General features: G+C 34.8%; 1 protein-coding gene across 1 annotated transcript; it reads right to left on the reverse strand.

The window, feature by feature from the left end:
- Positions 1-31,334: 31,334 nt before the first annotated feature.
- On the reverse strand, positions 31,335-92,148 carry LOC127831225 (cryptochrome-1-like). The gene is made up of 12 exons (XM_052356211.1): positions 92,042-92,148; positions 88,721-88,829; positions 85,664-85,668; positions 76,310-76,494; positions 74,966-75,054; positions 70,000-70,140; positions 54,246-54,416; positions 52,149-52,289; positions 51,348-51,499; positions 46,629-46,831; positions 37,974-38,042; positions 31,335-33,004 (listed from the first exon to the last, which is right to left on the reverse strand). The coding sequence occupies exons 1-12, from the start codon at positions 92,146-92,148 to the stop codon at positions 32,928-32,930; spliced, it is 1,449 nt and encodes a 482-aa protein (XP_052212171.1). The 3' UTR covers positions 31,335-32,927.
- Positions 92,149-131,053: the final 38,905 nt, after the last annotated feature.

The following is a 131,053-nucleotide window of genomic DNA, read 5'->3' on the forward strand; positions in this document are numbered from 1 at the left end:
CTAGGTACGAATGAATACACTTCATTTATTCCATTGGCTGATTTGAGTATAACACGTCTTTGTAACACTGTTTTACTGCATGAAACACTTTTATCTCTAATGAAAAGGCTCAATAGATAGAACAGTTTTACAATCAATTTTCGACATAAATACAGTTTGTGCGTTCACCTTTTATTTTCAGAGAATTATCAGCGCAAAAGCGTTTATACTAAAGGCTTTGTTGTCATATTTAGTACTTACTTGCATTGCATTTCAACCCGCGAGGTTTCGGGTCAATTCGCGGCCATTTGTGAAAGTCAGAGTTTATATACAGTTCATCACCGGAGTTCGCAGAAGGGGTTGCGATCATTGTGTTACACCGGTCTTACTGACAATAACGTAGTGACTGTAATGCATCGCATTCCAATCCGCAAGGTATCAAGGTCAGTTTGCGGTCAGTTGCAGAAAGCTTTATATAAACGCCGTCTCGTAAACTGTGTGCACTTGTAGTCTGTTTTGATCAGAAAGATACTAAATAAAGATATTCGGCGATATAATTGTGGTATGTCAATCATCGATTTTTAATATGGTTTCAACATTTGCATGATAAGGACCAATTTTGATAAAATTAATTAGAAATATGTATCCATTTAGACCAGTTTATTAAGCATGAGCACAATAATTTACTATACTATAATTATGCAATTAAATAAGATTCGAGTATTGCCGGCTGACCTATATGCACTCGTTTATTTTCACGTTTCTTGTGTTTTTCTATTCTGTAAATATAGATATCTGAGTAATAATATCACATAAAGCAAAATAAGCCACGAAATCTGGCGCAACACCCCGTAATTGATTTCCTTATGATGTAGCTAAGAACTGCGCAGAAAAAAGGCATCCGCTACTTTTTATCTCATAGAGATAACTTTTGATCGTTCATAAACATCGACCACAATCAACGCCGTATATCTTTTTAAACAGAACAGAACAGATCTTTAAAAGATATTTCTTGTTTAAATTCCGCTCGCTTTCCAGATATATTAGCAAGAAAGTTACTGGCGTTTATTTCATAGTAATATTCGCTCTATATCTCGACTTTACTTGCTGTGAAATTTCTTCGCGCGATGACCTAATTAGGGCTCCACAAAGAAACGAGAGCGCCGATGGCGCTGAAAGCATAGTTGCAAGATACAGGGAAGATGCTGCTGAAGTAAATGTTTAGGTCAAAATATACTAAATAGTTTCCTTATATGTTTCGATGTAAAAGCGACAACTTTGAGCGAAAATAAATACAACATTTTGCACATAGAGACCCCCATAACCATACCTTTTCTTGGCGGGCATTCTTAGCTGAATCGATTTAAGCAATAAAAAAGATTTGTCATGTTCAAACCAAAAACAAATTCGACTCAAATCAAAATCGACTGTTTTTGCGCCTTTTTCGGCCGTTTTCTAGTGGATTGTAACCTTTTGCAGTGCCATTTTTTACTTTAATCTCCAACTTTATCCTATTTCAGGGATTAAGTAGTGAACACCTATGCTTCCCCTATCAATATCTCCAAACGATAAAACCAGAACAAAGTGTACAACATGCCTTCGAGGAAAATATGATGATTTGTTTAGAAAGTACAGCCCTTCATGACTCGATTATTTAGTATATTGTAGCCTTAACGATTGCTGACATCACGAGTCGCCCCCCCTTGTTAACAAAATGCTCTATTTTTAGAAACGGGAATTCCAAATAGTGACGAATGTGAATGGTTACAAAATGACATAACTATGAAAATAAATACGTAGAATTACATTATTTCACGCATACCATTATGCAACCATCCGTTTTCTTTTCCGACTTGATACATTTACAGCTTTCCATTTAATATTTTACAGACACAGCACTCGTCCAGAATTCACGCGAATCCATTAAATCCGATGCCACATTTAAACCGTTAACTCTACTCGTAACGTAAATTTCTGGCTCAAAGTAAATCATTTTAACTTCAAATAACACATCTCTTACTTTTAAACTCTACTTCATCAAATCCATAGAAAGGCACGTCAGAATCCATGTCATAAATCAGAAAACATTCATCGTACTCCGCCATTTTTTACACATTTTCAAAGAATAAAAGTGCTTTATGCCCCACTTCCTGCTGAGAATATGTTTTAATTTTTATTTATAATTAACCGATGAAATGTTACATATACTTTAACCAGGGCCTTATTAATTCAGTTATGTAAACATTAGACCTCTCACAGAACAGTAAACGAAGGAAATAGAAATTGGGATCCCATATAAATTAGGTGTGAGGTCACTATCAACAAGAACAGAATTGTTTTACGAACGAAATTTGTTTTAGGTTATAAGAAGATTTTTTGACATAAAACGGTCTTAGAAAAATTCACTAAAAACGGTGTCAGCAATATTCTTGGAAGAAAACGTTAGAAAAACGTTTCCCCCCAAAAAATTGTAAGAATTACCATATGCTAAATTAAATAGATATTTCGTCTGATTTTTGATCAGGTAAGGCTTCATAAAGGGTAACCGACCGATGTGGATTTTCAAAATGTGGTATATACCTTAAGCATAGGTGCTTGCATGCTAAAAATTGCGGGGAGTAAAGTCGAGATACAAAAGCGAATTTAAAAACGAAATAATCGACAATCATTTTTTACTGATATGGCTGGAAAGTGTAGTAGTAGTAGTAGTAGTAGTAGAAGTAGTAGTAGTATAAGTAGTAGTATTATTATTAGTAGTAGTAGTGGTGGTGGTGGTGGTGGTGGTGGTGGTGGTGGTGGTGGTGGTGGTGGTGGTGGTGGTGGTGGTGGTGGTGGTGGCGGTATTGGTGGTGGCGGTATTGGTGGTAGAAGTTGTAGTAGTAGTAGTAGTGGTAGTGGTAGTAGTAGTAGTAGTAGTAGTAGTAGTAGTAGTAGTAGTAGTAGTAGTAGTAGTAGTAGTAGTAGTAGTAGTAGCAGCAGCAGTAGTAGTAGTAGTAGTAGTAGAAGTAGTAGTAGTAGTAGTAGTAGTAGTAGTAGTAGTAGTAGTAGTAGTAGTAGTAGTAGTAGTAGTAGTAGTAGTAGTAGTAGTAGTAGTAGAAGAAGTAGTAGTAGTAGTAGAAGTAGAAGTAGTAGTAGTAGTAATAGTAGTAGTAGTAGAAGTAGTAGTAGTAGTAGTAGTAATAGTAGCAGTAGTAGTAGTAGTAGTAGTAGTAGTAGTAGTAGTAGTAGTAGTAGTAGTAGTAGTAGTAGAAGAAGTAGTAGTAGTAGTAATAGCAGTAGTAGAAGTAGTAGTAGCAGCAGCAGTAGTAGTAGTAGTAGTAGAAGTAGTAGTAGTAGTAGTAGTAGTAGTAGAAGTAGTAGTAGTAGAAGTAGTAGTAGTAGAAGTAGTAGTAGTAGTAGTAGTAGAAGTAGCAGTAGTAGTAGTAGTAGTAGTAGTAGTAGTAGTAGTAGTAGTAGTAGTAGTAGTAGTAGTAGTAGTAGTAGTAGTAGTAGAAGTAATAGTAGCAGTAGTAGTAGTAGTAGTAGTAGTAGTAGTAGTAGTAGTAGTAGTAGTAGTAGTAGTAGTAGTAGTAGAAGTAGTAGTAGTAATAGCAGTAGTAGAAGTAGTAGTAGTAGTGGTAGTAGTAGTAGCAGCAGCAGCAGCAGTAGTAGTAGTAGACGTAGTAGTAGTAGTAGTAGTAGTAGTAGTAGTAGTAGTAGTAGTAGTAGTAGTAGTAGTAGTAGTAGTAGTAGTAGTAGTAGTAGTAGTGTAGTAATAGTAGAACTTGTACTAGTAATATAAATTGAAGTAGTAGCAGTTTTTAGCATAGGTGCGTTTACGCACCTATGCTTATGGTATATACCACATTTCAAAAATCCACATCTATCGGTTACCCATTATGAAGCCTTACCTGATCAAAAATCAGACGAAATATCTATTTAATTTAGCATATGGTAATTCTTACAATTTTTTGGGGGGAAACGTTTTTCTAACGTTTTCTTCCAAGAATATTGCTGACACCGTTTTCAGTGAATTTTTCTAAGACCGTTTTATGTCAAAAAATCTTCTTATAACCTAAAACAAATTTCGTTCGTAAAACAATTCTGTTCTTGTTGATAGTGACCTCACACCTAATTTATATGGGATCCCAATTTCTATTTCCTTCGTTTACTGTTCTGTGAGAGGTCAAATGTTTACATAACTGTTTTAATAAGGCCCTAGTTTAAGTATATGTAACATTTCATCGGTTAATTATAAATAGAAATTAAAACATATTCTCAGCAGGAAGTGGGGCATAAAGCACTTTTATTCTTTGAAAATGTGTAAAAAATGGCGGAGTACGATGAATGTTTTCTGATTTATGACATGGATTCTGACGTGCCTTTCTATGGATTTGATGAAGTAGAGTTTAAAAGTAATAGAGATGTGTTAATTGAAGTTAAAATGATTTACTTTGAGCCAGAAATTTACGTTACGAGTAGAGTTAACGGTTTAAATGTGGCATCGGATTTAATGGATTCGCGGGACGAGTGCTGTGTCTGTAAAATATTAAATGGAAAGCTGTAAATGTATCAAGTCGGAAAAGAAAACGGATGGTTGCATAATGGTATGCGTGAAATAATGTAATTCTACGTATTTATTTTCATAGTTATGTCATTTTGTAACCATTCACATTCTTCACTATTTGGAATTCCCGTTTCTAAAAATAGAGCATTTTGTTAACAAGGTGGGCGACTCGTGATGTCAGCAATCGTTAAGGCTACAATATACTAAATAATCGAGTCATGAAGGGCTGTACTTTCTAAACAAATCATCATATTTTCCTCGAAGGCATGTTATACACTTTGTTCTGGTTTTATCGTTTGGAGATATTGATAGGGTAAGCATAGGTGTTCACTACTTAATCCCTGAAATAGGATAAAGTTGGAGATTAAAGTAAAAAATGGCACAGCAAAAGGTTACAATCCACTAGAAAACGGCCGAAAAAGGCGCAAAAACAGTCGATTTTGATTTGAGTCGAATTTGTTTTTGGTTTGAACATGACAAATCTGTTTTATTGCTTAAATCGATTCAGCTAAGAATGCCCGTCAAGAAAAGGTATGGTTATGGGGGTCTCTATGTGCAAAATGTTGTATTTATTTTCGCTCAAAGTTGTCGCTTTTACATCGAAACATATAAGGAAACTATTTAGTATATTTTGACCTAAACATTTACTTTAGCAGCAACTTCCCTGTATCTTGCAACTATGCTTTCAGCGCCATCGGCGCTCTCGTTATTACCAGCAGGCGCTCTTCGTGACGCACTGGAACGTGCCGGGCATGTTGAGGACGTAACAAGCCTCGTTCGCGCTGTTTACCAACGCCAGAGTGAGATCGAAGCACGAGATGTATCGAGTTCTGAAATTGTGCCAATCAAGCTCCCATATATCTTTATTTATACGAATGGAAAATGTTTATAAAATATCTGCATGAAATTCTACCTTTTTATGTCAACGACTTTGTTATATATTAACTTGATGTCTATTTAATAATTCGTGAACAACACCGTACTCTATCTAGATACGATTGCGTCGTATTTCACACGACAATTTTCAAAACTAACGTGGGGCAACAGAAGTCATGGTCCGTGGCAAACCCCATTGAGCAAACATCTCTTTCCGCTTTTTTTTTCCTTTTTGTGGCATCACTGATGTTCTGAACGTACGGAAGCTTGGTCAATCGTCTGTATTCGTCGACAGTGTAAACGTGATCTTCTAACTGGCAGCGAATGGTCTCATATCTGGAAATGCTATATTTGATAATATTAAATACAATACGGACAATTCAAGAAGTGACTTTTAAGTTTTAAGTTGCAAAGTCATGATAAAACATATGTAATGTCAAGCTACAGACAGGCAGGTCAAGGGTTCGGTCCCCTAGGGAAACGTTTATAACGTCTTTCTAAAGTTATTTTTCTTCTTAGAAAATTAAATGATTGATCTCCGTAAAATCTCAATGACTTTGACGCAATCGACCTAAATTACGAAAAATCAAACTAATTTTTCATTTTTCCTCCGTATTCACTGTTTACTTACGTTGACATAGTATACACTGGGGGCTGACGAGGTCAAAGCGTAGTCCGTTTCGCTACGACGTCGGGTATATGTTTTACTACGAAAACATGGTGTAAATACACTACTTAATCAGGCGAGTTTCATATTTTCTGGTGTTTATGGATTAGAGAACGGAACATCCAGTAATGGTAGGTACTTATTTTCAATAACAAACTAATAACAAATGCGCGTAGTTGCAACCTTTAAGTTTATTTTGAGCTAAAATCGAAATATTTTGATTTGAAGCAATGCATAAGGTGGTTATTCTGTTAAAATAGCCAATTACGGTAACTTAAATTAAATAAAACTACATTTTACTTTGATTCAGTGTACATTACACATTTTAAAGTACAAAACAGGTTACGAACATATATTTTAATTATGCAAATTCTTTGTTTCGAAGGAAATTACAAGTCGCTTTATGTAAAGGTTTCGCACAGAGTATGTATTGGTTGCGCAACGAAGTACAAATATTATGTATAGGTTGCTCAACGAAGTTTCTGTATCCATTTCTGGAAATATCACATGCAGTTTTCAGTTACTGCAGACTGCCATTTCCCAGTGCCAAAGATGCCGTGCTTCACTGTGCGCATGAACATCCAAACGAAAAGGTTGAACCCGGTGAAAGCCTGCAGAGTCCCGGCAGAGCCCCGGTATACCGTCACTACGCCGGCACTCAACGCGGTTATACCGGCATCAGACCCCGGCAGAGCTGCGGCAACGCCCCGGTTTAACCGGGGAAAACCGGGGCTCCACCGGGAAAGTATTCAAATGTTTAATACCTCAGGGATGTACCAGGAGTTACCGGGAAGGACCGGCAATAACCGGCTTGGCACTGGAAACAACCGGGACTGCACCGGGAACAACCGGGACGGTACCGTCAGAGCACCGGTTTACTTATGTAACGTAGCTATAAAGGGACTCTGTCGGCATTCACCGGGGCTCCACCGGGGCGTTGCCGTAGCTCTGCCGGGGTGGTTTTGGGCCCCGGTGGAGCTAAGGTGCCGTCCCGGTTGTTCCCGGTACAGTCCCGGTTGTTCCAGGTGCCACGCAGGTCGTTGCCGGTCCTACCCGGTGACTCCCGGTTCATCCCGGAGGTATTAAACATTTAAATACTTTCCCGGTGGAGGTTGTCCCCGGTCGTTCACGGTTCATCCCGGTGGAGCACGGTTCATCCCGGTAGGATCCCGGATTATCCCGGTAAATGCCTGATCACGCACTGGGGCTCCGCCGGCATCATATTGAGACTGGGCCTTAACAGCATTGTAATAGAGGTAAATTTACCGGCCGTCATGTACGCAGTTAACAATAACCTGTGACAGAAACCCACTGCCACAACTTTACAACAATATATTGATTATGCAATTGCGGATTTGTGCCATTGGGGTCTTACTTTCCACACCTTACGGCTGTTACAGGTGTGGATTTTACAGGTACAATCATGTATACGAACATGAAATTCACCTCAAAATTAGTTGACGATAACCGATTTTCAAGAAAATCGCTTTGATATATACAATGTAAAAATCAAAATCCGTATGACATAAATAATGATCGAAGTTGGAACATGGGATTTACTTTGACATAAGCAGAGTTTCGAGATAAGCGAGTTGGGAATAACGAGAATCGAATGTCATTTGATAAAGAGTACCGTATGCTGAAAACCTATCGTCGGTCTCTATCAAAATGAGCGTATAAGTGATTGTCACAAGGTGAAAATGCGTCATTTTTATTGAGACCGACGACATTAGGTTCTCGACTCTCAATTGTCATCTTATATATGGATTTTCGATTTTAATCGTTTCCTTTGGCCTAGTCGTGAATGTAATTATATCATAATAATGTGCATTACCATGTCGACTGTGCGCTTCGGATCATGCTGTGCCGTTGTTACTACCTCTGTCTCAAAGGTAACATCCAGCCACTCCATGACTCTGTATTAATTTTTTTTTCTTTATTTTGCCTTTGAGAGATAACCAATACGTCTTCTGTGAGAAACGCATGCACGCTAAAGCGTTGTCGTAGCGAGGCATATACGTATGCTGTCAGAGACATGATCATGCCTTATAATAATATGTAGCCTTTATTTCTGATAACTGGGTCACCCTACACATTTCTAAACACACCAGTGGCTTAACAATACATAGATCAATATGGAAATTGTAAAATTGTGTCAATTAAACACAGTTGTAAACCTTAATTGCATTTTTTTAAAGTGAAACTTGACTTCGGTTTGATAAATCAGCGGTCTATTTCATGTTTAACCGCATAAACCAGACATATCTTGGATTATAATTTAATGTAACAGACCTATGAAATGACATTGTGCTTAAATTCAGAGTTTTGTTATTACAAAATCATAATCTTACATGTTTTAAACACAATTTTCGACTAATCCGTTCTCGATGTCATGTGTATTTAAACAATGTTTTCGTAGTAAAACATATACTCGACGTCGTAGCGAAACGGACTACGCTTTGACCTCGTCAGCCCCCAGTGGTATATGGGCATTTGGTATTAACGCGATACAAAGATCGCGTTGCTAATGTTAAGAAATGTCATTTAGCTAGTTATAAAGGCACACCAGTTAGGTCGCAATTGACCTTTAAATAATAGAACATGAATACTGTGAGGAAGTGAACTCATGTATTGGGCAAACGAAACAGTTGAAGTGAACACCTGTTTTAACAAGCGTGAACACGTCATAAGTAGTCCGTTATCATAATCATTATGCAGTATTTGTATTTTTTGAAATTATCACGGAAACTTGAAACATATTCAAGGGTATACTATCGTAGATAGATATTGCTTGTAGGAATGCTTTCTACTTTTCAAGTAAGATAATATTATGTTATCAAATAAATATTTATGTTGTATTAATTCACATTCACAATAAAAAACTTCACGAAATAACTTTCTCCCCCGCCTGTTGCAGCCGTTGCAAATAAATACATACGGCAGCTTTCTACAGATGTCTTTAAGACACAAGATGGCGCTGTCCTTAAAGTCAATCACTTCCACGTCTTTACGACGCAGTTCTTTCGGAGGCGTCACACGTGACAATGCATCAAATTTAAGTTTCTCGCATGTCATGGCGATCAACGTTATCAAAGCTAGCTTCTGCAACATAAAGAAGTGAAACTCCAGATGCTCCAGCAGTATTGCATTCCTATTAAACACTCCAAAAATAATCATAAATAGCAATACCGCTACCAGCCTCCAAAGGCTGAAAATATAACAAGTGTACTCTCTGCAAAGTGTACGTTTCAGCACAAGTCAATAGAGGGTGGCTGATTTCAGCTATATTGTTCTGGTGTGTTGGCTGGTTTGTAGGTACATGTAGCCAACACAAAAACACACCAGAACGACACAACGAGTGAAACAATGATCGTTTTGCGCCCCTTTCATCGTTATTGTTGTTATATTTTTTCATTTTGCATGAGGGCGGGTTTTAAGTTCGTAAAACACGACAACACACCTGATCGACAAATATACCCGCTTAACAACAAACATGGCGACAAATATCTTTAGTGGGGCACTGGTTATCGTGTGTCGCTCTGTCGGGAAGAATACATGTGCAGTAGAAATCAAACTCCTTAATTCTAAATTCTAAACTATATCAAGATAATGTTTAAGCTGTTCTCGAATATCATTATCCAAAGATTGTTCTGTCAACGCGGACTCTTCGTGTGTGGCCTATACAAGTATAGCTCGCAAAAATTCACTTAGCACTTACCTTTGCGAATTAAGCGGTAACAGTTTATCATTAGAATTATTCAACTTGTGTAACGAGTGCACGAACAAACCCGATTACAAATGTCGAAAACCATTCAAGCGTGAACATTTATCTAAACAAAGTTCAAGAGTTTAAGGTTTTTATTGGGAAGTTGTATATATGAATATTTCAAACAGTTAAAAAGAAATGTTTATAAACGTGATTAAATACAAGATCATGCAAAGACATCAATAACGACTCATGTGTTTCAATAGCTGTGTAATACAATTGTGTTAAGATCCGAGTGCAGGAATTGTCAGCAGTACTGAATTAACGTGAATTAATTAAAACAAATATGTATTCATCAACAGTTATTTTGGGGAAACGTTTATTCAATAAATAGTGTTAGCTTGACGAGCAATAAGATTACTGAATCGGGTGTATTATTTGGATATGAGTCGCGTTCTGAGAAAACTGGACATACTGCATGTGCGTAAAGTGTCGTCCCTAATTACCGAGGCCTGTGCAGTCCGCACAGGCTAATCACGGAACAACACTCTCCGACTAAATTGGATTTTTGCTAAGAAGAGACTTAATTTAAACGAAAAATGTAATACAAGCGTAAAGTGACGTCCCTGATTAGCCTGTGCGCATTGCACAGGTTAATCTGGGACTTCACTTTACGCACATGCATTATGCCCAGTTTTCTCAGAACGCGACTCATATAATCTTTAAGCAAAACGACGGGGCTAAAATCATTTGGTATACAAAGAGCACATGGCAAATATTGCGTTTTAGTTAAAACATTTTTTTTTGCACTGACCTCTAAAATTTAGGGATGGTACGTCGGTCAAAAATATGTTTTCCATTTGAAAAAAAGTTCAAGGACATTCAATCGTCCAAATCTATATGAAATATTTATTCTTTATTAAAAAAAAGTTGAACGTAAATGGCGGATTAAAAAAAGATCGAACACTGAATCAGGTCGGCACGAAACACGGATGTGTTGCAATGAACATCTCTTTTAAATCAATATCAAATAATTTATGTTTCCTATAAATATTTAAGTGCACAGCATGTCAATTTGTCAAAGAAAACTATAAACGGAATATTACGCTTAGTATTCGAATAGGCTACCCATTACAACTTCACCAGAAAAAAAGGCAATTTCAGACAAAAAATCACTTCTCATTAATGATAATTTAATTTTCGATTTAAATTTAATTTGCAAAATGCCACTTTTCACAAACACCCTATTTGCCATGATTTTATGGCTATAATTATTTAACGAACATAGCTGTATTACAAATATTACAATTGCATTTTATGCATATAACATGTTTGTGGGAAAACAAATATTTTTACGAGAGTGAAATGGCAATATTTTCTTAGTTTTGCGGAAAACTTCTAGTATGATCTTTTTATTCTCTGCTGTTTACACATTTCATAATTATGTTATCTTTGTTACCGTGGGCTAGTATTACAAACAATTCCAGTGCTATCAGTGATATTATTTTCTTTTCCCCTATTCTTCGCACTTATAATAAAATAACATACCATACTTACCACCATATTGTCCTTATCACACATTCGATTTTACGGGATGTCAAAAAGTGCTGTGAAATGTTTCAACCATTCGTTTATAAATATATGTATGCGGTGGCCAAGTTATCAAAATATTATATTCTAAATTCAATCATAATGTGGGATGTAGTTTGCGGTCAATGCAAAATTATTTTGCCGATAGCAATTCCAGATATTTTCAATTATATCAATTCACTTGACCAAACGCGGCCTCTATCAATCATCTCTGTTTGTTGACGTAAATCTAGATCTTATATTTGATACGTCATTTAAAAACATGATTATAAGGTAAAGTACATTTGAACTTGAGACAGGACTTATTAATACGTAAATTGGCTTAGAAATGTAGTAAAATGAACCTGTTTTGTTATACTATTTGCACTATTACTTCTGCTTCCTTATCAACTACTGATGGTACTGCTAAATATACTGGTATCACAACTACTAGGGCTACCGTACTTATACTTGTAGCAGTAGTAGTTGTAGAATTAAAAGTAACGGGAGCGGTAGAAGTGGTAGTGGTGGAAATATAAATAGTAGTAGTAGTGGTGGTTGTAGAAGTAGAAGAATAGGTAGCGATAGAAGTAGTAGTAGTGGTAATATAAGAAGTACTAGAAGTCGAAGTTGTAGTATTATTATTACAGTTAGTAGCATAATTAGTAGTACTTATTGCAATGCAAATGGCAGCCGTGTCAGTTGCATTTGCATACGCCAATTTCATGGTTTGACTTGACTTAACTTAAACAAGTTTCATGTTTAATTTTCTTCTTCATTCAATTGTTTATATAATTGGACCGTTCTCTGTGAAAATGGGTTTAATGCATGTGTGTAAAATGCCGTCCCAGATTTGAGTGTGCAGTCCGCACAGGCTAATCAAGGATTTAACTAGATTTTTGCTAAGAAGAGACTAGCTATAAACGAAAAATACCATAAAACATGCATAAAAACCCTTTTCGCAGAGCACGACTTAATTATATTCGCATTCTTGTTTGATTTGATGTGTGAATATAATGATCGCGACACCATCAGATTTATTTAGATGAACGACTCATACGTTTTGCTGCAGTTTGTGCAATCGCCCGTTAAACGAATGTGTGATTAGGACACAACGGTGGCAAGTAATATAATATAAGTTGTTACGTATAGAGACAAACATACAATTAAGAAACACTCTAACATAACTTGATACACTGAAGTTATTTTTTTTATTTCAAGCGAATCGGATGGTAATTACAATTAATCACAGTTTTTCTTGACTTTCATTATGACAATATTTTTAAAAAATAATACATCAATACTCAAAAGCAGAAACAAAACTTATTGTTTGTAGAAATAGTGTACTTGTTAACTAAGACTCTTACATATGAGCCGCGTTTTGATAAAACTGGGCTTATTGCAGTCCGCACAGGCTAATCAGGGATGACACTTTCCGCTTAAACTAGATTTTCGGTAAAAAGGGACTTCCTTTAAACGAAAAATACCATTAAAGCGGAAAGTGTCGTCCCTTATTAGCCTGTGCGGACTGCACAGGCTAATCTGGAACGACACTGTACGCACATGCAATTTTCTCAGAACAAGGCTCATACATTAATTTCTCGGACACGCTCGCGATTTTTTTCCCAAAGAATTTCAGTCCGACAGAAGAGTGGCCATTTTTGTTTTTACTAAACCCGACATTGGGGTATATAGTAGATGTAAAAGTATAATTTTTTTTTGTTAGGGGACATGTTACTGATGAAGAATCCAAATGATGCCGGGCTGATAACGTTGGGGGTTTCCAGATATTCAAGATTTGGTTCAAGATTGCGGCCATTTTCGGTCTTATTTGTTTATGGCTGCTAAAAAATATCCCCTACAACCAAGGTCACATCGAAATGTTCACAATAATATGGAAAAATAAATATGCAGAGTAAAGTATAACACGAACATGTTGACGTTATCCTGACGATTGGATAAACGTTTTTATTGCCATTGTGTGCAGTAACTGCAACTTCGTAATAGGTATGATTGGTGTTATAAAATACACCGGTGGATACATGTCATAAAGCGCATGATATATCAATTGAAACACCATAAAAAGTGTTATTTAAACATTTTCACGATAAGGATACATTTTTCAAACATCATGGTATAAAATGGTATGTATACTAGTTTAGCTCATGTTGTGAGTTGTTGTCTTTCATAGAGTGATGCTATAATGTTCAATTCAGTTTCCATGTTTGTCTTTCATACCAACAATTACATAATGCAAGATATTATTATTATCCATCTTTTCGTTTTCATCGACAAAGTAAGTTATCTAACGGGAATGTTTTGTCTGATTATTGATACTTTGTACTATGTCAACCTGAACCTTTTGACAAGCGCAAAAGATAATACATGATAGTCGCGCTTGATTGTATGAGCACCTAAGTGTTGAACATCGGTTATATTTTACATATACACCCATATTTTATCATTATAAGCACATTGAGTGGAGCTTAAGGAACTCTGATGCTACTGAAATGCGTATATGTGTGTTTATCACATGGAGTTAGATCTGGGGGTCTGCATCTTATGTGTGTGTCTATATACACGATTGTATGTAAATACATTTCATTTGCATTGAATTGCTTTGAATTGCATACCATGGCTGCCTAAAGGGTTTGTCTTGTAAAACACATGTTTCTGAATCAAGCTTTCCATAGCATGCTGAGAAAAATCTGGTCGCTTTCGTTCATAACTCCTTTATACAAGCTGTCATATCACCTTATGGTCTGATGGAGTTGCCTTCATTCAGCATCTGAATAAATGTTCCCTTACACATACCAAAATATCCAACTACCGTGTCGCAAACAGAGATAGGGTTAGGACGTCGGTCGCGATATTAATGATATTTTGGGTAGTTTAGGGAATGTATATTACTGCTATTTCTCTCACCGGTGAGTCAATGATGTACAATAAGGAAAGTTTCAGGACAATATATTAATGTAACAACAAAACACACACGTCTGTATAAGCAGCTACCACAAAAATGCCAGTGTGTTCTGCTTCTACAGCATCAACAATTTGTCTTATTATTATAACGTCAGCTTCTTCGTGGATTGTTTTAAAATCAGCTCGATTGACTATGACACACTTATATATTTCAGTGGGCGTATCATGATCTCCTGTAACGACCAACTTTTGTGATTGAGTGCGGAAAAGGTCAAATTCTTTATCCGTACATAAAGCTTTACACATCAGAGCGATCAGCTGTTGTTTGTTCTCAGTGACACCTAGTATAACATTCTGTTGGGATAATAACATGTCACTCGTAAGTTTGTACACCCTTGAGACAGTGTATTGTCTACATGGCCTTTCCATACTCTAAGGGCTAAACTCCATTTATCGTCAAACATGAAGAAGACATCATATTTATTCAGATTATGTATCATATAAGTCTTAACGTTATCAATATAGTCATGTATCGTTCTATTTTAGGGTCAGCTTTATCCGCAGCATCTAAATTTATCTTTCCTCGCTTTTCTTCTTTTCTTTGTTCATCAGTGTCCACTTAATTGATACTGCTCATTTCTCTCACATTTTTTTCTATCCTGCTGAAAATATGCAGGATCAGCATCAAACCTTGAGAGTTTCAGGTTTAAGTCTTGAACCTATAACTCCCTTTTTGCCAAGGCTATATCTGCTTAAAGTTGTTTCTATGTGCATGCCAATCCATATGGCATTCCACACCCCCGGATTATGTCTTAAGACATGCTTACGTTTAAGAACTTTTCTTGTGCGCTTTCTCCATTGATCTTAAATAAACGGGGCTGTACCACGAGTGGTTTGGGTGTGCAGCGGCAATGAGTATGGTAAACTGAGCTAAACTGATGAGAAGTGGAGCGGCCAATTACCTTCTATTTCTGTTTAAACATACATCATTATAACAAATACTGCTTGAATAAAAAAATCGACCAACAATTTAGAAGTACGACTTGCATATACTATGTTGTTAAGATACATTTCTAGGTCATCAAATGGCTGAAAATAACTGAAAAGTGAATACCTAGCGCAACAATTCCTCTGTTAATATTTGTAATTTCTGTACATTTTCTAGATATTTCTGTACATTTTCTAGATATTTCTGTACATTTTCTAGATATTTCTGTACATTTTCTAGATATTTCTGTACATTTTCTTGATATTTCTTGCCATTAAGGAGTTTGGAGATTCCAGCAAATATTGACTCATGCAGCTCTTTCAACCCACCACTTGCCATTAACGTTTGCACTGAACCAACAAGTTATATTTTAACACGTGTCACTTATCAAGTGGAAGTACAGTCAACCAGTTTATAATTACTCGGCAAAAAACATTAATTCTCTTGACCACAGTAGTTTCTTTCGGGATTTAGTGTGAGAAGATGTAGGACTTTGTAATATGATGAAAGAATTTCTTGGATAAACGGTGGATTTGATTTATAAAAACACGAACAAATTCCATCGAAAATCCGTTTGAATTCGATGATCATATATATCTCAAAAAAAAAAAAAAAAATACTTAACTCAATAACGTGTTGTTATTCGACTTAAAAGATCAATATGTCTCTTAATGATAAAACATGTTTAATTTGTAGTTCACTTATGTGTTATTTGAAATTCAAGTGTTTTGAAATTCTGATGCCACGTTTTCGTCGACTCTTCTTCATCCGATCATCTCAATGACAATTACACGTCTGTTCCCGATCACATGACACATTTTAACAGATATTGCACAATCTTTTTTGGTGAACCAACACTTTCGCTATGGAATATTTCATTTACTTTATTATAGATGTTTTACTCCTGATGAAGGTCTTTGACCGAAACGTTGAGTAAATTGGTTTTGAACAAGAATGACGTTGTTTCTCTGTTTTCTATAATTATTTACTGTTGTCACAGTACGCAGGCAATTGATAACAATGTATGTATGACGATTCAATGAAAATTTGCTTCATTTTTTCGTCCCTTTTGAACCTGACTGTGACTTTGTTATTTATTGGCCTATTCAATTAAGACATGTATTTTTTTTTTTGGGGGGGGGGATTAACATTTGAACATTTTAGCGTGAATGTTCAATTAATGTATCTTATATTGATTGTTACGTCGTAGCTTATATACAATCCTCTCGATGTCTGCTTCCCTGGCACTACACCGGTCTTCTCACCATAGTGTGGGTTATTTCCCGCATTTTCAACCCGCTGCTATCTTGGCTAGAACTCCATATCTTATGTATCCGATTCCGACGCTTAATAATGGATTAATGTCGCCCCATGGATCCGTTTTCAATTATTGACATAAAAAAGAAAAGTGTCCAGTTCTGATTTGAACATGGATTTTTGTATAAATTGGATCTCAACTTCAACAATACATAGAAAAGTAACATGCATTAAACCCCTTTTTCACAGATCGAGGCTCAAATGCATAAGCTTATTGTAAAAATAGTTCAATCTTTCTGTTGAGAGTGAGACATTTATTTCACAGTTCTGATGAATAATTTGAGATTTCAAGCCACCAAAATTGCTTTTGTAGACATTAACGATTGTCACTTGAAATAAATTTCTTAAGAAATAAGCATTTGAATCTAATATCAGAATTAAAATTTCCCGTTTTTATTTCCAGATGATAATAGAAATTTCATTTTTGAAAACGAACAATACCATTGGTTATATTTCACATGTGTTTGTAATATAGATATACATAGCCCTTGTGTCGGGATTATGTAGGCAAATTTATTCGAACTTCAAAAAGTTTGGTACGAATATTCATAATATATAAACGCATGTCAAATAGAATATGAAACTCGTACACCACGCGCAGAGAGCCCAATTCGTTGAAAGTCTCCGTTATCCGACTTGTCCTTTATCGGAAATCAAAGTATTTACAGCGTCATGCATACCACTTATTGAAAAACACACTATTATTGTTCACATTTCATAGAATACTATGATAATGTAAGTATTCGAAGCAAAGTAATTTTTCTACGTGCCTGAATAGCTTACACTTTCTTGCAATATGTTTTCGTATTTGTATGCCCCCCTTCGAAGAAGAGGGGGCATATTGTTTTGCTGGATGTCGGTCAGTCGGGAGACTAGTTCGTTTCCTATCAGAAACTCATCAACGAATTGACCGATTTGGTTGATACTTCACATGTGCATTGGCTTTGGACAGTAGATGACATCTACTTAAATTGGGGTCACTAGGTCAAATGGCAAGGTCACTGTCACAATAAGTGTGAAAATCGTTTGCTATAAATTACTCTTCAACGAATTGACCGATTGGTTTGATACTTCTCATTTACATTGCCCTTAGACAGTAGATGACTTCTTATGAAATTGGGGCCACTAGGTCAACGGTCAAGGTCACTGTCACAATAAGTGTTAACATCGTTTCCGATCAATAACTCGTCAACGAATTAGCCTATCCGCTTGATACTTCCCATGTGCACTTGCCTTGATCAGTAGTTGACCCCTGTTGCAATGGGGGTCACTAGGTCGTCATTGTAACAATAAGTGGGAAAATCGTTCCCGAGCAATAACTCGCCAACAAATTGACCGATTGGCTTGATAATTCCCATGTACATTTGCCTTGGAATGTAGATGACCCTTATTGAAATTGTGATCATTAGGTCAAAGGTCAAGGCTACTGTCACAATAAGTGTTAAAACCGTTTCTGATCAACTCGCCAACGAATTGATCGATTGGCCTGATACTTCACTTGTATATTGGCCTTGGGCAGTAGATGACCCCTATTGAAATAGGGGATGGGAGGGGGACATATGTCCCGACAGTGTTATTTTGTTGAAATGGGCACTGATCATGCAGTTAATGCTCTTTTCCGATGTATTTTTTCTCATTTTTTTCTCGAGAAAATGTACTATTGTCCCGCGAAAGTATTTCTTTTAAATCCCAAAGGATATGCCATTTATCAACTCCAACATGTCCCTTGTCTCAAATCTAATGTTTATGATATGAATCAGAAAAAAAAACTTTCGTCTCGGGCTTGGTTTTATATTTCTCTTTTATCGATGAGCGATCCGTATATCAAGGTATCCGGATGACCGTGTAACAAAACGCACACAAAACGCATAACATAACGCACACAAAACGCACATTTGGGGCATTGTTGGATTTATATAATGATCGAAATTTGTACCACATTTCATACAATCTTAAATAGGCAGCCATCTGGATCAACAAATCAATAGTCTCGGGTTATAATTACCGGGCACGAATATTTGCTTACCGTATGTGTCAATATTCGGTAATTCCCGTATGTATTCGTTAAGTGTCCGTTGCATACGTCATATTTATGTTGCAGACACGTGACTTAACAAACGGCCAATCAGAATTGTACATGTAGACACGTGACGTTACACAGCCAATCAGAATTGTACACATAACAATTATCAAAGCTTTCGTTGTATATATCTATATTTATGGACAGTCTTACTTAAACGGCCGAACATACAAGTCTCATTATTGCTGGCTTTCGCGGGATGGGCCCATTGCGGGCTTCGCATGTATCTAGTATTTGACAAACATTTTGGAAACGTTGTGTTGTGTTAATAAGCAGAAATAAAACGCAAAGAAATCAGAAATGAACTTTGTTGGTTATTACTGTGTGATATCAACGAACAATGTGTAATTACGCTACAACCGGCGTGTAATCAACATGAACAGTACTAATGCAAACAAGACCGTACTTTTGAATTGTTAAAGAGAATGGCACGTAAATTCAAAATTCGGTTTTATCAAATTTCACTGAACAATTCGGTCAACTGCCGACCTAAATGGCAGCTGAATAAAAACGATACAAGTCATTCAGGCGCTCAGATTTGAATTTATTTAAAGCTGTATACAAGTACAATATTGTCAATATATGATGCATACAAAATATGTGTTTGATGTAAAATAAGTAGCATGCACGCGGAAAAGATCTATAATAATAAAACGATTGTTCATATTTGACCAATGCAGGACACTTCGTTATTTACCGCGAAATGGCGCACGTTGACGTCGTCATGATATCGTAAAAACCCCACAATGTATATTGTTGACTTACTATCCAAACGCTTTCAAAGCTCTCAAAGAAAAATGCAAAATTTGCAGGAATTTGACGAAGGAAATTGCCAGAATTTTGCAGACTCCATGTATGTATACGGGGTCTATATTTATGCATAACAATTTCATAAATTTAATGGAATATTTAATAATAAAGGTTATTTTTATGCAACGTTGTTGAGTGAGGTAAGAAAATAAGACATACAAATATCTTAATATTCAAAATATTTAATAATTTTATTTTATAAACTACATTTCTTTCAGTTTTGCAGGTGAGTTAATTCAACTGTAATCTTTTAGTTCAATCTTAATATTTTTTTTGCAAATTCAATACCTTCATCGTAAATAATGAAAGCCTACCAAAAGACATTTTGCTGTAGCATGATGTGAAATGCAACTGAAATTTTCAAATAAGAATAGATATTTAAGTATGTTTAAGAAAGACTGTTACTTTCTATCATGTCAATATTTACTTATACATTCAGTAAAGTTAGTTCTATCTTTTCTCAAAATATCATATAACGCATTGGTGATTGTAATTGACGACGTGTCTTACTTACACATGTATTAACAATTCATATCAGCTGAAATATCCTTAATCCGCAATGGCGATCTACCTCCATATCACCGCTAAGTTGAATAATCTTCCGGGTGTCCGTAAACATTACGCAATCCTTCTCCAGCAATTGAACCGGATCCTGTGAGTGTCACATACGAAATTATCTAGAAACTGAACTGTAAATACATAAAACGCGTCTTAATTCTACTCCTCCTCCATATCTTATCCACGTTATGTACACTTTTGCAAATCAATAAACTTACAACTCATATAAATGCAACAACGAGAAACAAGTGCATGTTCCGCTCTAACCTAAACCACTCGCTGTCTCTCTCTCTCTCTCTGCTTTATAATAAAAGGCACAATAATAACACAAACCCGTATTTTTTAAATCGAGAATATCTTCATTTGTTTGCGAAACCCAAATGGGACATTTTAATTACAAGCTATATTTCACGTAGTCGTCATTATATAAGAGAGTGTTCTCTTAGTTTTTTAATGAGGAAGATTATGGGTCATGGGATGGATTATTGAATTTCGGGGGGAAAGAGTGAGTAGTTCTCTTAGTGAAAAAAATACAAACATGACTTCTTGATGGAGAGTTTTATGTGCGCAATAAATGAATCAGACAATAAAATAGTGCATAGATCAGTAAACCCTTTTGTTCAATCCAAGGAAAAGGTCCGTGATAATGAAAATTAACACCGATTTTATATCATGTATGCATAATTAAATTGCACATTTTTGTAGAGATAGTTATACACTATAGCAAACAACGTTTGAAGTTTTAGAAACCCGATATTTTTTCTAATCAATTAGTCAGCAAAAAGGTTATAGAGTATTGGTTGAATAAGTTGTGAGAAAACTGTGGATTGTATGAACATGTGTAATCGTGTATTTATAAATGGTAAAACGCACGATTAAGTGATGTAGCCAGTCGGTCAGTGCGGAATCATTCAGAATGAAAAATATTGATTCGTGCTTCTTTTTTTCAGAGACGCACAATGCATCCCAGAGATTGATGCTGATGTTCAGGAGGTCATGACCTTTCCAACTGATCTTGACCTACTTTTTCTCTCACACGACCCTGAGCGTGACCTTGATGAGGTCAGCCAATCTGAAGATTGTGCTGGAAATCTCTCTGTTTCAAGTTCTCGCTCAGGTTTCTATTCTGTCATTTACGGCTTCTTGCTTTGTCTTTCATCATACTGCTTCTGTTAAGGGTCATATGAGGCAATAGTAGTAGAATTAAAAGTAGCAGCAGCAACTGCGGAATTATACAAATAATAGAAGTCGTAGAAATTGTGGTAGTAATTCCAGTTTTAGTATTCTTATAAGTATTATTAGTTACTGGTAGTAATAGTTGAAGTTATATCAACAGAAGCAGTAGAAGAAGCACCAGCAGCAGTAGCAGCAGCAGCAGTAAGAGTAAAAGTATTGTTGTTGCATTTGGTATCATGTAGTTGGTATTATGAAGTTATCGTAGAGGTAGAAGTAGCAGTAGCAGTAGCAGCAGCAGCAGCAGCAGCAGTAGTAGTAGTAGTAGTAGTAGTAGTAATAGTAGTAGTAGTAGAAGTAGTAGTAGTAGTAGTAGTAGTAGTAGTAGTAGTAGTAGTAGTAGTAGTAGTAGTAGTAGTAGTAGTAATAGTAGTAGTAGTAGTAGTAGTAGTAGTAGTAGTAGTAGTAGTAGTAGTAGTAGTAGTAGTAGTAGTAGTTGTAGTAGTAGTAGTAGTAGTAGTAGTAGTAGTAGTAGTAGTAGTAGTAGTAGTAGTAGTAGTAGTAGTAGTAGTAGTAGTAGTAGTAGTAGTAGTAGAAGTAGTGTTAATAGTAGTAGTAGAAGTGCCACTATCGCTGCTTACACTACGACTGTGTTTGCTGCTATAAAATATAATGCTTTTATTGCTACTTTGAAATAGCCTCTTCTACTACGACTCTTACTCGTCTACAACTAACACAAAAACTGCTATAAAAAAATGTCGATTTATTCTTCTACACTATACTTGATTTTGTATAATGATCATCATAACATTGCTTACAAATTATTTTTTTCCTCAATCCTGACAGGTGTCCTGTGCGCAGAGAAAGCTGTGTCGGTCGCGGTTGATCTGCTCGAGGAAGACCTCGCGCTCTCCGACTCGGACAGTGATTGCGATGATGACGTCACTGATGATGTCACTAGCTGGTCGCAGGAGTCGGTTGCTGCCTCGTTCCTGGCAGCTACTTCCGGTTACAGCTCTGATTCCGAGAGTGACTCAGAGGACACGGTTGTGACAAGACGCAAGTCGGCTACATTGCAACGCCGACAAGATAGTCAGCGTGAGCAATCAATAATTAAAAACACACACCAAAAAGCAAAAATAGCCTTTTAAATACGCAAACATACCTCTTCGCTTTTTAAGAAAAAGCAAGAATAACATGTGTCCATATTCCTAACCACCTAGATTATGCTTAAGTCTACCAGACCTAGACTTTATTTCCAAATGTTGCTAGTGTCAACAAATGTGAATTGATTTTTATTGTAGAAATCGTGTCCGATGATAAACTCTCTGATTACGAAGGTTGTGATTTTACGAACAAACGCCGCCGGCGAAGGCGACGATACAACCGCCTAAAAAGGAACGTACGGACTTCACACAGTCCAGCAATAAGCGATCGTTAAGTCTTGAGTCCCGGTCTTCTGATGAGAATGCCATCTCGAGTGAAAGCGAGTCAAGCGACTCGTCAAGCTCTGATTCGGACAGTGACGATTCAACATCCGGTCCCTCTAGCGACTCGGATTCAGAAAGCTGCAGTTGAAGTACAACGTCTAGCAGCTCTTCAGACGATAGTGATTCTGACGCCGACGGCGATAATGCGCGGGAAATCGACATCAGGTTCGATAGGAATCCATGCCTCCGACTTGCGTGTGTCGGTCCGGAAGTAATATGTTTCCGATTCCGCCCGCACGCAGACGCCGAACGGAACAGTCGCTGTACTACGAGGTTCTAAATCGACTGCTGAAGTCCTATAATGCAGCTCGAGAAATCGACCTCCGGTTTGAAGAAAACCCTTGTCCGGAGACCTGCGTATGTCGGTCAAGCAGAAACATGTTACAGGTTAGACGAGCCACCCGACGGGAAACGAAGCCTCCGCTGTACCGGGTGGTTCTGTCTCGAAGTTTGCTGAGGACCTCCAACCGGATAATCCACGACTGCTGCCAGTACGGGTGTAACAGGAGGTGGCAGCGCCATGGCAGACCTGATCTAGATTAGTTTAGTAATAGTAGATATTATAGGGTTATCTTTGATTTGTAGAGGCGTCGTATGGGTCGGATCTCGGATCTAAATCGACTCAATACTAGTACTTGAAGTGATTTGTGACGTTAATAGGCCATGTAGATTTCTGAGCGCCCGTACAGGCCGGTTCGAGATCATATTTATTCTAATATATATGTGTCTATCGTCGTTTTATTATATTTAGGTAGCTCTGATATAAAATGACGTCGTACGATAGGATCTAGATTAGTTAAATTATTGCCTAACTTTGTTATAAGGATATCTAGGTAAAGCACTGTTTTGCAAATTCGCCCGTAAAGACTTTAAACTACATAATGACAATAGTTTAGTGGTGAAGGTGTATCTTATTGGTTTCAATAGGTGTATGTATCGCGCAGTTATATAAGTAATGCTCGATTTGTCATTGTCGGCTCTGGTCTTATTTAAATGTACCCCGGGTATCTGAAGTATACTTAAATGTACACCGATTACGAAAAATGTCCTGAAACGTACTCGCGAATTTTTACGCTAAATCGGTCGCGTTGTCGGCTATTTTATGCCCCCGAAGGAGGGCATATAGTGATCGGACCGTCCGTCCGTCTTACCGTCACATTTTTCGTTTAGGTTTCGCAAAATGCTTATAACTTCTATATCACTTAAGACTCAACCTCCATATTTGGTATGAATGTGTATATGGAAAAGGCCTTTCCATACGCAAACAAAGTGTTTGACCCCTTTGACATTGACCTTGACTTGAGGTCTGCGTTTAGGTTTCAAATCGCCGTTTAGGTTTCAAATCGCCGTTTAGGTTTCGAAAAATGCCCCTAACTTCTATGTCGCTTCAGATGTAACCATTATATTTGGTATGCCTGTGTAAATGGACAATGCCTTTCCATACGCACACAAGGTTGGACCCCTTTGACCTTAACCTTGAACTTAGTGTCCTCGTTTAGATTTCAAATTTGCGTTTAGGTTTCGATAAATGCTCATAACTTCTATGTCGCTTCAGATGTAACCTTTATATTTGGTATGGATGTGTATATAGACACGGCCTTTCCACACGCACATACATTTGGACCCCTTTTACCTTAACCTTGAACTTTAGGTCCGCGTTTAGGTTTCAAAATCTGCGTTTAGGTTTCGAAAAATGCTCATAACTTCTATCGACGCGTTTTTCGGGGCCATATGTCATCCTATGGAGACAGATCTTGTTTCTTTTAAATTTCTTCATATTAATGTCAATATTCTTTAAAAATGGCCACTATTTTATCGAAACTCCTACTTAAAAAGCATTCTTATAAAGGTTTTGTTCAAGAGAATATTGTTTAGTATTCCGTTGCGCGCTTTACGATATCGGATAGCGGGAATAATACTCGGGTAAGACTAAATTTGCCGGATACCTGTAAGCATCTTTTTCGTACCCGAGGTACATTTAAATATACTAAAGAGTACCCGGGGTACATTTAAGTAGTTCCCGAGCCGACAATGACCAATCGAGCGTAAGTAATGCTCTGCGCTATGGGGATATCCGTAATGACCTGATCTTGTATACGTTGAGTGACAGTTTATTTTATATCTGATATCTAGTCATCTTCGACTAAATATAGGTCACTTGTTAGAAGATGCGCACATGGTCAGCATGAGCCTTATTTACGTTAACAAAGCCACTGCTGCATCTTGACAATGGTATCGCTAACACTTTAACTATTTATTTTATATTTTCAGGTACGAAACCTGCGCAATCATCCATTCTTGACAAGACTGTTTTCAGTTGTTATTTCCACTCATCTCCATTTGTTCTTTCTGCTTTCAGATTTTTTGTCGGATTTCTCTACAGGACCCTCCATTACTTCGAAAGAAGTATCTTGAAATTGTCAAACTGCGCCGCGGGTCTGCGTGAATATTGTAGAGGTTAATAGGCGAGTCCAATGTGGGCATGCCAGATGTGTATGAGTACAAATAGTTCAAAGTATTGTACACAACGTTGTTAAATAATATTTGTGTAAGATGTCTTTATATAGTAGTTGTGTTATTTATTACGGATTTAAACCTGCTTATTATTTAGTTTTAAGAATGTTTTCGGTGTGTATGTTCATTGCAATAACATACACATGATGTATCGTTTTTGACCAGGCATGGGAAAACGGCTTGAGTACCACACATTTTAGAACAAGACTTGAGAATCACGACGTGAGAATCGCGACTTGAGAATCACGACTTGAAAATCACGACGTTTAAGTCTACAACTTGAAGCCCTCAACTGGACTTTATTCGCAAAAACATACAACATCGCGTAAAGCAGAACGCGAATTATGAACTACCGCAAAAAACGACAGCAAGTAAATCCACTAGGCAAACTGTATAAATTGCAACACACTATTGTCAGGTCCATTATATGTATTTGTATGTAATACGTTTTGTTAAGGTAAGTCACAATTGTTTCAGCATATTTTAAAAGTTAATTGTATCATAACATAAAGAAATATTGAAGTCGTAATTTTGCGTAAATTTATTTCTTGTATGTAACGTTTTCGAATGTTGGGTTTTCCCGCAGTAACTAAGGAGTAGTACACATACAAATTTGTCAGAATCCTTACATTTGTATGACTTTGGTATTAAGGTGTTTTCATGGAAGGGAAAGACCGCCAATATGATTTGTTTAACAGAGAATCTTTTAAAATGTAACATTTTAATATCAGTTTTGTACAATTGTTAAGTGTAAAATGTTGTTAGTTCCGATTCTACAGGATGTTTAAATGTTTAAAAACAAACATGTAACTTCTTAAAGTACCGATATGAAAAAAAATCAATCAATCCATTTTAAAACACAAATCTATGATAATCACACAACAATGTGCCTCGAAAATTATATCATCTCTTATCTATGGTGCAACACATCAAAGAAAAAGCACAACAAGGTATCACGTTGCTGATCTAAACATAGAACAACAATGTTCACTCAGAGATGTGTATTGATTTGTGCTCAGGCAGCTGATAAGGGTAAGTTGGAGTAATAAAGTATGCATTCATGATTGGAATTCAAACAATTTAAGCTTTGAAAAGTGTTTTTCTCCCTAAAGTAATTTCCTGCGAAATACATATTACTACATTAAACTTCGAGAATATTTAACAAGAGTGTTAGAAAGGTTTTACTAAAGCCATATAAGGAAAAATGCCCCGCCCCACTGGTGGCCATGTTTTTCAACCAACCCAAATCATTTTCAAACTCCAAGATATAAGAAGGATGAATCTTCTGACAAAATTTTATGAAGATCGAACTATAAATGAGGCCTCTAGAGTGTTAATAAGGTTTTACAAAAGCCATATATAACCATACAAGAAAATACGCCCCACCGCCTGGTGGTGTTTTTCAATCAACGGGAATCATTTTCAAACATGTCCAAGATATTAATGGGACAAATATTCGGACCAAGTTTTATGATTATCGGACAATACATGTGGCCTATAGAGTGTTAACAAGGTTTTAATAATGCTATATAAGGAAAAATTCCCCGCTCCCTTGGCGGCCATGTTTTTCAACCAACCGGAACCATTTTCAAACTCGTCCAATATATTATTGGAATGAATCTTCTTACCAAGTTTCATGAAGATTGGACAATAAATGTGGCCTCTAGAGCGTTAACCAGGTTTTACTAAGGCCATATATAGCCATATAAAGAAAAATGCCCCGCCCCTTGGTGGCCATGTTTTTCAAGCAAACGTTACCATTTTCGAATACATCCAAGATATCATTGAGACCAATTTTCTGACCAAATTTCATGATGATTGAAAATAAATGTGGCCTCTAGAGTGTAAACAAGGTTTTACTATAGCCATATACGGAAAAGTGCCTCGCCCCCTGGCTGCCATTTCTTTCAACCAACTGACATCATTTTAAGTTTCATGAAGATCGGGCAATAAATGTAGCCTCTAGAGTGTTAACAAGGTTTTACTATAGCCATATATGGAAAAGTGTCTCGCCCCCTGGCAGACATGTTTTTCAACCAACTGACATCATTTTAAGTTTCATGAAGATTGGACAATAATTGTGACCTCTAGTGTTAACAAGGTTTTACAATAGCCATATAAGGGAAAATTCCCCGCCCCTTGGCAGCCATGTTTTTAAGCAAACATAATCATTTTCGAACTCATTCATGATATCATTGAGACCAATCTTCTTACCAACTTTCACGAAGATTGGACAATAAATGTGACCTCTAGAGTGTTAACAAGGTTTTACTAAATCCATATAAGAAAAAATGACTCGCCTCCTTGCGGACATGTTTTTTTTTACCAACTGGCATCATTTTCGAACTCATCCATGATATCACTGGGAAAAATCTTATGACCAAATTTCATTGACTTTGGACAATAAATGTGGCCTCTAGAGCATTAACAAGGTTTTAACTAAAGTCATATAAGGAAAAATGACCCGCCTTCTGGCGGCAATATTTTTTTTAACCAACTGGCATCATTTTTGTGCTCATCTAAGATATTGTTGGACAGAATCTTCTGACAAAGTGCCATGATGATCGGACAATAAATGTGGCCTCCAGAGTCTAAACAAGGTTATATTATGGCCATATGAGAAACAAGGGACAAAATTGTCACAAAACCAGGTTTTCATTGTGAAAAAAAAATCTGATAAAGGGAGAAAACTCAAACTGAACTTTTGAAATGACCAAAAAAAATTAACCCCCTTTGTAAGTTTTTTTTTTTAAATCTATTTTTAGTCGTTGCGACCTTGACATTGGAGATATTGACGTGATTCTTTCGTGGGACACACCGTCCCATGATGGTGAACAAATGTGCCAAATGATTTTAAAGTCTCACAATGAATGACATAGTTATGGCCAGGACAAACTCATTTATGGCCATTTTTGACCTTTGAACTCAAAGTGTGACCTTGACCTTGGAGATATCGACGTAATTATTTCGCGCGACAAACCGTCCAATAATGGTGAACAAATGTGCCAAATGATTTTAAAATCTGACGATGAACGACATAGTTATGGCTCGGACAAGCTCATTTATGGCCATTTTTGACCTTTGAACTCAAAGTGTGACCTTGACCTTGGAGATATCGACGTAATTATTTCGCGCGACACACCGTCCAATGATGGTGAACAAATGTGCCAAATGATTTTAAAATCTGACAATGAACGACATAGTTATGGCCCGGACAAGCTTATTCCGCCAGCCCGCCAGCCAGCCAGCCCGCCAGCCAGCCCGCCAGCCAGCCAGCCAGCCCGCCCGCATTCGCCAATCTAATAACCAGTTTTTTCCTTCGGAAAACCTGGTTAAAAATGCCCCGCCCCTTGGCAGCAATGTTTTTTCAAGAAACCGTAACAATTTTCGAACTCGTCCAAGATATCATTTAGACCAATCTTACCAAATTTCATTTGACAATAAATCTGGCCTCTAGAGTGTTAACAAAGCAAATGTTGACGCCGCACGACGCCCAACGGAAAAAAGGCGCTCACAATGAGCACATTGTGCTCAGCTGAGCTAAAAATATACGAACGTAGTTTGAGCTTAAACCAATTTGATCTGGACGGTACCAACATTTGTTTCTGTGTAACACACAATCTCCTATAGGTGCACATGCGTGCCAAGTGATTTTAAATCGTACGTACAGTGCGTGGGAAGTAACAGTACAGAGAAGTCCTATTTTGACAATGAAGCGCTGTATTTTGACCTTTGACTTCAATGTTTGACCTTGATTTTAAAAGTGGCGACGATGTTGTGTGCTTGACACACCGTCGCCATATGGGTAAACATTTGTACAAAGTTTATTTGAAATCCTCCATTGCACGGGTAAGTTACAGTTTGCTTAAGTTCGTGGCAGACATACAGGCCGATAGGCACGGAACAGACAGACTCCTATGAAGCCGCCTCTAGTAAGTGATTGTGTGGGTTTTGTTATAACAACCGCACTGACCAACAAATGAATTTACAGATAAAATGCAGCATGAAAAATTTATCATCTGAAAATTGGTTAGGGCAGATGTGTATCCCAAACGTTGTTTGCTTCCCCGACTTCCACAACGTAAATAAAAACGTAAAACAAAATAAAAGCAATAAAAATCTATCCAATAATCGGGTTGTTATGTCTTAAATCCAGATGTTATTTTACCACACGTGAAAATCCGCTAAATACAGGGTAAAAACTTTTTGCATAAACAAATATGATAAGCTATTTTCAAGACTAGAAACGTGTCCACCAAGCACAGATGCCCCCCACCCCACGCAATGTCAATGGATTCAGAAACTAGCGATGTGTGTGGCATAACTTTTTGGAAAACAACATTGAACCTGGCATTAACTATTTGAAAACAACATTAAACCTATCAAAAAAAAATGCAGCAAATTGCAAATATTTACAGGACGTTTTAACAAGGTATTGACCTTTTTAACTGATAAAATATCACACATATCACCTTATTATGTCCTTAACAGTATACCTTGCAACATATCCGTAGTTGGGCATGCAATATTTCGTTTTTTATGATGATAATTTTGCAAATGTTTTAATTTCAAAAGGCCTCGTTTTGACAAATTTCAAACTTGTTACCAAGCAGGTTCCATGAGGTTATTTTCATGTGCAAGATACATTAGTAAGTTTCAATGAACTCACACACGCCATTCATGAGAGACAAGCTTACAGAGAAAAACTTGTACCTGTTTATATAGTGTACATGTACATGTGTAATAGAAAACGGCCCCTAATTTTGATTTTTTTTAACTATAGTTACCATTATTGGCACATGGGGTAATTTTAATATAGTCAATACACTTTTCAAGTTTGAATGAAAACCCTTAATCATGCCTGAGAAACTAGCTAACCAAAAAAATAAATAAACCTAGCTCAAATGCCCAAGTCTGTGCAACCCAAATGCCCAAGTCTGGGCAAGTAGATTAGGTTGTTTCATCTAAAAAAGCTAATAACGTATAAAACACACTATGGTGACGAGACGGCTTGAATTAAAACATGACAAGCGGACAAAATGTATTTATTATGCACAAACAAACAAACTTTACATGTACAAAAAATGCATTGATAGAAATAACATTTGATATGAAATGCACAAAACAGGTTTGTGTGAAACAGATTACGCCGAAATAAGAGAATAAACGAGGATAACAGGATTAAAAAAAATGAAAAAAATCAAATGTTTGTATTTATTCATAATATCATTTCATTTAAATGTATACTCTAAATAATATTGTGCGCAGAGTACTATTGTTATATTAATATGTTTTCTAGCCAGGTTATGTCGAATTCTCATAAGCATAAATCTGCTACTATGTGTTCATGATCTTAAAAAAAATACAAGCCTAACTAAATTATTCAAGAATCCATAACTTAAATTTTATACTTAACAAACAAAAGTTTATGTTTCAACTTCAGCATAGTCTTGCTGAAAATTAAGTACGACAAACAAACAACAACATTAATTGTGTGCCTGTCACTTGATTTTTACTCACAAAACCTTAATCAAAGTAGTCTTGCATATTTTTTAAAAGCTAATTTTAATCTGCTTTTAAACAAAATGGGATGGTATTTTGAAACTTTATTTGTGTCCAGATGGAATTGGCCACATAAACATTTTTATTTTAACAGATACCGAGATAGCCATTTGATTTTAAGCAAACTGAGGCGTCCAATAAACTCGATTATTATAGGTACTAGAAATTATAAACATTCATGTTACACTAAAATACTATGATAGTTCCACATTGACTGTGACCTCATCCATTATTCAAATCTAAGAGCATTCTTAATACAATTCTAAATAATTGCAAAATAAAAGGTATTTAACAGAAAATAAACCACAATTATTTTAATTACCATTAGTTAAATGAAAATTCTTGCATTCGAGGCATATTGACAGTGAATAACAAAATAAAATGACAATATTTCAATAACCAACTACATTGGGCATCAAATAAAACAAATATTTATACTTTAGTATAATATGTAACCTCCAAAAACTATCAATGGTATTATTTATAAAAACTTAAATCAATATGTACAGTATTGTTTTAATTTGTGTGAAAGTAAATGCAAATTCTTAAAAAAACTTTTTCAAATACTGTGTTGCATCAATATACTTATTTCAATTAATTTTGATTTTGTTCAAGTTGTTTTTTCTTTATTAAGCCAAAGAATGTAGGTGATGTTTCACAATCTTGAAAACATTCACCAAAAATGTAAATAAATAAAATGCACCAAACACAAATAGCTCTGTATTTATAATAATTTCAGATTGAAGTATGAGCTATGAATTTCTACAGCACAATATTTCACACCAAAGTGTAATAATGTTCACACCAAAGTGTAATAACATTCACACCAAAGTGTAATATGTTCACATCAAGGTGAAATAACGTTCACATAAAAGGGTTATCAACATACATTGACATGCAGATGACAGATTTTTGAGTAACCAAATTTTTTTTACATGTTTATATTTAACCAAATTTCAATTTCACAGCCATTTTCGTAACTGGTGGTTATAACTTTTGCTAAAAGTGCATTGATGATAAAAAAACAACAGTATTTGCTCAAACAAGTACAAAACCAAATCTTAACATCAGTTGCATTCGTAAAAGAAACATACAAACATGGAATGCAACATAAAGGGTCATATAGAGGAAACGTGTGTGGCTCGGCTACATTGTCATTTGCACTAAATGTGCATATATTTGAATTCACTTTTGTTTTTGCACATTTTGCAAGTTTAGCAAGGCCATAAACATTATACTTTAAAATCACTTTAATTTCAACTGCTTCTAGAAGAGATACCAAAACATTCATGACTATCGTATTTTAATATCTTCACGCATAGAAGTCAGTGCCAGGTAAATATTGGTGAGCTATAATACCAATTTAACATAAATAAGAATATTTACTTAGATGTACGTCTTTGCATACGTATATAACAATAAATATATGTACACAAGTTAAACCCTCCCTATTTTCTTAACGATACTGTTACAGTCCATTCCATTTCTCTGCAGTCAGGAAAATTGTTTGTCCTTACATATTTTTTCCCACACTTCACATCATGGTGATTGAATAGGAATGTTCACAGTTCAAGCAATGCTCTCCGAATCCTGTTTTCCTAACTGCACGGCATGCAGGTGCATTTTGATATTACAATATTACAAGCCAGTAAAAGTACTCAGAAGTGTAATCCTTTTCAGTCAATGTTCTTTTCTTAATTGTCAAACAAGTGCAGTTTCGTGTACTGACGCGGAATTCCTAAGCACACTTCAAACTGTCTGTTGAAACCAACAGTAACATGTAACATATATACAAATATTATTGTTAACATTTCACACTAGATTTTCAAAGTAAGAATTACTAAATCACAGACGTATTCATTTTTACATTCACACTTTTTTCTGAAGCAAAAAACAAACAAAAAAATCACAACTGTATATTTTCTTTAAATTAAATATAAAACAAATAATGTTACTTCTTTTCAATTTTATTTTTGCAGGTTCTGTATAATTTATTCAGAAACATTCTCTTGCTATGGATTCTCAATGAATGAATGCTGATCATTCTATTAACACAAAAAGGCTACACTTTTTCAACAAAATAATGCTAAAAAAGATTAAACACAGTATTACTTTTTGTTGACTTTTCTCAGAAAAGTTCTCTAAAAAAATGTTACGCTTTCACAGATATCTATCCGTCGCTTTCACTTCCAGAGCTGAACACGTCTTCCACATTTGGGATTATGTCTGCTTTCGATTGATGATTATCTGAAAACACATTAATGTGGAGCAATACACTACTAGTGCATACATGTACCTGCTGTCAGTACAAAAAAGCAACACTAGGTAAGTATTAAATAAACTACCACTGACTTAATGTCTTGACCACTAATTCATTTGATTCTGTGTTCTTTTAATAGACAAAGGTTTTTCAATAAGGTATTTTAACTTAATTTTCAAATCCTAAGATTCAGTTTTCTATTCTCACAGTGAAAAAAAAACATAGTGAAGAAATTGTAAATTATCTGTTTTGCCATTAAAGATATTGATGTTTATGGTTTTATTTAAAAGAAAAATTGGGGAGTCGGATGTGTCTTATGTAGGGACATAACTAAACATGTATGAAATAGCAATAATTCTGCAAATCGAGAGATAATTCAATTAACTCTCATGAGTTAGTTAGGTTTCATTACAAGTTGCATTGGTTTTAAAAAAAGCATAATGGTTTAATTGCCATACAATGACTAATGAGTCACAACTCAATTATGACAGCTCACTGAAACTGTCTCCTGGACTTTTAAGCTGTCTAAGACCTTAATTATTACTGTACACGATTCATAAGAAGTCAATATATGATTTCAATGAATTGCTGCCTCGGACACAATAACCCTAATTAATTTTAAAATTTTTCACAATGTTTATTAAAGAATCAATGTATTTATATAATTCTTTTCTTCAGTCTTTAAAATAAACAAGTTTTCAAGGATAAAATAAATCTGAGTTGAAGTTTATTCCCTCTAAAAATTATTTAGGTAACTTCTGCAGAAATTATAACAACCAACTTTTGTTGTTATAAAACATTATATCTAAATGTAATATACAACAATTTTCAAGTTAATTATTACTGTTTTTATCCTTTGTATTTTTTTTCAAAATATAGCTTTTCCACAGTCAAGGTCATTAAATCATTTGCAAGTTCGAGTTCCTTGACTGTGCAAAGATTCATAATCACCAGCAACACCTTGATTAGTGAAAGGGAGACAACAATCAATATATGCAAACAGCACTATTGACTTTACAGGAGGTCCAAGCAGCTAATATTTCTAGATCCTGAACTAAAATACAAGTTATTCTTTAAGACAATATTTAAATTCAGAGATTGATAATTGAATGTTTGATACAATTGCATCATAATTATGCTATTATGACAACAATTCTTATAATCATTATTAGTATAATCAAGTCCAAATTTCATAAACAGGTTTCTGGGATCAAATTTAGAATCAACACAACACAACTTACTTAAAAATTGCTTAATGTCTACTGTATCTTTACAGAAATAGAGAGCTGATATGTTTTTGCTTGTTCATTAAAACATGTTTTGTGTTATCTGATATAATTAAAAACAAACAAGATTTCTTCTGAACAAAGTGCATCCGAAAAGATCGGATGTTTCCTGTAAGCTGATATAACCTTCCTTTGAACTCTCAAATGAGATTAAGACCGACCCAGCAACATGACTAATGGGTGGATTGATCATGAAATCCTTTCTAAACCATTCTACCCCTATCTCTGATTGAAGTAGGGCGGCCACATGAAATCCTTTCTAAAGCCATTCTACCCCTATCTCTTATTAAAGAAGGGCGGCTACATGAAATCCTTTCTTAAGCCATTCTACCACTATCTCTAATTCAAGTAAGGCAGCCAAATGAAATCCTTTCTAAAGCCATTCTACCCCTATCTCTAATTCAAGTAAGGCAGTCACATGAAATCCTTTCTTAAGCCATTCTACCCCTATCTCTAATTCAAGTAAGGCAGCCACATGAAATCCTTTCTAAAGCCATCTCATCCTATATCTGATTCAAGTATGGCGGCCACATGAAATCCTTTCTAAAGCCATTCTACCCCTATCTCTGATTCAAGTAAGGCAATCACATGAAATCCTTTCTTAAGCCATTCTACCCCTATTTCTGATTGAAGTAGGGCAGCCACATTAAATCTTTTCTAAAGCCATTCAACCCCTATCTCTGATTCAAGTAGGGCAGCCACATGAAATCCTTTCTAAAGCCATCTCATCCTATCTCTAATTCAAGTGGGGCGGCCACATGAAATCCTTTCTAAAGCCATCTCATCCTATATCTGATTCAAGTAGGGCGGCCACATGAAATCCTTTCCAAAGCCATTCTACCCCTATCTCTGATTCAAGTAGGGCGGCCACATGAAATCCTTTCTAAAGCCATCTCATCCTATCTCTGATTCAAGTAGGGCGGCCACATGAAATCCTTTCTAAAGCCATCTCATCCTCTCTCTAATTCAAGTAGGGCGGCCACATGAAATCCTTTCTAAAGCCATCTCATCCTATCTCTGATTCAAGTAGGGCGGCCACATGAAATCCTTTCTAAAGCCATCTCATCGTATCTCTGATTCAAGTAGGGCGGCCACATGAAATCCTTTCCAAAGCCATTCTACCACTATCTCTGATTCAAGTAGGGCGGCCACATGAAATCCTTGCTAAAGCCATCTCATCCTATCTCTAATTCAAGTAGGGCGGCCACATGAAATCCTTTCTAAAGCCATCTCATCCTATCTCTGATTCAAGTAGGGCGGCCACATGAAATCCTTTCTAAAGCCATCTCATCCTCTCTCTGATTCAAGAAGGGCGGCCACATGAAATCCTTTCTAAAGCCATCTCATCCTATCTCTGATTCAAGTAGGGCGGCCACATGAAATCCTTTCTAAAGCCATCTCATCCTATCTCTGATTCAAGTAAGGCGGCCACATGAAATCCTTTCCAAAGCCATTCTACCACTATCTCTGATTCAAGTAGGGCAGCCACATGAAATCCTTTCTAAGGCCATCTCATCCTATCTCTGATTCAAGTAGGGCGGCCACATGAAATCCTTTCCAAAGCCATTCTACCCTTATCTTTGATTCAAGAAGGGTGGCCACATGAAATCCTTTCTAAAGCCATTCTACTCCTATCTTTGATTCAAGAAGGGCGGCCACATAAAATCCTTCCTGAAGCCATTCTACCCCTATCTTTGATTCAAGAAGGACGCCACATGAAATCCTTTCTAAAGCCATTCTACCATTATCTTTGATTCAAGTAGGGCGGCCACATGAAATCTATCCTGAAGCCATCCTACCTCAATCTCTAACTCAAGTAAGGCGGCCACATGAAATCCTTTCTTAAGCCATTCTACTCCTATCTTTGATTCAAATAGGGCAGCCACATGAAATCCTTTCTAAAGCCATTCTTCCACTATCTCTGATTTAAGTAGGGCGGTCACATGAAATCCTTTCTGAAGCTATTCTACCACTATCTCTGATTCAAGTTCGGCGGCCACATGAAATCCTTTCTAAAGCCATTCTACCACTATCTCTGATTGAAGTAGGGCAGCCACATGAAATCCTTTCTAAAGCCATTCTACCCCTATCTCTAATTCAAGTAAGGCAGTCACGTGAAATCCTTTCCAAAGCCATTCTACCCCTATTTCTGATTGAAGTAAGGCAGCCACATGAACTTCTTTCTAAAGCCGTTCTACCCCTATCTCTGATTCAAGTAGGTCGGCCACATGAAATCCTTCCTGAAGCCATTCTACCCCTATCTCTGATCCAAGTAGGGCGGCCACATGAAATCCTTTTTAAAGCCATTCTACCACTATGACTAATTTAAGTAGGGCGGTCAAATGAAATCTTTCCTGAAGCCATTCTACCCCTATCTCTGATTCAAGTAAGGCAGCCACATGAAATCCTTTCTAAAGCAATTCTACGCCTATCTCTGATTTAAGTAGGGCGGCCAAATGAAATCCTTTCTGAAGCCATTCTACCCATATTTCTGATTACAGTTTGGCATATGTCAGTAACTGACATAAGTGTGTGGACTTAATACCTTTAAATCAGCTAACCCAGGAACCTTTGACTTGGTAAACTGACCATTGAGATATTACTAAAACACTGTTAAGAACGGCAAAGAAACACAAGCCTAACAACTATCTGATTAATTGCAGGAATCGGTCCAGCATTGCCTAGCAACCAAACAGGCTTTGTAACATCACATCAGTATCAATGCACTTAAGGTTAGAAACATTCAGTTATTGAGACGGAAATGGATTTAATTAAATGCCTTGCATTTCTGATTCGTGTTAATACTGTACCAGTTTGTGTGACTCATGCTATGAAATCGGTTATAAATTCTCATTTTTCATACAAACTTTGGGAATCGCATATATTTGGTTCAGGTTAATCAATATGTCCTGAAATGACCAGGATTTAGATAATGGAATGCAAATTATGGTATAAATTTGATAAAATTGTTTTTGTCTTTGTTTCTGAACTTGTTTTTGGTTAAAAAAGTGCTTTGCTTTTTAAAGGATACATGTAAAAACAAATCTAAATGATTATCATTGTTTTATTTATAATAAAGAAAGACTTATATCCAGGAAATATAAAAATGACTCTAAATGATATTTTGTATTAATGTATCAAAGTATGAAACAAACAAGACATGTGTCCAAACGAAATGGATGCCCCCATATTCCGATATTTTCCTAAAATGAACTCATGTCAATAACGTCAAGCTGTTTATCTAAAAAATGTAATGTATGGCCTCGAAATGTTTAACTTGACCTTTGAGGTAATGATACAAACAAAACTCAGTCTCCTCATCGTTGACATTTGTGGTCCATGATGAATGTTAAAGTCAAAGCCCAAACAAGCACTTTTATCTCCAAATTTAGCCTTTGACCTCTAAGTGTGACCTTGACCTCTGACGTATGGAGACATCATGATGGTTGACATTCTAAATAACGGCTACATGTATCTGCCACCTTCTTAAAAGGGGGGCATAACATATATGTTTTTGTGGTGATTATAAATAACCAATGAGAAAAATATAGCTCATTTAATAAGTGGAATAAATTAATTTCATATTAATTAATCTTTGTAGTCTAGCCATAATCACAAAGATTTGGGAAGACCTGGTATGCAGGTAAATGTTTATGCATGTTACACTGACCCCTGGTTGGTTTATCCTCTGAGACCTCCTGCTCTGTTGCCTTGTATGCAATCTGCTTGGGAAGCTGCACTGAAATACCACAAAATACGAGGAATGTAACAACAGTTAAACATTAAATTTAAAATGAACTTGAAAAAACAATTAAGGTATAAACAGTTGAACTTAGGCCTAAAAAAAATAATGTTGTGGTTCTGGTGACATTGCAAAAATTTCTAGGTAGGGTAGGTCGATTTATTATTTTGTTATTTTCTCCAGACAAGATGCCTGTTTTTAAAAGTCATTTTAAGCTGACGGTTTTCACATAAAACCTTTATGTTCACCATTGAAAAGTGTTCCCATTATTGTGTAGTGGTCTTCTTTGTATATTTATCATTTTTACTATTTGTTCAGCCAGGTGAGATTCAACCTATGATAAAAACGAACAGAACAACCACCATGAGTCCGGTTAACGCCCAAAAACTAAGTTTAATACGGGTGTATTAACGTAATGAATGCAGCTTGCTTAAAGAATATATCAATGTAATTAAATCACGTAATTGAAAGTAAAAAAAATCACTGTTTTACCCCATCCACTTACGATCACATGAAACTTACCCAGTGAGTGCTGGGGGGGGGGCTGCACCCTCCATACGTTATTTCTACAGGGCCGTATCCAGGAAAGTTTGACTGGGGGGGGGGGCAACACAGGCAGGATGCAGGAGGGTTGCCCCTCCCGAATATTTTTTTTATTATTAGGCACTGTTTAAGGTGAATTTTAATGCATATAAAAACATTATTTTATGCTATAAATTTATGGATATATAACACGTAAATCAGCACTTTTCTGAAGTCTTCAGCATTAACCATTAGGGGCAGTCTATAAAGTATATCACGCTCCAGGTGGGTGGAGGGTGAGTAAGTAAGTGTGACAGTCTGTGACATGGGGGAGGGGGTCAGGCCATGTGTGATGTCACACATTCATTAAAAAAATATACAGTCAATCTTGTGCTTGCGACCACTTGAATAAAGCGACTTTTATCTTATGCGACCACTTTAAATCCCGCCCGAGCGTTTTAACTATATTTTCATTTTGACTTTTTTATTGTATTAAGCTACTTTTATCTTACGCGACCAGCGACCGCTGATTTTAGTGTATTTTGATGCCCAAGTCTTGAATTAAGCGACCGCTTTAAGGTAAAAGTGGTAAATCTGTTGACCGTTCAGGGACTAATCATTGTTGATTGTTTATCTAAGCCGATAAGATGAACTATTACACCTTCGTTTTGATTTCAAACCAGCCATTTTCCTTTGTCTCGATGACCGGTTCTGACCGGTGTTAATGCTGACTGCGTATCATTTTTTAGTGTCGAATAATACAGTGAGGTATTGCCAACAGTTTACGGGTTTAATAGTTTACTATCTGGGACGGTAAGTGAAAAATTTGATCGCCGATTTTATTGCTGAAACAATGCGCCGACGCGACAAACATTATAACAGTGTTCTCGAGAGGTGTAACAAATAAACTATTAATCGGTAACATGTAACAAGATTTAATCTGTTCATTAAAAAATATAATTGTTATTATGCTAATTAGTTTGTTTTAGCAAATTTTCCGATCAGGCGTGTTTATTTAGTTTTCAATCAAGTTGTATTATTTATTTCCCTCTACCAATAATATAATATAATAATCGAGTCAGATATATATAAGCTTACATGCAGAAATTAAAATGTCAAAACGGAAAGTATTAACGTTAAATGAGAAAATTGGGGTATTGGAAGTGTCGAAGAGTAAAAGTGCACGTAAATTTAATCGGGAATGAGTTTGGAGTCGAAAAAAACCATTCTCCGTGCAAACCATTCATATTGTATTAAGAATAAGAGAGAACAAATACAACTTTTTTTAAGTAGAAAAAATGTTTTATTCATTTTATTTATATTTAGATTCATTTGATTACAAAAGCTAAAATCGCTGTGCTGTGTCAAAAGGAGATACTTTTTCCTATATCTGGATTTAAAATCAAAGGTCCGCATTCATCCCAAATGGCTTTTTTTATTTAAAGACCATTTTATTAAAAGACCGCTTTTGGTTACTTCCTTTAGTGGTCTCTAAATACAAGATTAACTGTATGTCTAATTTATTTATTATTTCTTTAGAAGAATTTAAAAATAATTTTCAAACATTTGTGACAAATTTCAATAAGTTTTATGTAAAAATAAGACGAATTGCTTATGTCCTGAATGTGTTGTTTTAATTTTTAAAAGCCGGATCTCACTTGCTTGCTTTTGCGGTGGTAAAATGTTTATCTACATTGACAAGTGGGCTGGGTTTATCTGCCAGTGATTTGCTGATAACATTTATGTGTTAATAAACAGAAACACGTGTTTGAGCAGACAGCAATTTGGTATATTGTTGAATCTTTATTTACATGTAAACTTGATTTTAGTCATCCGCAAGCTATTGGCTGAGAAAAGTTCATAACCTTTTAAGTGGGCGGTGCTTAGCATTTGCAGGGAAATTTGAATTTCAAGCTGACAACAAAACACTTTTTTCTGTAAGTCAATAACAATAACTTACAACCACCAAATTACATATACATATTGTATGTATACTAAAGTATATGTTTGTTAAATTTCATTGGAAAATATTAAATACAAACTTAAAATTTTTGAAAATAGTCATTTTTGTTTTCTGCTGTTTACATACCAGTGTACAACTGAAAAGTAGACATTTTGTGAGCCCTTTTATACTGCTTCTCTGGTGTAACAGGCAACTTGGCTGGGCCCGCTTATTCAATAGGCACAACCACCACACATATTTCAATGACAACATAATTGATTGGACTGTTCCATTTTAGTTACTAAAAGGTTAAAAGAAAATCTAAATTATAATTTCGTTTGTATTAGAGGTAAACACGTCGATAAATATTCGTAATGACCATCGTAACAACCCTACGTTCATAAAAGCTTGTAATGTGAAAGTTCTTTTACCGGTGAGTTAAATTTTAATACTGTGTAATAGTGTATTGTATTTTAGATTAAATTTGAATTTTCTATTGATTTAAAAAATGTTCGAAATAGTGAGTTTGTGACGTACTTCAGGGTGGAGTGTCCATGATTTTGTAATAACAGTTTGTGACATGGGGGGGGGGGGGGGGGGGGGGGGGTAAATGGTAATAAAATCGTGACATGCTTTATCAACGGCCGCACATATGTTTCAAGCTTAAGATTTCAGAAATGTATGACACTTTATGAAGAAGGAAAAGCAACCTTTAAAACTAAAAAACTTTTTTATAAAATGTAACATAAAGTATGATTGTATAGATGGTTTGATTTTAAAGAGAAAATACTTCTATGCTTATATGTCAGTAACTGACATATAACCTACTAGTATTTTCTCTTTGAACCAAAATCAAACCTCCTCTTAAGTTTCAAAATTAATTCATAATGAAATGTTTATCATCTACAACACAGTTTTCACAGACATGTATAATAAGGTATTACTCTAGAGGATGTTTGAATTCAAAAGACATAACACTATTATCGTCCAGACCTACGACCCTCTGTATCAGTTCCATCCATTCGCTGTTTCTCTTTCCTTGTCCAATCAAAGACGTTTTTACACCAATCATCAAAAGATGAAGCATTGAGCACAATGGGTAATTGACAGATCGAGGATGTGTGTAATTAAGGTGATAAGAAAACATAGCCTAGGGGCTTATCTCCACTGGAGAGTAAAGTAGCACTAATCCCCTTGTGTATCTGGGGCAATAAAACACATCTGCGCATTTGTATTGCGGAGAAGTGTACTGTGGGCCCTTTCATGTGAGAAGAATTTGCAGTTGACCCATTATTAAAAGATCATAACTTGACAGCCAGCTGGGAGGGGGCGGGCCCCTGGGCCCAGTGCCTGGGTACGGACATGTTCTATAACATATGTAGAGTGAAATGGCGTTATTTGGTGCGCTATGACTCCTCAAGAAAAATAAGAATATCAATGACACTGATGGATGCTCCCCGATGATGCGCTTTGTCAATGTATGTGTTAATAAATACCTAAAAAATCTATTATTAGCCTCGGTGACCTTGACCCAGTGACCTCAAACCTTTTCAAAAGGTAGAGGTGCATGCAAGGTACCTACATGCCAAATATGAAAGCGATTGGTAAAGTATTGAAGGCGCTATGAGAAACGGAAGCAAAAGTGTGACGGAAGGAAGTCTATTATTAGCCTCAGTGACTTTGACCCCATTGACCTCAAACATCATCAAAAGGTAGAGGTCCATGCAAGGTACCTACATGCCCAACATGAAAGCGATTGGTTAAGTATTGAAGACGCTATGAGAAACGATAGCAAAAGTGTGACGGAAGTAAGGAAGTAAGTAAGTAAGGAAGGACAAATTGGCAACTATATGCTCCGCCGAAATTTCGGGGAGCATAAAAAACAGTCATTGATAACGACATTTAAAAACAAGAGCACCGCATAGCGGGTGCCAATGCTCGGCTGCGGGTGTTGTTTTGAATAAATGAAAGCTTGTCAAAAGTTTCATATAAGAGGTCACAGTGACCTTGACCTTTGACCTAGTGAACCAAAAAAGGGTGTGGCGTGTAGAACTCATCAAGGTGCAGCTATATATGAAGTTTCAAAGTTGTAGGTGGAAGCACTTAGATTTTAGAGCCAATGTTAAGGTTTTAGTATGGCGGACTACCAGCTGGCTATGACAATACCTCAGGTTTTCTCATAAAAAACAACGGAGCTAAAAACTAAACGGTTATTATGAGAAAATGTCCAAGTCTAAGGCTCATAACTACCCCAAAATTCAATGGACAAGAATGAAACTTGCACTTCATCTGTAGGTCATAGAAGTATACTAACACACCAAATATCAGGTCAAATACATGAAAGCGTAAAGGAAAAAAGTTCGGAAAATGGAATGCCAGACGAACAGTGTGACTGCTTTAAGCCACACTACAACAAGAGATGTGTTTTTCAGAAACACAATGCCCCATACTGCGCCACTTTGAAATAAAATTCCTATTTATCATTTGGCAGGTATAGACATCATCTCCCCTTAAAGGTTTATTACTGCCCTTGGACTTTGTCCAATCCAACCAGGGGGGGGGGAGGGGAGGTATGTAGACAGAAAAAAATGACCAAGTCAGACATCACTGACAACCAAGGCCTGTGGTTTATCAAAGAGATCATAGCCAGAGTTCATCATGTATGTATGGACTAAATCCACTGGTATTTAATGAAAACTAGCATTCACAAATTAGAACAGGTAAGAAATGATAATTATACCAAGAGATGTGTTCGTCAGAAACACAATGCCCCCTATTGTGCCGCTTTGAAATACAATTGCTATTTATCATTTGGCAGGTATAGAAATCATCTCCCTTTAAAGCTTATTACTTCCCTTGAATTATGTCCAATCCAACGGAGGGGGAGGTCTCACAGTCAACAATGACCATGTCAGACATCACTGACAACCAAGGCCTGTGGTTTAAAAGAGATCATAGCCAGAGTTAATTATGTATCTATGGACATGAGTCCACAGGTATGTAATAAACATCAAAGAAATTATAATTATATCATTTAAAAAAACTTTGACAAATCAATCATTTGAGTTATAAATAATCAAAATAATTAATCTCTACAGTAACTGTGAAAAGAACTTCCATTCTTGGTAAGGAAATATATTATATGAGATTAATAATTATATAAATTACTTCCCTTGAAAATAATTGTCTCTAACAAATCTCTATTTTTAGTAGCAAATAATTAAAAGCCACTACCGTGACTGTGATTGACCACTCGAAATGTGCAGCTCCATGAGATACACATGCATGCCAAATATATAAAGTGGCTATGTTCAATATTGAATAATAATCTCCCTTTTTAAAGCTTATTACTTCCCTTAAATTTGTATTTTTTACCGTAGACCGTCAAGGATGACCTTGACCGTTTACCACTGTTGTGATACAATGTGTTTGTCAGAAACACAATGCCGCCTACTGCGCCGCTTTGATTTATTTAACAAAAATATATACGTCGGAAAGTCAGATAACTACGTCCATTTAAAGCTAATTACTTCCCTTGACTTTGTGTTTTCGACCCTAGACCTTGAAGGATGATGTTTACCTTGAAATTTTACCACTCAAAATGTGCAGCTCCATGTGATACACATGCATGCCAAATATCAAGGTGCTATCTTCAATATTAAAAAAGTTATGGCCAATGTTAAGGTTTAAGCACGACGCCTATGGCCGACATTGGACGACGAGCTGGCTATGACAATAGCTCGGGTTTTCTCCAAAAACAGCCTCGCTAAAAATGTTTTACCCTATCCCGCATAGATACGCATAATCCCGTCTCGATCGATTCCGTATCAACCATACTTTCTATCTATTACTGCATATACTTACTACTTTTCCCGTCGCTACTCATTACCCGATGATCCCGTATATTCCAGTTGTAAAGCAAATTCTGGTAAATACAATAAAAGTGCTCAAGAATTTCAAGAAACACAAAAATTCGACATTTTTCTCAAGTATCAAATCAATTTTGGCATTTGTTACTATTTAAAGATGTGATGAAATAACGTCCGATCGGGATGTTTTTTTCCCACTGAACACGCGAAAATCGCCCGACGTTATGTCTATTATTTATAAAACACAAAATATATCCACACTTTCCATGCGAAGTTCTTCCTGTCTGCATAATTTTCGCGCGCTTTTTATTGAGACAAAGAATAACGCACTGTTAATTTGACGATATAATTTGTTAATGTCGAGTTAGGAAGCGTGTTTTGGATTACAAATTGAATAATGCTCATTTGAGAATCAAACGAAACATTAACAGTGTTGTGTAATTAATTCAACGATAATTTGTTAAAGAGCATTACGTGTCGAATAAATGTTTTGACCATATTATGCATGAAATGCACAATATCAACGAGGATGTCACCCGGTTGCCATTATCTGTCTTCTAAGTAAGTTGCCGAGATTTCATCATGGAGGTGTACGCCGTAGTCCGATGAGTGTGTTAGATAACAAAGCCAACAAACTGCTATAAAATCACACACTTATGAAAATTACGTCACTCGTCGTCTGCATGATTTTACTGTAGGTACAGGTATGAATGAGGATCATAAATCGGCTCTCACAATTTTCGGCTAATTCGATATCGCTTTGATATTTATCCTACCGGAAAACGGTAAAAAAAGTTTAGGGTCGGCACGGTCAATAAAAACTTTAGGGTCGGAGCATTTTCCTAGGTAGGGTCGGGTTACCGGCACCACAACATTTTTTTTCGGCCTTATGTTCAACTTTTGTTCATTCTCTGCATTAATCTTTGTTTAACTTAAAGTACAGAACATAGTACACAAACATGTAATCTTTGAAACACCTCAGGTTTGGAAAAAAAACCACCATTCTAACTGCGTTAACCAAACCACTTTGAAAAAGATTGATCAATCTTAAGAAATATTTGCAATGAGGTGAAATCAGCCGACAAGGAAAAAAACACAGCATGTCAATATCATTAGACAGATACAATGCCTTACTTTCATGGCAAAACCACATCATCATCACTGAAAAACTGGTAATTGGCAGTAATCCATGAACTAAATAAAAGGCATACATAATTATAAACAAGACTATTGCCAAGCAATATATGTCAATTGGCTCAATCATTGTCAGAATTTTTTATTTTTTATTTGTTTCCGTAGCTACCAGAATTTTTGACGCAGGAACAAAATGAAATGGCGTGCATAATGTCCATATTGCCATCTCCCCATACCACAAGTGTCATGAGAAATATGAAGAACTTTGAAAGTTATCGCAGGATCCAGAAAACAACCATTTTGAGCAGTATTTCTAGTCTATTTGTTGCCATAGCAACCAGAATTTTTGGCGTAGAAACAAAATGAAATAACGTGCAAAATCTCCATATTGTCATCTATCCATGTTTCAAGTTTTATGAAAAAATATTAAGAACTTTTAAAGTTATGGCAGGGTCCAGAAAAGTGTGACAGACAGACTCACAGACAGACGGACACACGGAGCGAAAACCACACGTACCCTCCGGTGAAACTGGTAGGGGACAACAAGAGCAGTATCTAGAACAATTCAGCCACTTTTCTGTTAAATCCACTCTCCGAGTTATGTTTCAATTTTGTAAAGGTAGGATTTTTACTGCTGTCCTTTCTAGGTCTACCTGTTTAAAAGGCCAATATTTATCAATCAAGTGTTGTTATTATGGCAAGGTGGAATGTGGTTGACCATCAAACTGAGCATAGACATAACAGGCTAATAACACTTCTATTAAATAGAACGTTTTTGAACATTTTTTTTGAAGCAAACTAGATATTGAAATGCATATAACTGGATTGAGAAAGGATTACAGTACTACAAATGTGAAAGTCAAAATTGCTAAACCCTTACCACCCAGATAAGCACTTATTTGTAGTCCCTTAGAAATTCGAATTAAACTTAAGAGCTTTCTTACTGGATTAAAGTTATAAAGGCATAGCCAACTTTAAGGTACTTATGTGCTGCAAACCTGAAAAGACTGCAAGTTACTTAAAGGTTGTTCTGGTTTTATGCTACTTGCAGATAGCCATTTTAACTTCGCTTCTGAGTGGGAAAGAGTTAAAGATTTGAGACAACAACGATCCTACCTTTAGCCCGCATCTTAAGCAACATCTGGTAGACCTGTTTCATCCTCTTCATGCACAGCTTGCTAGCCTCTGCGTGGTTCACCATGGGAACGGGGTAGTCCTTACCCACGATGCACTTGGCTGCAACCTGCACGCTCTCGGGGGCATTCCAGGGCTCATAGATGTACTGGGCCGGAAAAGCCTTCAACACTGGCAGGTAGTGTCTGTGAAAGAACAATTTAATACAAATACATGATAATAATGATAATGATACAATAGTTCCAGCCATAGAACAATTCAATACAAATCTATGATGATAATAACAATGATAAAGTGACAGTGATAGAATTATTCAAAACAAATACATGATGATGATAACAATGATACAATATCATCGGTGATAGAACATTTCAATACAAATCCACGATAACAATTACGATGATGAAGTACCAGTGATAGAACAATCCAATACACATCCATGCTTATTAAGTCTATGATATTGTGTGTTCAGTTTCCACATTTTGACAGAAGAATCTTCGTTTGATCCCGACAGGACTCAACCTTCTCAAGATCTATCCAAAATAAAACAAGTACTGGTGCAGTGTCTAATTCCACTATTGCCCTTTATCAACCATCCCATCCAAATTAGATTTTTTAAATTGTTGATTATGTGTTGGTTTTGATTAATACAGAGGACTTCATTTACAACAATTACAATTTTTGTATTGATCGGGAGCAGGAAGGGGGGCTTGGGAGGAATCTATGTCATAGTCGGCATACCTAATTTTGAGTTCCCGCACTATTTCATGATTTAATCGACTCCTCAAGCAGGGGTGCAATTTAAAAACCATTTTAGAAAATAAGGTACCCCACCTTACAAGGTAACACTTAAGTCTTCATTTGTATATAGATCCTGCAAAGTTTATTAACTATTTGTAAAATGAGTATGACATTAAAAGGGAGGAAATCAGCTTAAAGGAGAAAAATCACACCCCTGTCAAGTATTGTTCATACATGTTTATTGTCATTCAATTATTCTAATTTCATTTCAATATAGATCAATGGAAATGATGCACATCTATGAACATTTATAATTCAATTGTAATCACATATTCAACAAGACTATTGCCAAGCAATATATGTCCCTGTGCTGGCTCCACTATTGTCAGAAATTTATCCATTGTCAGATTATTATTTATTTATTTGTTGCCATAGCAACCAGATTTTTTTACGTAGCAACAATATTAAATGACGTGCATAATGTCCATATTGCCATCTATCCATGTTTAAAGTTTCATGAAAAAATATAAAGAACTTTTAAAGTTATCGCAGGATCCAGAAAACCACCATTTTCAGCAGTATTTCTAGTCTATTTGTTGCCATAGCAACAAATTTAAACACGTGCGGATCACATGTAAAACCACATGATTTGCTCCAGGCATGGACTCGCCTGAAGAATTAAAATAAATGCACAGACTCGGAGCACAGGTATTGGGCGTGTGGCCAAGTCACTTAAACACTAACAATATGTCATAAAACAACATTTTTCATCATTTTGACCAAAAACGTTATGATATATATATATATATATATATATATATATATATATATATATATATATATATATATATATATATATATACAAGGTAGGTATCTCTTGACACAGGAAAATCACCTACATCAACATTTTTAAGCCATTAAGCGCCGAAATGGCGGTAGAATTTTGTACCATTTTGTTGGGAAAGGTGACAAAAAATGACCACTCACGGCTACTTGCCAACATAAACTACAATAAAACACTTCTCGAACTCGTAGACATGATAGGTCGGCTCACGTCTATCTGAACGTTCAGTGCCGATTTTTACAAGAGTAAAAGTATCGAAATACCCCAGCTACCGAACATAATCCGTATAAGTACAATAAACAAATATGAATTTATCAAGAGCAACACAAAAAACACAAAATGTTGTTTTATGACATATTGATAGTGTTTAAGTGACTTGCACACGTGCCAATTACATATGATTTAGTAGTTCTTCTTTGTTTTGAAACGCGCGGAAGTGGAAATCGGCGCTCACGTGACCCAAAGCCTGTATATGTCACAGGTTGATAATAGTCTTGAGGTTCCGTTATGTACATGATTAGATTTTGTATTTTTTTATGCTTTTGGCATTTTTGGCACAATTTTTGCGAAAATCAGTATGGAAGAGTTAAGCTTTAGAATGTATCTGACGAATACTGATTAATTCTTGTCACATTATGGTTAGAAATTGTAGGTGGAATATGTGGGTTTACCTCATGTAAGAAATATTGAAAATTTTATCAAAAGGGCCAGTAAACATGACAGTCACAAAGTGCACATATAAGCTTATCGATGAGGGAGAGATTAAAGAATAGTATAGTTGACACAAGGCCGGGTATGTTTGTATTGGTCAAGCAACGCATAGACTGACCAATGGGATTCTTAGTAATCCAGCCAACCGGCTTATTTAGAATACTGACCAATGAGATTCATAACTGAGTTTCACGGGGCAAATGTTAGAGGAAAATAGTTCAGTTAGCGTTTAGACTTGGAGGTGTACAGTTAGAAAAAGACAGAATCATGTAGCAATCACAGCGTATTTGTATAACTGAAATATTAGTTAAGTCAGACATTAAATTGGACTAGAAACTGATATATGGTGTTGTTGAATATTTTATCCTACATTATGCAGAGAAATTAATATTAATAGAAAGGGACAAACTTGTCCCATGCGCGGCACGAGAAAATGGTAGCTAATGCAAAACTCGTCATCTTGGCAATACGCGCATGACGAGATATCGAATGATAGGCTACACACCGGTAATTTAAGAGTAATGAACATTGTTAGTAACTATGTGTCGTCCATGAACTATGAACGATTACGTGACATTCTGGTCAGTTGAGAAAACCAAATTGTTGTGAGAAATATGAACTCGGCAGGCTTCAACATTAACTGTTGTTATTATTGAAGGTTCAATGAAAACAATAGTCAAAATTTAGAAGAATAAGCTTACCATCATTCCCAATGGCCTATTTTACCTTACCCTGCCCCTTTAGACAATTAAGAAAATGAATTCCAAATAAACAAATGGTGTTCCTTTTCTTAAAAAAAAGAAGTGGCTTTAAAAATTTTGACAATTTTAATGTTGTTTTTGTATTAAAAATATATAAACATTATCAATGGGTTACATAAAAGACGTACCACATGGTTACATAAAGGATGTATTTGCCATTTGAGAAACAAGTGTAGATGGACCTGTGATCTGGCAAAACAATCCTACCTGTTAATTTACAAAAATATTGCCATACACAAACTGTGATTAAAAAAGCAGGAGAGTTCATCGATTCCTATTGCTTATAGATAACTTTGTACTGACATCAGAAAAAGTAGAAACAGTGAAATTCATATGGAATCATCTTGTTGCAAATGGAGAATGCCAGACTGACCAATAATTAAGTTATGGTATTGGAATATTATTTAAAAAAAATATAATGATCAAAATTAGGAAAGTGTGATCTGAAATGGTAAAACTCTGAATAAAACTATATAATCTGTTGAGTATGATCAAATCCAAGCACAGTGATACTAAATGTTAATATAAAAGCATACATGCACATAAAAATTAAGCAGTACTGTACATCTGTACCTGTTATTTGTGATGTAATTCTGACGTCATTGACAATTTATAGCAACTGGGAAATGAACCCGGTAGGCAAGAAATGTTTGCTTATTGATCTATTAACAGTACATGTAGTTAGGGCATTAACATCAGAGAAAGTCAATTCTGAGACAGAAGCTTTCACCGCTTTATGTACAGTTGACGAGATTTCTCACATATCCCACAAGCTATGTATCAGACATTTTATTAAAAAACAAGATAAATGATGTCGAAGCAAACAAATAGAAATACATTTTCATTATTTCTGGCATGTTGAAAGGCCTCTACAATATTAAAATTAAATTAATATTGAAAATAAAATCAAGTACCAACTCATATACCACACATATTTGTTCTTGGATGACGAGTGATTTCAATTCTTCACTACCATACAAAACAGTAGAAAATATTGAAAATTATGTGCAATATTGTCATGGTTACGTAATATATGAATGCGGTTGTTGTAGAACCATTATATATCTTTGAAAGAAACCAGTTAATCGAAGTAGATTGCCAAGAAAAACTTACACACCCAATGACATATCAAATATCTAGATTCAGAGGGGTTATCACATTACAAACAAAATTGGGATGTCCATGCCGAGACAGGTATTTTTTATACCCTTTATTACTTGTATTGATTTGTCTAAATGCCACTCACTTTCCAGTCATATAAGCAAGAAAGTGATAAGCGTTTATTTCGTATTAATATTTGCTCTTTATCTTGACTTTACTCTGTACAAATTTTCTTAGCCGGAGCTGTAAATTGTTTACCTAACTTTTCAAATGGGTTTTAATGTTAATGTACATTTGTGGATGAAAATATCTTCGCTGTTTTTTTAAATAATGCAAAATATGTTGAGAAAACACATTCAACCTACTCACCTTGTAGAATCATTCATGAATGCAAAAAAAAAATCTGGTCCTTAGCGCCACCTCGAAACTATCGTTGGCTCATTTATTAATGCATCTCAAAGAAAAGGTGGCGCCCGTGATTAACGGTTGTGCGAATACCACCATAGCTTTCAGAAGATAATTATAATAATAACGTGCAATTACCTGATGAAGTCACCAGTGGGATCGGCCTGTTTGCCAAAACCAACCGGACAATAGCAGTTGAGAAACTGCTGGAAGAATGAGCTGCATGAGAGCCACAACCACATTCCCGCATTCACCGACCAATCAGCATCCATCAACAGCTCGTCAAACACCTAGAGAACAAACAGGAACACTATTATGATAAGGGCTTGTTTAGTTGTTTGTGAGAGAAGTTCCATTAAAGATAAAAAAAAATAATTCAGAAATTCTTGATAATTGGAAAAAATTCATGTTATTAAACAATAATTTAATGAATTGTTTGGAAATAGTTCCTAAAAGGTAATTAAATAATCATTAAATGAATTTATAAATTGTGTAAAAATAAATGAATTTCCTATGTAAATCTTAACCTAGAACCATAAACTATTCATAAACAAAATTTCCTCCCATAAATTTGCAGGAACCCTAATATATAAAGCTGTTTGTAGACTTTTTCGATGAGTCATTGACTTCAACGAAATATTGTTAAAGGTCACTTCTCACTTAACGTTTTGAACTAGTATGACCGCTGTTTGAATGAGACTTCCTCACCCCATTAACCATGCTTTTTAATGCATACAATTTATTGGCAACAAATTGATGTAGGGTCATCCATGAAACACTGGCGAAAAAAACTGTGTGAAAATACACCCAGTAATTTCTGACAAAATTTTTGTACTCTCATTATTGTTTTAAGTTTTATTGGATGGCAAAATTTTGCTTAATTCTGTGAAGAAGCCCCTTTAAATTACTGCATTTGCTCTCATTGCCTAATGTGCTCACCTTGAATCCTTCTTCCCATGATATCCAGAGGTCCCCCCGCGTCAAGAAGCAGGCAATAGCATGGCGACCCAGGTGATGGACCCAGCCCACCTCACGCAGCTGTACCATTATGGCATCTATCCACGGAAACCCAGTCTTACCCTACGGAGTAATATTACTGTGGATTTATTTAATTTCTTTGACATGAATTTCAGTTGATTCGTTAATCAGATATATTTGTTTGATCTTGAATTTATGGAATTTTTAATAATGTCTGCCGTAAAACTTCAGGTACAACTTCAGAAGCAAACACTCACAGAACATTTGATGTCATTGTTTGGCAAACTCACAATCCACTAAAATAAGTGTCATACACGTATAATTTGTATCTCAGAAATGCTTATCGTATCATTATGCTTGTAAAGCTTGTGTGAAATCAATGACAACAAAAACCTGTCTTCACTAGGATATTAATGTTTATCATAATGTATGTAGTAAAAATTATACTGAAGGCATAATAATGGAAAACTGCCTAAAAGTAAGAAATTAATGCTTATCTTCTCATATCTGATAATGCTTGAGTGAAGAGAATTGAACATTTTGTGACCTTTCATACTGCAGAAAAATCAATATTTATTGTAATTTATTACATACCGCTTTGGACCAAAGCGGTATGAAATAAATTACAATAAATATTGTTTTTTGGTTGACCCATAAGGAAACCCTGTTTCAAGTATATATACTAGCTTTATCCTAGGAATTCAGATCAAATTATAACATGCTCAGTCATGATAAGGGAACTTTTGAAATGCAGTTCAAACCCACCTATCCCTTTAAAGCTTTGCATGAGAGTGAAATGTTTGGGTGTTTTTCTTTAACTTTCTTAGTTCAAGACTTGTAGTTTTTTTATCCCTATAAACAGCTAAAACAATAAAATTAAGTTCCGGTTGTAGGAAACCTAGAATTGATAAATGTCAGTAGCATAGGTCAAACTATTTACAAGTTTATCTCAAAATGCGGCATAAGCACACAAACCCAGCATCTATCACTTGCTGTTTCCTTTAAAGATTTTTGTATTACATAATTATAGCTAACAGCTAATTTGAAATATAAATGGCTACATCTCTATTTTGAACTTTGACAAAGTAATGCAATTCTGTACAGGAATAAATATATTTAAGAGATTATGTACAGTCAAGGTCTTGAGTTATGGAGAGGTTTCTTAGCCCTTTAAAACGTAGAAACGTATTTTGATGCATCTATAGTCCCATAGAAAATTAAATTTAATGACATACATTTCTTACTAAATTTAAGTTTAAAAGGCTTCATTTCCATTCCTAAGATACTGATTAGCTGCAAACAGCATAAATCTTTAACCCTTTGCATGCTGGGAAATTTGTCGTCTGCTAAAATGTCGTCTGCTAAATTTCTAAAATTAGCATTTTCTTCGATTTTTTTTCAAAGAATACTATCAGAATAGCAAACAGCTTGGATCCAGATGAGACGCCACGTTCTGTGGCGTCTCATCTGGATCCAAACTGTTTGCAAAGGCCTTCACAACTCGGTTCCCGCACTGTAAGGGTTAACAGACCTGGCTGGTCTGGTTTTATGCTTGCACATTGCAATTTTCACTTTGCTTCTAAGGGGGAAAAGGTTAAATAGAGATAAAATCACAATTATCTGCATAGCTAACAAGTACAGTTATTGTCATTGTTTACTGTATTTTTAAGGACATGAGATCAGAAAAAAAACTGTTCAACATAAACTATCACCAACCTGTGTGAGATCAAATTGAGGATTATAAAAGAAACATTAAGAGATCATATTTCATAGAACACATCCAAAGAGAAAGCATTTTAGCAATTAGCAGCTTTATCGAACATTTACTGCAAAAAAATGAGGAATAATATAGTAGATGGTTGTGTTTGTCGAAGAAACAGAATTGTTATAATGTTGTTGAGGTCTTAAAAGGTACCATAAATTAACTAATAATTCAATTGTTTTTTTCTGGGCTCCTTTTTGCTAACAACCCTACTGAGTTATTTTGACTTGAATTTTCAGTCAGCAGAATATTATTGATTATATTGAACAGACATTTTTAGTCACACTTCATTTTACCTCTGCCCAGTTTGCCAACGCTTCAGGGTTTTTATCCCACGGCACCTGAATACAAATTGCATTGCCCTCCATTTTGTCAAAGCTGGGGTTATTAGTTGCTGCTGTGAAGAAGAATTCCCGCCACAAAAGTTGTCCATGCAACGACAATGGAGGGTCGTTTTGCTTCTTTATCTGCAGAATAAAACACCACTGATATTGAAATAAACATTGCCTGCAAGGGTTACCTATACTGACAACCCCTAGCTTGTGCCTGGTAAAATACTAGGGGGCCAACTGATTTTTAAAATAAGTTTGGCAAAGTCAATTATTGTAAAGTTCTTTTGCAATTATTGCTCTGTAAGGTAATATCAATTTTAATGAGTTCTTTGTAAAACTTGTTTGCTGTTTGCATGTTTGAACTATTTCCTGTTTGGCATTATTTCCAACATGGCAGCAGTTATGTAAAAATCCAAAATTCTGAAACCTAACAGTAAAAATATGCAAAAGATATCACATAAAACTTTCTATACCTCAAAAAATATGAATGGCTGAAGAATAAAAGGGTAAAAATAACAACAGTTACTGTGACTTATACAATGCGAAATTTTGAGATAGAAAACTATTTGAAAAACATAGAATATGAAGATCATTTTAATATTCACATAAGTTTTAAAATTTCACTATAAATATGTTGCTTAAAATTGTTACTTTTAGCAGTTTATATTCTTAACTGATGATAATAAAAAGAACACAGTTGGGCATTGTTTCTGCAAAATAGTTAAAATTATTAATTAAAACATCCTTTTATTCAACACATTTAAATTGATTTAATTTTTGCCGAAATATCCTATTGTTATGCACCCATCTTTTAATACATGTAATTATATCAATCTAACATCAACATCAAGATTGGGCAACCTTTCTGAACTGTGGGAAAGTAGATTATCTAAGTAAGTTGCCGTCTGGGCAAGTTGAACTCCAATCATAAGGTATACCCTTTTCTTAATATGAACATCATTCAGACTTAATGAACTCTAACCAATTCAGACTTGCAAGTTGAAAGCTCCAGAAAAGTGTCAGACATTCCATATGTCTTTCTTTGAAAACTTTCCAAGAAAAATAAAAAATTCTGGATCAATAAAATCTAAGCATATAAACATGTTGACAGCAGCACATTGTTACGATCTCTTACAGCTTATGTCCTTCTCGCTTCTGTTAACATACATTTACAAATAATCATATATAGTTCAGTAACATATAGGCATAATATATGCATAATACAGTCGAAACTGAACGGCCACCTGAAAATAACGGTCACCTGCAGACAACGGTCAGTCAGTCTGGAATCCCCCTGATGAAAAACACTCTATATTACACTTGAAAATAATGGCCACCTGTCCATAACAGCCAACGGCAACTATATTCAACTCCAAAATTCATGTTTGACCTGAAATCAACAGTCACACGTCAGGCGTCTCAAGTCGTGAACATTAACAAGAGAGCCTGAAAGGCCCAAAGTCGCTCACCTGAGATAAAAAGAAATGACCTGTTCTTGCAGCCCAAGATATCAATAAAACAAATGTTCTAACCAAGTTTCATGAAGAATGAACAACAAATGGCCCCATGGCGGAGATGTTTTTCAACAGACTGGAAACATTTTTGAACTCGTCAAAGATATTATTGGGACAAATCTTCTGACAAAGTTTCATGAAGTTCTTTAATAAATGTGGCCTCTACAGTGTTAACAAGGCAAATATTCATGACACACAACGGAAGACAGACAATTGACAAAAGGTGATCACAAAAGTTCACCATGAGCAAAAAATATTATGCTCATAAAGATTGTCACCATGTGTGAAGATCAGCAAGTGTCATTCATATTGAACTAAAAATGTGACTAAAAGTACTCACAATGTTTAACTATGAACAACTGTGGTAGTGCGGTCTCGTTCGCTTACGCATGTGAACCGGTCACGGGACAGTAACGAGTTATGTAACTTTGTGAGCACTTATGTAATACGGAAATATTTATCGAGTATAATTAAAGAACGTTTTTTTCTAACACACTTACTGGTTGTAATTCAATTAACCAATGGCGTCCAGTCAGATACGACTGAATACACTCAAAGAATGAATCTATAAGTGAAAACCAAAGCAGCTTTAATGAAAATACCTAACTTTAGTCTAAAAAATCTATGCATCGTTAAAAATTAACAAATACAGCAAATAGCTTAATGAATGTAAAAAGAAGTTCACAATCTCTAAAAAATTATATAAATATTAGTTACTGTAAGTAAGTTGCTTTAAAAATTTAGTTTATAAAATAAGTCTAACTTAATCTAAAAAACACAATTTATGGAGAGTGGAAAAATCCATTGACTCAAATGTAAAAAAAATAAATAAATAAAAGTTATTTCAATCAAAAGAGTCTTTCAAATTTAGAAAATGCCAAAAAACAAGGTTGCCATGGAAATAGTTTCATAGCACAGTAGTCTGCTAAATACATCAGTAGGTTAACTTGGCTCATCAGTAAAGATCAAAGATAAGGCTCTACAGTGCATTAGAACATGCACAGTTATTTTATGACATAGGTTTATTAAATTGCATGCAAACTACTGTCTTTATGTACAACACATTTTATGAAAGAAGTCCCAGTTTTATACAAGGGAGCTTACTATAAGTTAACTATTGGAAAGTATGTGCAGATTATCTTTCTTTAACATTATGGCTTATCACAACTAGACTGTTTACATGTTTTCACTATATACATATAGAGAAAACTGCCCCACCCCCTGGCGGCCATGTTTTTCCACCGATTCTGGACCATTTTCGAACTCAAACGTTATATCCAGAAAACACATGTTCTGACCAAATTTCATGAAGATTGGACCAAAAATGTGATTTCTAGAGTGTTCACATGTTTTCACTATATACATATAGAGAAAACTGCCCTGCCCCCTGGCCATGTTTTTACACCGATCTGGACCATTTTGGAACTCGTCCAAGATATCAATCAAACCAATGTTTTGACCATGTTTCATGATGATTGGGCAAAAATTGTGACTTCTAGAGTGTTCACAAGGTTTCTCTATAGCCATATAAGGAATACTGCCCCTCCCCCATGCGGCCATGTTTTTCAAGGGACCGGAACCATTTTTGAACTCAACATATCATTTAGACAAAGTTACATGAAGATTGGGCATTAAATGTGACTTCTACAGTGTTCATAAGGTTTTTCTTTTTTGACCTAGTGACCTAGTTTTTGACCCAGCATGACCCAGTTTCAACTCAGTTGAGGTATCAATGGGACAAATGTTCTGACCAAGTTTCATGAAGATCGGACAATAAATGTGGCCTCTGGAGTGTTCACAAGGCAAATATTGACGCCGCACAACGCACGACGGACCAAATGCAATCACAAAAACTCACCATGGGCACGTTTTGCTCAGGTGAGCTAAAAACACAGCACATCATTTGTCCGTCTATTTTGCAGTTAAAGCGTCTGATAGCGGTAATTGCCTTTGATATTATAAAAGCGGCCCGCTTTGAGTAAACAAATAATAAGGTGTTGAGCAGGTTTCTTTTCCGGGGATAATTGTGGGGGAATCTTCAAAACAAAAAAGAAAGAAAATGAATTTGTGACATGTTTAAAGTAATAATCGCATATTAAATGACCGCTAATTAGTACATTGTACTTACAACGTTAAGTATCGATTGAAAAATAACATAATCAGATCATTCTTTAAAAGAGCTTTCTAGCGTACACAACATTTTTCTAAAGCAATCGGAATAATAAATCACGGAATAACAATGAGTGGTAAACGTAAGTTCCTCACATTAGAGGAGCAGGTCAAGTGTTTGAAACTGTTTGAATAAGAACGGTACAATTACACCGTACTATCGGTTTATGACAGCGAATCCGCTTTTTAGACTTGTATGGATGTGACGTTAACGGCACGTGACAAGCTTTATTTACTGAATGAACGAGATGCATGAGTAAACAATTATACCAGCGTTTATAAAGTCATTGCTTTAGTTTAGCAATATGAAATTAAATCAATCTATAGGATATTATTCGGTATTATTCAATGAACAGACGAAAGTTAGTTCTGTTATTATGCTTAGTTAACAGCAATGAGCCTGTGTTTTACACTGCGGCCACACAGTATGCAAACGACTGTGTGGGGTTACGGGGGTTACGACGTAGCAATACTACCGACTGACAAACCATCTTAAAATTGTGATCCTAATTCGACGGTCACCTGTGGACAACGGTCACTTTGGTCATTTCCCTTGTTCTCAGGTTTGACTGTATATATATATATATATATATATATATATATATATATATATATATATATATATATTGATAGAAAAAGATTAATAAGAAGTCTTTAATGTCAGATGACTTGACCAATTATTTCTTAAAACATATCGTGCATTCACAAACTGCGTCAATCTTGTATGTCAGAAATAGAGAATACTAGGTCGGTGCCGAATAAAGCAAAGTTTATTTTGCGAGGCTTAGATAATCTGAATAACGAGCCTTGGCGAGTGTTTCAGATTTTCGTGCCGAGCAAAATAAACTTTGCTTTATTCGGCACCGACCTAGTATTCGATTTATCCTATCAATTTTCTTAGTCGTAAATTATTTCTTTACAAATAGAATAGGAAAATCGAACAACACGGAAAATCCCAAAGTTATTTTAAGCAAACAGTGTTTCATTATTTTAATCGTGCCGAGCCTAATACATTACAAAAAGATCAGTTACTAACCTGTTTTTCTGTTTATCATACCTCTACGTCCTCGATTTTTAAGAAATAAAAAAACAACACTAAACAACTGCAGCTTTAGCGTGAAAGAACATGCATTGTGTCGTATGACGTGTTAATAATGACGTCACGAGTACGCGCACTTTATATTTGTAAATAATGTTGTTTTTTTTGCTTTTTGTGTTGCATTATGTGTTAAAAATATATTACATCTTGGTATCAAATTGTTTGTTTTGCTGAATCTGAATCGATTTTACTAAAAATGATTACTTTATAGTTGATTCCGAGTAATATGACCTTTCTCCGCCGCGCGTGACAGCTATATTTCAGCACTGCCGAAATAGAGGGAAACTTATTCCACAGTGGTTTATTTCGACAATGCAAGTCTGATGATGGGATAAATTACGGTTTTAAGGAAGCCTGTAAATTTATCCCATCATCATGACTAGGAACATCCGCAGTTTTTAATAATGTTTTATGAACTCAAGACAAACAAATCATGGTTGTTGTCTTTTTTTTAAATTAATTGATCTACAAGTGTACAGGTACCATATTAAAGTATACTACGTTATTATTGCAACATTATGATGTAATTACTGCTCAAGGTAAAAATCTATTTATATCATATCTGATGATGAACTCATAAATATTAAAGATTGGACCTTGACCTTGCGGTTTGAAGTAGTTGTGCTTTTTTGTGATGCCATAAAATGTGAAATTAAACAAATATATGCGAAGTGAAACAAAAGACACTGTGATATATTTGGATTACTATATATGGTAAAAAACTTTTCGTCATTAGATATACTTACTTTCACTTGAAATAACATGAAAACAACGATAAAAGAAACATTCATAATTGATATGGGCGACGCCATTTTGTTTTTAAAATGAGATTACAAGGCTTCAAGCTCTAGCGCGCACGTTGAAATTAAACTTCTATGCTGCAGCAAAAAAAGCAAACAAGCAAAGATAACAAACTTTTAATTTGAAACTGTTTTTAGCTGTTACTTTTAAACAAAACAACGTGAAAAGTAAAAACTATATAATACAATTTACGTGACGGATAAAGAAAAACAGTACGATAAAGGCAGGTGACAAACGCACGCGTAGCGAAACTAGTAGCATAAGTAATACCGATACAAGCGTATCTGAGCGGCAAAACATCAAACAAAACAAGAAAAAGCAACAAAATAAAGGGAGTGACACACAAGATGATTTGCAAGATGAACAAGAGATCAATATCGCATCAGAACTACATAGCATAAACCAAAAACTTAGCAATATGCTAACCAAAGACAGCAGTTATCTCAAAGGCCTGATCAAAGATGTCGTTCTACAATTTAAAGAAGAAATGCTAGGTTCACTTGTCCTCAGAGTTAAAAAGGTGGAAAGCGAGTTGTTCGTAAAGGAGCTAGAGAACGGCAAACTAGCAAAAGAAATTGAAAAGTTAGGCAAAACCGTTAATGAACAAAAGAACGAAAATGAACGTCTCCAGAAACAAATAAAATCGCAAGGTGAAACCAATGAAACAAAAATGAATGAATTAGAACAATACAGTCGGCGCAGTAATATTAAATAAGAAGGCATTCCAGACAAAGAAAACGAAACTATAAAGGGAACGGCAGAAAAAGTCATACAAACACTGAATAAAAACATACCCGATTTAAACTTTACAGTGAACGACATTGACATTACACATAGAATCGGCATTTTTAAGAAAAATAATGACAGACCCATTGCTCTTTAAATGGTTTCGAGAATTTAAAGGAGCTACATAATGCGTCACGCAAAACATCTTCGAAATTAGTGTGCCCCAATTATATAGTATAAACCACGAGAAACTCGAGAAGTTAGAACACTAGATTTAAAAGCAATTACCATGAACACTATGGTCACGGATAGCAAATACTTTAAAATGCACTGATGAATGAATAAAACTAGCACTTGAACCAATATTTAAACTAAAAGCGCTTATGTAAAAAAATGAAGTGTAATAATGTATGAACAATATATATTAATGTATAAGTGTCGAGTAGTACAAACAAGTTATAACACGCAAACATTCTTATATTTTTATTACTAGTTATATACCTTTTTACACAATATTTATGAAAGGAAATTCATGTAGACAAAAGCAGTTATAGTTGTATTTACAATATTTAACTTAATATGCACACATGGAATGCACACGTATATGAATATGTGTATATCACTTTTATCCATGCTTTAATTTGAACAGTATATGTGAATAAATGTATAAGTAACACTAAAACTAATATGTATCTTAGAAGATATCATGTGTTTTTACAATGCACAACATTGTGTATGCATTTACCTATCTCAGTAAGTAATTAATGTGTCCATTTCATTTATGCATTCAACTCAATATATATATTAAAAGTTAACTTTTAAATCAATACAAAAATAATAATAAGCGTAAACCAGCACATGCTTTATAAGTGTACACGTCAATTAAGGACTAGTTACAAAGCATAACAAACAAACATGTACATTTAGAGTGTGAATCGAAATATAACAAGGGTTGTTTGTAAAACATGCATGCCCCCCCATATGGGTTGTCCCTTGTAGTTGCAGTCATTGTGTGTATACGTATTTTGTCAATGTGACCTTGACCTTTGACCTAGTGACCTGAAAATCAATAGGGGTCATCTGCGTGTCATGAACAACGTATCTATGAAGTGTCATGCTCCTAGGCAAAAGCATTCTTGAGTTATCCTCCGGAAACCATTTTACTGTTTCGGGTCACCGTGACCTTGACCTTTGACCTAGTGACTTGAAAATCAATATGGGTCATCTGCAAGTCATGATCAATCTACCCATGAAGTTTCATGATCCTAGGCATATGTATTTTTGAGTTGTCATCCGGAAACCATTTTACTATTTTGGGTCACCGTGACCTTGACTTTTGACCTACTGATTTCAAAATCAATAGGGGTCATCTGCGAGTCATGATCTATCTACCTATGAAGTTTCATGATCCTAGGCGTATGCGTTCTCGAGTTATCATCCGGAAACCATTTTACTATTTCGGGTCACCGTGACCTTGAGCTTTGACCTAGTGACCTCAAAATCTATTGGGGTCATCTGCAAGTCATGATCAATTTACCTATGAAGTTTCATGATCCTAGGCATATGCGTTCTTGAGTTATCATCCGGAAACCATTTAACTATTTCGGGTCACCATTACCTTGACCTTTGTTCTAGTGACCTTAAAATCAATAGGGGTCATCTGCGAGTCATGATCTATCTACCTATGAAGTTTCATGATCCTAGGCCTGAGCGTTATTGCGTTATCATCCGGAAACCACATGGTGGGCGGACCGACAGACCGACCGACATGTGCAAAGCAATATACCCCCTTTTCTTCGAAGGGGGGCATTATATTGTAATAGTGTAACAAAAATCAATTTTTATAAATGTAAATAACTGTATTGTTACAATATATCAACAATCAAAATTGGTCAAGAATCTAACGAATAGAATAAGTGATAACGTACACATTTATATTTTTGTCTAATCACTAGTTGTATGTCTTGAACGGACTATGTATGTTCGAATATAAATATGCATATAAATACATGTATTAATGACACTTGAATGAATATGTATATTAGACATGTGCATGAAAACAATTGTATTGCTAAACTTTATAAACAATCAATAATGTTTAAGGGTTTAAGTGGTTAAATTACTAATAGGGTGTGTTTTGTTTTTCCTTATAAATATGTTGAAATATTATTTATTTACACTGCTTACATTATTTATTACATAGATGATTAAACAATACTTAATATTGAACGAGTTAAGAACTCTTTTTTCAAACATAAAATCATTTTTGTTATCGTGCATTTCCTTTATATCACATTACTGAAAATTATGTTTTCTAAAATGTAATACAACTCTAATGCCTCACCTATATATATTTTGCCTTTCGATAATAGGTAGGCGACACATCAGAAATCAGTGTATTAATATTTTTCTTATATGAATCAACTAAATCAACATCTTTATCACGTTATTAAAGACCGATCCTTTAACAACTGTTGCATATTTTCGTATTGTTTAAAGCAAATACCTAAAGAAGAGGCACACTTTGACAACAATTGTGAAATGACTGATGTATACTTATATGTTTTATTTTAAAAAACACTATGTATTTCTTAAGTATGTATGGAAAGACTTATTATTATATTAAGCATATACTTGCATGTACAACATGTTTAATATTATCGTCAGCAACTCACCAATTATGTGCAGATTAAGTACCATAAGATGTCTTGTACACTATATATTTAACATGTTAGCCCATATTCATATATAATAGCATGGATATGTTTATTCATCTTTCTGAGATAGTATCTAAATGGACAAACATGTACTCACATATCATTTATTATAACCCCATTCTTAATGAGTATTAAAATATGTGCACTTAATGTAAAAGGGCTAAACAACAAAGAAAAACGTATAAAAATGTTCCAATGGTTGGAAAAAAAGAAATATAATATATGCCTACTTCAAGAAAGTCATTTGACGGACACTGTTATTGAAGCGTTAAAGCACGAATGGGATGGTGATATTTATTTGAGTGGACATCACACAAACAAACAAGGAATCACATTTCTTATTTAAAAAAATAACTCAAATATAAAAGTCAGCAACTTCAAAGAACATACTACCTGGAAGACTAGCGAGCCTTGACATGACAATACACGAAACATAAATAACAGGATTTAATGTTTACGGTCCTAACTTAGATGAAAGTAACTTTAACAAAACAGTGCATATCCTTATTAATGACAATTCAGATAAAAAATACTAATTGGCCGAGACTTTAATAGCGTAAGAAATCCAATATTAGACAAGAAAAATGGCAATTTATATACACATCTGAAAAATAGGACATTGTTGAATGACATAATTGAAAATTGTAACTTGTGAGATATTTGGCGTACATTAAATCCATCCGAGTGCAAATTAACATTGCATTCAAATTCCAAACCAACTACTGTGAAACCATTATTATTCGTCCGACATTAATTTTCGCCTTTTCGTCCTTCGACCGTTGGACGAATTCAAGATCCGGACGAACAATCATGCCCCATATTTGAAACAAATAAGACTGGATTACCGTAGGCTAGAGGCATTTAAATCCAGCGTAATCCACGCATATACACAGGGCTCGAAATTAACACTCGCACACTCGCAAAATGCAAGAAAAAAAGATTGCAAGGTAAGTTATAAGCCACAAGTGTTTTTTGCAAATAAAGAAATAGTGAAAAAAAACGAGTTATATTGCTTAAAGCGGGTATATACGATCTTGTCAAATATTTATTAATTAATATGAAAGGTGTAAAAAACTTATTATACATATATTTCAATATAAACTAAAGTAAAAGTTAAGAAGAACATGTGTCGAAAAATGCTAAATAAGCCAGATATTTAATTCTGAAATCGAAAAAGGCTGTACAGCCGAATTCGCCAGCATGTATATCATGCATGTACGATGTGAATCTAAATTTAGTTTAACGGTTCATTTGAAATTCCTGCAGCGATATCGATTCATACGACACACGAACACTTACTAAAAAGACGAATGCATCGGTTATTGTAGGAAAATAATTACGAATTATCTTCGTCACAATCGGCTCGGGGCGCTAATTTGTATTTGCTGCATTTTATGAAATTCGTCTTAAATGTATCATTTTTTCTTGCATATTGTGTGTTATTATAACATATTTGTATCAATATTTTACAATTCAGCACATATAAAAATCGTATATACCCGCTTTAATGCGTTCGACGGCGTGAACGCTTAACCGTAGGTCAATTTTTTGAACATCCGAATACCCATATGCAGAAGCGCGCACCTTATTTGTTGACTGGTATACTTAAAATACAGATACACAGATGGTATTGATACAAAGAACATGAAACAGTCGACTATTCACACTCAAGTTAAATCCGGTTTTGACACAAAGGGGTGTTCATTATACAGTGTACGACAACTGACATTTCCTGTAAAACGCGAATGCAATAAGGCTGTATCGAATGCGTCGACTTCGTTTAGGTATAATAGTGTTGATTAGCGCTAATTGTGAACAACTTTATTACCAATTGTGTGTATTGTGTTTTTCAGGGGTGTTGCAGATTATACAGCCTACACGCGGCGAATCCGGATTAAAGACAATACTATTTAACGCAATTAAAATATGACGATGTGTGATCAACACCTGACTGAAATATATTATGCGCTTTGTTACAAATTAATAAAGAACATTTTGATTTGTGTTTAGTTGTTTGGTTTTAACTGCATTTACTATTTTTGTACATATACATAAAAACCCGTACCTTTGTTTTTTTTACGATTTTTTCGCAACCGCGTATTACATGTATTACAAACAAATCGGACGTTGTTTTTTTTTCAAAACCAGAAATGGACGAATTTAAGAGCGGACGAAATAGTCATTTTTATGAATAGGGCGAAATTTTGTGCAGACGAAAATAAATGGTTTCACAGTATATATTGCAGGCGAGACAACTTTCTTATATCGGAATCATTATGTAATATAATCGACAATTGTTGCATCAAACCAGGTTTCATGACTGACCACTCCCTTGTTGCTCTCAAACTAAACAACATTCAACCAGAACGAGGGCCGGGCTATTTTAAATTAAATAACAGCATATTATTAGATGCTAAATATCAAGCCCCCAAAAACAGGAAATAACATATACCATACAAAACAACAATGATGCAAACCCAAATACTTTATGGGACATTATAAAAGGTAACATACAAAATACAACAATTAGATACACATCCTTAACACACAAAAAAAACGCGCAAACTTGAATAAAAAAACACTACATGATATAGAAAAATTACCAACACAATTACATAACACTAATATCATCGACAAAGCCAGTATTGAAAGTGAACTCCATTCAAAAAAACAAGTGTTAGAAAACATTTATCATAAACAACTAAATGGAATAATCCTAAGGGCGAGGGCTTAACACGTACAACATAATGAAACAAATACAAAATATTTTGCAAACATCGAAAAACGTAAAAGTGAACAAAAAACAATTCACAAACTTGTTGTAAACGATATTGAAGTAACCAAAAGGATACAGATTCTAGAAGAACACCGATTATTTTATGAAAACCTTTATAAAAAGAAGCAAACCTCAGCCAACACAAATTTCAATACTCCTCAATCAACTCTAAATGATAATGAAAAACACTCATGTGAAGGACTCCTTACTGAATACGAATGTGGGATGGCACTAAAAGAAATGCAAAATAATAAAAGTCCGGGATCAGATGGTATAACAATTGAATTTTACAAACTATTTTGGAATGAGATTAAAACATATTTAATCAACTCCCTAAACGACTCTTTCAATAATGGAAATCTAACTGTTCTGCAAAAACAAGGTATCATATCACTTATCCCTAAACCTGGAAAAAACCTAGAAACCTTATTAAATTGGCGCCCTATAAGTTTATTAAACAATGACTATAAAATTGCAACACAAGCATCGCAAACAGAATTAAAAAAATATTACCTTCTATTATTTCAAGTTCACAATCCGGATTTATAAAAGGACGCTATATCGGCGAAAATGTACGATTGATACAAGAATGCATTAATTACTTCAATAGCACAAATAAATCAGGTCTTATATTCTTTGCAGACTTTGAAAAAGCATTTGACTCCCTTGACCATTCCTTTATGTTCGCATGTTTAGAGAAATGAACTTTGGAGAAAATATGACACAATGGGTGAAACTTTTTTATAGTGACATAAGTAGTATCATTATAAATAATGGGTTCTTCTCTGACAGTTTTAATATCGAAAGAGGTGTTAGACAGGGATGTCCACTCTCGTCGTCGTTATTTATTATATTTATAGAATTTCTATCTCATTATATACAATCTTACCCAAACATAAACGGCATAGTCGTTTAACCTGGCGAAGAAATCAAACAGTCATTATTCGCCGATGACGCAAATTTGTTTGCACTAACAATCATTGCTCCTTTAACAACTTAATAGAATCACTGACCCTGTTTGGAAACGTTTCAGGACTCAAATTAAACTCATGTAAATGCGCTGTGCTTAAAGTAGGTAATTACAGGCATTCAAACATTCATCTTAAAACGGATTCCGGGAAATGAACTTCAATTGGACAGCAAACGAGGCATCAACGTTAGGCATAACATTCACAAACAATGAGAATAAAACAATATTAAAAAACATATAACCCAAACTACAAAAATTCAAAAATTGTCTTTAATCATGGCAACATAGAAAACTAACCTTAATTGGAAAAATAACTGTATTAAAAACTTTCACACTACCGAAATTAATATATGTACTTACCGTTCTTCCTAACCCAGATAATAAAATCATTGAAGATATAAAAACATCTATATTTGATTTTTTATGGGATGGCAAACCCGACAAAATAAAACAAATACAATAAATACAACCTGTAGAGCTTGGAGGTCTACAACTGACTGACATTTATTCGTTCATAAATTCAATCAAATCCAGTTGGGTCAAACGTTTATTAGATACCGCAAACAAGAGTAAATGGACGTTGTTTTGTTAACAAACACTAGCCAAATATGGTGGCTCTTTAATTTTTAAATGTAACATTAGTGAGTCTCTACTACTTGATATAGCAAAAAAGAATATATTTGTATCTAATGTACTATCAGCTTGGAGTAAAGTCACAGATATGTTAGAAGAAAAAAGTAACAGCAAAATAGTTTTATGAAATAATAAAAACGTAAACGCAAATGATAGCACATTCTTTTATAAAAACTGGTTTGAAAAGAGCATAAAGTATGTCGCTCAACTGTTTGATAACCGAATAAACGACTTTTATTCCGTTCATAATATATGCTTCTTGTATGAAATCCCAACAACAGACTTCCTTATGTATTACACGCTGATCAAAAGTATTCCATCACATATAAAATCGTTTACAAAACAAAACAACACGCAAAACATTAGAACTCAATTTCTAGAAAAACTCACAAAAAAACAAAACAAAAACCGAGCAAACTATCATACAGAATACAAATAAACAAGATTAACGAACTACCCAAATTCCAAATAAAATGGCAGAGTATATTCCAAGAGCATGAATTAAAATGGAAAGAAATATTTATTATGTCTTACAAAACAACAATCGACATCACACTAAGAAACTTTCAGTTCAAATACCTACATTGAATTATCGCCACCAATAAATATCTTTTTTAATGCAAATTATCTAACTCTAATTTATGTGACTTCTGCGGTGAAAATATCGAAACTATAGAACATTTTTTGGGGGAGTGCGAATACATCCAACATATCTGGATTCAGTTGACATCCTTTCTTGGCCAACAGCAACTAAACATTAAACTATCCCTCTTAAATGTTAGTTTTGGAGTTAACATAGTAAAATCCATTGATGGTAATAATATTGTGAATTTTATTATCATATTCATGAAACTTTATATCTTTAAAAACATGAAATACAAGAAACAATAACCGAATTTTAATTGTTGTATACATATCCTGAAATTAAAAATCCAGATTGAGAAAGAAAAAGCCCTCAGTAATGATACATTGCATATTTTTGAACGTAAATGGAATCGAATTAAATTTTCATAATGCTTGCCCACTTAAATATACTACTATATTTATGTTAGTTTATCATTTCATATATTCGTTTTAGTTTTCTTTTCTTTTTAAATCTTATAACATCATTGATTATTATATATATTATAACACATCCCGTTCTCACTGATTGTAATGTTACAAACCAAGGTCTAAAAACATTATACGGCATATTTCTGTATAATTTGTTAAAACCATTGATTGCAAATGAAAGACATGTATGTATACACTATATGCTTTAAAGCGGGTATATACGATTTTGTCAAATATTAATGAGTTTATATAAACTGTGTAAAATACTTATTATATATATATTTCAATATAAATTAACATAAAAGTTAAGAAGAACATGTGTCGAAAAATGCGAAATAAGCCAGATATTTAATTCTGAAATTGAAAACGGCTGTACAGCCGAATTCGCCAGCATGTATACCATACATGTACGATGTGCATCTAAACTTAGTTTAACGGTTTATTTGAATTTCTGCAACGATATCTATTCATACGACACATGAACACCATCTCCGATCCTAATACAAAGACGAATGCTTCCGTTATTGTAAGAAAATATGTACGTCACTATCGGCTCGGGGCGCTAATTTGTCTTTGCTGCATTTTATGAAATTCGGCTTTAGTGTATAATTTTTCTTGCCTATTTTGTGTTATTGTAACATATTTTATCAATATATTAGAATTAAACACATATAAAAAATCGTATATACCCGCTTTAAAATGAATAAAAAATAAATAAAAATAATAAATATTTCATAATAACGACATACAACTCAGAATACACGAAAAAGTCATCATTTTTGGTAAAAATACAATCAGATTAAACAGAACAGGCAATTTCATAACAACATGTAATAAAAGTTATATTTTTTACAAATAAAAATACAACAAGAGATGTGTTTGTCAGAAACACAATGCCCCTTATTGCGCTGCTTTGAAATACAATTTCAATATATTATTTGGCAATTTTGGAAATTATCTCCCTTTTAAAGCTAATTACTTCCCATGGATGGGATTTTTAGACTATTGAACTTGAAGGATGACTTTGACCTTTCACCACTTAAAATATGCAGCTTCATGAGATACACATGCATGCCAAATATTAAGTTGCTATCTTCAATATTGCAAATGTTATGGCCAATGTAAAAGTAGTCAGCCAGCCAACCAGCCAGCCAGCCAGTTCATTAAAACTAAAATGTTACAGCTCTTTCACACTCTTATAAATCAAGCTTAGTGCGATAAATTAGTGTAAAACAGTACAAACAACCTTTGACAGCCTACCTTTCTGTAGAGCTCATGTAACTTCCAGTAAAACAGTCGCGGAGATATGCATCCGAAACTTAGGTATGGGCTCAAAGTTGTCTGACTAGGGAACAGTGACTGTGATGTCATCTTGGACTTCTCATAACTGGCAACCCAGGCCTGAAATCAGTGATGTGCAACCTAGAGTATTTTAAGCAAGTGATGCTTACTTAAACTCTAATTGCAACCCAGGCCCAAAATCAGTGATGTGCAACCTAGAGTATTTTATGTGTCGGGTTGAAGGGAGGGAAAAAAAGATGGGTTACCAAATATGCGATCATTTAAAATATTGTTATGGTATGAAGTTCTTTTAACTTTTGACACTAACCAGTCTAGAACAAAACCGAAATTTCGTACCCATTGTGTACCCATTTCATACCCATTGAAAATTACGAAAAAAATCACTAATTATATGCACTAATTCTTCACTACATTAAACAACACATACAATTGTATTTTTTTAAATATGGCCTATTTGTGAGTAAAATATTGAAGGTCTAAAGTTGATAGGCGTAAATGGGTTTTGCATTTCGGGCATCTGTTAAAATAAAATCGTTCTGTTCTGTTGCTTTCATAATAATTTAGTCATTTTAATACTATTGATCTATAAAATCGCAAAGAAATAATAAAATATTTACTTACACATCGATTCCATTCAGGATTTCATATGATGGTTGCATAATTATAGGGAATTTAGCAGACTTTACTGGTTAAAGTGTTGTAGCGTTCTTGAACAAACAATGATGGCTCAGCTTTTGGCAAAATCCAGCACATGTAGGATGTTAACGTATTAATGCGGGTAATTAAAACTGGGATATTATTATGATAATTTATAACTCATATGAACTTTTTCTAAAACCTGGTACCTATTTCGTGTTTAAATGCCACCTTTTGGCATCCGAATGTTTTTTTTGTTTCGTCAAAATTTAGAGTTGGCTTGTTGGAGAATCATTTTATAAAAACATTCTTGCCTAAATAGATATACCGATGGCATGCTTACATTGGTAAACAGTTGTATTAGCTAAGAATTAAGAAACTAGAGTGTTAACAAGATTTTACTATAGCCATATAAGGAAAAATGCCCCGCCCCTTGGCAGCCATGTTTGTCAAGCAAACGTTACCATTTTCAAACTCATCCAAAATATCATTGAGACCAATCTTCTGACTAAATTTCCTGAAGATTGGACAATTGTTGTGGCCCCTAGAGAGTAAACAAGGCAAATGTTGAAGCTACACAACGCATGACGGACGGAGCACATTGTGCTCAGGTGAGCTTAAAATAGAAAAAAATAATTTACCGTGGTGTGTGTAAGTAACAAGAGCATCCCATAACAGGTGACACGCTCAGCTGCGGGTGGAATTTTGAATAAATGAAAGCTTGTCAGATTTTTTTTTTTAGGTCATATTGTCCTTGACCTTTGACCTAGTGACCCAAAAATGGGTGTGGCATGTAGAACTAATCAAGGTGCACCTCCATATGAATTTGCAAAGTTGTAGGTTGAAGAGTTTTTATTTTAGAGCCAAGCCAATGTTCAAAACCTTAACAAAATGTTTAGGTTTAAGCACGACGCAGACAGCGGATGATGAGCTTGCTATGACAATACCTTGGGTTTTCTCAGAAAACAGCTGGGCTGAAAATTGCAATACATGCTTTTAAATTACAATGCAACATGATATATGTCTGGCTGTGATTATTTTGACCAACAGAGATCCAGTTAAGGTTTTGTGAAATTCTTTTCATTACTACCAGATTTTTCAAAAATAATTCTTAACTCTGAAATTTTATTCTTAACGTTACTATCAAGTTTTGCATAATAATTCTTAACTTTTCTTAATGACCTAACATAAATAGTAATGGGTGTCATCGTATTAGATCGTTTCTATAATGTCTTTCTTAACATTCTACTTTGGCTCACTTTACGTACAATATGTTAAAAGCGTGTTTTTTTGCACGCTTTGCAGTATTTTAGGACGTCCTCTGGGCGCAGCAATTTGTTTGACAGATAGCATGTACACGCCGTCTTTATTTGAAAAAATGCGATTCGTTAAACAAATCCAATAAGCATTCTATATAAGTACCGAAAAGATCTTTAATACGCAAAAAGAACTCAATAACAACAGCTATCAGAGAACAGCGCGCTCGACTATTCGAGTGCTTGACAGTATAACATAAGCCATCATGGTGAAATTGTTCATATTCAATTATATATTAGACGATCTTTCAAAAATAAAAAAAGGAAAAAACAAATTTTGGAGGGGGGGGGGTAGGGGAGATGGGGTGAGAAGGGGGTATAATGTGGGGTGTGGTAATTTATTGGATGATGTTTACAAATAAATAAATATATATACACTGCAACTCCAATTTAACGCTCTCCGTTATAACGCTGAATCCAATAAAACGCGGATGGGTCTTGGATCCCGTTTTTTCTCCAATCTTCCATTTCTGATTCAAATCCATGTTATGCAAGTTCATTTATTTTTAGACAATTCAAAGATGGCGGCGATCACATCTTGATTGCTTTATTCAACCGTCCCTTGAACCGATTTTAATCGCTTCGAGGTTAAACTACACTAATTGGTGTTTATCTGTTGTGTAATGCCAATAAAGGTGTGAAAAACTCGCGTGTCAGTGTTTATTACATGTTTTCCCCATCAGAGCGGATCGGTGCGCTTATTTCAATAAGTTAAGTGCAGGCGGGATAATTATAAAATTAAAGTTATTTAACACGCTCAAAAAATTCTTACTTTGATATGATTGCAGTTTGACTATATTCAAGGGATGGCTTTGAAATATTCTGCGCACAGTATAAAACAAGTACTGTCATTTCATTATCATTCTAGTATTAAGTCATTTAATCTTTCAGTTCGTGTACGAGAAATTAAATAAACCAGACGATATATAACATAAATGCTAACGTAGTGTAATTGTTTACAGAGATTCATTTTCATTTTTTCCCGGTATCAGATATTTCCCGGAAAGCACGTTTTTGCATGACGGCGTATGACGCAATAAAACATTTATTTGTTCATGTATCGTATTGCATGAAATCTAAATTCAAATTCGCTCGTCCAATGAAAGCTCTTCCCCATAATGCACTGTTTTCTTTACAATTTTGAAAATGGCGTATGCATATAGTTGTGTTTTGAAATTCATAAACATATTTATCGTCATAAATGTTTAAGATTATTATTTTTTAAGTGATGTTGTAACTCGATTGGATTATCGAATGAATAAGCACATCGGTAAGCGGTATGAATAAGTGTAAAAGGGGCCATAATTATGTCAAAATGCTTGATACAGTGGTCTGCTCTTGTTTATAGGTTGGGTCATGTTGGTTAACAAGAATGCAGCATATAAAAGCAATATGTCAAAGGATATAGGAAATATTTGGGGTAGAACGCAAACTTTTACATAGATTTATCAATAATATGCGTATTTTAAGAATACAAGTGGGCAATAATTATGACAACATGCTTGATAGAGTTGTCTGCTCTAGTTTATAGGTTGGGGTGATGCTGGTAAACAAGTATGCAAAATATGAAATGTCAAGGAACAATGAAATAAATGGGGTAGTACGAAAACTTTATTATTTGCTGCATATTCTAAGTGGAAAAGGGGCCATAATTATGACGAAATGCTTGATAGATTTGTCTGCTCTTGTTTATAGGCTGGGGTCATTTTGGTAAACAAGTATGCAAAATATGAAAGCAATATGTCAAGGGACAATGAAAATAATGGGGGTGGTACGATTACTTTAACATTTGCATGCTCACGCTAACGGAACGGAAACGCCGACGTGAGTAGGATATTTCCAATATATATATATATATATATATATATATATATATATATATATATATATATATATATATATAATAGTCGAGCTAAAAATCGATACGAACCGATGTAAACATACTATTCGTAACTTGATTTTGTAATTCATAACGGTACGACCAGATTTTTAAAATAAATACGTAAGCGACATGAAAATAATTCTTAATTACGCAAATACGACCCTTCTCTGGAGCTCTGAGGGTCCAACCAGTGTTTCCTTGACCTTGGGGTGGCATGTCTCTACACAATATCAAAATGCCACAAATATGAGGCATGTTTGATGTAAATTCTTCAAATGGCATTTGTCATATGGATGTGACAATTAAAATGGTGGCTCAAATATTGCACCTTCGAGTTTGACCTTGAACCAGTGTGAATACATAGTGTACTTCATTCTACACATTGTCTTGTAGCGGATCCGTGGTCTAGTGGTAACACACTGGCTTCACAATCCAGAGATCGCTGGTTCGATCCCCCGCTGCACCTAACCTACTAATTCGTCTTTCAAATGAGACGTTTAACCGAGGTGCAGTGTACTAGGTGCTATACACCGGGCACTAAAAGACCCAGGGTTCACCTCTGGAACGGGGTGTCTCCTGTATCTTGCACTATCCTACGTAACCAACTAACACGTCTTTCTGGGGGCGATGGCCATATGGGAGACAATCCCGCTGAACTCGATAAAAACAAACAACAACAATAACAACAACATTGTCTCAACGAACTTGATATTTAAATATTTAGAATTTACAACCTTTACAATAATTAAAAAAGGTCTAATTCCAGAAACAAGAAATCAATGATCCTTAACAAAACAGATAAGATAAAAAATTTTCCAATTTATTTCAAAATCTTCTTGCATGGTCAAGTTAAATATCAGACAAACTTAAATAATAGCTAAGATATCTTTTTCAAATTTGGGCCTTGCAAATAATTCAGGGGTCTGATTTTTTGCAAAACCATTAAGCATGTATCTAGTATGCTTGTCCCTTTACCTGTTTCACTTAACCTTACTTTTTATACACATGGGGCAGAGTTCAAAACTTTTAAAACTGGTTTGAAATGGGAGGAAATAATATACAAAGGACACATCCCAACACTCCAGCTTACCTTGCGCTGCAGGTGCCCTTGTAGTCTCTGTAATGCCTCGGATTCCCCACCACGGAACACGTTCGAGGACAAACCAGACGTGTCAAACCCTTCAAAAGACACAAACAAAAGAATTAATTATTTATTAAATCACATATGATACAAATTATGCTCTTATTTGATGGAGCTTTCAAAGTCAGTTATCTACAAAACCACATATGTTATGCTCTAAAGGTTATCAAAATTATTTTTATAATAATTTAATAAAAATAATATATAAATTCAATATTAAATTATTCAGTACAACATTTTTGTATGCATATTGATTTCTAAGTGTCCTGTATATCATCCAAGTAACTGAAGTGCAGAGCTATGGCATTCTCAATCAAACAAAAGAAGACCTCTCACAGACATTGGAGATTATTGAATCCAATTAAAGGACTACGATGTTTTTTAAATCATTTTGCAGCAATCATGACGAGTTTTCATACAATTTGTGAACAATGGTTATAGCAACATGTAATGTCTTATTAAGATGCGGGAGGTTAGTAAATCAATATTCAACAAAACCCAGCAACCAGTAAAACTAAATAAAAAGTCCCTTTTGGTTTATACTTGCCAACTTTAAAACTTCATGAAACAATTGCACGCAAAACATATAATATCACCAAATTAAATACTGATATTCAGCCTTTTTTAAGTGCACAGGAAAGAAAGAGTAAATTAAGGAAAATTAAAAAATTTGTCCTTATTAAACAATTATTAAGACCATAGTTATGTCAACATTACAGGCATTCAATTATACTCTTTGCGCAACATGATTATTCCCAATACCCTATCACTGCTGGAACAGCAAAAATCAGGCTTTCTTCTGGCATTTCTAGTCAACATAAAATTAGACATACATGCCAGAACTCTCGATCTCGGCGGGACAATCCTGCCTTTGGGCTCTTTGTCCCGGCATCCCGATACGAGACGATTTGTCCCGACATTCCTTAAAAGCAATGTAAGATCTATAAGTTCCCTATAAAATTCGTCTTTCAAGCTCTTTCTGGCTAAAACTTACCATCGCTAATCCCTTTGTTGCCCACAATTAACAACCCACTTCTACTTTTCAAGTGCACCAGTGTTGTTTTTGAAAACAGATAAATTTTGGGGGAGCATAAAAATCACTAAGAATCCACTGTGAACTTCACCTAGAGGCCAGCCGCATGGTTGTTGCAAGCGAAGTGTCGTCTTTATATGATGATAATTTATTTTGGAATTCCTTAATGTACACCTGTTCAACAAAGAACCTGCCAAAAGGTTCGCCATAACATCAATCCATGCATTCCGTTATTCCTGTAAAAACAAAAAATAACTCACCAAGGTCATCAAGGGAAGGGATCCCGTATTTGTCGTCATGGGCAAGCAATGTAGGGGTCTTACACTGACAAATTGTATCTAACGTAATTCGGTCCTCTGGTTTCGCTGGAGGGTCCAAACGCGAAAGAACGGACTGGAAACGCTTGAAGGTGAGGGGTGGGGTGCCATCGTTTTCACTGATGATTCTAAGAAGAAGACATGATAGTATTATTTTTACAGATTATATTTACATATGCTGGAAGTAAAAAGAAACATGCAATAAACTTTATCCGACATCTTGAATAAGAATATTGTAAAATTCAGATGGATGGACAAAGCAGCAACTATATGCTCACCAACTTTTATTGACCTGCTTTTTGGACTTAAATGAAATATTTTAGGAATTATTGTACATGTTCTTTGAAGTCTTACTAACTCAATACAACATTTTAACCCAGTTTCATTCAGAGCCAACCCAACTTTAAATGTGGAGTGTATAGTGTTAAACTATTCAGTATTCCTTGTAGACCTAAACAAGAGTGACAAGATGGCCCTAGTTTGCACACCTTTTTTACATGGCCTTGTTCATTCCCTTGTCAAAAAATTACCAACTTTCATACCAAACCCCACTTAAACCAACCTAAAACAGTGTTTATTCTGGGTTTTTTTTAATGAAAGTTGGTTTTTGTTAGTTAAAGCGAGTTTTATGTGCGTTTAACTGAGTTTAAAGTTGTTTATTTTAAGAAGATGTGTGTGTAAGCGAGTTTTTCCCTGATAGTTTTTTTTGTGTTTGGTAAGTGAGTCTTTTTAGTAATGAGTTGGTTTATGTGTGTTAAAGTCTGTCTTTTTGATTCAGATGCGGGTCTTTCATAACAGAAGTTGGTCTTTTTTTAAAAGCAGAAGTGGGTATAAGCGAGTTTAAGTTGGTTTTGTAAAAAATAATTTGAGAGTTGCAACGAGGCTAAAATACTCATTTTAACACACTTTTTTTTAATAAGTTGGTCTTTTGTTCATTAATGTAATTAAAAAATGAAACAATAATGCTTCAACTGGGTATTTTTTTCATGTTAATAGCCCTTTATAATAACAGTGTATTTTAAATGAGAAAGGTCTTTTGTATCAACAACAATGCTATTTTATAAATTAATATATCCTAAAACTCTTTAAATCATCAAAAATCATTTTGATGCTGTAAACAATAATAATATTATGTGGACTTGCCAGTATCTATTATATTTTCTTAACTTCAAACAAATAAGTGTGTGAACTTTCTTTCACTATGATTTAACTCAAATAAATAATTGTCTTCTACACAAAATATTAGCAGACATTTAAAAAGGTAATTATAATAATATGTATTATTTTATTATTATCTGCTAACACTATTCAGTATGTAATATTAAAATATTCATAATAAAATGAAGTTACCAGTGCTGTTTATTATGGCTATTCGAGAATTGTAATGTGCCTTATCAGTGGGTACATCTGAAGTAACGTACATTTGCGGCCATAAGTCGACCTAAAAACGCTCAAAAAAGACTTTAAAAGTCAACTCGACTTATGGATGAGGTACTAAATAAAATAAAAAATCCGTATTTCTGTGCGTTTTTTTTTTAAAGTAAAAAGTCTCCTGTTTAGGGTAAGGCCGTGTCGTATTTTACTTTTATGTCCGCCGATAACAAAATACTCATGTTTACATTGGTTTTTAATTCATTAATCTATTGGTTTTTAATTCATTAATCTTCGTAATAAGTCCAAATAAAAACACGTAAAAATAACTTTGAAAATATTAAACATTTGTGACATACGGTTAAGTGGCGAAAATTATATACCGCTATTTGTTGTATCGATACAGCGTCCGTTGTCTACTAAGAACAATAAAAAATCGACTGCTGACATTTGTGCCCATTTTAAGTAAATCTGTGTAAATACAAACTGTCAACAGGTGCATGTGTCTTTATGCCACCAATTAACGCTTTTCGGCCTTTTGCATACCATCAAAGCGTTATGTGTAGTGTTGGCATTCTTTTGATAATTTTCTTTATTGCGCCTAAAATAGTTCTCCGTTAATGATATGCACAACAGTTCTGCTACAAACAACTTCTGACCAATCAAAAATAATTACTCGATCGTTGGATACGCCTTTAACCAATCGTTATTGTACAACTTTACATGGTGTATTTTTTATTGGATAAAGGTTTGGTTTCGTTGATTTATTCGCAACTGTCCCACAATTAACGCGTAATGGTTTCGTAAATTAATAGATGTAATCTGAGTGAAGTCTTCATTCATTGTTTGATTATAATAATATTACGCACTCACCTTGGATTAATTTAAATATTCACATAATAATGGTACTTGACTATGTATGTAAACATATCGTGGCAATGTTCAACCACTTTGTGATCTGGAAAACCCCGAAGTATTATTATTGTATTACTCAAACATATTACACATCTGTGTATCCCTTTTTCTATAAGACTTATATTAAAATAGTCCTAGTTGGACTCTAACATTTAAAGCACAGATCACAAAGTCTAAAGACTCCAACAAACCCATTGCAGTATATACTGAACAATGGGTCTGGTAATGATGATGCCACATACAACAGTATGTGTGTTTTCACCATCTTTACTTATAAAAATTGGGCTATTCTTTCTCTCTCTCCTCCTTAAAAAACAAAACAAACAATAACATACAATAACAACATCATATTAATGATAATAACTAATAATAAGCACAGTAACATAACACAAACATAGTAATTTATAACTATAAAACAAGACCAAGTTCTTTTGGATTTATCATCCTTTTCTTTCATTTATATTTTTGCATATAAACTATTATTGTTTACATTTTCTTAAAGTACAACGTCAGCCGTGGGAAAATCTATTTATAAACGGATTGACCTACTTGCAATCCTAAATAAGAATTTTCGGCCAATCAGCGCCATTGTTTTATAAGTGCATCTACCAATAAAAACGCCGCTTTTTAACAGCGTTAGGCATTGTAAAGTACTGCGTCTTTCTAACGTTTCTTATAAAGACTAGATATTTTTAAACCAATAGATTTTTATTAAGGCACCGCACCAACACTGCAAAGTTTTATATTTATATCAATGGTACAGCCCAGTAAAATCGGGCTGTCCATTTTATGGCCGTTTTCGGCTTTTTTATGCAGAGTTTTATGTTAAGCAGTGTGCTCGGGCAATGGTTTATAACCGAAGTCCCGAGGGTAAACAATCCCATTAGTCAGACCTTGGATTATTAAAAAGTGTGATTGTACATATTAAATACACAATTACTTTCGATTATGTGCTTAGTATAAATAAGATAAGACGTTTTTCCAAGATGCAGAAAATATTCCTCGGGTATCTCGTGATTTACGAATATGAAACAGTCGAATAGGGAGCGATGCGAGTGTTGGTAAATTTCACGTTTTCCCCGCATAATTGCGAAAGCGTTGTTGATTATTTGTGAGCAAGCTACAATTATTTTGACCATATAATGAATTTCTGCGTTCAAGATTTCACCGAATTTTCAAATCAATAGCACTAACATTTGAATACAAAAATATCTGCTCATAATATAAATGCTGAAAGTTAAAACATGTTGTCGTAAAAATAAAATCCAAAACAAATATGTTCGTTGATCGTTTAATATAAAGACAATAATCATACGGCGCAATAAACGCACACAAAGTATCCGATTTTAAAAATAACAATGGAAAAAGATTAATGCAATTTTATGAATACATGCCCGTGATAATCGTGTTTTGTTTTTATAAATTCGATTTTTTTTTAATTTACATTCTTTTAAAATTATAATTATTTCTTTCCAGATTACAGCAATTTCTTTAGAAACGGGAATGCAATCACTAAAAACAAAGCAACATCATGCTTTTTTATTAACTATTTATCTATTTTGAATCCGCGCACATTAAATTAATTATGATCTGAAATATTTATATATTTCTTCTTTAATATTTTTTAACCAACTAATCATTTTTTATTTGAAGATGCGCATCGACTCGGCGTCATGTCGAGGATTGCGGCTTGCCTCGGCATGTCTCGGCGGACATATGCGAAGCTTCGCGGCGAAATGCGGCTTGCTGCTGCCTACTGACTCGGCTTCAACGGCCGACTCGGCATCGACTCGTTGCACCTTGCCGCCGCGGATCGCGAAATACGTTTGTTCCGCGTTGGCTGTACTGTATCTTAAATAAATGTTCATAAAAAGAATGAACACTGACTTTTTGGGTCCAGTTTAGTTCAGATATTTGGCCCGATACCCATTGTCAAAACGTATATTTTTTGATTTTGTAAAAGGAAATTCGATTTCTATGGAAGGGAATTTCCGCCAGTGCATGCATGCTGTTAAATGACATTCTTATTTGAACAACTGTCATGTGCATTCTGTAACATGGTAGTTGCATTTCGCCTAGTTACATTAGCTGTGCAAGCACTTCATATGCTTTTGTCATATTGATAAGTTTATATTTACTTCATATATATCTTTACTGCGTGTGTGTGTTATTGACAACTGCAGTTAACCTTTTGGACTTTGTATGAATACTTATTCTATCGGCGGTCTTTGCTTTACTATGTGCATTTGGCTATGTTGCTTCTGAATTTAACAAGCTGTTAATATCTTTGTGGATCTATATTTCTTCTTAAGTCGATTGCTAGTGCGTCTCTGATTAAGGATTAGTTGTAGGTTTTGCATACACCGCCATTATAAATAGTTCACGCTGCGAAAAGGAGAACCAGTATTCAAAAACATAATTCCAACGCAAATTGCAGCGTAAATTCCTATTGCCGGGAGATCACTCTAAACATCAAAATCAAAATCTCCGGTATCAATCGTGGAATATCGACTATCTCTGGAATCCTCCGTAAAAAATGCCTCATTTTAATACAATGAATATTCATTATGTCGAAATACCGTCTTCCAATAGCCTCATTTACTAAAATGCGGTAAGCGGGTAAAAACATAGCCGTCTACAACATGCCTAATGCGGCGACACGAATTACCATTAGCAATTTAATGTTGATGATTTTACTTTCATGACGCATATCGACTGTTTTGTTGAGAATCTCGAACATGTTTTAAAGCGGGTATATACGATCTTGTCAAATATTTAGTAATAAATATAAAATGTGTAAAAAACTTATTATACATATATTTCAATATAAACTAAAATAAAAGTTAAGAAGAACATGTGTCGAAAAATGCTAAATAAGCCAGATATTTAATTCTGAAATCGAAAAAGGCTGTACAGCCGAATTCGCCAGCATATATATCATGCATGTACGATGTGAATCTAAATTTAGTTTAACGGTTCATTTGAAATTTCTGCAGCGATATCGATTCATACGACACATGAACACTTACAAAAAAGACGAATGCGTCGGTTATTGTAGGAAAATAATTACGAATTATCTTCGTCACAATCGGCTCGGGGCGCTAATTTGTATTTGCTGTATTTTATGAAATTCGTCTTAAATGTATCATTTTTCTTGCATAGTGTGTGTTATTATAACATATTTGAATCAATATTTTACAATTCAGCACATATAAAAATCGTATATACCCGCTTTAAGAAAATGATAACATGGAAACATTAGGCATTTTTCGTCGAAAAAAATAAGACGATGCCTCACCCTCTAATATCATTTATTTGTATATGAGCTTCAGTCTGGGAAAACGTGGCCTAATGCTTATGCGTAGAGTGTCGTCCTAAATTAGCATGTGCAGTCCATACTGGCTAATTAGGGACAACCTTTTCCGCCTAGACTATATTTTCGATTAGAAAAAAAACTAAATGAAATTCGATAGGTACTTAAAACGATACTTAATACACGCATTAATTACATTTGTAATGCACAATGATATCATATATATAATTAAAGTAATAAACATAAATTCCAATAATTACTTAAAAATTGAAAAGGCAACTTGTCATTCATATGACCCAGTGTATTAAAACTATTACCGAAAGTGGTTACAGCAGGCATTACAAGTATAATCAATTATAAGCCTATACATGAGTGTCAAGCTGAATGAGTTATATGGCCAATAAAGGGATACTAAATACACATGTTAATATCAACTATAACTGGTTTACCATTGGTTCAGATCTATTTTGTTAGTTTAATATTGTATTGGCAGGTTTAACGCCTGTGGAATTTATGTGCGAAAATATTTTTTTAGGATGCGGTTTCAAAATCATGCTACTTGACTGCATTTAAAATATTTACGGTTTTCCAGGAAAGATTTTCGAAACCGAAAAAAAAGAAACTCGTTATTTAATTGTATCTATTCTTTTTATATTAAACGCTAGGAAAATCTATCGACACGCCTCATTTCTCACAAGCGTTAAAGTGAGCCTTGTTCTGGACAAACTGGACCGAATTCAAGTTCTTAAAGTGTCATCAGAGACTATGCTCTGAAGAGCGCATAGGCTAATCTGGCACAACACTTTCCGCCACTATGATATTTTTCCTTTAAAGTAAGTATTTTCTAAGCTAAATCCTGTAATGATTCGGCCCCTATAAACCTGTGCGGAATGCGCCGGCTAGTCTGGGTTGACAATCTAGGACTGCACAAGCTAGTCTGGCGCAACATTTTCCGCTTTTATGGCACTGTTCCTTTAAAGGAAGCGAACATCCAGTTAAGGCGTAAAATTTCGTCCCTGTTTAACCTGTGTTGCCTGAGCCGGCTAATCTTGAATAATACTCTAGGCATATGCGCTTTTAGAAAACGGGGTTTAATGAATGTGCGTAAGGTGTCGTCCCATATTAGTCTGTTCAGTCCGCATATGCAAATGTCCACCCGTACCTTCGGTCGTTCCTACGTTTGTCCGTGCGCCCTTTCGTCCTTTATTTAATCCGTCCGTTCGTCCGTCCGTCAATTCGTTCGTCTGGAACACTATTTAAACTTGCTTTAGGTTGTTCGTTCTGCAGTCGGACGTTTCCGCTGACCGGGTTTCTTGACTGTATTGTGCCGTGAAGTTCATAATGCCTTCGTTCGTCCGTGCGTCCGTTCGTTTGTCTCTTCTTTCGTCCGTCCGTTCGTTCGTCCCTTCTTCTGTTCGTCCGTCTGTTCGTTCGTTCATTCGTTCGTCCGTGTACAGTTTCCGCTTGCAGCTGACAGTTTGTTCATTTAATACAGGTTATTGTACAAAACTTTTGTTTTCGGCTTCTTTTTTGGCTACAGTTTCCGCTAGCGGCTGAAAATTTGTCAAATTAATGGAAATAGTTCACCGTGTTCTGTTTCTGGCTACCTTTTGGTCACACGTTTAAAATGGCGCGATGGAGAAATTTGTTTGGGTATATATGTAACAACACCGTGCATAAAATTTACATTTTTACGAACACGAACGATAACTACCGAAAATTAATAGAAAAATCTGGTTCCCAGTTTCTTTTATGAATTCACTATTACTAATGCGTTCGTCTTAATGCAGTCGGCATTCGGCTTACCTTATGTGAGCTGCTGCCTTGTGCTTAGTCATTTCGCTTAGTAAAACTTACAATAAATATGCATTTTCACGCATTGCTTAGTATTAAAATGATGATAGTTAAGCAACAAGAAGATAGGCACATGGACTTTTTAACAGAAATGATTCATTTGTCATTTACTCGCAAGAATACATGATTTGCATACATCGAGTAAACATTTAAACGAAGTATGCAAGTAATGTAACACTAACTGATACAAAAAAGCATAAACACGCAAGGAAGACGCAGTTATTTTGAAACAAATAAAACAAAGCAAAATGCAATTGTCATTTAGCAACATGCATGTAATCGCGGGTATTACCAATTGTAATATATCAACATGGTGTTGTCATGAAGTGAACTACAATTGTCATTGAGCAAAATGAAATTGTAATTTAGCAGCATGCATGCACTGGTGGATATTCCCTTCCATAGATTTCAACCGAAAATGACCACAGTAATTGCGTTTTGTAAATATGACAATGCCTTTTTTATAGGGATGGCAACGAATACCGATTTTGGTATTCGAATATTCGGTCATCCTTTCGAACGAATATTCGGATATTCGGTCAACATCTGTTGGAAAAAAGTCAACTTTGTTTACCGTACCATTACTCCAAGAATTCTACTTTCGTTTTTACCGGAAGTGCACCGGAAGTGACTAAATATTGACACAGCATTGCCGTCGATAATTCGAAGCTGATTTTGTTGATTACTTTTTATTGTTAAAATTAAATGACAAAAACTGTTTTTAAACTATTAATATTGTACATCAACAATAGAACGAGGAACATAATATTACATGACGACAAAATAATTACATGACAAAACTGAACTTAAACGAATTATGTACATAGCCACAACACACTTTGAACCTGTTTAACAGACTAAACAGTAAGTCTTTTAAAGTTGCCACGTTTAAAAGTTACTTGGATCGGCGACTTCTTATCGGATGATGTCGTGAAATACTTCAAAGCAGCGGAAGGCGTAGGTGGCATTTTGCTTGGACAGAGATTTACTTTATGCGTGTAGCAATTGTAATATTTTCAATTAAATGAGGGCGAACTACCAAAAACATTTCTTTAAGTATAATACCTGATTGAATATTGAGTAATTAATTACAGTTTGGACCATACGACACGCAAATACTCGTTAGAGGTTGATTAAATTATTTTCTAAAAGCTTTTTTGATTGGACAACGTGATTCTACCATACGATTTCTTTGTTTTTCACACCAAGTCGGCACTTCCTTCACTCATTTAATCTTGGATCATTTTAAATGTAATTCGAGTTATTAGATCAAGACGGGTCGGTGGTTTAATTGCCATACGGTCTTATTCGTTTTTTACACCAAGTTGGCTTTTCCTTTACTCATTTAATCTTTGATAATTTTAAATGTAATTCGAGTCATTGGATCAAGTGCAGGTCGGTGTTTTGATTGCCGACGCGATTTGCACCTATCATAATTTTGACACAAAGTGGCTGTCTTTGTTAGGCAATTAGCGGGATTTATGACCGGTATACTGTCATCACCATAGCGACGCATTATCGCGCGTAGCAGGAATAAACATTGTGACACGAGGAACAACTTTTTTAACAATGTTTGAAGCAAATTTCACGAATACAAAGTCTTTGAAATTACTCGATTTTTTTATTTTTCTTCCGAATATTCGATTCGGAACACTGTATCCGAATATTCGGTCCGGGACCGAATATTCGGATATTCGGATATTCGTTGACATCCCTACTTTTTTATTATAAAACCTATTGTGTCCACAGTCACGTTTAATGTTTATACCAAAGATGAATACAATCTGAATAGATATTCCCTTAAGTCCTAATTGTAACATCCCCATCAGAAGGGCCCCACTAACTTTCTCTGTAAGATGAAAAAAAACAATAACTAAAAGGTTGGAAAAAGTCTCCATTAACATTTAAATTAGGACTATATTCGTGTGAGCTCTTCTCCATTACAGGAAGATAGCATGTTCTGCAGGGTTTTGAAAATCCTATTCATTTAGACCTTTGAACTTGAAATGTGACCTTGTTATAAGGACCTGGGTCTTAATGGCAAACAATGACTGTCAATTCTGCTAAGGTATTCTAAAACATCTATGCTGGACGATGTTGCATTCAGTACAGTATTATGGGTTAGTTTCTTATATAAAGTATATGGCCTTGAACTGTAATCTTGACACTGGGATCCGGTTATTGCCTTCAACAGTGTTCCACCATCCTTGTTGCTTAATTGAAAAGCCATCCATGCTTGACAAAGAAATGCTCTGCAAAAAAGTTATGACCTTACACCTTGAACGGTTACTTTTTATCCTGTGTGTAAAATGATATTATAAGATATTTTGTCACTTCTGCCAGATTAAATGCCGAACAAAGGTATGCACTGGACAATGTTTTCTGTACATGTATTTGACCTTGTACTGTTACCATAACCTATGAACCTGGTTCAAAACCTTACACTCCAGTTATTTAAAGATCCATCCCTGCTAGACCAAGTGAGAGGGATTGATTTCTTATATGAAACATTTAACTTTGAACTATGACCTTGGAATATGAACGCTAGTTTTTTACATCAACAACGTCAAGTCATCCACATGGGAAGCGTGGGAGTAATATTTTTATAATTTTTTTCCAGAGAGCATTATACTTTTTAACTTATGTTCAAGTTTTTTAATGGCGTTTTTAGGTCTGCTGCTAATTACTGTCATGTTAACGCCCAGTTTTGCCGAATAATTTGGAGACTACGTGAAGTCGAACCGAGTCCATTGTTTAAAAGATATAGGGAATTGTTTTCATAATAATCTTCAATATTTTATTACATAGGATTACTTACTTATTAAAAATGTATTTGTACATATAACAAGAGATGTGTTTGTCAGAAACACAAAGCCCCCTACTGCGCCGCTTTGATACATGTTTTTTTACCTCTGACCTTGATGGATGACCTTGACCTTTCACCACTCAAAATGTGCAGCTCCATTAGATACACATGCATGCCAAATATCAAGTTGCTATGTGAAGGGACATAGAAGTCATGAGCATTTTTCGAAACCTAAACGCGAAACCTAAGCGTAGTGTGACGGAAGGACAGACAGACGTCCGATCACTATATGCCCTCCCTCGGGAGCATTAAAATTAATATCATTTTCGTGAACATCAGTCCGGCCTTATTGTAATTCAAATTGGTCACAAAACAGCAATTATTTTTATAGGTACAAGTACATTGATTGTCCTCAACATTATTAGCAAAAGTTACACGCTTGAATGTTATTATTATATACATAGCTTAGTTTAAACCTTATTATTGAGACATTTTGGAGTATTTTTTATGGTAGAATAAGTACTTGGTGTTTTAAAGGGATCTTTTCACGGTTTAGTAAATTGACAAAATTGAAAAAACTTGTTGCAGATTCGCAAATTTTCGTTTTAGTTATGATATTTGTGAGGAAACAGTATTACTGAACATTTACCATAGTCCAATATAGCCATTATATGTATCTTTTGACGATTTGAAAACCTAAAAATTATAAATCGTTGCAACGCGAAACGATTGAATAATTTGGAGAGTTCTTTTGTTGTCGTTTAAATTTACGAAACTACGAAGATTGCTAATATAAGGTATAAAATACTTAAACTGCCTATACCCGGCGGAATAGCCGAGAGGGCTAATACGTTTTTACTTCAGACTAACTCCAGGACTCCGTGGGTCACTGATTCGAGCCCTGGTACCGGCTACTGTTTGTCTTTTTTAAATTTTATTCTTGATTTTTTACTGGAGCTTTTAAGATCCAATGTTTACATTCATCAATATAAAGCATTTAATGACAAACTTCAAAATATGCCAACATTTGTGAAAAGGCCCCTCTTATAGAAGATTGAGAGAATGCTCCTTGAGAAGGGATTTTAATCTCTAACCTACTGATCCTTAAGGAAAACCATATCCACTGCAAAACAATATAATATTAAGAGACTGCAAAAAGACCTGTTAATGATTCAGGTAAAAAGATATTTTCGAAATATTAAATTTAATGTGACGATTTTCAATTTAAAAGGAATTCCTAATATATTAAATAATTTTGAATCAATAAGGATTCTTATTTAAAATTATCCTAGTTACTTAATTAAATAACTTGTCATACTACTAGCAGCTTTTATCTTAAATTACAAAATATAATGTTAAATTATTGCAATCACATTTCACAATAGGTGAGATTATTTACATCTATACACAACAACATTTAATGGCAATAAAGCTCTTTACTAAGCTTTCAACAAATCAATATCATAGGAATAAATCTAGCCTAGTCGGAGGAAGTTATTGTGGAAGTAATTATCGATATTATCGGAATGCGCACTGCAACAAAATATAACCATCATCGTCTCATAGCAGGCATATAGCAACAATAGAAGATACAGCTTACATGTATATAAAAACTGTTTTGTAGGCATAGCAACCAGGCATATTCTGAGTCATTGAATGTATTACAAAATTATAAATACCATTATGTACACTGCATGCATTTGACTTAACTTCAAGTATGGTAATATTTCCAGACATTGAGTAGCTACTTCCTTTTCTTACCACTACCAACGAAAAAATTCAAGCAAAAATCTCTGAAATTGGTATAAAAAAGTGCAGTAAAATCTTCAGATTAGGAATTACAATGAATTAATCAATTGCTTAGAACTTAATAGCACAAACCAACCTTAATATTCTTTTACATTCCTTTTTTTTTGCTGAAATGTTTTGTTTCAGTGCTTATTATAATTGTGCACATAGATGCATTTTATCTTTTTTTGGTGATTGTATGCACAATAATTGGGAATTTTTATTCCACAATTGCGTAAAGTCCCTTCAATGGGCACTTTATCAAGAAGGAAAAAAATGTTTATTTACACTGTAAACACACTCCTACCTTGAACAATTTTGGAAATACATCCTCAGGTTGTCCTCTCACCACGTACAGACGGGAATTTAATTTCCGCAGACTAGAATCGAGATCTTCAAGACACTGTAGCAGAAATCTGTCAAAGGACAAAACAAAAATTTCTACAAAATTGAAAGGGCAAAACTTAAAGCTTGCTTGCCTTCACATATTCTTCCACAATTTTACAGGTTTTTTTTATTGTGTGAGCGAATAAAATCCAAGTGTGAGTTGAAGTTTGTAGAAACATAATACAAAAAACAAATTTTTTTTACTTTAATAGCAATTAGGTCACATTGAACTTAAACACAGTAATCAAAGCATCAAATGCTGAAAAATTATGATGTTAAGGCTTTAGTTAAAGTGTTTTAAATGCTCATTTTGCATGTTTTTCAAAGCTAGTTATAAAACATATTTTTGAATTAGCATTGCATTGAAATGTTGAGAGTCAGATTTGTGAAAGAAGATAGAAATGATAAAATGTCCAATTCTGTTATTAGAAAAAAGGATTCGTCTTCTATGTGATTATCAGCTAAGTGTGCATTGTTTGCTTTTTTATTGATGATAAATGACATCAATTTTGTTCATACATGTATTCACTAATATTTAAATTTAAAGGCAAATAAACAAGAATAAAGTCTTATAAAATAACTTATAATGTTAGTCAAAATGTTTAAAAATAAAAACTGAAATCAAAGTACCTATTTCGATAATAAAGAAATACATTATTTGTCACATCTTTAAAATATAGGACTAAATAAATAAAATTTCTGGATTTATGTATTGTCTGTTATGATTCTTCAAGCACTTACTACTAGTCCAAGTAAACCTTTTCTCTGATGCACGTTGCCATACATAGGAATATAAATTCATTTTAACATCAAGTCTCTTCTGACTTATAATTATTTAACTCTAGATCTCAACTTTTTAAACAACATACAAAATAAATAACATTCAGTTTAAGGCAAAAAAATCACTGAAGGTTCAGTTGTACACTTAAGTATTCAGTACAGAAAGGTCACAGTAGCGAGAAAGTTGTCAAAGCATTTAAAGTAACTGATAGTTATATGTTTTACTATTTTATCAAAATGTGCACATGCGCAATATAAAAATAATAATATTAATGACCACTTTGTTGACATCTCGAAACTTATTAAAAAGACTAAATTTGCTGAACACGATTTCCACTCCCTGAAAACAAATCTAAACTCTAAGCTAGAATCTAAGCATTTCTCTGTTCAGTTTATTACTACATTAGAAGTTAGTACTTTAATTAATCAACTTCATTCAAACAAATCTGCTGGGGCTGATGGTATAGGGCCCAGCATTATTAAACTTTGCAAAGAATTCATTATACAACCAATCACTGCTCTTATAAATAACTGTATATCACATGGAACCTTTCCCGACATGCTTAAAATTGCAAACGTAATACCTTTATACAAGGGTGGATCGGTAGAAGGTCCAAATAATTATAGACCAATATCACTTTTATCTACTATATCTAAAATATTTGAAAAGCATATAGCTAAACAATTGCATATATATCTAGAATCTACAGGTCTATTAAACAAAACTTAGTCGGGTTTTCGCCAATATCATTCTTGTCAAACAGCATTGATTAATATAGTTGATTCATGGCTTAAACAAATTGATAATGGAAATCTGGTAGGTACAATTTTCTTGGATTTTAAAAAAGCATTTGATCTTGTGGACCATAGGGTTCTGTTACACAAATTAAAACTCATTGTAATGATAGGTCATGCGACCTATTTTCTTCATATCTCCGCAATCGATTTCAGTTTATCAAAGCAGAAAACGCTAACTCTGCTTGTAAAAGCATCATTGCTGGTGTTCCCCAAGGATCTATTTTAGGACCTCTTCTATTTCTTATTTACGTTAATGATCTTTCGCTAGATCTTACATGTGATTCTGCAATGTATGCTGATGATACAAAATTGCACACTGTGGGAACAAATATTCAAACACTTCAAAATAAGCTACAAACTAATAACATGATTATTAATCCACTAAAAACTACTTGTATGGTATTAGGGCCAAAAAGGAAAGCTCAAAACATAACAGATCTAAAACTTAAAATTTCAGATACGGTGATCAAAACTGTAAATTGTCAAAAACGTCTTGGCCTTTATATTGACAATACTCTATCTTGGAAACTACACATTAACAGCGTTTGTTCAAAAATGTCATCACGAATGTTTCTTTTGCAAAAAATAAAACCATATTTAGCCCTTGAAATGCGTAAGCTCTTTTATAATGGTTATATCTCACCTATATCCGACTACGCATGCGTTACCTGGAGTTCAGCGGCAAAAACGGAAATTAATAGAATAGTCAAAATACAAAAGCGTTGTGGTGCACATATTTTATATAAAAAGTTCAACACTAATTCAAAAACACTATTTAAAGATCTTAAATGGTTGACTTTCGAACAGCGTAATCACTATTTCACGTCAGTTATTGTATTTAAAGCATTTCACAATCAAACCCCAACATACATACGTGACCTTTTGACACCTTCACAAAATAATCACTATAACTTGCGATCTTGCGAAAAGGGGGATTTAAAGCTAGTGCGAATACCCAAAACAAACTATTTCAAACAATCGTTTGAATTTTCTAGCAAAACAATTTGGAATTCGTTACCCCAATCTATACGTCAAATAAACAATTTAATTACATTTAAGAACAAATTAAAAGCTTATCTTTCTTCCACACTTTATGCAATAAACTGAACACGCTTCATGTTGTTTTAGTAAATAACATAAGTTTAATGTTTAAATACTGTTCTTGCATAAATGGTTATTGTAGTTTTATGTCTGTCATTTGTTTTTAATTATAATATATATCATTATATGTGCATGCATATATGATTCTTTATGTTTTGTTCTTATTGCTCAAGATGAAATATGATGTATTTGTTGTAAATTGAATCTTGTTAGAAGACCTTGTTGAAAATAAGAAATGTATTATATAAATTGCATATTATGTAATTTCATCTGATGTATTTCTTAACAAGTCTATTTTCTTTAAATAAAGATTTTATATATATATATATATACATGTATCATTACATAACAACCAAAAGCGATTGAGGCGAAAATAGGTCAAGTTGACAATTAATGAACGATCGATTTGCATAGTTCGTGCTACACACGTAAACAGAGAATCCCATTCTAGTGAAAGTACCGATATGTTATCTCAAATCAAAATAAAGAAAGTAAATACAACCTCCATCGATTTATTCCAAATTGCGAAACATCTCCGTGCGGATCCAAAATGTAAACACACCGAAACGAACTTGCGCCGTCCAATGCTTCCCTCAGCGAGGGATTATCGTGTAGTCGTAGACCTTTCCTGAACCAATGTAACAAATTCCGTTTGGGCTCCTCATCCATAATTTAAAGCGGGTATATACGATTTTTTATATGTGTTTAATTCTAATATATTGATAAAATATGTTACAATAACACAAAATAGGCAAGAAAAATTATACACTAAAGCCGAATTTCATAAAATGCAGCAAAGACAAATTAGCGCCCCGAGCCGATAGTGACGTACATATTTTCTTACAATAACGGAAGCATTCGTCTTTGTATTAGGATCGGAGATGGTGTTCATGTGTCGTATGAATAGATATCGTTGCAGAAATTCAAATAAACCGTTAAACTAAGTTTAGATGCACATCGTACATGTATGGTATACATGCTGGCGAATTCGGCTGTACAGCCGTTTTCAATTTCAGAATTAAATATCTGGCTTATTTCGCATTTTTCGACACATGTTCTTCTTAACTTTTATGTTAATTTATATTGAAATATATATATAATAAGTATTTTACACAGTTTATATAAACTCATTAATATTTGACAAAATCGTATATACCCGCTTTAATATCGAATAATTTACGTATATTTTTTACGATAATTTACTTGCAGACGAATGACTTCCGCTCCTGTTCACCATTTACGTCGAGTCGAGAATGGATTCGTTTTTTTTTGCTATATAGGATACGGCTACAGTTGGCCGTAAAGAGGCGGCCTCACCTCAAAGTAGTCGTATTTCCAAGATGCCTGTCAAGTCTTTCAAAGAATGCTGATTCGCTGAAGGGAACGAATTATTAAAGCGGGTATATACGTTTTTTTATATGTGTTTAATTATAATATATTGATAAAATATGTTACAATAACATAAAATGGGAAAGTAAAATTATACATTAAAGCCGAATTTCATAAAATGCAGCAAAGACAAATTAGCGCCCCGAGCCGATTGTGACGTACATATTTTCCTACAATAACCGAAGCATTCGTCTTTGTATAAGGATCGGAGTTAGTGTTCGTGTGTCGTATGAATAGATATCGTTGCGGGAATTCAAATAAACCGTTAAACTAAGTTTAGATTCACATCGTACATGTATGGTATACATGCTGGCGAATTCGGCTGTACAGCCGTTTTCAATTTCAGAATTAAATATCTGGCTTATTTCGCATTTTTCGACACATGTTCTTCTTAACTTTTATTTTAATTTATATTGAAATATATATATAATAATTGTTTACACATTTTATATAAATTCATTAATATTTGACAAAATCGTATATACCCGCTTTAACGCGAAGCATGCCCTGTTCATTGTGACTTCATAGCGAGCTGCGATTTGATTGGTTTAAATCTGACACTAGATTGCAATTTATAGATTCTGCGCGGAAATGTTCGAGATTCGACTCACGTCAACCAAAGAACTTATAAAATGGAAAAACATGTTCTCTCTGAGGTTCTATTTTAGGAAATGCCATCCGTCGACATAACGTGCAACACCAAAAACAGTTTGGAAGGAAAAGTAATATGTAAATGTTAGCAGATATATTATTGATAAAATACCGAGATGGCATTTAATATAGAACAGAACAGTTTATTATGACTATATCAATATAAAGGTAATATTATTATAGGTGCTACCTAGTTAACGGGCAAAAGCTTTTTATTTTATTTTTTGATAACCATGTATTTTTTAATAAATATATGGACATGATTGTGTTCAAAATATTATTATTGTTGCAATAATTAAGTAACGCATTAAAAAAAACAATCTTAATACGAGTTACATGTTCTTAGCTAAAAGAGCTAGCGTTTCTATTCTAAGCAATGCGTAGAACATACAGCAGCTAAAGGTTGAGTGTTAGGTAGACAGTTTACCCACGTGCTCACCTTGCTCGAACTTCCGATTTGCTTGTGGTCTCTCCGAACAGCTAGTTTTGTATTGCTATATACTCAGTTAATGTCGCTTGCACGAATTTGCGAAAGTCGACGTTTTTTATTTTAAAAAATGTTTGCACATTTTAGGTCACGATTGTTACATGTTAGGTTGTTTGTTTGTCTTGAACGTTCTTCAAGACGCATAAAGTTGCTAATTGAAAAGACAGGCTTGATCATTTATAAAGGGCTCGCGATACTTAGTGTTGTTTTACAGTTGTTGGAAATTCGTGAGGGTTTGAGTAAAATATAAACATTAGCACTTTGCAACAGCATTCTAAAATGAGTGCCTAAACGCAAAGTAGCAATTACATGCGCTTAAAGAAGTTAATCAATACCAAATAATCTTACATCATATTACAATTAAGCACAAACTAACGAGTAAAACTCGCTGTGTAATATTCACGTGGTTTGTTCATGCTTGTATAGTTCGTCAAAAAGACAATATTCGATATCAGTTGTGGCATCACATATCTAACTTCAATCGAAACCATAATCACGAGAAACCATAAACATGAGAAAAGTTGTTTTGACTGTACTGCTGCATCTAAATAAGCCGCATTGTATGGTAAGATTGATGAAAGCTATATGTTTGTGAGTGGACATACTTTTAGGTGAATAAAGATGTTCCTATAATAGTTAGGTTACATTGTTACCGCGTTTGTCAGAATTATATCATGTGTGACTATGCTTAATAAATTGCATTTAAATAGGCTCAACACAATCAACATTAAAATATTCTGCTGGCCATTGAAAGTAAACACGTTGATCCAATGTTCGACTTGCTCGAAGTTTACTTATCGGTACAAAGACATGGTTAACTAAGTGTTTTTATTTATTATGTTACATACACAATAAATAATTGATGCATAGCAACGAGACGACACATGGATGAAAGATAAAATTGGACAGCACTACTTAAGTTGAGTACTGTAAGTTTTATTTTGATGTACTTAAACTCAATGCCTTTCAAATACTGATAACACACCACTTCATGTTGCGAATCACTCAAGATGAGAGTTCTTTTTATGCGTCTGATCCTAGGTTAAATGATTGATTCTCTGTACGCGGGTAGAACGTCGGTCAGATGGGTGATGAAGCTTTATTTCAATGATTAACTTGAAATGGTCTCCAATTACCTGGTTTCAAATCCTCCAGGTCCATGCCAGAACAGAACAGAACAGAACATATCTTTATTTAACTCAAGTTACAATTGCAACATATGAGTATACAGAACAATATTGTCATATGCCGTGTATTGCATGGCGATGTTTGTTTCAGACGAACTATTAACAATGGCCTTCAAAATCGGCCCATGCTTTTCATTTGGTCCTTTTGCAGTGCGACTAAATATGCACAAGCCCTCTAGTCTATCAGCAAGATGGGTTGAGGTGTACCACCCAGGGGGGGCAAAAAACCACCTATCTTACTTGATTGAATACTCAATATAAAGAAACAAAATGTGTGATAACAATCTCAGTTGGGCAACTACAAGTTATTATTGAGCTGTTTCAATGGCAACCGTCATGCTTTGACTAAATAGCTTGTTTAGCTAGTATAATTCTCAAATATTTCTTAAAAATTGGTTCAAGACAAAAAAGTTTGGCGTCAAAATGAAGATTATGATTATTACCTAGTATGATCTGCAGTTAAATATGCAAAATTAGAACATTTGCGTATCTATGAATATTAATGAGATTTCAAGAAAAGTTCCTAAAAACTAGCGAACCGCCACAATAATAGGGTCAATATATGAAAAAAAACTTCAACCACCAAAAAAATGCTACAAAAGGTATTTTTACTGAACCTTGTTTGGTAGAAGCTTCTTTAAAACATATCTAATTTTTACCACAATCGGACCCCCGGAAAGTTTTTTTCAAGATGGCCGCCAAGATGGCCGCCAATTCCTATTTAAGATCACAACTATGTAACTATGCAATCAAATTTGATGAATTTGGTGTATATTCCTAAGTTTCGAGGGGCAAAGAACACATAAAGATCATCAGACATTGTTTAAGTGTACAATAGTACTCACAAATCCAACATGGCGTCGAAAATGGCCGCCAAAACCTATAGTTGATCATAACTGTGTAAATATCCACTAAAATTTGATTATTTTGATGGATTTATATCGGTTTTAAGGGGCAAAGAACACATTTAGATCATCATACATTGTATAAGTTTATTATATTACACCCAAATCTAAAATGGCGTCCATAATGGCCGCAAAGATATCCACCAAAACCTATTAATGATAATAACTATGTAATTATCCACTCAACTTTAATGGGTTTGGTGTTTATACCTACGTTTAAAGGGGCTAAGAACACATAACGATCATCAGACATTGTTTAAGTTAACAATAGTACACCCAAATCCAACATGGTGTCTAAAATGGCCGCCAAGATGGCCGCCAAAACCTATTAATGATCATAACTATATAAATATCCACTCAAATTTGATTATTTTGGAGGATATACATAGGTTTCAAGGGGCAAAGAACACATTAAGATCATCAAACATTGTTTAAGTTTACTATATTACACACAAATCCAACATGGCGTCCAAAATTGCCGTCAAGATGGCCACCGAAACCTATTAATGATAATAACTATGTAACTATCCGCTCAGATTAGTTGATTTTGTTGTCTGTACAAAGCTTTTGTGGGGTATATAAAGAACACATTTCGATTGTCAGACATAGTTTAAGTTTATTATGTTACACAGAAATCTCACATGGCATTCAATGACACAATACAAAGGACCACAAGTCCATTTCTTTTGACGTGATGCTTGTTATGTGAAACGCCATAGTTTGGAATTGCCGCAATTTCTGGATTTTGACAAGAGGATCGATATTTTTCAGCTTCAGGTAACACTGAATTGGCAGGGAATGATGCGTATCTTGCATCAGCAAAGCCAGTACCGATGCCCTGAGCTGTTGTCAGTCAAATTCTTGCCTATGATTGATATGTACAATGGGGACAAAGCGTGCATTCTGTCAACATAAGTCTTAGTTTTCAACCTTGCCACAACCTTTACATCATTGTAACGTTTGACCATCCCTTGTATGGGAAAGCTGCCGAAATCATCATTGATGTGCCACAAAGTAGTTGAAAATGTTGTTCAGAATTTGGGATGTTTCATAAGCGTATGAACTTGCGGGGGGGAGGGGGGGAAGAAACCGCTCTCAAAAACATAGTTGAGGCTGTCCATGGAGAAATACAATTGTGCACATTGTGACACAAAAAAATGTCCAGAGGGCTTCACGGGACCATCTTCTTGTTCAAAATGCATACACAGCCAGCTTTCAGCCGAAATCACCAAGGAAGATCCAGACATTCAGATGCTGCTGGATCATGCCAAGGATTTGTACTCTTCCCTTTTGAGGGGCAAAACGAAGCTAGCAGATGATACGTTATGCGATTTTTATCAAACTTGAGAGGGCTACAAAGAAGTAGAAACATGAAATTGCCCAGACCACAAAGTCAAGCATAGAATGGCTGAATTATAAGCTTATGATTAACAGTTCAAGGGTGTTGATAAAAGCATATCGTACTGGGTGTTGGTTGATGCATTAGGCGGTGCTTAATTTGCTAACCATCTTTGTTGGTAATTCAGACACAGATTACAACCTGATTACCAGCTGACCCTACTCTCAGAAACATGGTCAATGGGATTGTGGCTGGGTCACATGTGACTGTTCATGCAATTGAGGCGGTTGGGAAAACGATCATAAGAGATATCATAGGAAAGTCGGTCTTTGCTTATAAATTCTCGAGAAAATACAGAGCCAAATCTCTTTGGAATAGCTTGACTGTTAATATTGCTTCTGGCAATGCTTTTGATCCTGCTCTTCTGTTCCAGCGTTTTCTGGTGGTGTCAAAATATGGAGATCCTTCCCTTGCAGTCCTATTGTCTGAGCTGAGCTCCCATCCCGCTGCCTTCTTTGAAGCGAAGAACATGCTTTGTACAGCAGATAAGACTCAGATCGCTCAGGCAATTTGAGAGTATGCTGTAGAAACATCATGTGAGGCTGTGATAAACTGTATTCATAAAACAGATGCATGATGGTGACACTTTGCTGCATCGTTAACCACGGAGAAGGGCGATTCATATTACGCAATAGCCGAGTCTTATGTAGATTCGGTGAAAGGTATTACGGACAAGCGACAGTGGGGTTCGATGGCTACGAAGACGGTGATTATAACAAAGACAAAACGCACCGGAAATGTGAATCATATTGTGAGTTTCAGCAAAGAAACAGAATGCTCATGTAAAATAGGAAGACATTTTGTCTCGTGACAGAAACAAGGCCGGCATGATTGCTCCGATCAGCACAACTCTGACTAAATGGGATGCTATGTTGTTCTGTCCTCAGGGTATGCAGAGGTTCAAATTGTTCAATACAGTATAACCATCCCGTCGTAGCACCACACGTTTGTGGGCGAGGATACAGATTTGCTGATCGTGCATTACTCCGAAAGGGAAAATAAGACCATCTACTTCCGCTTTTATGTAAATAAATAGTCAAAGGAACGCAAAGTGTATAATATCAACCTCAGCGGCTTTTGAAAGAATTCGTGCTTATTCAGGCTGTAATTAATCTTCAATGATTTTCAGCAACGGTAAATAATCAAGTCCACAGAAGTTAGTATAAACTTATCCTATCATGAAGTCATGTGCTGGTTCATTCTCTCTTCCAAATGTCGTAAATTGGATTTTATGATTATTCAACTCCTTTGTGATAACCTTAATTCGATTAAAGTGTTTCTTGTCTCCTAAACTATGGCATTTTACATAACAACCATAACGTATTAAAGTAACATGTTATGGACTTGTGGTCCTTCGTAATGTGTTTATGGCCATTTTGGACGCCGTGTTGGATTTCTGTGTAACATAATTAGCTGACATTTTGTCTGATGATGTAAATGTTATATTAATTTGTTGTTTGCTCTCTGAAACCTGGGTATATACACCAAATTCATCAAATTTGAGTGGATAGTTACATAGTTATATTTTATAATAATAAATATGTTCTGGCGGCCATCTTGAAAAAAAAACATAGTTATGATTTATATGTTTGACGACCATCTTTGCGGCCATCTTGGCGGCTATTTAGGACGCCATGTTAAATTTCTGTGTAACATAATTAACTTACACTTTGTCTGATTATAGTTATGTGTTCTTTGCCCCCTGAAACCTGGGTATAGACACCAAATTCATCAAATTTAAGTTGATAGTTACATAGTTATGATCATAAATAGGTTTTAGCGGCAAACATGGTGGCCATTTTCGACGCCATGTTGAATTTGTGTGTAGCACTAAATAAAACTTAAACAATTTCTGATGATCATTATATGTTCTTTGGCCCTTGAAACCTAGGTATAGACACCGAATTCATCAAATTTGATTGGATAGTTACATAGTTATGATCATAAAAAGGTCTTGGCGGCCATCTTGGCGGCCATTTTGAGGAAAACAATTTTCCGGAGGTCCGATTGTGGTAAACTTTTAATATGTTTTTTAGGACCTTCTACCTTACCAGGATCAGTTAAAATATGTTTTGTTGCATTTTGGGGGGAAAAGTGTATATTAGCCCTACTTCGGTTCAATTTCTCCCAGACAATTTATGAAAATAAAGCTGATTATGGCCCCATCTTCAAAGGAGAAAAAAATACCAAACGCTGCCAGTATCAGACTGTTATCAAACATTTTCATATGCTACTGGCATGCATCTTCCAAGATATATAGGTGTAGTTTTTCCCCCCTTACTGGTACACCCCACCTCAATTTTGGGTACTTGGCTGAAGGACTACTCCGTCCACTTAGCATTGTGTATGTCATGTGATGATGTTTTTCATTTAAATAACTTCCTGTTTTCAGTTGTTTGTTTTGTCTTTTTAATAACATACTTGCGTTGTTATCAATTTCCCAAATGCTTCTTCATTTTTTCTATTTCATTTTCATTTCTTTAATAGTGTTAAGATTAAAACATGATATAATGAATATGCAAAAAAAGTTAAAATTATTAAAAGCATCCAAACGTTCATATTTGCTTATCAATTTTAATATGTGTACCTTGTTTAACGAACCAATCTGGCATCCACATCAGTTAATCGATAGTTTGTTGATATCCAGTCATTTATCGCCACACCAAAACGCCAACAGAAACCGGTTTGGTATTTAATGTGTTCCTATCACAATTGATATACTGTATTGTATTGTTGAGGATGTACACAATACAAGTTGAAATAAACTTTTGTCTGTCTTTTTATTGAAATAAATACGCACACATATATTCATGCATAAATTGTTCATTAACAACGTAAGATACACATTCTTTAAAGTAATTATTATCTACTGTTATAAAGTACTTATTTGAAATTCTGGAATTTACGTCTGTTTTAATAGTTAATAACTAAAAAGTAACGCATGGTATTAATTTTCTAAGTGAAATCATGTTTTTCGTGTGTTATTATTTGATGTTTAAGGAGGGTTGGGCGATATTATTAGTGTATACCAAGAAGTCTTGAAAAACCGAACGCTGATCTCTTTTAAGTTTACCTCGCAAAAATGATTTCCGTCGTCATAACTTCAACCAGATGGACCTTTTTTCCCTTAGGAAACTCCAAATCTTTTGTTTGAGAATAGATGCGATGCCACGCAAAATCAAAATCACAAGGCGAATATGGCTACTGCTGTAGGCGATGCTCAAGATATGGCATGTCCATGTTTTATTGGGATATCGAAAACCATGGCGATGATCCAGCGTCCTTCACCAAACATGCATATAATTTTCCAGATATAAATACGTATAATCAGACTTAAAACTTAATATTTGAACCTTTTTCGTGTACGAAGAATGCAACATTATCGTCTTGTTTATGTATATGTTTTCAGTATGCGTTTACTGAAACAGAAAAATGAAATGAATGTCAATATGAAGTAATGAAGAATAAATAGGGCACACTTAAACCCCATTTATGATTTTTAACTTTATCGATCATAACCATTTGAGCATGCACTATACGAAAAAATTGTAACCCAAATTGATTCACACCCAAATAGAAATTGCACATTTAAAAGTGCGGTGTTAAGTCCGCCCACGAAGAGTTAGGATCAGAGGTAGGGGTAGGGTTAAGGGTAGGGTTACGGGTTAGGGTAACGGGTAGGGTTAGGGGTAGGGTTAGGTGTTTGGATTAGGGGTAAGGGTAGTATATATTTGGTATCTGTTATTTGTGTCGTATCGATCTGGAAAACAATGTCATCCCCTAGAACGCGTCTGTCACCTAAAACTTTGCCTTTTGTATTGTGTTACCACGCGATTTCGTATGTTTTGACACGTACCTTAGAAATTATCGCGGTGAGAGGCTTTCCGAATGCGAGGATGCATTGCAAACATATATCGCTGAAAGCAGTTGCTTGAATGTTTATATGGTGCGATAAACACTGCTCTGTGTAGACTTTGTACAAGTTGAGCTTTGTGATACTCCCAGAAAAAAACGTTCAATATTTGTTGTCCCGTCGACGTTATGCCGTCGTAATAGGGATACTCTTATGCAAAACGTTAATATGTTGAAATGGGTATACATTTGAGCCTACATTGCCGTAAATTTGAGGAACAACGCCATAATGTAACATGTGCGACGTAAAATTGTAATGGAACATTGTTCCTATGCCAACATTTGTTGACGGACTATTTTTCGACCAAATTTTAAAGTGCATCTTAACGGCTGATTAAATTACGCTGCCTTATGGTACTTATCGAATGTAAAGCTTAATGGTACAGATATCTTAAAGTTGTTATGAGCAACTAGGCCCAGATTATCGCTTTAGAAGACGTGTAACAGCTGGTGAATATAATGAATTAAGTATTGCTCAACACATTTTGGTAACATTTTGCAATAGGAAAGTAAGTGATATGTATTACAGAGTACACACTTTGTAGTTGTTTGCGATCTATTTGCATTGTGAATAAACAGAGTAAGTGCGTTTGCGGGCATTGGCTTGTTTTGTTGATACTGTTTTAGAAAAAAATAAAATAAGGGCCTGGCCTTCTCAACCTTATATTATACGGGATATGTTTCGTCATTAATCATTGTTAGTTTAAAAAGCTTTTTCAGTTGTTTACTTCTTGACAGCTTTATGATTTTAAACGATAAACGAAAGTCGCTGAAAGGTGTGTTTATTTGAATTGTATTGTGCATTTTACAAATGACAACAGTCCGCGATTGACACATTCATCGATGGAATTATCGGCTGCAGAAAACTGTCAACAGTTGAAACCAACTTTAAGGTGGGTGATATATTTGTCACCTATCCTGTGTTCTTTTTCACACAGATTACATTCTTGGGATGGGTTTCACTCCCGCTGAACTACGTTACAATGAGAGGTGCGTCTGTACGACATCGCGATACGGCATTATAACTACAACGGTTACGGAGTCTTTCCACAGTTTGTTGACGATACGGGATTTTGTTAAAATAAATGGTAAATAACGGTAATTTTGAATAGTTTTTGTATGTGTAAGCCAATGTTTATTTAAATACGGATAATGTTCTCCTCTATCATAGCTTGCCATGTAATCTATTTCTATGTGATCGAAAAAATGGAAGTTTTACAGACCTGTTTAGACAACTCATAAAATTATGGGAATAAAATTCAAAGTCTGACATTGAAAAGAAGAAAATGCAAACAAACGTAAGCAAGAAAGAATATTGAATCAATCTTATCAAGATCTGTCTCAAAATTAACTGCATGTAAGTGTTACGAGATGAATTAAAATGTTACGGCGTCTTACAGAGAGTGTTACAGTGCATTTACTACGACTTGTTTAAGGTTACGGTATTGTATCGACGGGTACTAGAGGTTTCGTTAAACGACAAGTTCTGTAAATTGTTTATATATAGTAATTGTTGTGGAGGTTTCGGTAAAATGGATCTTTATAGAGGTATACCTACAATGAAGTGTTAATGACACCTATTATTGGCTTTCATCATGGGGCATATATTTGCAAACTGGTGATTAATTTTTAATTGATTCATTAATGCAATACAAACAGTAACGAATTGAGGAGCATGAACTTTTAAAAAATAATTATTTTAGGTACCAACCCAAAAAATGTAGATTATATTAAAAATGTAACTTTATTGAAAGTATATTTACGATTTAAATAAATCAATACTATAATGTTTAAAATTTTGGTGCATTTATTTAAAAAATAATGGCAATAATAAATGTTGATTTTAAGACTGAATTAATAGAAGATCATTAATTAAGTTTAATGCTAATAACAAATGTTCAAAGTCTTGTAAAATATTGTTGAACTGATTTATACAAAAAAGCATAAACAAATATTAATGACTTTGCGATTTTAAGATTAATTCAGTATTTAATTAAATATTTTTACTATTATTTTATCTTAAAATAAATGTACCAAATCTTTAAAAATTGCATTACCGACTGATTAAAAAAAGAAATGCAAATAAATATTACCCGAAAGAAGTCTTGCCTTTAAATGACCTTACTATGTTATTGAATTCCTCACTTCAGATGCGTGAACTATTTTCTACATTCCTGTACATTCTTTACAGTAATGTAGGTAATTAGTAACTGAGTTCTTATGTTAATGATTTACTCAATTTACTAAATTGAAGGAATGCACTTTTTAAAAGTGCGCCCGAAAGAAAATTAACTCGTGATATTTGTACTGTTTTAATTTAATATTTATTCATACTTATATACATTTACATAATTTATAACATGCATTATATAGCATTAAAGAAAAATTTTAATAATATCGGTCAGTTTGTATTATTTTATTTTATTTTATTTGTATACATATATACATTTACATACGCACGTCCAAAATGCAACAATCATGGAACGAAATATTCAAGGTTGTAAATTTGACTTCCCGCAGGCGCTGTAACGCTGTAAAGAAGACACCGTAACATGTCTTAGTCGTAAGAGAAGATACCGTAACATGTAGACGGAGTTGACATGCTACAACTATTTTTGCAAAATCGGATTGAAATCACTAATTATAGCATACATATAGTTATCACATGTTTGTAAAAGAGTGAACTTGATACAAAGCATTGAAAATAATCACCGTGACAGAAACTGCAAGCCAGAAACAACGAATTCATGGGATTTTCTATGTTTTGAGCTTGAACTTCTTTCTTTTATCATGATTTCACGCTAGAAAATGTCTCGATAGGTTAAGAAGCGAGTAAAGAAACATTAATACATGAAAATAAATGCCATAACCCGTTTCACAAAGAAATTACTTGTGTAAACGCGTGTGTATGTCTATAACTGTCAAGATGCTGTAACCGTTGTAGTTATGACGCCGTATCGCGTTGTCCTACAGACGCACCTCTTATTGTAACGTAGTTCAGCTGGATTGGGGTTAAAGTCAAGCTGTGTGGTTTTGTACACGTATTTCTGGCTCACGATTTTTTTTTGTTTTAGGTTAAAACTTTATTAATCCTTTAAATTTTGATATGGTCGGATTTATTAGGAAATGCCTGTGCTTTCTGAATAAGAATCAAGTAAGTCAGACTTTTTACAAATTCAGAATTTGATGAGTTTCTCTGAAAAACATTAGTGTATTCACATTCCATCGATATTCGGCAAACAAATTTGATCACAATTTCCTCGTGCTCTCTGTATCGGTGAAAACTACTGTGGATTAATATCCTATTGTCCAACTATTCGACAGTTTCGGTTGAAGCACAGGGATCGTTAGGTAAAAAATACTCTATTATACTATATACATATATACAAGGGATACAACTGTCAAATTTTCTGCACAACATCATGGTCTGAACAATAGCAAAAAAATCGCTTCCAAAAGCAATAATTACACCAAAAAAACTGTATAACAACAGCTCAGACATTTATCTATCAGATAATAACTATGTTTAAAGCAGTAAAAGTGTTCATAGTTGTGTTTGAAACGAAAGTTTCGTGAAAAACGGTAAAAATTTCGAAATGCGACACAGGTGTGCACACCCACTTTGACACATTTTGTTTCATAATTTAATAATTACAGAGAAGTTGAGCAAATTTTACCTTGTTTTATTATCCATAGACACTTTATTAATCAAAGTAGACACCTTCCATAATTGCATGTAACTGCATATATGTAAAACACCGTCAATATTAAATTTGTTTACATTTCTACTATCTTCAAGGATTTGTATGCAATTTGTCAAGTAATGTTACGTGGAACGTGAATGGCTGGATTTATTACTGCAGTGGAATTTCAACCAATCAAATCGCATTTTAGAAATACATGTGAACTTTCCAAAATGAAAGTAAAACATTGTCATTGTGAAATTGAAGCAGATTGATATGAATTTCTAGCAAAATATGCTCACTAAATAGTAATTATGTTCTATTTTACTATGAAAAAAAACTATCCAAGGAATATGTACCAGCAAAAGAGCTTTATAACAAAGGAATACAAAAATTACTTCTAAAATTCTCAGTTTTCAGCTGTGCACACCTGTGTCCAAGTAAGGATTTTTGAGCATTTTGAATGAAACTTTCTCCCTTAGTTCAATGAAAAGCTTGTACTTTATTTCCAAGTGTATTATTTTCTGAAAGATAAATGTCTTGGCTGTTGTAATACAGTTTAATTGGTGTATTTATTGCGTTTGAAAGCAAATTTTTCGCTATTGTTTACACCATGGTTGTGTGCAGGAATTTTCACAGTTGTATCCCTTGTATATATATGTAGTATAATAGAAAATTTTTACTTAACGGTCCCTATGGGTTGAAGTAGTAAAGCTAGTAAGTTGTCAAAACCTTTATAAAAAACAAACAATTACACATATATACCGTTAAAATAGTTATATAGTTGAAACGCATTATTGTTTTTCTCAGCAGCAAATAAGAGAAGAGCCAGACATACGGCATTTACTAGTGTTTTCTGTTTTCATATTTTATAAAAATAGGAAAATATTGCCCTAATTTTGCAAAACTGATCATCTAATATTCAGATTGTTCTTGTCCTGTTTTTTCAATGCGTATGTGATTAAACATAACTGTTCCACTTTTTATTTGACTCTTCGTATTACAAGTATTTTTGAAATAAAATTGCAGTTTTTTCAAATACGGGCGGAGGGACGGCGGCTGCGAAACGCAACAGATCGGCACTCAGCTCTGACTCCTCCGTCGACGACGAACTATCGTACCTCAACCTGGATTCAGGACGCGTCATGACGAAACAATCAGATGGTGAGCGAATTTTAATGACGTCATTACAATATGAGTCTATTATGTCTAAATTTCACACACTTGAAAAAGGTTTGAGTATATTAGAAAAACTCGACAAACTTGACCAGGTGAAAGTACGTTAAAATTGCTTGATACACGACTTGTTGCAATGGAAAAGCGAATACTGGACACAGAAAATAGCATTAAGGAAGTTGAAAACTCAATACAATTCGTGAGTGAAAAATTCGACGAAATTGCTGTAGAACGAAATAATAATGCTCTGAAGCTGAAAAATATTGATAAATCCTTTCATTACATCAGGCAGGAAAATGTCGAAACACGGCGCGCTATTCTCGAGATTAAACAATCAAATGCAGGCTTGAAAGATGACCTTGTTGTTTCAAAAATGAATGATTGTGAAATACCAGAAAAAATGTTTATTAACGATATATCAAAAGATGTAGAAAATATACTTATACATTCAGCGAAAACAACCTTCGGCACACACAATCGTACAAATTCTTATCATGCGAAACCAAATACACGTAAGCCTTGGTTCAATGACAAGTGCAAAGACGCGCGTAAAACATATCATAATTGCAAACGAAATTATCATTTCACTAAAAATCAGGCAAATAAATCTGATTCAAACAAAGCAAGCAGACATTATAAAAGAACATTACGCAACGAATTGTTAATGCCGAAATATTAGTAGAAGAAATCCATAAAGCCGTCCGGTCCCTTAAAGATGGAAAGGCATCGGGACTCGATCTCATCATTAATGAATATATTAAAACAGCATAGATAAGTTAACAGATTTATATCACAAATTATTTAACATGATTCTGACAACAGCATATCTGCCAGAATCCTGGACAATTGTGTGTATACTACCAATATATAAAAATAAAGGTGACATGCATCTGCCTGAAAATTATATAAATTTAGGTAAACTGTTTACCTGCATCTAAATAACAGACTTACTGAATATATTGAAACTGTTAATGCTTTAAACGTTAATCAAGCGGGCTTTCGAAAAAAATACAGCACCATCGATAATATTTTTGTATAAAACATGATTGCCGAGTATTTAAAAAGTTAAAAAGAATAAATTGTTATGCGCATTCGTGGACTTAATAAAGGTCTCTGATTCTGTATGGAGGGCAAAGTTGTGATCAAAACAATAAAGATATAATATATGTGGTAACTTCCTAAATATTATTAATGTATAGCTCCATAAAAGCATGTGTTAAAATATTTGGTAAATGTTCTGAATTCATTGTGTGTAGCAGAGGCCTCCGTCAAGGGGAAAATGTATCCCCTTTCACCCGATACGACTCGAGTTAGTCTGTTCAACAGGCCTTAGGTTAACGGAGTTAGCCTGTACGGACAGGCAATGGTATTACCATCATACCATTTGGTATGGGGTTAGCCTGTAGATAACCTGGATCAAAGATCTATAAATAAATAGTTTATTTATAGATAACGAACGAAAAGGGATTATGTCACGGTATCTCGATCTCTCGATTATTTATTGAAAATAATGAAGAAAAACGCCCTTTTAGGTCTTGAACTTTAAAAAAAATGTTAAATATGGAATGCAAATATTTATTTTATTCAAGGAATTTAGAACATTTTAAGATTGAATATAATAAATGCTAAAGTGAATCTATCTTGTTACCTCGTGGTTTATTTGTAATACCTGTGAAATGTACAATAGATTCAATATATTGAAAAACACTATGCATTTGTTGATACATGTAGTTAAATTATATTTAAGCATGCAATAGAAAAAATAATAACAAACAAAAAGTATGAACGTAATTTTATTTAATTATTTTTTTTTAATAAATTACCCATCTATTTATCTAATTATTAATTAATTCATTCATTTATCCTTCCATCCGTCCGTCAGTTCGTCCATCCGTTTGTTTGTTCGTTTGTGCGTTCGTGCGTTTGTTTATTGTTTGTTGGTTGGTTGGTTCGTTCGTTCTTTGGTTCGTTCCTTGGATCGTTCGTTTGTTTGTTCTTTTGTAATTTCGTTCTTTTTGATTTTGGGTCTTTGTTTAATTCTTTTTTCGTTTGTTCGTTCGTTCGTTCGTTCGATCATTCATTCGTTCGTTCGTTCATGCATTTATTCATTCATATATGTATTTATGTTTTAAACATTTTTGTTTTGTTTTTGTTTTTATTTAATTATTTATGCGTTCATTCATTCATTAATCTGTCCATCCCTTCGTCCGTCCGTTTTTTCCGTTACTTTGTGCGTTCGTGCGTTTGTTCATTGGTTCGTTCGTTTGTTAATGAGTTCGTTCGTTTGTTCTTCCATCCATCTATCCATCCATCCATCCATCCATCCATCCATCGATCGATCCAACCTTCCTTCCTTCCATCCTTCCTTCCTTCCATCCTTCCTTCCATCCTTCCTTCCCTCCCTCCCTCCCTCCCTCCCTCCCTCCCTCCCTCCCTCCCTCCCTCCCTCCCTCCCTCCCTCCCTCCCTCCCTCCCCCCTCCCTCCCTCCCTCCCTCCCTCCCTCCTCCTCCTCCCTCCCTTTCTCCCTCCCTCCCTCCCTCCCTCCCTCCCTCCCTCCCTCCCTCCCTCCCTCCCTCCCTCCCTCCCTCCCTCCCTCCCTCCCTCCCTCCCTCCCTCCCTCCCTCCTTCCTTCCTTCCTTCCTTCCTTCCTTCCTTCCTTTCTTCCTTCCTTCCTCCCTCCCTCCCTCCCTCCCTCCCTCCCTCCCTCTTTCCCTCCCTCCGTCCCTCCCTCCGTCCATCCCTCCGTCCCTCCCTCCGTCCCTCCCTCCGTCCCTCCTCTGTCCCTCCCTCCTTCCCTCCCTCCGTCCCTCCCTCCGTCCCTCCCTCCGTCCCTCCCTCCGTCCCTCTCTCCGTCCCTCCCTCCTTCCCTGCCTTCCGTTCCTCCCTCCCCTCCCTCTCTCCCTCCCTCCGTCCCTCCCTCCGTCCCTCCCTTCCTTCCTTCCTTCCTTCCTTCCTTCTTCCTTCCTTCCTTCCTTCCTTCCTTCCTTCCTTCCTTCCTTCCTTCCCTCCCTACCTCCCTCCCTCCCTCCCTCCCTCCCTCCCTCCCTCTCTACAACTCCATCCGTCCCTCCCTCCGTCCCTCCCTCCGTCTCTCCCTCCGTCCCTCCCTCGTCCCTCTCCCTCCGTCCCTCCCTCCGTCCCTCTCGCCGTCCCTCCCTCCGTCCCTGCCTCCGTTCCTCCATCCGTTCCTGCCTCCCTCCCTCTCTCCCTCCCTCCGTCCCTCCCTCCGTCCCTCCCTCCGTCCCTCCCTCCGTCCCTCCCTCCGTCCCTCCCTCCGTCCCTCCCTCCGTCCCTCTCTCCGTCCCCTCCCTCCGTCCCTGCCTCCGTTCCTCCCTCCGTTCCTCCCTCCGTTCCTCCCACCGTTCCTCCCTCCGTCCCTCCCTCCGTTCCTCCCTCCGTTCCTCCCCTCCGTCCCTCCCTCCGTCCCTTCCCTCCCACTCACACCCTCCCTCCCTCCATTCCTTACTTCCTTCCTCCCTCCCTCCCTCCCTTCCTTCCTCCCCTCCCTCCCTCCCTCCCTTCCTCCCTCCCAGCCAGCCAGCCAGCCAGCCAGCCATGCCAGCCATTTATTCATTCATTCATTTTTTGATGTATTTAATAATTTATTTACTTATTTTGTGTTCAACCTTTTAGCTTTTTTAGTTGATTAAATGTATTTATTTTCTTTTTAAATATATTGTTGTAACAAACATGCAAAATAAAATAAAATTATAAAAAAAAAACGTTCTAAATTGAAATAGTGTAAATTACAAACATTAAATAGAAATAACTTCGGTTAAGTACCATGGGTGCTTTTCACAGTATATTACAAGTTTAAACTCTCATAGACGAGAAAACGATCAAGGCACGTTATTATAATTTATGCGCAAAGTTGGTTTCTATCACAGCACATACTACATTTGAAATAAACAATCGCTTGCAAGACATCTAATTGGACAGAGATGCAATTATATTCCTTTATAAAATACGATTTTTAGCCTCAACTTATCTGTTGACTTTTAAGTAAGATATCTTCTGCCTCCATAGGATGCTTTTTAGTTGTTTTATTATTTACTTAATTGTATGTGTCGTCCTCAGTTGTCTCCAGGTTTCTAGAAAATCACTTCTTTGATGTCATCTATACTCTTCAATTAACGAGTCAACGGCGCTATTTTCAGACGATTTTTTAATTCAAAATTGGATTCCATATTATTTTGGCCATGCTTTCTAAACAAACATGTTTCAACAATAAAACAGCGGAAGTCTACACTGTGTATTAGCAACCTGCTGTGGTGACCCCTTTCTTATCTATTTGAGCGTAAAGTTATCTGATATAGATCAGACATCGGCCGGCTATTAGTCTGACTTAAATTGGTTGTGATCCTTAAATCTTATCCATTTAAGCGTCAAGTTTATTCATATAGATCAGACATCGACCGGCTCCGTTATATATTAGTCTGACTTAAATTTTCTGTCGTAAAGTACAGGTTAGATTGTCCAACTAAGAAACGCGAGTAGTCAAACATGGGTGATTAGAATGTGTGGAAAGACAACTGCGTCTAAATGAAATACTTAAATACCATATAGTTCAATTTTTGAGAACAGACGTATGCTTCATACATAATATGCCATATGACTGATATTAGGATGCATAAAACAGTGCTTAATGTAGTTCAAGTTATATGTACGCACACAAGTGTTTAGTTTGATTACACTTTTGCATTCATTTACTTGATACTTCCACTATGGTTTTCTTTTCCGGCAAATACTATAATTAAGTGTATAAAAGTGCACGGGAAATATTATATTCCCTTTTAAATGATTTATAAATTATATCAGCAGGACTTCAAACTGTCATACGTAAATATACAATACACTACATAAAACATTTGATGTGTTTGATATGCGACTTAAAACTTAAAAAATCAGTAATTTAAATATAACGTTTTATTTCAACCTTAATTTTCACGATCGGGATATGTACCGAGCATCGTTAAAAAAGGATACTTCTTGCTACCATTATCGTAGTTTCATATAAAAAAACACATATTAAAGAGTCAATTGCTTTAGTAAATTAACAACTATAGTTTTTATGTAATTTCGTATTAAATCTTCAAACTAAAGACAGTCACACTTCAGATAATCAATATACTTTTAATATGAATTGAAACAAAGAAATAGTCAAATAAATAATCTGTGGCATTTGTTTTCGCAGTCTCGTATTGTTAAGCAATAGAAATAACAGTTATCACCATTATTAAAAGTGGCTTTATCGCATTAGGGTCCAATAAACAGGACAATGTTGCATGACACACCGACATCAATCACCTGTCGGCATGATATGTCATAAGGTACCCAAGGCACCCTTTCTCCTGCTATGTGACGATATCACCAATCGATTTTTGTAACTTTATTCAACATGCATTTTGTTTTAACGTGGCAGCATTAACATAATATGCATTTAATATAATACAATACAAATAATACAAAATATATAAAGAAATGAAATAAAAAATATAAAAAATTAAAATGATGATAATGATGACGATGATAATGATGATGATGTTGTTGTTGTTGTTGATGATGATGATGATGATGATGATGATGATGATGATGATGATGATGATAGATGATGATGATGATGATGATGATGATGATGATGATGATGATGATGATGATGATGATGATGATGGGGATGATGATTACGAACGCAGAAAAGCTCGAACGCACAAACGAACGAACGAACAAACAATTTGACGGACGCATGAACGAACGAACAAAATAACAAACGAGCGCACAAACGCAGTGACTGAGTGACTGAGTGACTGAGTGACTGACTGACTGACTGACTGACTAAAAGACTGATTGACTGACTGACTGACTGACTGACTTACTAACTGACTGACTGACTGACTGACGACTGACTGACTGACTGACTGACTGACTGACTGACTGACTGACTGACTGACTGACTGACTGACTGACTGACCTGACTGACTGACTGACTGACTGACTGACTGACTGACTGACTGACTGACTGACTGACTGACTGACTGACTGACTGACTGACTGACTGACTGACTGACTGACTGACTGACTGACTGACTGACTGACTGACTGACTGACTGACTGACTGACTGACTGACTGACTGACTGAAAGAAATTACGAACGAACGAACGAACCAATAAACCAATGAACAAGCCCACGTACGCACAAACGGAATAAATAGATAAATAGATATATAAATAAATAAATAGATGAATGAATAAAGAAAGTAAGAAAGAAATACATGAACGCATGAATAAACGCATGAATGAACGCGTGAATGAATGAATAAATAAATAAATACATAAAAAAATACATTAATACATAAATAAATACATTAATACATAAATAAATGATTGAATGAAACCCTGTTCTGCTTACAATAATTTGATTATTATGTTTGGTATTTCATACTTAAATATTATTAAACTATAAACAAATCCCTAGTGTTTTCAAAATTATTAATCTATTCACTGTCAGTGTGCAATATATTTAATCTTAAATTGTTCTAAATTCATTTATTAAAATATAAATTTATAACCAATATTTCCATTCTTTATTGTTTTAAGACCTAAAAAGGCGCTTTTCTTCATTATTTTCAATAAATAATCGAGAGATCGAGATACCGTGACCTAATACCTTTTCCTTCGTAATCTATAAATAAACTATTTATTTATAGATCTTTTATCCAGGTTATCTACAGGCTAACCCCATACCAAATGGTATGATGGTAATACCATTCCCTGTCCGTACAGGCTAACTTCGTTAACCTAAGGCCTGTTGAACAGACTAACTCGAGTCGTATCGGGTGCCCCTTTACTGTTTTCCTTATACCTAAATGACCTTGAACATTTTATTACTACACGTAATGATAACAGTATAGAGATATACGATGCAGATTAAGATATACTCGTCAAAATGCCTGTACTACTAACCGCCGATGATACAGTTATGTTTGCAACTTCGGAAGAAAACCTTGTGTCTTTTACTCGTATTGTTGCCAATGCAAATTAGATATAAACTATGATAAAATTAAAGTAATTGTTTTATGTTCTCTTAAAACAGACAATTTTCCTTAGTAAAAAAACATGTAGTAGAACAGGCAAGTAAAGCAATGTTTAGTCTATAAAATAAATAAGAAACCTCCATTTATCTATTGAATGTCAATTGAAACTGTTCGACAATACTATTGTTCCAATTTTAACATACGAGTGTTAAGTATGGGGTTACGGAGACTTATCAATTATTGAAAAGGTTCACACAGATTTTTTAAAACATATTCTTGGTGTTAAAAAAGGTACACTACATGCCATGATGTATGGGGATCTTGGTCGTTATCCACTATCAATTGTTGTTACAAAGCGAATGGTCGGGTTTGGTATGACCTTGTTACAAATGATCAAAATAAGTTCAGCGCGATAATGTATAAGCTAATATTTTCTCATGCAAGTATAAACGATGCTAAGTTCAAATGGATCGATAACATGAAATGTATATTTGATCAGTGTGGAATGAGCTACGTCTGGAATAATCAACATTTTACTGGCACCAAACATTTATTGTTGACAAAATTAAATAAAGTTCTCTGTGATCAATATATACAACATTGGTCTTCCGATATAAATACAATGCCTTAATGTCTCAACTATCGAAGTTTTAAAGATACGTTTGGACTAGAGAATTATTTTGAGTTTGTACCAGATTATAATTTACCTTATTTTATATAATTCTGTATGTGTAACCACCATCTGCCAATTTAAAAGGGCCGTTGGAAAATATTGAACGTAAACTAAGAAAGTGTCAACTTAGTAATTTAAATTACATTGGTAATTAATTCCATTACATTTAACTGTCCTTTCTTTGCAAACCAACGACAGCTACTACTCCCATACATTAGACATAATACCAAAAATGCAATACTTTTTAAAAGAATCATGAATGAAACAGATAAATCAAAATTTTGTAATTTAGTAAAATTTATAAAGACTATTTTAGATTACTTAAAAAATACACCTGGCTGATATTGTTTATAAATAATTTTGCTGCTATATATATATATATATATATATATATATATATATATATATATATATATATTTGTTGCAATTTACCAGAATTTTTGACGTAAGAACAAAATGAAATGACGTGCATAATGCCCTTATTGCCATCTATCCATCTTTAAAGTTTCATGAAAAAATATTAAGAACTTTTAAAGTTATCGCAGGATCCAGAAAAAATGTGGCAGACTCACAGACTGACGGACAAACGGACACACAGAGCGCAAACTATAAGTCCCCTCCGCTGAAACCAGTAGGAGACAATAAAACGTCAACATAAGATTAATTTTCAATTCATCGTAATAAAAGGAATATCGCATGTCAAAAAAATACAACAAACATTAATTGAATCAATCCCTTTGTTTAAATTATTTATTTGTGTTATTTAACACTATTGTCTGTCTGTGACGTCCATTTAGAACAATTTTCCTTATTTATGTTTATTTAAGCAACTACCATTAAGTCGAAAATCACAGACGCTTCCTAGTTTTATATTAATAATATATAATTAAAGTGATGTGATGTGCACCATGATGAATATTAGAACGCAGACATACTAAGTACTAATTATGCGTTACAGGGCGCAATATCAAAGGGGTTCACATGGGTTAGTTTTGTTAATATATCAAATAATCTGAAATACCAGTACATTTGCAAAAAAGCTTAAGTAACAGTACGTTTTACTCGCAGTTTGTAACGATGTTTTTTATATGTCAGAATAATTGATTCAAATTGCCTGAAATTGGTGCTAAACTTTCACATTTTCAAATGTAGCATACTATTGCTAAAAAACAAAAGATCAAATGACCCTGCAATTTGATGATTTGATGAAAGTAACATTTTACCGGAACCAAGCTTTCTGTGAACTAGTTTTGCTCATCCATTCAAATATTTAATATAGCCCATCGATATAATATCTCCAACGGTCTGTGCCTCTATTTGCCAACGCTACTAACTAAGATCATTTACTAAACATATCTTAATTCCACCCACTGGAGTAATTATACGCTTGTAAAACTCTTGAACTCAACAAAACATATGCTTCAAGTAAATAATAAACCATGCACTGCTAAAATAGAAACATATATTCTTACATAGGGAAATACCATTGTATTTTGAATACAACCACATTTTAACGAAGCGCGAACTTATAAAATATACATAGAAGAACAAGAACGCAATACAATATAATTCTCTTTCAACGTAAATTAAATATATTATATATTCCCTTAAGGTATTACTATTGAAAATGATAACTTTACTACGTGAAGCTGTACACGTTATTTAAAGCGTTGTTACAATAATATCATAATAGCAAATGCGTTTTAAGTCTAATCTTACCAGAGCTAAGGAGCTAAATAGCACGATTGCAAGTTGATAATTTGTTTTAAATGTATGTTTGAAGTCATTGTTTCGATATTTCAGTAACCAAATAAGCGACTGATAAATATATATAAAACAAGAATGTCGCTTGGGTAAATAATTAGATACCATGCAATACAAAAGAGTATGCCATGTCAAACGTTGCAAAATTCAGTGTTTCCATATGTATGTGGTATATTTGTACATATGTATATGTTGTTTATTTCCATGTGTGTGGTATAATTGCATATATATGTTGTATACATTCATATATATATGGTAAAATCTGATATATGTATTGCATAACAAATATATGTTGCATAATTTTATATTTATGTTTAATATTTTCATATATATGTTCTAAAAGTTCATATATGGATGCAATATTTTGATATATATGTGGCATAATTCTGATATATGTGTTGTATAATTTTCAAAATATGTGTGTGGCATAAATTGCATATATTTGTGGTAAAATTGTCATACATATATGTCCTATAATTTGCATGCTGGGAAATATTTAAACGGGTATGACTAAACAACGGATATGGCTTTTTCGAGCGTTAAGTGCGTCTATCAAACATCATGACCGACAATACATGTGAGTCAAATGATTACGCATTTGGTTTCAAATTCTGAGTTTCAAAAGGCAAACAAATATTAACTTTTTAGGCATTACTACAATATGAATGTGCACATTTATTATCCTGCAATTATTTGTAACATTATGGTGTTCTTTCATTTTGTTTGAGCAGTATCTATTAATTCGGATATACACACCTCGGCTTAGGTTGTTATCATGAAATACGGTGGTTTAACAAAAGCAATTTCCTGTTATTTCATCTTCTTTCAATATTTTATTGATATAATCTGAAGTATCATCGATTTTAAAGCATGATTTTTGCCATTTGTTAAAGAAGTCTCTTTAAGCTTAACTGTATTTTCAGTACATTTGTTGTCAGTATTGATAGAGAGGAGCATCACATCAAAGCATCAGCAACCCTTGTAGAGGCCTTGAATTTAAATGGTATGCTTAAACCCGTCGATCAATGTCGTGTAAATTCAGCTTGTTACTCAAATTCAAATTTATAGTAGAAATAGGTGATTTGAGCTTATTTTTGTGCGGTCGGGAAGTACATTAATACTATGACCAACATAAGTGATGGTGAATCATTGTCGGAACTGTTAACCGCTTAGAAAAAATGGAAAATGAAGTTTTTTTCAGTTCTGCACGGGAAAATATGGCGGCCACAGGTGTAAATTCGGATGTAAACACGGGTGAAAAGTGGTCAACAGTTGAACAGAGACGAAAACGTGCGAGACAAAATACAGGCAGTGTTGAAATGGAAGCGTATGAATATTTGGACATAAATTCTAAGCTAGCTGAATGTCTTATCGGAAAAATTTAGGCTATATATGGGTTGACCGAGCCCAGGAAAGAGGCTATCGCAATTGATGATGCTTATGGGTTTCTGAGCACAAAACTTGACCTAGATGTTGACAATTTAAATATAGAAAGTGCAAGTAGACTGTATCCCACCTCTCTGTATTCAAATGCTGTCCAGAAAAGGCCTATACTAGTTCCATTCCGGTACAAGTCGGAAGTCGATCTCTTAATGCGCAATGCTAGACGGTTGGCAGGAAGCACTTATGCAATTGACAGGGAGTATCCTGATGACATTAGATCGGCTAGGAAGCGATGCTGGCTAGAGTACAAAAAGTACAGGGAGAACAAGCTTAACCGGGTTCAGTTACGTTTTCCTGCTTCATTATATGTCAATGACAGGGTAGTGCGTTATGATTTTCCTGATTGGCAAGAACTAGTATTCCCCCAGCAGGTTAAACGGACCGCCTATATATATCACACATGAACCCCCGATCTATACCTATTAGGGGTGGTGTTGGATTACAATCGGCAAGTCAGACGGTATCGCGCATATCCATGACAGTGAAACCATCACCTGCGTCACTCTCCCAACCCACACAAAGGGACGCCTTAACAAATAAAAACGTCCACGGAAACCTGCGAAATGCCCACAGATCACAACGCCGTCTATAGCGGTATCTTCTCAGACGGACAATAAATAGGAAATTTATAGCAGTGAAAGTGCAAATGACACTGACCTAAATTTTGCTTTATTGAATATTCAAGGTTTAATAACATCATACTATAAAAACTTGATTCACCTAAAATAGCATCGATTTTTAAATCAAACGATATTATCTGTTTTACTGAAACATGGGGTCGTGCAGATTTCTGCTATGACGTTGACCTAACGCATTGTAGACATGTGTTTTATCGGATTTGAATAAAAAGTTCTTCTTCTTCTTGTATAATATTTGTAATTTGAAAAAAACAACACAATTAGTATGTCAAATTTGGAATTAATCAGTGTGATTATTGACCATCAATTACCAATACTTAAATTTCTATTTTATTTATGTCAAATAAAATATACCTCACCACCTAACTGACGCTCGATCGGTCATTGTCCGCTCGGTTACTTGTAACATGTACCTCGGGTACATGTTAGTATTCTTACATGTACCCCGGGTACGATAAATATACTCAAACGTAACCAGCCGATTTTAGACTGGACCCGATTGTTTATTCCAGCCTCAAATCTGATCGTAAAACACGCTACCGATTACCGTAATTACGAAACAAACTGCTTTAAAAAAGCATTAACATGATTGTTGAGTATGAATTTCGATAAATAAGATGCCAATTTAACTGAAAATTGACATAAATATGAAAATAATTAATTTAAAAAATAATTGCTGACAACGATCGATTTAGCGCTAAAGTTCCCGGGTATGTATGAGAATATTTACCGTACCCTGGGTACATGTATGTATGCTTAAGTGCACATGGGGTACATGTAACTAGTACACGAGCCGACAATGACTTATCGAGCATAACTGACCATCCCATTCCTTATATACGCTCTTAAAGTCTCTTTAAACATTGAAATGCGTTCATCATTATAATTGATTGAAGATGTGGTGACACTTTGTATATCGGACCATTCAACCAGGCAACATGCCTATGAGTACATTGTATCTGTGCTGAGGCAAGGTTTGACATTCACATTTTTTCTTATCTCTTTACCTTCAAATGAAACTTGCAAATGTGATTGATTACATGTTTAATGATAATTAGGGATTCAAATAATACAAAAATGTTCATGGGCTTGTATTTTTCCGATTGTTTATTGCGAACAAAGTGATTGATTTGTTTTAATTTCAATGTAAACATTGTGATGTGGTCACTTATTAAAATAAAGAATGTTTTGTAATTGGTAAAATATTGGGTAGTCGCACATGCGCATATATCACAAAAACTTGCTTTACTTTCTGAAGAAGCACAGAGGTCAGGTGGCATCTAAAGCATAAAACTATTTGCGGACCTTTTTATGACTTTAATTACCGTGTGTGTAAACAATGTTTACCAATACTGTACATTAATTAATTTGTGTTTGTTCATTTTAAAAAACAAGCCTCTACATTAAAAATTATTTAAAAATTAAACATAACAATGGAACATGCCATATTGCAATGTATAACAAAAAAACCTATAGCTGCTGTCTTGTATTTATTTTGTATTGCAGGGAAGACAAGTGCTGGTACTCCTAGTGATGGTGGTGGCGATTGTGGTGGGGGGGGGGTAAGGCTGTTGGTTATGATGATTGTGATTATCATGACAAGGATTTAAATGCTGATACGGATAATTCTGATGATGATAATGGTGACCATGAGTGGATAATTATACGCCCACAAACAAAGTGTTGGGGGATATATAAAAGTGAGTATGTCTGTCTCTCGGTCGGTCTGTCTGTCGGTCCGTATTAAGTGTCCGCCCTCTTATTCAAGTTGTTTTCATCCGATCTTCACCAAACTTGGTCAGATGTTGTATCAAGATGATGTCAAGGTCAAGTTCGAATATGGGTCATGCCGGGTCAAGAACTAGGTCATGGTGTCACTAAGTGCGTTTTAAACATTAAGCATGGTGTCCACTCTCTAATTCAAGTACTTTTCATCCAAGCTTCACCAAACTTGGTCAGAAGTTTATCTAGATGATGTGTAGGTAAAGTTCGAACATAGGCCATGTCGGGTCACAAACAAGGGCATTGGGTCACTTAGTGCGTTTTTAAAATTGAGCAGGGTGTCCGCAGTTTAATGTGAAGACAACATGCAAAATATTCTGAGTCAATGCGGCATGTGGGGGTATTCGTTACGTCTGTGACAAAGCTCTAGTGTATGATGTTTATGATAGTTGTGAAGAAGATGATAGTGATGGTAAGGATGGTGAAGATGGTGACAATGATGATGGTGATTGTGGTAATTATGATCATGGCAATTATAATTATGCTTAAGATTGTTACAATTTTATTGATGATGATAAATGAGTTTGACAAACAGGGGGAGGGTAATGATGATGGTGATAATTGATGATGTTGAGATAGTTATGATTATGCATAATTTGGTGGTTGAATGAAGGGTACATACATTGCTGACAAGGATCATTATAATGATGAATATAGGTGACCATGAGAAGATGATGATTGACGCTGCTGTTGATGGTGACAAAATGAGGATTTATGATAGTGATGATGAAATTCATTGAGTTAATTTCCTACTTTGTATTTATAACACAAATACAATTTTAGGAATGATCATTATATTACACATTTAACCTGTATTGTGTTATAAATTAAATATAATTGTTAGAACATAATAAACTTATGCAAAATATAATAACCAACCTCCAAAAGTGCAGCTTTCTAAAACGCAACATAGAAGTTGGCCTATCATGCTGTGAATGTTACCACACCCGTTCACAATGTTTCTTAAAGGAATGGTCAGGGTCTGCTCAAAAGTGATCAAAATATGAAGTGTGTATGTAGGAAAGGGTTATGATATTTAACAGTTCTCTATTATTCACAACGTCTTAGTGTTTATGTCTTGCCATAATTTATAGATGTGTGTTAATTGTCATTGTTTTTAGATGCTGTAATTATACCCCCATTGCCATTGGTAATGGGGGTTATATAGGAGTCACTTTATCGGTCTGTCTGTCTGTCGGTCTGTCCCAAAATTTCATCTGATATTTACCACACTTGGTCACAAGTTGTATCCACATGGTGTGTAGGTCAAGTTTTAATATGGGTCATGCCTGTTCAAAAACTAACTCACGGAGTCAGTGCGTTTTAAACCGAAAGATTTTCCGGACCATAACTATGTCATTTATCATTAGATTTTGAAATGACTTGGTACATTTGTTCACCACCATGGGACGGTTTTTCGCTCAAAAGAATGTTGTCGATATCTCCAAGGTCAAGGTCACACTTTGAGTTCAAAAGTCAAAAATTGCAATAAATGTCCTTGTCCGGGCCATAACTATGTTGTTTATTGTGAGATTTTAAAATCATTCCGCACATTTGCTCACCATCATTGGGCATTGTATCGCGCGACAGATTTACGTCGATATCTCCAAGGTCAAGGTCACATTTTGAGTTCAAAGGTAAAAAATGGCCAGTAATGAGCTTGTCCTGGCCATAACTTTGTCGTTTATTGTGAGATTTTAAAATCATTTGGCACATATGTTACCATCATTTAACGGTGTGTCTTGCGAAAGAATTACGTCGATATCTCCAAGGTCATTTTCAAACTTTAAGTTCAAAGGTCAAAATGGCCATAAATGATTTGGTCCGGGCCATATCAATGTCATTCATTGTGAGATATAAAATTATTCGGTACATTTGTTCACAATAATTGGACGGAGTGTAATGCGAAAGAATTCAAGCGTTCAAAAGTAAAAATGGCCGTAAATGATAAGGACATAATTTTTCTTAAAAAAGGGACATAAATTAGCCTCTCTTTTTTGTGAACACAGCATGCAAAATAGTCTGTGTCAATGCAGCATGTGGGGGTATATGTCACGTCTGTGACAAAGCTCTAGTTGTTTCTTGTACAGACCAGTATTTTATCTATAGGCTATATTAAACGCTTGTTTAAATGTTTTTAGAGTCTCCGCCTGAGAACCAAAGACAAGAAAAAGATACTTCCAGTAATACATAGACAAGATCACAAACCGTGCTCCTTCTTGAACAGTACAAAGCAAATGTAGATAAGTTCAACAGCCCCCTGTTGAAAGAAATTGTGGGAAGAACTGTGCAAATCCCTTAACAGAAAAGGTTTCCATTTTAATAGCCAGCAGGTTTAAGGGAGATGGAAGACCATCGTGGAAGCTGATCGTCGAGCTACAGACAGCAACAGAGCGACGGGAGGAAAGAAAACATCCTTTGAATTTAAATCAGAATTGGAATATATTCTAGGGGAAAGGCATGATACTTCTCCAGCATATACAATTTCAAACTTAGAAAGTGCTTCTAGTTCATCAGCATGTACAAGGGACTCGTATGAAGACACAGACTCAGGTGACGAACCCAATGTTAAATATACAGTTGAACCGACAAGAAAAAGAAAAAGCTCTTCAAATCAAATATTGAAAATTTGAAAAAAATATGGTGAAAAGGAGAAGCAGAAAGAACAAGCACGTTTAGATGTTGCTAAACACGAGCAGAATGAGAAAGTTGTTTAATTAAAAATCTTATTGACATGATGAAACAGAAATAAAAATGTAAAGAATTTCAATACATACATAAAAAACTGAACCCCGCAAACAAAGTGTACACTTGGGTATATTGGAGTCACTCTGTCTGTCAGTTTGCTCGCTGTCTTTTTGCTTATGTTTTAAGTTTGTGAAGTAAACCTCTAAATTGTGTTATGCGATTTAAATGAGGAAACATAAAATATGTCATCATAAAATTTGGATATACGACACACATTGTCCATGTCCATTGATCCACATGTTCCTTATTTATTTGACCTTGAATTTTCTTATAGCACTTCATGGGGAATCAAACCCAGCACGTTAACGAGCAAAAGCTTTTGCCATAACACTACTAAAATGGATTCTCAAAATGTCCTGATGTAAATGTTCTAAATTATCCGGCAGTACAAAACCTAATAAATAATTGACAAAAGGCACAACTCTTAAATCATACCTTTTGTTTTAGTTTTGCACCCATCCACTAACAAAATTTATTTGGCGGGGGATATCAATTCAACGAATGTGCTTGTGTTTACATGATTGGAAGTTATAGACAAAAGAAGAATGTGGGGGGAATATCTGTACTCCACGGTCACATGTTAAGTATTGCTTATTAGTCCCCTACCGGTTTCACCGGAGGGAACTTATGGTTTTGTCTCCGTCCGTCCGTCCGTCACACTTGTCTGGATCCTGCGATAACTTTAAAAGTTCTTAGTATTTTTTCATGAAACTTGAAACATGGATAGATGGCAATATTGACATTATGCAGGTCATTTAATTTCGTTCCGACGTAAAATAATTCTGGTTGCTATGGCAACAAATAGACTACACATACTGCTGAAATTGGTCGTTTTCTGGATCCTGCGATAACTTTTAAAGTTCTTAATATTTTTTCATGTAACTTCAAACATGGATAGATGGCAATTTGGACATTAAGCACGTCATTTCATTTCCTTCCGACTTCAAAAAAATCTGGTTGCTATGGCAACAAATAGACTAGAAATACTGCTGAAAATGGTGGTTTTCTTGAGCCTGCAAAGTCTTTAAAGTTCTTAATATTTTTTCATGAAACTTGAAACATGGATAGATTGCAATATGGACTTTATGCAAGTCATTTCATTTTTTTCTTAATTAAAAAAATTTGCTTGCTATGGCAACAAATAAAAATGAAAAATCCGGAATTTCTGACAATGGTGGAGCCGGTAGGGGACTTATCTTGCTTCACAATAGTCTTGTTGTTCTTGGCCTATTTTTACTAGTTTTATTGGATGGAATCCATTAAATTTATAGTTCTAAGCGCACCTGATGAATCTTTTTCTTCAGGCACCATTTTTGTCTTTATCTTAAAAATAAGACCCGCATTAGGATGATATGTTTAACAGAAAATGCAAGGACTTGTTCAAGTGACACAATTCATAGATTGATAACCTAACACAACAAGTGAGTGCTTTAGTTCCAGAAGCCTCCATGAATTAAAATGTGTTTTTTTGCGTGCCCTTTTTATAAAGTTAATATTGAATTCAATCTGTTTGAACATTTACATGTTCATTCTATATTTGTCTAGAGAAGGGGATCAGAAAGGATTTATCTGTTCATTTGTTTTTCTTTTACTTTGTTAAATATAAGGGCACATTTTTCTTATATCCTTGAATATTTTGTTTTCAATGACAGCTAGTCATTGTGGCACAGCCATGTGATACTAAAACAGATTGTGATGGAATTTGACACTTAAAGCAAAAATATATCTAACATTCGATCATCAGCTCAATAATGGAATAATTACTTTGTGATGATAAGAAATGATCTATGGATTTCAATGAAAGTAAACCAATAAAAACAAACACAATACCTTTGTATTCATATGTAATCATTACTAACGTCATCATCTTAGACATTCTGAACATAAATACCTTAAACAAAGGTCAATCATATGTTATTATGTTTCCATGTTTTATTTTCTAGATACATGCATGTTTTGGCAATAATTTTTTGTGTGCAGCTCTGATTATATTTATGCCTCCCCCCCCCCTTCGAAGAAGAGGGTGTATATAGTTTTGCACATGTCGGTCCGTCCGTCATTACGTCCACCGGATGGTTTTCGGATGATAACTCAAGAACACTTAGGCCTAGATTCATGGAACTTCATAGGTACATTGAGCATTACTCGCAGATGACCCCTATTGATTTTCAGGTCACTAGATAAAAGGTCAAGGTCACACTGACTTGAAATAAAAAAATGGTTTCCGGATGATTAATTAAGAACGCTTACGCCTAGGATCATGAAATTTCATAGGTACATTGATCATGACTGGCAAATGACCCCTATTGATTTTCAAGTCACTAGGTCAAAGGTGAAGGTCACAGTGACGCGAAACAGTAAAAAGATTTCCGGATGATAACTCAAAAACGCTTATGTCTAGGATCACAAAACTTCATAGGTACATTGATCATGACTGGCATATGACCCTTATTGATCTTCAAGTAACTAGGTCAAAGGTCAATTCAAAGTGACAAAAAAGGTGTTCACACAATGGCTGCCACTACAACTGACAGCCCATATGTTGGGAATGCATGTTTTTTAAACAGCTCTTGTTTAACTACAATTCCAGGTTAAACATTTGCACTCCAATTATAAATTGCATGCATGCAACTTTTTACCATACACTGCAATAAGAAGCTTTCAACACTTAAGCATTTTGCATTCACTCAAAGTTTTAATGAAATAAGTGTCAAATTCAAAATTATGGATGATATTATTATTATTGTTGTTGATTTTTGTTAAAAGATATCTTTATCGTTATATATGTAATTTGGTATAAAAGTGGAACAGCAAATGTTTTTTAGTCAATTTATTTTAGTGCAATAGGCATATTTTCAAGAACAGAGAATTGCATACATATGAAAATAATTCTGTTGGATACACAAATACCTTATCATTTAACAGACATATGGACGCTTTAATTTTTTATTACTTTTTATTAAAAAATATGAAGATAAATGCATTATCAGGACTCAAAACTTATCATCTGATTACACAATAATGTAAATAACTACTGAGCAGTATAAGTGAAAACCAAGCATTTAAAAGAAGGTCAATGACAAGTATGTTTCATTATTTTTAATATAAAAAATTAAACCTAACTTAATCGTCTCAACAGGTAGAACAGAAACCGAAAGCTTATTTATTCAGTTTATCGTAAACTGCCTGATCATAATTGTTCTTTTCATAACCCCTTCGACATTATTTTAAGGTACAAATAATGGAAAGTTATTATCATCATTTTCCGGCTCATGATTATTAAAAAGAATGTCAATGTCATCTTCATTTAAAATGCATAAATTATGCAGTATGCAAATTGCAATGACTATTTTGACAATACGCTCTATATCTACCATATCAAAAAAACATTAGCCATTACTCTTTAACATGCCAAAGCTGTTTTCTATGAGGACACGGGTGCCAGAAAGGACTTTGTTAAAGTTATCCTGTTCCCTTGAAACGTGACCATTTTCGCTAAATGGTGTCATCAATTAGCTAGAAATCGGATAAGCTCAATCTCCTATTATGTGATTCATTCAAGTAAACCCGGGAAGTGCAGCAAATAAAGGCGAGTTACGGAAAACGCGTGCCTCATGCACCTTTCCAGGCCACCCACAAAACACATCTATGAAACGTCTGTCTTCTCGACAAACAGCTTGCAAGATTATTGAATAGTGTTCGTTTCTATTGAAGTAGTCCGGAGACCTTTTCCTTGATGTTGAAATTTTTATGCGCGCCCAATCTATTGCCCCCAAGACTCCAAGGAAACCTTTCTTATTTTGAAATTAATTAATCACAGTCTGCTTGTTATTGTTTAATGGCAAATATATTACTGTCTTAAGAAGACTGTCCCATAAAACTGTCAGCATTCTTCGGTTATGGTCTAAGAAAGTTGACGTTGATACGTTAAAACGGTCTGCAATAGACCTTACTGTCTCTAAATTACCCAAATACCAATGGGTCATTAGTAAGTCCTTATCCAATTGAAGTTGTTCACGATCCCCAGGGGCAACCCTTCTACGAAACTGATCATCAGCTGAAGTTCTCTACATAACTCTTTCAAAAGTACCCCTTATCATGCGAAAAAAGGTCTTAAAGTCATCTGGGAGGTACTAAGGTACGGTGACCTATATATATATATATATGAATTCATACAACATATATATGCAATTATACTACACAAAAATCGAAATATAGAGCATATATATTCAAATATACCACATAAATATGGATTTTACCATATATATATATATATATATATATATATATATATATATATATATATATATATATATATATATATATATATATATATATATATATATCAATTTATACATCATATATATGAAATTATACCACACACAAATGGGTATATACAACATATATATATATGTATATATATATATGTCAACGTTTGACACGCCATAGAAGAGGAACAAGATAATATACTTGCGTGACTTCACAGACCCCATACGATTCCGACCTATAGATAATAATTTGTATCCCTGATTTAAATTTAAGAAAGATGATAAACAGCAGTTCCAATTGATATAAAATAAATGAAACAGTTGGACGTTACACGAGGTTTACGTGCCAATAAGCATTAGTGGACTTCAGCTGCTCAGTATTCAAATTGGTATGAAAACATGGAAAGTACTAACATTGCTTCATTGCATGAAACGTAATAACAATCATATCATGATATCATAAATAGTGCTATTGTCCAAAATTACTTTGAGTTCTGTGAATGATATTTTTGGAGCTATGTTAATAATTTTATATCAAACGTTTATAGAAACATATATGAGCAGTGACATCCCCTAAATCTCTGTATGTAAATTAAACAAGTGCATTTATAAACAGTATTGCTGAATAATATTGGCGTTCGAATATCAAATACACGTGGCCTCAATCACATTCATTAAGAAATTGCGAATTTTAATATACAGCCATTACATGCTAAATGATGAACTCAAGATAATTCTCGGATAATCAATTCCATATGGTTTTCTTACTAGCTTTAATACAAACATCAATATGTGTTCAAATTCGATATTGATTTAGAAAAATAGAAAAAAATAGTCAATAAATGGCATAATTGTTAATCATAATTGCTTTGGGGTAACCTTTGTTGTCTTAGGCACAAGTGACTATCAATGATTGTATTGATGGTATTGATTTAGTCCATTATGTATTGGTGCTCGCCATCTTGGCACAGGAGCATTTATACCATACCAGACATAGTATTTTAAATTGGCTATGCGCTCAGCGTTAATATATCAATATTACTATGCCATAAACAATGTTTTCGCAAGCCGGGCGATTTTCTTACTCGACCATGAAATAAATCATTATACACGACAAAGTGTGTTGGTTAAAAAGATAACAGTCCTTAACTTGCCAAGGTCTTGTGATATACAGCTTGTGCCGGTAAATACTGGAGCTGGTATGCTGGTTTAGCCAGTGATGAGGCAATGTTTTAACGTTTCCTTTAGAAAACAAGACAATTTGATTGTTCCTCTAACATAGTATTTTGTTTTTCTTTTTACATATCAACACAGAAAGCGTCGTTATTTTTTTTTTTTTTATTTTTTTTTTTGTCAACAAGTACTGTAAAAAAGTAAAACAAATTTTAAATACAAACAATATTAACGTATCATTTTATCCGCCATTGTGCGCACTATTGCTTATAGATAGCAAAACAAATGTATTGATGTAATAGTGGCAGCCCTCTGAAATAAGGGCTCACTAGGATAGACACAAGAATAACACTACCGATGAGTATCTTCACTCCCGATTCCAATCCGTAATGCTACGCGTTTGGAAAAAGAGACTAGCGGTATACATCTAAGTTGCTGGGTATGCAACCGGTCATAACATAACAAGAACAGAACATCATTTGACACTCCATAGGCGACGCTAGTAAGATTATCTATAGGGTAAGGAGAAAGTACTAAAGGCAAGTAAATGTACACCGATTAAAAAAGAATAACAACACACATTGATCATTACATTGTCAAGTTGTTGTATCTTGTCTGCGCTACTGGCCGTCAAATTTCCTCTGACAATCGACGGACCATGATAACAAATGTAAATGAGCATTAAACAAAAATGGCTTGCAACACGTATGAACTAGCATGGCTATAACGTTCTACCAATTACCCACAAACCACATTATACGCAGCACATACATTTCATAAGAAACATATATCACAACATATCTTCACATACATATTAATTGAACAACACCAACAATACGAAAGTTATGCTAAGAATGCAAAAGAAACTATATAAATCACAATGCAATCCACTCTATGCACTACGTTTTGACAATGCAAGAACATATGCAGAGACGTAAAGAAAATGTATTTTGTAAAAATCTGAATAATATAATGAGGACTGTAAACATAAGTCTGTTTAACATACGAAACGCGAAATAACTTTAATAAATTAAACACAAAAAGGGCATGTATCCATTATATGTAAAAAAAATTTCAAGCTAGGTAGTCATCCGCAGTTGATTAATAAAGACGTCATATGCAATGACGTCGGAGAAAAGTTGTAACAACAAATTCATTCATTAATTGGCTTATAGACACATATCGCTGAAGAAAATCATTTGCATTGTGTTTAATTTTCCATACACGAATACAATTACGAATTTCTGATTTCAGTTTGAAATCGCTTTTTTTCATTTCATAGATGTGAGATATTGATTTGCACTCGTGGTTCCATTAATCAAGACCATATGTTCACATGACTTCTCATTAAACGAAATTTATGAGAAAACATTAATTAACATCATAAATATAATCGTACAGCTCTGCATTGTTATAAGGAATGTATCTGGACAGTCTAAGACGAATATCTAGTAACTATTTTAGCGAGTAAGTGCTTTATGTCGAGTACTTGGAATGAATACACTATCGGATGCATGTGTTTATCACAAAAAACAGTGGGACAACGATTCTGGCTATTGTTAATGATACTGGTAAATTAGCGTTACGATTGTTTCCTATCAAGTAAAATATAAAGGGTATGTAGAATACAAGAAAACCAAGTAAGTCCCAATTATTATGCTTGTTGTAATCATGGCTTTAGATTTGTTGCGTTTACGTGCTACAATATATCTGCTACATGTGTTAAACGCGACAACAACAACAATAAAATAAATGGTCGCTATAAGCACAGCGGTCAGCCAAGTAAAGGTCAAAAAGGTAAACTTTTACTTGGTCAATTTGTTTTCTTATTTTTGCTTTCTTCTTTTCGAACATATACAAGAACGAAACCATCGAAGCACTTAATGAAACGAGCAAAATCATAAGTATAGCTATAATGGTTGCTTTTTTTTAAATATATAGAACGGCCAAACAATTTTGATCATTACAACATTCGCGGAACCTGTCATTAACAGTGAACTAGCTGTTATTTGTAAGACGTATACGGCGCTTAAAATCTTAGACGGCAGGCAAACTTCAAGGTGAAATTAGGGTCGTATTCACTTGTGTTTGATTTATCAATCAAAGGACGATTGATATCTGTGCTGGTGTTGAAGATGTCTGTGTTTGAGTTATCAGTAAGTGATGTACTATTGTTTGCATCATAAAGCTCATGGTTAGGTGATAAACCAGAATCGTTAATAACGTCTATATCCGAAAATGAAATTTATTGTTCGATTGTCTTCTCCAAACATTGACACGTTAGTTGTCCGTGGAGGAGACATATCAATATCTGTATTCCTTCCTGAAATATTGTCTTGTCTTATATTTTCTGCATAGACACATTCAGACGAATCAAGTGGATATGTGTTATTTGGATCTGAATTGCTTTCAGTCAACGAAGCTTAAAAGCACAAACGTGGACGCCACAGATTTTGAGGGTCAGTGGCAATATACATGTAGTTTACGTAAGCAAACATCACACACATTAGCAGGTCTAAGAAAGACAAACTAAGCGAGAAACGTAGGAATGCACTTTTGTTAATTTGACTTTTTGGGGTTTGAATTTGTTTCACAATAGCCAAAATAACAAGAACATTCAGAATAATTATAACTGGTACAACGACTTGTATTGCTTGTCCTGTAAACAAAAACGCATATTTAAATTCTTTTATAGTAGCAGCTTCATGGATTAAAATTTCATACGTTCCAGGTAGCAAATCGTCAATTTTGTTATCGTTTAGAGCTCTTTCTATTGTATTCAGGGTTATTTGATAAACCACATTCGTCGACTTTATCATTTTCGCGCATGTTGTCTTATTGACGTTGGTGTCTATATCATATAGTATATATAATTACTTAAGTTTTGAGACCACATCAAGAATAATAATACATTCAGTATATTATATAAACAGTATCTCATGAAGCCAAGTTTGTTTGGACAATTTTGAAATTATTTTCTCACAGTAAGTAGATAAACTCGAAGTAAGTGTAAAAATTATCTATCAACAATGACCAGTGTACACTAAAATAATAACATAAACATGAGAAATATTGCCCTAAAGCAGCGTTAAGATACATGCTATTGATTATGTATGACGTCGTAACAATTCGTTAGATAAGAGGATATGTTATTAAGCTCAATGGCATTTCGTACATAATGCTAATTCATCGTAAACAACAATGAAATAAACAAAACTTTGTTTTTTTTTTAAGAATTAGATAGTATTATACATTCCTTTCTTA

Source organism: Dreissena polymorpha, chromosome 5, assembly GCF_020536995.1.
Source record: "Dreissena polymorpha isolate Duluth1 chromosome 5, UMN_Dpol_1.0, whole genome shotgun sequence".
In the NCBI taxonomy this organism is placed as follows: domain Eukaryota; kingdom Metazoa; phylum Mollusca; class Bivalvia; order Myida; family Dreissenidae; genus Dreissena; species Dreissena polymorpha.

Coding starts and splice junctions, on each gene's coding strand:
- LOC127831225 (XM_052356211.1), bottom strand. CDS start 92,148: ATGGATGAGGAGCCCAAACGGAATTTGTTACATTGGTTCAGGAAAGGT. Junction 54,417..69,999: donor TACATGAGCTCTACAGAAAG/GTAGGCTGTCAA, acceptor TTTATTCTGCAG/ATAAAGAAGCAAAACGACCC. Junction 33,005..37,973: donor AGAGGATAAACCAACCAGGG/GTCAGTGTAACA, acceptor ATGTGTTTTCAG/ATAATCATCAATCGAAAGCA.